The 101,318-nt window shown below is 44.5% G+C and overlaps 1 protein-coding gene across 8 annotated transcripts; it reads left to right on the top strand.

Annotated features, from left to right (window-relative positions):
* The first annotated feature begins 6,213 nt into the window (after nt 1–6,213).
* On the top strand, nt 6,214–92,063 carry LOC137300237 (ATP-citrate synthase). Of its 8 annotated transcripts, none has more exons than XM_067969340.1 (31): nt 6,214–6,307; nt 28,352–28,527; nt 34,273–34,395; nt 39,604–39,666; nt 41,191–41,381; nt 43,693–43,772; nt 45,036–45,166; nt 50,325–50,443; nt 50,976–51,112; nt 52,286–52,347; nt 53,343–53,460; nt 54,137–54,291; nt 56,412–56,505; nt 63,650–63,676; nt 65,559–65,753; nt 66,567–66,620; nt 67,737–67,878; nt 68,518–68,686; nt 69,656–69,760; nt 71,523–71,719; nt 72,547–72,628; nt 73,702–73,812; nt 74,503–74,630; nt 75,023–75,116; nt 76,971–77,125; nt 79,853–80,003; nt 81,885–82,028; nt 84,309–84,422; nt 85,237–85,319; nt 88,329–88,405; nt 90,533–92,063. In XM_067969340.1, exons 2-31 carry the CDS (start codon nt 28,369–28,371, stop codon nt 90,625–90,627), a joined length of 3,555 nt encoding a protein of 1,184 aa, XP_067825441.1. In that variant the 5' UTR covers nt 6,214–6,307; nt 28,352–28,368; the 3' UTR covers nt 90,628–92,063. The 8 variants fall into 8 exon arrangements, with proteins under 8 accessions (XP_067825441.1, XP_067825440.1, XP_067825444.1 ...); XM_067969339.1 differs by having other exon boundaries at nt 63,647–63,676; XM_067969343.1 differs by lacking the exon at nt 65,559–65,753.
* Nucleotides 92,064–101,318: the final 9,255 nt, after the last annotated feature.

Below are 101,318 nucleotides of genomic sequence, written 5' to 3'. Positions count from 1 at the left end.
GAACCTTCCAGGTCTGTACAGCTCAGTACCACACTAGGCAGCACATTCCCCCACTGAACTATTGGGAAAACTTAATTGTTTTTGTTTCCAAATAGGAACCCCCACATCTTTGTTGTAGAATATGAAACACTGCGGGAAGCTATTGTGCAATAACTAAATTTACTGAACGAGCAATCATTCCGTAAGCTCTAATATCCCTCTGTAACACAATATTTAGAACATTTGTTCATTTTTGTGGTTAAGCATTTTAAATCTTGCACCACACACTGTACTGGCCCGAGAGCGAAGGGAGGAACATGGTCCCTGGTCTTTTGCCAATAGAGCTGTGTGACTGAGGAGATGCACAGAACAGTGCGGAGTTCACTCATCCTCTGGTATTGTTTCCCACTCAGACCCCTGCCCCTTTAGAAAATTCCCAGCCTTCATTCAACACCATGTTAAGGTGAAACTCCCCACGTGAAAGATCATGGGCGCAAAGCCCCTATCAAGCAATTGACCTGATGTGGAGCTCCATATGGGAGTTGTTTACTGACTTATTTTTGTTCTGTTTACTAGTCTCGAAATGCTGAATTTTCTGGCAGGACAATGAGTAATTGTCTAGAAACTGCATTTCACAATGTATCAATATTGCTATGTGGAGCACTCAGGCAGATTGCACCACTTAACAGAGGTGCACCTGTCAGCTGAGCAGTAACACATCATGGTCTGATAGTGGCTGCATTGTGTGCTGGCGCTTCACTACGAACGCCTTTCTGTCATTGACCTTGAGGATGTGTGCCAGGTTCTAATGATCTGATGGCACCATCATTCTTTTCCCTCTTCTCCTCTTCTAAAGACATTGACTTTTGCTGGTTCTCACCTGATGTCTACACATGCAGTTTCCAACAGGGGTAATTGGATAGTGATCAGGAGCAGCAACTCTTGCTGTGCCATTTTTTCCAGAGGCACTGAATTCCCACTGCTGTGATTAGCTAACTCAATACAGGCCAGGAATTGAACCTGGGAAGTTCTGGGCTATTAGAGTTAGGAACCAGACTGGGCAACGTATTTACTCACTGAGAGACCAAGGGATCTCACATTAAAGATCCAAATACAAAACCTCTTTCAAAAGCAGCTCCGAGCTAATTCCATAAGTTGGATTGTTTTCGTAAAAATTAAGGTATACAACCATGCCTTTTCTCAACCACAAAGATTTCCGCAAGGTTCCAAAAGTTGTTAGGAATATTTTTAGGAAGGACAGAAAGTTAAAAGACGTTTAAAATATCTTTTGAAGCAGTTCTGAAAAAAGCAGAGATGTTAAGTGTAAAATTTGGCAGATTATGACATTTTAAGTTTAACTGAGCAGAAGTAAAATTTTTGAAATGTATCACGGCTATTAGTTAAAACTTAAGTCTCTGAATTTAGACAGTAAAGTAACCAGTAATAATACATGCAATGCTAGTTAAACTAGGATCAGAAGACAATCACCACAGACAGCGACTTGCAAAAGACATCTCTAGAGGTGGAACTGGGCATCCCAGAAGAACCTACAAGACAGGCTGGGTGGCAAGAAACTGGAAAGTACTGCAGTACAAAGGGATCTGGGGGTCCTAGTGCAAGAAAATCAAAAAGTTAGTATGCAGGTGCAGCAGGTGATCAAGAAGGCCAACGGAATGTTGGCGTTTATTGCTAGGGGGATAGAATATAAAAATAGGGAGGTATTGCTGCAGTTATATAAGGTATTGGTGAGACCGCACCTGGAATACTGCATACAGTTTTGGTGTCCATACTTAAGAAAAGACATACTTGCTCTCGAGGCAGTACAAAGAAGGTTCACTCGGTTAATCCCGGGGATGAGGGGGCGGACATATGAGGAGAGGTTGAGTAGATTGGGACTCTACTCATTGGAGTTCAGAAGAATGAGAGGCGATCTTATTGAAACATATAAGATTGTGAAGGGGCTTGATCGGGTGGATGCGGTGAGGATGTTCCCAAGGATGGGTGAAACTAGAATTAGGGGGCATAATCTTAGAATAAGGGGCTGCTCTTTCAAAACTGAGATGAGGAGAAACTTCTTCACTCAGAGGGGAGTAGGTCTGTGGAATTTGCTGCCCCAGGAAGCTGTGGAAGCTACATCATTGAATAAATTTAAAACAGAAATAGACAGTTTCCTAGAAGTAAAGGGAATTAGGGGTTACGGGGAGCGGGCAGGAAATTGGACATGAATTTAAATTTGAGGTTAGGATCAGGTCAACCATGATCTTATTGAATGGCGGAGCAGGCTCGAAGGGCTGATTGGCCTACTCCTGCTCCTATTTCTTATGTTCTTATGTTCTTAATGCAATGCTGCAGCATTTAGGCTACTAAAAGGAAGAGTCAATATGTTTTAAGTTCATATTTCAGAGAGGTAGCTGAAAAAGAAAGAACTTGCATTTATACAGCGCCTTTCATGACCTGAGGACATCCCAAAGCGCTTCATAGCCAATTAAGTATTTTCGTAGGGTAGTCACTGTTATAATGGCGGCCAACTTGTGCACAGCAAGGTCCCATAAACAGCATTGAGATAAATAATTAGATTATCTATTTTAAATGCTGTCCTGGCCGGCCTCCCATCTTCCACCCTCCATAAACTTCAGCTTATCCAAAACTCTGCTGCCTGTATTCTAACTCGCATTAAGTCCCGTTCTCCCATCACCCCTGTGCTCACTGACCTACACTGGTTCCCGGTCCTAGAACGCCTCAAGTTTAAAATTCTCATCCTTGTTTTCAAATTTCTCATTGGCCTCGCCCTCACCCTATCTCTGTAGCCTCCTCCAGCTCTACAATCCTCCTAGATCTCTGCGCTCCTCCAATCCTTGCCTTTTGCGCATCCCCGATTTTAATCGCTCCACCATTGGTGGCTGTGCCTTCAACTGCCTAGCCCCTAAGTTCTGGAATTCCCTCCCTAAACTTCTCTGCCTCTCTGCCTCTCTCCTCCTTTAAGATGCTCCTTAAAACCTACCTCTTTGACCAAACTTTTAGTCACTTGTCCTAATGCTTCCTTATGTGGCTCATTGTAAAATTTTGTTTGTCAACACTCCTGTGAAGCGCCTTGGGACGTTTTACTACTTTAAAAGTGCTATCTAAATGCAAGTTGTTATTGTTAGTTGAGGGATAAATATTGGCCAAGACATTGGGAGAACTCCCCTGCTCTTCTTCAAAATAGTGCCATGGGATCTTTTACGTCCACCTGAGATGACAGGTGGGGCCTCAGTTTAACGTCTCAACCAAAAGACAGCACCTCCGACAGTGCCAGCCTGGATCATGTGCTCAAGTCCTGGAGTGGGGGGTGAATGCTGAAACTTGTCAGTGACATTTTCAATTCAAACTGTAAACTTAGCCTTGCTCAAGGTGTACTGCAATCTTGGACACAATATAGCTGTGCAATACTGTCATTAAGCAAAACCCAGCTAAGGCTGAGATATTGTGATACAATTAAGGTACAACTTGTGCCTGTGATGAGCTAATCCATGTCAAGTACTTGCTGTAATTCTCAGTACATAACCTTGTGATAGTATTAATTGTGTTATCCTAGAGGTTGTTGAATAAATTGTAAACAATTTTACAACACCAAGTTATAGTCCAACGATTTTATTTGAAATTTACAAGCTTTCGGAGGCTTCCTCCTTCCTCAGGTAAATGTCAGGAACTCCTCGAAGCCTACGCATTTATAAATCACAGAACAATACATGGTGATTACAGATAGTCTTTGCAACTGCCCGTTGCCAAGGCAATCACAGTGTTCAGACAGAGAGGTGTTACCTACAGAGCCCCCGAATATACAGTCAACAAAAAAAAAACAAACAGAAAAAAAAATAGAGAGAGAGGCAGAAACATCCGGAAGGCAGAGAAAGCCAGCAACCTCAAACAAACTATCGTTCGCAGCAAATTATCCAGCTTTCAGGAGAACAGCGTCCACGACACCACACAACCCTGCCACGGTAACCTCTGCAAGACATGCCAGATCATCGACACAGATACCACCATCACACGAGAAGACACCACCCACCAGGTGCATGGTTCATACTCCTGTGACTCGGCCAACGTTGTCTACCTCATACGTTGCAGGAAAGGATGCCCCAGAGCGTGGTACATTGGCGAGACCATGCAGATGCTGCGACAACGGATGAACGGACACCGCGCAACAATCGCCAGACAGGAGGGTTCCCTCCCAGTCGGGGAACACTTCAGCAGTCAGGGACATTCAGCCACCGACCTTCGGATAAGCGTACTCCAAGGCGGCCTTTGAGACACACGACAACGCAAAATTGTCGAGCAGTAATTGATAGCCAAGTTCCGTACCCATGAGGACGGCCTCAACCGGGATCTTGGGTTCATGTCACGCTACGCGTAACCCCACCAGCGAACAAAAGCTATCTGTTTTTAATATAATGGGTCATTTGCTGGCTTTCTCTGCCTTCCGGATGTTTCTCTCTGTTTTTTTTTTCTGTTTGTTTTTTTTTGTTGACTGTATATTCGGTGGCTCTGTAGGTAACACCTCTCTGTCTGAACACTGTGATTGCCTTGGCAACGGGCAGTTGCAAAGACTATCTGTAATCACCATGTATTGTTCTGTGATTTATAAATGTGTAGGCTTCGAGGAGTTCCTGACATTTACCTGAGGAAGGAGGAAGCCTCCGAAAGCTTGTAAATTTCAAATAAAATCATTGGACTATAACTTGGTGTTGTAAAATTGTTTACAATTGTCAACCCCAGTCCATCACCGGCATCTCCACATCATTGTTGAATAAAGTAATGTTAGCTAGTGAATCTTTGTATCCGATTTCATCTGTGATGACTGACAAGTAGGAGTAATGCACTTCACGCAGTGTTGTCCTGTTTTCTGATTGTGATAGGGTTGGCTTTCATAGAATTGATACAATTTTAACTAGGTAGAGTGAGATGGTCCAAAGGCAAGTTAATTTCAACAGCTTATAAATCTCATACACGAATGGTAGATTCCAATCCATTTTTCCTATATGTATATGCTAGTGGGCAAAAAGATTGATCCAATACCCTTCAATATACACAGATTAAATGTTGGAAATTCAGATAATATTTTGCTTATATATTGGACAGTCGTACAGCCATTTAAAAACTCTCAGCCCATCTGTACAGTTCAGCTATGTGGCTTTTACATTGTTTGTCTGTGTGAACTTTCTTCCAACATGAGGAAAGGTCCATGGCCACAAACACAAAGTCACAAATGTGACTTTTCCATTATTCTACATGTATGATCATGCACATGTGTGGATTGTTACTGCCGATGCTCTGAAACCTGCCTCATAAAGTTAATGGGTGAATTGAGAGCAGAATCACTTCCTGGTACCAGTGACAGTCTCATCAGTGTCAATGCCTAGACAATGTGGCAAAACAATGTGTCACAGCTGTGGTCTCCACTCTTCGGGACTGTGACCTGCGATTCGAACCTTGCAGTTCCTGCCTCAGAGGTGGGAATGCTACCATTAAGCCAAATGGTCCCATCCAATTGTAAACAATTGCTACAAAGTTCAACAATAAGCACCATCCCCACACGGACAGCAGCAGTTCAAGAAGGCCCACCACCATCTTGTCAGGGCAACTAGTGATTGGCAATAAATGTTACCTTGCTGAGATCACATCAAAATGCTCAAAGGTGTTAAATGTTTGGAACAATCTGATATTATGGGTGGTCAAAATGCAGTTGGGTGCCAGACAGGGAGAGTTTTGGTACCAGAGGGTCTTTCTTGTCCTTAACTGAAACTATGTTCCACCATATAAACCAGCTATCTTATTTAATGACTGATTATTGCTCCAGAATGTAATCCAGGGAGGAGGAGGTGGTCCATTGTGTGAACGCAGTGGAATGTTTATTTGCGTTGATTTCCTTCCACTGACATCTTTTTAACTCAGATGATTTGATTTTCTTATCCTCTTCTGTGTCAGTTTAACTCCACACCACAATTAATTATGTTTTAGTATTTTTCCACAGTCTCCTGCAGCCTCGCGCAGCGCGCGACGGGAGTTGTAGTTCGGGGAAGGAGCCGCGAACCGGCCGAAAGGGAGGGGGAAAGAATACAACTCCCAGCGTGCACCGCGCCGGGCCGGGCCGCGCGCGTGCGCACGAGGCGGGTTGTCGCCGGGAGTGGGCGGGGCAGCCAATCGGGCGGTGGGCGTTCACGTGACACGACGTGAGCCAATCAGCGGGCCGGGATGGCAGACTGCCCACATCAGCAGATGGTGAGGCGAGAGGCCGACAGTAGGAGGCTGAGGGGCGGCCGGGCTTGCCTCACATCGGCTGGGAGACCGGGTAAGGAGCACACGCACACTGCCTGCAGGGCCCCGGGGGGGGGAGGTGGGAGAAGCAAGCACCGGGGAAGGACGGCAATAATAGCGAACGTGCGATGCGAGGTGGGTCAGTGAGTGAGTGAGGGCCAGGCCCCGGGCCTTGCCTGGGGTGGGGGGCCCCCCAGGCTGGGCTGGGCTGGGCTGCCATGGCTACAGCCCAGGGAGCGAGCAGCCTGTGCTTCACAGGGCCACTGGTGTGGCGCTGATTAGAAGCCAGCAGATCCGAGCTTCAGTGCAGCCTGACCATTAATCCTTTCCGTTTCTCTGTGAACTTGATGTAAAATTTCTCTGATCATTTTCAATGGAAAACGTGGAAACTTTCCACTGGCAGGAGGGTCGGTCAGAGGACACCGATCTAAAATAATTGGCAGAAGAACCAGAGGAGGAGATGAGATTTTTTTTTTATGCAGTGAGTTGTTCTGATCTGGAACTGAAGGGCGGTGGAAGCAGATTCAGTAGTAACTTTCAAAAGGGAATTAGATAAATACTTGAAAAGGAAAAAATTTGTAAGGTTATGGGCAAAGAGCGTGGGTGTGGGACTAATTGGATAGCTCTTACGAAGAGCTGGCTTAGGCATGATGGGCTGAATGGCCTCCTTCAGATTCTAATTGCCTTGGCCTCATCCTCGTGCTGTAATTTCTGTGCTGTGCTTTACCACTTGTATAACTTTACATCTTCAGCTGGTGGAACTAGAATCCATTCACATTGGAAGAAGTATCCTAATTATAATGTGGTTTTTAAATTTGTGATGTTTAGGAACATTTGCCAATTTTTCATTTACATAATTTAGAAATTAGCTTTGAATGAGCGTTGAACCCACTTAAAAACAGTATTCATATTGGTTGTAATTTAAATTTTTTGAAGTTATTTGGATTAACTTTTTAATTTCTAGTAAGAAATTAATCTTATTTATGAGTGCAGTGTATTGTTTGCTATGGCTGAGTGGTAGCACCCTCTCCTCTGTGTCAGAAGGTTGTGGGTTCAAGTCCCACTCCAGAGACTTGAGCACAAAATCTAGGTTGACACTTCTGTGCAGTACTGAAAGAGTCCTGTACTGTCAGAGGTGCCGTCTTTCGGATAAGACATTAAACTGAGGCCCCATCTGCCCTCGGGTGGATGTAAAAGATCCCATGACACTATTTTGAAGAGCAGGGGAGTTCTCCCTGGTGTCGTAGCCAACATTTATCCCTCAATCAACTGCACTAAAATAGTGGTCATTATCACATTGCTGCTTGTGAGACCTTGCTGTGTGCAAATTGGCTGCTGTTTCGTACATTACAACAGTGACTACACTTCAAAAGTAAGGTGTATTGGGACGTCCTGAGGTCATGAAACGCGCTATATAAATGCAAGTCTTTTTGGTTAGTGTAAGGGTTAAAATGATCTTCGAGCAATGTCTTGTAATCTGGGTTGTTTTAAGGTAAGTTAGAAAGTTGTACTATCCTATGACTTATGTACTGGACCCTATGCAGCACAATACGGAAGGGGAATGAGGAAGGGGTGCAAAATGATGACAGATTTTGTGTCATAAATCAACAGCTAGAAAGAGACTGGATCAACATTTACTCTTGCTAGCTGATCCTATTTTTAAAAATGAAATAATGTGTGTTTGGTGAAATATCTGATCATTTGTGGGCCTGAAGTATGAGAAACCGTGTGCAGACAAGGCTGAGCAAAAGGATGATTCGTGTATGCTTTTGGCATAGGATGTTGGATAAGTAAACATGTTTAACATGGATATATCTTAGCAGGTGAGTTGTTTTTTGTTTGGACTCAGGAACATGTTTAAGCTATACAGCATGCACTTAGAGGAAAAATATGTATTAGTTTACTGTTTGATTTGTATTTGGAGTGTTAGCAGCTGTTTAACATTTGCAATGGGTGTTCATCACTGTGTACTAATTGTAAGTGATGCAATGTGTGTTTTATTTGAGAAACCAACTCGTTTGGAAATAACAATTTCTTGTTATGGTTATAGTAGTTTATGGCTGCCCAGAGTACATTCTTGGTCACTGCTGCTCCATCACAGAACTGACCAGGTAGCTGCCACATGAATTATGATCAACTTAGTGGGAAAATAAATCTTGCATCGTGGCAGGCTGTGACCTTTGTTCTTAAAATTATTCCTTGCATACAATATAAATAGCTAATGCTGTGGAACCTGTAAACTGGGTGGATTCCAGTGTTTGATGCCTGGGCACTGGCCTGTAGTTCTGCAATATAAACAGGGACATCCAATAAGGATGCCTGCAGCAGATTGTTGGGCTCTATTATACAGCTGTTGTAATAAGAGAGGCTGTAAAGCCAGTGGGGTGTCAGCGCTCTCTGTTTGTTTTGAATTGTTTTCTGCCCGAAGGTGGGTTCTTTGTTTTGTTGCTTCTGCGAGTATCCAGTATTACTTGAATTTTTATTGCAGAAAGCTTTGTGTAGCTGCTTCACAATCCTGTTGGAATGAAATGTGCCATAGTCTGATTCTGTTTTTAGATATTTGTAAGCCATCAAACCAGCACCACTTTATTCAGTATTGGAGCTGTACATGAACAATAAGATATTGTTGACTTGGCTTTGTAAGAGTTTCCTTTTTTTATTGTCAAGGTTGGTTCATGTGTATGTTACAATATAAAGGGGTTATGAATAATGACAAGGCTGAGAATATCTTGCAAGTACACTACAATAGAACTCTCAGCTCTTTCTTCCCATTGATGCTTATCCCACTGAGCAGTTTTGACAGCAGAAAGAAGCAGTTGTTCCTAATGGTTCAGATGACTTTATGAAATCACCAAGTTCTTATTGTATCGCCCCATTTCTTGTCCCATATATAAACTGGAAAAGCCGCATAAATGTCATGGCTGCGAGAGCAGGTCAGAGGCTCGGTATTCTGCGGTGAGTGGTTCACCTCCTGACTCCTCAAAGCCTCTCCACCACCTACAAGTCAGGAGTGTGATGGAATACTCTCCACTTGCCTGGATGGGTGCAGCTACAACAACACTTGGAGCTCGACACCATCCAGGACAAAGCAGCCTACTTGATCGGCAGTCCATCTACAAGCTTAAACATCCACTCCCTCCACATTCATTGCACCGTGGCTGCAGTGTGTACCATCTACAAGGTGCACTGCAGCAACTCGCCAAGGCTTCTTCAACAGCACCTCCCAAACCTGCGACCTCCACCACCTAGAAGGACAAGGGCAGCAGGTGCATGGGAACACCATCACCTCCAAGTCTCGCACGCATGACTTGGACATATATTGCTGTTCCTTCATTGTAGCTGGGTCCAAATTCTGTAACTCCCTACCAAACAGCACTGTGGGAGCACCTTCACTACATGGACTGCAGCAGCAGTTCAAGAAGAAGGCTGCCCACCACCACCCAGGATGGGCACTAAATGCTGGCCTTGTCAGTGACGCCCACATCCTGAAGAATGATTTAAAAAGAAAATGGACCAGTGCAATGTCCCTTTTTAACCTTGGTTCTTGAGATTGGAGATTGTTTGTTCTTTTCTTCCTCTTCAGAGATGTACTGTAAACCTTCACTTATGTGCTGTGCTTTCTGCGACAGCTGATTCAGGAACTCTCTGAGGAGGTAGACTTCTCTGTTTTCAGGAGCCCAGGAGCCCTGGGACCCTGCCTTGTTGCCTGTGTCCTTGCGTGCCTGTTCTGTAGCAGTTTCATTTTTCCTGTGGGTGGTACTGGTATCCCTGACCTAATCCCTTTCTTACAAGGTGATTCTGTCTGAGGATTTGGCAGCAGCCATTGACTGCTGGCCCACACTTTCGATTGTTCCTGCTGTCCAAATGAATTACCAACTACTCCCTTCTTGGAACTCCTCCAACTGGTTTCGTCACCCTTGTGGCTCATCAGGGAGAGACAAGCAGGCCAAATCCAAAGTGTGTCACTATGAAAGTTAGGTTTAGTGTTGTGGGCAGAGGGGGGAACAGGCCCACCCTGTGTTGTCTGCCGCTTGGGACTGCTGGCCCAGACTTTAGATTGTTCCTGCTGCCAAATGAATGTACCTTAAGTTGTAGGCATCATCCATTATAAGATTTTAATCTTAAAATTAGAGCTAGGCCATCTAGGAGTGAAATCAGGAAATACCTTTTCACACAAAGGGTAGTAGAAATCTGGAATACTGTCCCTCAGGATACTGGACAATTGAAATCATGGAGTGGGGCTTGAACCCAGAGCTGGAGAATGATAGATTTCTGTTAGGTGAGGGCACTGGAGATTATGGAGAAAAGCCGGGTAAATGGAGTTGAGGTACATTTTTAAAATTTTTTTTTATTCGTTCACGGGATGTGGGCGTTGCTGGCAAGGCCGGCATTTATTGCCCATCCCTAATTGCCCTCGAGAAGGTGGTGGTGAGCCGCCTTCTTGAACCGCTGCAGTCCGTGTGGTGACGGTTCTCCCACAGTGCTGTTAGGAAGGGAGTTCCAGGATTTTGACCCAGCGACAATGAAGGAACGGCGATATATTTCCAAGTCGGGATGGTGTGTGACTTGGAGGGGAACGTGCAGGTGGTGTTGTTCCCATGCGCCTGCTGCCCTTGTCCTTCTAGGTGGTAGAGGTCGCGGGTTTGGGAGGTGCTGTCGAAGAAGCCTTGGCGAGTTGCTGCAGTGCATCCTGTGGATGGTGCACACTGCAGCCACAGTGCGCCGGTGGTGAAGGGAGTGAATGTTTAGGGTGGTGGATGGGGTGCCAATCAAGCGGGCTGCTTTATCTTGGATGGTGTCGAGCTTCTTGAGTGTTGTTGGAGCTGCACTCATCCAGGCAAGTGGAGAGTATTCCATCACACTCCTGACTTGTGCCTTGTAGATGGTGGAAAGGCTTTGGGGAGTCAGGAGGTGAGTCACTCGCCGCAGAATACCCAGCCTCTGACCTGCTCTTGTAGCCACAGTATTTATATGGCTGGTCCAGTTAAGTTTCTGGTCAATGGTGACCCCCAGGATGTTGATGGTGGGGGATTCGGCGATGGTAATGCCGTTGAATGTCAAGGGGAGGTGGTTAGACTCTCTCTTGTTGGAGATGGTCATTGCCTGGCACTTATCTGGCGCGAATGTTACTTGCCACTTATCAGCCCAAGCCTGGATGTTGTCCAGGTCTTGCTGCATGCAGGCTCGGACTGCTTCATTATCTGAGGGGTTGCGAATGGAACTGAACACTGTGCAGTCATCAGCGAAGATCCCCATTTCTGACCTTATGATGGAGGGAAGGTCATTGATGAAGCAGCTGAAGATGGTTGGGCCTAGGACACTGCCCTGAGGAACTCATGCAGCAATGCCTTGGGGCTGAGATGATTGGCCTCCAACAACCACTACCATCTTCCTTTGTGCTAGGTATGACTCCAGCCACTGGAGAGTTTTCCCCCTGATTCCCATTGACTTCATTTTTACTAGGGCTCCTTGGTGCCACACTCGGTCAAATGCTGCCTTGATGTCAAGGGCAGTCACTCTCACCTCACCTCTGGAATTCAGCTCTTTTGTCCATGTTTGGACCAAGGCTGTAATGAGGTCTGGAGCCGAGTGGTCCTGGCGGAACCCAAACTGAGCATCGGTGAGCAGGTTATTGGTGAGTAAGTGCCGCTTGATAGCACTGTCGACGACACCTTCCATCACTTTGCTGATGATTGAGAGTAGACTGATGGGGCGGTAATTGGCCGGATTGGATTTGTCCTGCTTTTTGTGGACAGGACATACCTGGGCAATTTTCCACATTGTCGGGTGGATGCTAGTGTTGTAGCTGTACTGGAACAGCTTGGCTAGAGGCGCAGCTAGTTCTGGAGCACAAGTCTTCAGCACTACAGCTGGGATGCTGTCAGGGCCCATAGCCTTTGCTGTATCCAGTGCACTCAGCCGTTTCTTGATATCACGTGGAGTGAATCGAATTGGCCGAAGACTGGCTTCCGTGATGGTGGGGATATCGGGAGGAGGCTGAGATGGATTATCCACTCGGCACTTCTGGCTGAAGATGGTTGCATATCAATCTTGATCCTAGAATGACGCAACAGGTTTGAGTGGGTTAATGGCCTCCTCCTGTTCCTATGAACCTAAGCGAGTGTGACTTGTTGCCTGCAGTGCTGCCTCTTTCCCAAATTCCTCCTTTTCTGGGGAGGTTTCTATTTGTGGCCACCTATTTCTGTCTCTTATTTTTTTTGTCATTCTATTTCCATTTTCTCCTTCCATGTTCTGTTTTCCTGTGCCCTATTGTCTGGTGAAGCGGGTAGTTTACAGCAGATGTCTCCTTGGATTTGGCCTGTGTCACTCTGCTGCTGGGATTCTGCAAGGGCGGGAGTGTGGCCTTGTGGCTACAATCATTCATCCAAAACCAAAAGCTTGGGATCTTCTGCCCTCCTAATAATTTCTTGCTTGCAAACAAATTGTCATTTTAGTTTTTAAAAAAAAAACTGATTCATTAAAATTAAATCTCCCTTTTGCTGAAATTTGGAGGCTGGATTTTTGAAAGCCTTATTTATATTCTCTTGCACCCTCTTCATTGGCTGTGATAGAAGAGCTTGTCTGCAAGGATGGATCACAGGTTTTGGAGCCCACAGAAGAGACTGTTTAATTTCTGTACTCTGCTTATTCTTCAGAATAGATGTATGCACACTTCATTAAAACAGTGAACTTAAAGGGGAAGGAAATGAACATGTTTCCTGCATAAATGTGCCTGTTTGTTTGACTTGGTACCTTTTTTTAAATAGAATATTTGGAAAATACTTACCCCTTTGGTTTATTTTTTAGGAGCAGGTCCCTGGATGCTGCCATTAATTTGGTAATGTCACAGTTATGTGGATTAGTGAAGTGAGATGAAGTTAGACAGCCCCTTAGCGGAAAATCAGCTGTTAAATCTCTGGATCCGCTTTTCTTTTGTCCGTCTGATTACAGGAAATCTTCACCGTTGCTTTCCTTCAAAATTAACATTCCCAGTGGCTTCCTAGGATCAACTCCTGACATTAAAAAGAGCTAACTTTATAAAGGTAAATATCTATAAAGTTTTTGTTGAAGCAGCAACCTGATGCTTATCTGGGGAAAGTACTTTTGAGAGTGTTAGTACCCGAAGGAGGAAAGCTGAATTAATCTTTCAGGTGGAATCCTAACGAACAGCTCATCACCTGAAACATTAATCTGTCATCTGTTTCAGATGTTGATTGCTCTGCTCTGCATATCCAGCATTTGCTGTGTTTTGTTTCAGGTTTGCAGCCTTTGTATGTTTCATTTCCATCTCGCTGTGCAACAGCATGCTTGTTTTTATTGGCTTGATCTGAGATGACGGGCACTGATACACGGTTCCAGCTGAGATGTGGCAACAGGGCAGCAAGTGCGCCTGGGTCCGGACTTGACACAGCACAACAGACCCTCTCTGTTTTTATGTAGTTTGGTTAAACAGTCATCTTGTCTGCTTTGTCTATTGACAAATCTCCGAAGTGTGGCTTTGTTTAGTTGTACAGTATGTTCTTGTTCCCCTTTCCGATGGAAGTGAATGGCTTGTTTACAAAATGAATAACCTCCTTCTAATTACATTATCCTCTTACTGCAGGTATACTGTTTCAGTTATACTGCAGAGACTTGGGAGGAGCTCTGTGATGGCTCAGTTAATAAAGATGTGGAGATGCCGGTGATGGACTGGGGTTGACAATTGTAAACAATTTTGCAACACCAAGTTATAGTCCAGCAATTTTATTTTAAATTTTAAATCACCTGACGAAGGAGGTAGCCTCCGAAAGCTTGTGAATTTAAAATAAAATTGCTGGACTATAACTTGGTGTTGTAAAATTGTTTACAATCAGTTAATAAAGGCATTGCTTAGTGTAGAGCTGAGCCATGACCACTAGGTCCCAGGTTCTATTCCTGGCCAGTGCTGAGTTAACTGATCTCACTTGGAGAGTAGCATGTGGGATACGACAAATTACCTTCGAACCTGTGGGCAAGGGATGAGTAATTGGCCAGGGTTCTCGTTCCCAATTGCTATTACCAGCTGTTTAACATGAAGGATTTGTTTCCTGTCTAAAATTCCTCTTAGTTGCCAGTAATTATTTTTGAACTGCAATAAGCAAATATTCAATCCTTTTTCTGAATTTCTGGGATTGTCTTGGTAATTCCCTCTCTCTGATCTAAGACTGGTACAAGTTTTTTGGGTCCAGAAAAACATTGATTCTACGTTTGTGTGGCTTGGTTTCAAAGAATAGTCGAGGAAGGGTTTGCTAAGTCTGCTGTCTGGATGTGTTTTTTTTGTCCGTGGACATAGTTCTGAATGTTTTGAGCTGCCACGATGTTGAAGGGCACCGAACGATTTTAGGTCAAGCACCAATTACAGTGACCCATTAACTTTTAACATGCCATGTCAACGCCACCTACTCCGCATCAAGTGGCAACAGCACCTTAGTGTCATCATCCGTCAATGACCAATACTCCGTTACCTGAAATGCTGGCCATCCAATCATTGTTACTTTGGACATGTTGCTTGACAGCTCACCCATCACTGCAAGGCGCTGGATAACTGCAACTCACAGCCACCAGAATGGAATTATCCTGAAAGGTGACCACAGGCAGCTCGAGATTCTGATACACCCACAGCACTTATTTTGCAAATGTAAAGAATCTTACAACACCAGGTTATAGTCCAACAATTTTATTTGAAAATCACAAGCTTTCGGAGATTATCTCCTTCGTCAGGTGAGCGTGGGATTCCTTGAACATTTCGCATTTATAGTCAGAACAATACCTGGTGATTACAGATAATCTTTGCCTTGACAACGGGCAGTTGGAATCAAAGTGTTCAGACAGAGAGGTGTTACCTACAGGACCACCGAATATACAAACGGCCAGAACACAAGACAGACAGACAGACAGAGAGGGAGAAACATCTGAAAGGAAGAGAAAGACAGAGAATGACCCGTTGTATTAAAAACAGATAACTTTTATTCGCTGGTGGGGTTACGTGTAGCGTGACATGAACCCAAGATCCCGGTTGAGGCCGTCCTTATGGGTGCGGAACTTGGCTATCAATTTCTGCTCGACGATTTTGCGTTGTCGTGTGTCTCAAAGGCCGCCTTGGAGAACGCTTACCCGAAGATCAGTGGCTGAATGTCCTTGACTGCTGAAGTGTTCCCCGACTGGGAGGGAACCCTCCTGTCTGGCGATTGTTGCGCGGTGTCCGTTCATCCGTTGTCGCAGTGTCTGCATGGTCTCGCCAATGTACCATGCTCCGGGGCATCCTTTCCTGCAACGTATGAGGTAGACAACGTTGGCCGAGTCACAAGAGTATGAACCATGAATCGGCCAACGTTGTCTACCTCATACATTGCAGGAAAGGATGCCCCGGAGCATGGTACATTGGTGAGACCATGCAGACACTGCGACAACGGATGAACGGACACCGTGCAACAATCGCCAGACAGGAGGGTTCCCTCCCAGTCGGGGAACACTTCAGCAGTCAAGGACATTCAGCCACCGATCTTCGGGTAAGCGTTCTCCAAGGCGGCCTTTGAGACACACGACAATGCAAAATCGTCGAGCAGAAATTGATAGCCAAGTTCCGCACCCATGAGGACGGCCTCAACCGGGATCTTGGGTTCATGTCACGCTACACGTAACCCCACCAGCGAATAAAAGTTATCTGTTTTAAATACAACGGGTCATTCTCTGTCTTTCTCTTCCTTTCGGATGTTTCTCCCTCTCTGTCTGTCTTGTGTTCTGGCCGTTTGTATATTCGGTGGTTCTGTAGGTAACACCTCTCTGTCTGAACACTTTGATTGCCTTGACAACGGACAGTTGGAAAGATTATCTGTAATCACCAGGTATTGTTCTCTGACTATAAATGCGAAACGTTCAAGGAATCCCACGCTCACCTGACGAAGGAGATAATCTCCGAAAGCTTGTGATTTTCAAATAAAATTGTTGGACTATAACCTGATGTTGTAAGATTCTTTACATTTGTCAACCCCAGTCCATCACCGGCATCTCCACATCATGGCTTATTTTGCAAGTTTCCTGATCAATGTTGCACAGAGCAGAACTGCTTGGTACCTAATTTGTGAGTCCTAATTTGTCAGCATTATGGCAGCACTTGATTGTATGTGTATTGTTGAGGCCTTAAGTGCTGTGAGATTGGCAGGGCCTAGTGACGAGCCCTGACCCTAGTTAAAAATATATTTTAATTCGTACCCGTGGATGGCGCTAAGGATGCTGAGGCTGTTTCCCCTTTCTGGAGAGTCTAGAACTTGGGGGTATAGTCTCAGGATAAGGGGTCAGCCGATTAGGACTGAGATGAGAAGGAATTTCTTCACCGAGGTCCCGCCTGCCCTCTCGGGTGGACTTAAAAGATCCTAAAGCATTATTTGAAGATGAGCGAGGAGCTCTCCCGGAGTCATGGCTAACATTAATCCCTCAAACAACACTGCTAAAAGAATTGCTGTTTTGTGGGACATTGCTGTGCAGACTGGCTGCTATATTTTCCTACAGGTCAGTGACTACACTTCAAAAGTACTTCATTGGGTATGAAGTGTTTCGGGACATCCTGAGGTCTTGAAAGGCACTATATACACTATACACAATAAATGGGAGGATACTGAGAGGTGTAGAGGGACAGAGGGACCTTGGAGTGCATGTCCACAGATCCCTGAAGGTAGCAGGACAGGTAGATAAGGTGGTTAAGAAGGCATAAGGGATACTTTCCATTATTAGTCGAGGCATAGAATATAAGAGCAGGGAGGTTATGCTTGAACTGTATAAAACATTGGTTAGGCCACAGCTTGAGTATTGTGTACAGTTCTGGTCACCACATTACAGGAAAGATGTGATTGCACGAGAGAGGGTACACAGTAGATTTACGAGGATGTTGCCAGGGCTGGAGAATTTTAGCCAAGAGAAAAGATTGGATAGGCTGGGGTTGTTTTCTTTGGAACAGAGGAGGCTGAGAAGAGATTTGATTGAGGTATATAAAGTTATGAGGGGCCTAGATAGGGTGGATAGGGAGGACCTATTTCCCTTAGCAGAGCGGTCGGTGACCGGGGGCATAGATTTAAAGTAATTGGTGGCAGGATTAGAGGGGAGTTGAGAAATTTTTCACCCAGAGGGTGGTGGGGGTCTGGAACTCACTGCCTGAGCGGGTGGTAGAGGCAGAAAACCTCACCTCATTTAAAAAGTACTTGGATGTGCACTTGAAGTGCCGTAATCTACAAGGCTATGGACCAAGTGTTGGAAAATGGGATTAAGCTGGCTAGCTCTTCTTCAGCCGGCACGGATACGATGGGCTGAATGGCCTCCTGTGCCATAACGTTCTATGATTCGATGATATAAATGCAAGTTCTGTTTTGATTTGTATCGAGCGATTCTCCGCCATCTCATTGTTCTGTGTGTTTTATCCAATGTGGAATAAAGCAGCTTAAATTTGAACTAAACTTTGCCTCACCCTGTGTTAACACGGTCCACCTTGGAAAGATTAAAGGAGTACATTTGCACAGGACACAGATCCGATCCTGTATACGAGTGAGTTTCACAGTTATTCCGAGGTCCTGCTACATATCTAAATTGATATAGGGAATGAAAGTCAACTTTCGCAGTCAGAGCATAACCTTTTATGTAAGGGAGCGACTGTTGCCACTGTACCCAGAGTTATTGCCGGTAGTCCTAAATCTCTCACTGTAATGGGTCATGATGGCCTCACAATCATTCTAGATCCTTCCATTCACAGCTCACTCATGCAATTGCTTTTACAGAAGTGATTGGTGTCCTGTTTGTGTTTTTCAGATGTGGGAAAAGCATGTATCAAAATGGTCTACTTGCCCTATAAAATAAAACACAATTGTATTTACTGTGTTACGAAGAGTGGTAATCAATTCAAAAACCTTTTCTGCTCGAGGCTTTTGTAAGCTTGTTTCTGCTGTAAAGCAATAGAATCATAAAATTGCACAGTACAGAGGAAGGCCATTCAGTCCATCTCATTCTGTGCCAGCTCTGAGTTATACATTCCCTTGCCCTTTCCCATATACCCTTTTTTAAAAAAAAACTCAGTATTTATCCACTGCCAGCACTGTTGCTTCATGTCCTAACGACTCTGTTTAATACCTCCCTTTGTCCTTTGGTGACCTGCAATTCCTCTTGTGGAAATAGTTTTTCCTTATTTACCTTATTAAAATGTTATTGTTTCAAAGCAATCGTGCATCCCCGAGCTCTGATATTAATAAAGCTTCTGAATTGCTTTGTGCTGCTAACTTGTCACTGACTCCTAATTGTGCACTGTCCTATACAATGTATGTTTCATGTGAGAATGCAGGGTTTTAGGGGTAATTTATAGCTCTACAAAGCAGTGCTCACCAAACTGTTATTCAGTTGCAGGGGTAAGACCAGTTAGTTCTAGCTGAGTCAGGATATTAACTATGGATCAGACAATATGTTTGCAGTTTGTTAGAACTCTTTGTTCTACTATATAAAGCCTGATGGCCTTGACGATGACTATTGGCCAGCTATTCAACTGCAAGCGGGTAAAATATTGCCCAGTCTTGTCCATGCCTGACTACTGTGCATTATTCACTTTCCAGCAGGCATCACAGGATAGTGATGAGCAGGCACCCTTAGCTTTTTTTTTTCCCCTCTCCCTATTTTAGGCACACTGTTGTTGGTCCTATCTAAGATGTGCTAGCTCGGGACAGAATGGGGATCAAATCTGGATCTTAGTGGTGTCTACTTCATTGGGGTGGTGGATTTAATTGAACCAGTAGGTGGGAAGCTTTCTGAAAGCTTTTCTTTTTAGCTTTTTGCCCATTGCACAGTGGTACATCAAAATTCTGTTGCAAAATAATCAATGGGGAAAGCAAGAATAGGGTACAGCAGTGTACCCTATTCTTGCTTTGTGAAAGGGAAATCCTGTTTGATGAATTTATTAGAGTTCTTTGAGGAAGTAACAAGCAATGTGGATAAAGGGGGTCCTGTGGATGTGGTGTACTTGATTTCCGGAAGGCTTTTGACAAGGTGCCACATCAAGGGCTACTACACAAAATAAGAGCTCATGGTGGCATATTGGCATGGATAAAGGATTGGTTAGCTAACAGGAAACAGAGTAGGCATAAATGGATCATTTTCAGGTTGGCAAGATGTAACGAGTGGAGTGCCACAGGAATCAGTGCTTGGTCCTCAACTATTTACAATCTATATCAATGACTTGGATGAAGGGACCGAATGTATGGTTGCTAAATTTGCTGATGACCTAAAGGTAGGTAGGAAAGTAAGTTGTGAAGAGGACATAAGGAGTCTGCAAAGGGATGTAGATAGGTTAAGTGAGTGGGCAAAAATTTGGCAGATGGAGAATAATGTGGGAAAATGTGAACTTGTCCACTTTGGCATGAGGAACAGAAAAGCAGTATATTATTTAAATGTAAGGAGTCGTACAACAGGTTATAGTCCAACAGCTTTATAAAGCTGTTGGACTATAACCTGGTGTTGTACGACTCCTTACATTTGTCCACCCCAGTCCATCACCGGCATCTCCACATCATGGCTATTATTTAAATGGAGAGAGATTGCTGAACTCTGAGGTGCAGAAGGATCTGGGTGTCATAGTACATGAATCTCAAAAAATTAGTATGCAGGTACAGCAAGTGATTAGGAAGGCAAATGGAATGTTGTCATTTATTGCAAGGGGAATGGAATATAAAAGTAAAGATGTTTTGCTAATGTTGTACAGGGCATTGGTGAGACCACATCTAGAATACTGTGTGCAATTTTGGTCTCCTTATTTAAGAAAGGACATAATTGCTTTAGAGGTGGTTCAGAGAAGGTTCACTCGACTGATTCCTGGGATGAGGGGGTTATCTTATGAGGAAAGGTTGCACAAGTTGGGCCTGTATACATTGGAGTTTAGAAGAATGAGAGGCTGAGTTAGATAGATTCCTGATTAACAAGGGAGTCAAAGGTTATAGTAGGTGACGGAAAAGTAGGGTGAGGTCACAATCCGATCAGCCATGATCTTATCAAATGGCAGAGCAGGTCGAGGGGCCAAATGGCTTACTCCTGCTCTTAATTCGTATTCATAGTGGCTATGTTACTGGACTAATAATCCAGAGAATGTGAGTTCATATCCTACCATGGCAGTTTGAGAATCTGAATTCAGCTTAAAAAAAATTTGGAAATAAAAAGTGACCATGCAACTGTCTGTTGTAAAACCTAACTGGTTCAGTAATGTCTTTTTAGGGAAGGAAACCTGCTGTTTTTACCCGGTCTAGCTCATATGTGACTCCAGTCCCACACCAACGTGGTTGACTCTTAACTGCCCCCTGAAGTGGCCTCGCAAGCCACTCAGTTGTATCAAATCTGCAGCGGTTCAAGAAGGTGGCCCACCACCTTCTCAGGACCATTTCCTTGCGTCCACCCTGAGCCATTGCAGTGTGTTAAACTCAATCACTCTGGACTGCACTCTATACAGTGCAACCAGTGTGAGACAAGTGATTCTGTCTGTCTCTTTTTAATATATCTAGTTCTCCCCCCCCCCCCCCCCCCCCCCCCCCACCCACCCAATCCCCCAAACATCTTAATAGACTTACTTGCTCCTCTGAAGTGGATTTTTTTTTTTGTTGCAGGCAAAACTGGAAGAAAAATAGGGCGAGGGATTAAAGTTGGATCCAACAGGCCATGAGAAAGGAAAGGTTAAAACCAGTGCAGGTTGCATGCTGTTTACTTGGTAAACAAGGTGGTCTGTTGGAGTCTGGGTTGTGCATACTGAAAATGGTTGGAATGTCGCTGTGGAGGACAGACTATCCTTGACGCAGTGACTGTAGATCTTCGTTTTCAATTGATAACATATTTTGCTGTGTGGCCCTTCACACTGATGGTTTGGGTTTCTGTAAATAGGTGCAAAGTAGGGACACGACAACACGGGAGTCAATGAGACTCTGGTTACAGAGGTTTATTTCCTGAATATCTGCTTTCAGTACAAGTTAATTAAAACTGCAGTGTTTGCATGTGCCCCCTTTTACAGAAGGTAACTTAATCCGCATTTGAATCTAAGTGAAATGTTTGGTTTGATCTTAAAAGTAGTGCTGTGCATGTTCTGTTTTATTTTTGATGAGATACTTCCTCCTTTTTTACCTGTTGATCTACACAAGCCATGTGTCATCTGCAACTGAAAGACTGTGACCTTCTGTTTGCTATTGTCTCCATGTCTTATCATTCCATGATATTAACTCATTAAAAGCACAATTTGATGTCCTTATTTCTACAAGTCTTCACGTGCCATATATGTTAAATTCACTTGAGCTTCCTGGTGTTGGCCATGGACTTGCACACTGTACTTGGTGCACTGAGGGTGAACTGGTTTTCTCAACTCCTTTTACCCGACCCTCAGCCCAATTGAGTGTTGTTTCATGTAGTGGTGTATCAAGGTAGTCCTTGCTGAGAAGTGTAGAAATTCCTCTAACTGAGACCTGATGGAGAGAAATAGAGATAGCCCAAATCTTATGGATTTCCACATCTAAGTCAGCCCCCTCACTATGGTTAAGAGCAATTGCCTTCTTAGAAATCCACTTCATGTGGTCTTCAGTCCAGCTTTGTGCTTGAATAATTAAAGGAATAGTATCTGAGGTTTGTTACTTCACCATTGCAGAAACCAAGAGACTAATGTTGCTTTTTTAATTTAATTTAGGAATTCAGTTCTTACTAGGACTCTTAATGTAAGCAAGTTCTACAGCGCTTTTGTTGGGTGACTGATGCCACTTGAGGTTGAGCACTGCAAGGGAATGGTAAACCATTGGGGTCAGTATTTGGCAAAGAGGCTGTTTAATTGGGGCCACTTATTCAATGATATCATATGGAGCTCTGAAAAACTTTATTATACTTCACTTTTCCTTCCCAGCAAAAATTGCAGAGGAACAGTAAAAGCCAATGCAAATAACTCTTGGTCAAGTCAGTGATGATAATTAGATATCTGATTTTTGTAACCTTGAAAGATGTGATTTTTGGTAAAAGGGGCATGGATCAGGCATGAGTTATATGGTTCCAATTTGGTCTCCACATTTGTCATTTTTTTTGTACTGTAATTTCTTTGATTATCTTGGACCCCTAGAGGAGGAGACCTACAAGATGTTGTGGCTCTTGCTCGAGTATTTTTGTGAGTTTGGTTCTTGAGATTGAAGGGTGTCTGTACCAAGGAAGAAAGCCACTCTGCTGAATTCCCATCAAATACTATCCGGTCAGGTGCAATGGAAAGTAAAGTTTCCTCTGTACTTTTTTCTTTTTTCCTTCTCCCCTGTCCCCCAACTCAGCATCAGTATGACCTTTCCATTTCCTAAACCTTGTGGTTTGCGTGAAACCAGACTTTGATGCTGTCTCATACTGAATTATAAGTAGTTTGTACCCACTTCCTGGGTTGAGTATTCCAAAGTAATTTCACATAAGAGCAGCCAAATGAGAGATGAGGTTTTCATCCCATCAGCCTGAGTATAATTCAGACCAGATTTCAGAGATGAAAGGATTGCTACCCATGTTTGGATCCACTCTGACTACTTTCAATTTATTTACTGCAGCAGTTAATCTTTCAGCTATTCTGGAAGTTTGTATTTGTGTGAGCTTCTAATTCAGACTCTATAAATAAAGTGATAAAACTCACTCTTTTTTATATAGTAAAGATATGGTAACTAGCTACGTATGGTGAGTGGGAGGAACACAGGTGACTTCGGACCTATGATTCCCAAAGCTCTCCACCAGTGGGGTTTTCCTCGCCTCATGTCTGGGTCTGTTGGAGTCTAATTGATTGAGATTGATTGCTATGATTAGCGAACAACTTCATTATGGTTGTATCGTGTGACTACCAGGATGGTAGAAAGCGAACTAGATGGACCTTGGTATTTTTTCATCTAGCAACTTGTATATTCCTATAATACCTTGCATGTACTGTGGGTGTTGCGGTAGTGTTGGGTCTGATGGCCAGCAAAAGACTCTTTTTGCTGAATAGTGGAAAATATTTCAATGGAGCTACTCCTATGAATCCTAGAAACTCCATCCCAGCTCAGTGTGGCATTGAATCTTGTGGTGAAGGTGCATCATGTGGTATTCTCCCAGTCTTTAGGGAATCTATGTGAACATTGGAATTTGACTAAATGTGGGTTTTTTTTTCCTGACTAATTGAAAAGCTCAGTTTTGCTTCACCAAATATCTCTTGCATCTCTGCACTCCTCCAATTCTGGGGACTTGTGCATCCCTGATTTTCATCGCTGCACCATTGGCGGCCGTGCCATCAGCTGCCTAGGCCCTAACCTCTGGAATTCCCTCCCTAACCCTCTCCGCTGCTCTACCCCTCTCCTCCTTTAAGATGTTCCTTTAAAACCTATCTCTTTGACCAAGCTTTTGGTCACCTGTCCTAATACCTGCTTGTCTTGTCAAATTTTTTCTGATAATGCTTCTGTGAAGCTCCTTGGGACGTTTTACTATGCTAAAGGTGCTATATAAATGCAAGTTGTTGCCTGGCCTTGTGAGCTAACAGCTACCCTGTCTTTAACATGACAGCACTGCTACTGCTACAATATTGATCTCCTGGCCTTTGAGAAACTCCCATCTTGTATATCCAAAAAAGAAAGAATTCTATCTTTCCTTCTTTCCTGCGTTGTGAAATACCACAAGCTTAACTTGATTTTTGTTTTTGAAACCAGGACTTGTCGTAAATCAAATTTCCCTTTCTGACTATATTTTCTGTCCACAGTCTCGAGGGCTGACTGGCCTACTCCTGTTCCTAGGTCCCATTGTTTTCTTCTGTCTTGAAAGCACTGACTCGTGCTGGATACAGTTGCACGAATGTTGGTCACCCTCCATACCTTTCCCAAGCGCTCCTTCATGTGTGAGTGTTGCAAGGCTAATTGAATGTGGGGGCATCGTAGCCCAGCCTGATGTCCACACTTGCACTGATCGGAATGGGTTTTGCTGAGACTATTTGTTATGACCCTAATGCTTTCCTAGTTGTGACTGATTAACTCAGAACAAACTGGGCATCCTGGCACTTTCCCGGTCTATGTTTGTGCCCTCACTTAGCCATCATGTGAACTTTGTTGCCCTAGGCAAGCTCCTGCAGCGGAGACTGTGTTTTGTGCTACCTAGTCTTTCACCGAAGGACTGAGTCAGTTGTCTGACCATCCACTTAGTTGGCAAGCGTTGGGTGAGGGCCCAGAGAGTAACTCTTGCGGGTGGTGTACTGCAAACGGCACAATGATTTAAAGTTGCAAAATAAAAAGATCATTTGCATAAAAAGGGATAAAATGCTTCCTGTTCAGTTCATTCCCTTTGACTGTGGAGCATTATTTACATCTGTTGATATATACGAATGAGTCATAACAAAACTGAATAATGAAGTACATCTGCATTGTAGACGAGGTTGTCTGCTCAAGAATTTACATGAAAGAAGATGGGACAGAATGCGATGTGACTGACAGGATCTAAAGATCAATACATTTGCTTTTTTATAAGGCTGTCCTGTGGCAGTCTTTTTTTTTTATTAAACTGGTAAGGGTCACGGGTGCAAGGAGATTTTTCTGGTTCAATTTTGTTCCTTTTCTTTTGGATAAAGGGGTCCAAAACTCATTATTCTCCCTCTTGGTAGGGGAACAATCGCAAGGTGTGCGCTGATTTACACTGAGCTGATTTGATAGCTTAGTGTGGTACTGAGCCACACAAAACAGGAAGATCCCAGGTTACATCCTTGGCCTATGCTGTTAGCTGATCTCAGCCAGGGTAGAGCAACGATTAGCCTCTGCTTTCCTGGGCTAAAGAGGGAATAAAAAGCAGCCAAAGACTGAGGGGAGATTGGGTAGCACAGTGGGTTAGCAAATGCCATTTCACTTCTATGACCAGGGTGTAAGTCAGAATGGAAGTCTCGCCTGATGGGTGTAAAGGCTCTATATGTGATTTGAGTTTGAGCAGTTTTGATCAAATTCCTATAGCATGAAGCACCCCCTAATTTGTCAACGATTAGCCATGTCTCTCAGGTTAAAGGATAGTCGGTGTCGGAAAAAAGCCAAACTGCAGTAGGGGTGATCTTCTGAGGTCGGGGCTGAGCATGCTGCTGGAGCTGAGGGAGCTTTACTCTGCTACCTACGCCTGACCTGGGATTGCTTAATGTTGACACCAAGAACATTAGTGTGCAATAGAAATGGTTTCATTCCCTAGCACTAACATTCCCCCCTCCCCCCACTGTAATTTGCGCCCCCCAACAGTGGTGTGCTGTAGCGCCTCATATCCTTGGCCTGCACTACAGAGAAACCTTTGCACACCAACCAACTCTATTTCTCTGCTTCACAAATTGTTGTAAGTTTTGCTATTTAGTAATAAATAGTATAAAATCAGAGTATATAAAATTAAAGATAGAGTGTATAACTTTAAAATGGGGACTGAATGGTCTGGTGCAATCATTCCTCAGTTGACCTGAAGACCACGCTTGGTCTTTATTTTCTGTATTCACAAATCGTGCTCGGATGTAAACTATATTGCAGTATTTCATATTGTGCATCCTTCATACAAATCGCTGTACCCTTTTTCTAGGTTTTAGGCTGACTCAGCGTTGCCTTATTCCTCTTATCAATATTTGGTTTCCTTTTATCTACAAGTATTTAACACAACTGTAGCTGTTGGCGGTGATACTGTGGAAGATTGCGGTTTCTGTAACTTGACTGCTAATTTGAACAGACCAGCAGAACAATTAAGTAGAAGCCACTTGGAAAGGGAGTGTATCTCCTTTTATCAGCCAAGGTTAAGAGCTGTGACTGCACGCTCCCAGCTATACAAACTGATACTACAAGGATAGACATGAAATGCAGCCCAACATTAATCTCTTTTTCTAGTGAGTGAAAATATTTATTGAATTGTACTGATACCTTTGCAGGCAACTTTTACAGCTTGATGCAAAGCTCTGTGTTGAAAGCAATCCTGTTTACCAGGTGATTTCTCCAAGATAGTATTTTTTTTAAAAGAGCGGGACTCTGGCTTTGTTCCCACAGTTGTTTGACACGGGTTGAAAATAGTGAAAATATTATTTATATAGTGTTAATCGTATCTCTCAAACACCTCAAAATGCTTCACATACAGTGAATTTATTTGAAGTGCAATGACTGTTATGTAGGGAAACCCTCATTGCAGTGCTGTGGTATACACAACTTGTTCTGAGTTCACGTTTCAAAGCCTGGTTATCTATTTCTCAACCAGCAGCAGTATGATAAATGTTAAATGGTGGGTCTTTTTATTATCTTGTGATTGTATAAACTTTTACCTAAGTTTTAAATGAACTTTATTTTGGCTGTCCATCCCTGAATTACCTTTCTGCCTTTGGTTCAAGGTTACCAAAGCACATTTGCAACTGATTAACTGGTCACACTGCGTATGTGGTATTCAATGAATGTCAGTGTCTTGTGTGACAGCAAATATAATTTTTTTTCCTCCACTCTAATAAATTAGACAGCCAGGTGGTGAAGGATAGAATACCAGAGCCAGGTCTTCAGTTGCTTCCAAACCTTTATTCACAGAGATCCACATTATCGCTTGTGCACCCCCTAGATAAGCTTGCATATAAATAGATACAAGTCCCCAATTGATATGCACTACCTGAATACAATTAACTCTAATTGATATAAATCATATGGATACAATTAACACACTTGACTCTTCCCCCTGTGCTGTGCATAACTAAGTGCTTTGATTATTAATGACTAGTCTGTTTGCCAAATCACAAACATTTCCATCACTGTGCTGACTACCAGAGAGTAGTATTAAATCGGGGATGGAAAAGTTACTTAATATATTTGCTCGATTAGTTTTTTTCGGATCTTCGCACTCTTCCCTTGGTGAGCAGTGTGAAGTAGTGGAAGGATTCGCAGACTGATTAACAGTGAACGTTCCTTGCATAGCTGTAACCATCTTTATATCAGCCGATAGGGTGGTTAGTCCTATACGGCAGGGTTTTATGGGCTCCCACAACGCAACTCGGAAATGTAGTTAACAGTGAGGAGGATAGTAGCAGACTTCGGGAAGACATAGACAGACTGGTGAAATGGGCAGAAACATGGCAGATGAAATTTAATGCAGAGAAGTGTGAAGTGATGCATTTTGAAAGGAAGAATTAAGAGAGGCGATATAAACTAAATGGAACTGAGACCAATTGCTGCACCGTGCAATTCTCAGGCGAAGCATCCAATTTATGCTGTGGGCTGTGAATCGCACTGAACTGATCAGGATAGCCCTGCGCTTGCTTACTGGCAAGCTGCATTCCTGGTTCACTCTTGAAATACTAATGAGTTTCATAACTTTTTAGCAGCTTGAGTCTTATAATGTTTTGATAAAGCGGTTGCCCTCCCCACCTTTTTGAGCACTTCCTAAACCCAATTTGACTCCAGTGCGGTGCTCCAAGAAGTCTGCAACAGCCTCCCTGAGGCATGTTGCACTGCTGTTTTCTGTAGACAGATTGGGATTGAAGTCATACGGTCACTTTTGCTCAGAGTATAATTGGCCCTAAATATGCACAGTGACTGTCTTGTATTATGTTGAAACTGTCGATCGAAAGGCACTCGGATGAAACACTTAAAATAGAATTCACGTGGTTTTGATTATCTGCATGGAGTGCCTAGTCTACAGCATTCACTATATGCCACTGCCACAGATGGAGTCTTGAGTCAAACAAAACCCTTCTGCTTTCATAACAATTTAACTTATACAATCAGCGAGATATTCTTGAGCGAGGTGGAGCAGTGTAAATTTTGTGATGTAAGAATTTGAAATGAGTACAGTAAAGTCACTAGATAATCTGCAGCTGATCAAAGTTCACAATATATTCTACTGACCTAACAACATAATAAAAATATACCTACTGTCCCACCCTGTGTTCACTCTTGCGTTGAAGGCATTTTGTGACTGGCTCATATGTGAGAGCAAAACTGTTAGTCTGAACTAGTCACACTGCATGGGATTTGAAGTCGATGTTCAATTTTCTTGTCTCTTTGTTAGTTTAAGATTGGTGGTTTTACTTAACATTTTTTTTTCATTTTTACAGTAACCAACTGAATAGAAATGTCAGCTAAAGCCATCTCTGAGCAGACCGGTAAAGAATTCCTTTACAAATTCATTTGCACAAAGGCTGCAATTCAGAACAAGTTCAAATATGCCAGAGTGCGACCTGAAACCGACTGGGACCTCTTAATCCAAGAGCACCCCTGGCTCCAGACTGAGGTGGGTGTATAGCGTGTGTTGGGACTTGGGAGTGTGAAGCACCTTGGGATGTTTTACCATGTTAAAGGCACTATATAAATGCAAGTTGTTATTGTGTTCGTAGCGATGTTCAAAGATGCAATGGTGGTTTTAGTAATGCAAACACTGCAGCACGAGAGAGGTCAGCTTCGGTGATCATATATCTTGTAAATATGCAACAATTGTACAACTCCATGTAAATTTTAAACATTTATTTACAGAATGAATTTGGATCTCCAATTGTGGATTTGAATTTTGGAGCACTCCACCTATGGCGGACTTGAACCATCTGCGATTGAGCCAAGGGTAGTTTTTAATGCAGAAAGGGTTCTTCTTGAAGGTCAACAATACTGGGCAGGAAGGGTAGACAATCCTTTCTCTCCTGTCAAGTTTTATTTCTTAATTTTGCCCCAGGCGAGATGTCAGTGCTGGGATTGGGACACTTTCACTTTCAGGCTCCCAGGTCAGGCACATAGCACATCTAGGTGCAGAGTAAAGGTCCCTCTACTGTGCCCAACAATGTACCTCTGCTCCCCTACTGCAGCAGTCCCATAATCCCACAGCAAACAGCCGTCTGAGGGATATTGCCAATTACTGCCAAATTATGGGCCGTTTTACGCTGTGGATCCATGCCCATTAGATTGCAACTTCTCAAACTCACTTCACGTGGGATCCCTATAGCCAGCAGGCAGAAGAGACTTTTATCCCGTCAGGTCTGGGGTGGATTTGAGCCCAGGTTCTTTTAAGGTGAACGGTTCATATCTACATAGTTAGATCCAGTTCCCTGCAGTATTCTTTTTAAAGCCTAATTATATTTACGTGGTGAAGCTGTTCGTGTTGCTGGTGGACCTGCCGTATATTTGAGTCTGTGCCTAAAAATGTTGCTTTTTAGAAGCCAACAGGTTACTGTCCTAACAGCAGCATGTGACACTACAAACAAGATACAAGTGAACTGGCTGCAACTTATTTTTAACTTGACATGTGACTTTTTTTTGGATTGAGTTGTTTGCAGGGGACGCTGAGTTTTTTGGAGCATTTTCGTGAAGTAGATTTTTGTTTAAAATTTGCTTTCATAGAATCTTCTGTATTAGGTGGTTGTATGTTGTAGTGGGAAGTGGGCATGTGGTACTAATTACATGCTCAGGTTCCCCACACCTTTCACCCCTTTTGCAGAAGATACTAAATCAATTGGAGTACAATTCCACTACTACATGAGTTAGCAGGCTATTCAACCATAGGAGACGTCAAAGCCAAGCTCGATCCTGTTCTAATACCTTACCATTGCAAGTTGTGAAATTGAATTCAATAAATCTGGCCATTTGTCAATTAGCATGAGGAAAATGACCATGAAAATGCAACTGTTTCACATGCCCTTCAGGGAAGGGAACCTGCCACCCCTATTGGCCTGGCCTACACTCTATTCTAGTCAACACAGCTTGACTCTTAATGTCTTCTGTAGTGGCTTAACGAGACAGAAGACCCACCACCACCTTCTTGGGACAAGTGGGACTAGGCAATAAAGGCAGCCTTGTCAGTATTGAGGAGCAACAAAAAATGCAGGGGTTCAAGAGGAGCAGGACCCTTGACTGGCTGACTTCCTTCTCAAGCGTAAGGATGCTAAGGGTAACTAAACATCCCAACTGGTGCTTGGCTTGAGGTAAGCTAATGCGGCCTGGACTAGGGAAGCAAACTTGGGATCTTCTGGCCTGTGTGGCTTGGTCCTGTAGTGAGTGGTCCCTTTTAGTGGAGCTTGCATGCTGTGTCTGTTCAATAGTGCTACCCATCTGTGGGCTGAGCAGATCCTTTGCACAAGATTTCTGTCTTTGGCAAGTTGTACCTGTCCCAGGAATATCTGTCCACATACACTTTTTGATTATACAACATGATAGTAGCAGGAAACAAAGCAGAATTGTTGACAGTTTCTGGGCATGAGGCCTTTTGATTAAAATTGAAATAAACTGTGATAAACTCTTTCTAAATTTAAAGTGTTCTTGGGTGTTACTTTGTGAGACATTTTTGAAGCTTTGAATGTAGATTTGTCTGTAATATATTTAAAAGGAAGAATTGGATCCAAATGGAGAATATTTTTGGTGCAGTAACAATCTGCTTCCAGACTTCATTAGTAAACTGGGAGAGGGTGTCATGGATGAAATGGTGACTCCCTGAAACAGCAATAGAGAAGCAATATTTGTACTGTATTGGATTCGTTTGATCTTCCATTAGTGCCCAATTGTAATATCTGTGAATGTTGGGGACTTGTAGCTGGTCCTAATGTGTGTTTAAATATCATTACTTTTAATTGTTTGAGGATATAGGTTTATATAGTTTTTTTGTATGGTGTTCTCTGCTTTTCTCTCTCAGGCTCCTGATATTGAACACCATATGCTGACCACTAGGCGATGCATCAGAGTGATCTTTGATTCTTGGTGTATTGCTGTCCCTCTTTGGCATGTTTACCACCCCTTCCTCCAGCAACAGCATGGCTGAGATCTGGAACTCGCTGTGTGTGGAGTTGTGCATATAGAGCTATTGTCATTCCGTGCATTGAACTTGGGATTGTACACCAGCAGGATGTCCAGTAGCCAGAGTGTACAGTATTGCTCTTTTGAATGCGCAGCTCAATTTATCACTGCATGCTAATTTGAGTACAGCAGGCAGCAGTGACTTATGAAAGATTCTAAAGGTTAACAGATTCGTACCGTGCGCTGGCAAGCCAGACATTCGGAAATCAGTTTCAGACTAATTAAATTTTCTTTTTTTGACTAGTCACGACAGCCAGTAACGTCATTATACATAAATCTTTGATAAAATTGGCTTTCACAATTAAATGGATTCTGAGCCTGACCAATTTGGCAGAAACGTCATGTTGCATGTCCTACTCTGAAAGCATAATTTAATTTTTATTGGCTCTTCCTCGTAAGCTGTGAGCTTCTCAAGGTTAAGTTTGTTTTCTACATTATTTTTCAATGGTTGGAATCTTAAAGGATGTGGGCTGTAATCCAAATAACCAAACAGCAATATTATCTAGATTCTGACAAAAAGGATCTATTTTTGTGGGAGGAGGAGGAGAAAGACAGTGGAAGGGAGCCCTAATGAGACTTAAGAACATAAGAACATAAGAAATAGGAGCAGGAGTAGGCCAATCGGCCCCTCGAGCCTGCTCCGCCATTCAATAAGATCATGGCTGATCTGATCCTAACCTCAAATCTAAATTCATGTCCAATTTCCTGCCCGCTCCCCGTAACCCCTAATTCCCTTTACTTCTAGGAAACTGTCTATTTCTGTTTTAAATTTATTTAATGATGCAGCTTCCTGGGGCAGCAAATTCAACAGACCTACTACCCTCTGAGTGAAGAAGTTTCTCCTCATCTCAGTTTTGAAAGAGCAGCCCCTTATTCTAAGATCATGCCCCCCAGTTCTAGTTTCAAGCATCCTTGGGAACATCCTTACCGCATCCACCCGATCAAGCCCCTTCACAATCTTATATGTTTCAATAAGATCGCCTCTCATTCTTCTGAACTCCAATGAGTAGAGTCCCAATCTACTCAACCTCTCCTCATATGTCCGCCCCCTCATCCCCGGGATTAACCGAGTGAACCTTCTTTGTACTGCCTCGAGAGCAAGTATGTCTTTTCTTAAGTATGGAGACCAAAACTGTATGCAGTATTCCAGGTGCGGTCTCACCAATACCTTATATAACTGCGGCAATAACTCCCTGTTTTTATATTCTATCCCCCTAGCAATAAAAGCCAACATTCCGTTGGCCTTCTTGATCACCTGCTGCCCCTCCATACTAACTTTTTGATTTTCTTGCACTAGGACCCCCAGATCCCTTTGTACTGCAGTACTTTCCAGTTTCTCACCATTAAGATAATAACTTGCTCTCTGATTTTTCCTGCCAAAGTGCATAACCTCACATTTTCCAATATTGTATTGCATCTGCTAAATCTCCGCCCACTCACCCAGCCTGTCTATATCCCCTTGTAGGTTTTTTATGTCCTCCTCACTCTCTACTTTCCCTCCCATCTTTGTATCATCTGCAAACTTTGATATGTTACACTCGGTCCCCTCCTCCAAATCGTTAATATGGATTGTAAAGAGACTTGCATTGGATGTTATTTTAGTTGGGGTTTGAGAGGGGATCTAAGTTGCTGCTCGCAATCTATTTAGCTGCAAAGCATTTGAATCAGAATAGGTGAATTACCGTGAAATCCCACTTTTAAGCTTGAAACCCTTCCTGTGTATATAAATTCTGCTCCAGTTGAGGCCCCTCTGGATAGGTCCAGCTAATCGCTCTCAAAAAAAAAGTCTGTTTGGTGAAAGTTAAAGAGAAACTTGCATTTATATAGCACCTTTTACGACTTCAGGATGTCCTAAAGCTCTTCACAACCAATGAAGTACTTTTGAAGTGTGGTCACTGTTGTAATGTAAGAAACCTGGCAGCCAATTTGCGCACAGCAAGATCCCACAAGTAAATGAAGTAATGACCAGTTAATCTGTGTGTGATGTTGGTTGAGGGATAAATATTGGTCAGGACACTGGGGAGAATTACCCTGCTCTTTGAAATAGTGCCATAGGATCTTTTACATCCATCTGAAAGACGAATACCTGAATGGATGCAGGGAGTAATGGAGGGATCATTTTGTTCCACAATTAAAATCAACTCCAAACTGCTATGTAGCAGTTATTTCTTAGCTGCAGTGAGTAAATTGTCATTTCAGTGTGGAGATCATTGTTAGTTAGTGACACTGAACGTGTTAACCCTCTGTGTCCACGTGCGTAGAGAATGTGACAGAAAAAGATAACTGTCAAAACCACCACCTGAAATTAATAGTGTCGTATATTTTAAAGGAAACCCCCAGACTGATTTCAAGGGAGCATTTGATTAGACTACTGCTTTGCAATTGCTCCTGTGTCAGTTCTGTTAGAGCCCGTGGACATTTCCACACACTGCACCAAATAAACTGAAGAAAAAGGAGTGAGAAACGTTGTAAGCAAGTGGTATGTGTAATATGGCCTGGGGACTAGTGGCCCATCTCTCCTTGCACTGCTCTACGAAGGATACTACTGGGATGTTGGTACAAGCAGTATAAATATAAGATTAAATTAGTTCAGGTCCTACTCTGAACTGATGTTGGCATTTTTTTTTTCAATCGTTCTTTTGGGAACTAGGACAAGAAATGTGCATTAGGCAGCTTAAATACACTCATTGGTGATTGGGTTGAGGGTTAATAAAGAGCGCTGCAGGCGAGTTATTGTAAAATTATGCCGGACTATGTCTACCCATCATCAGCATCTTCTCAATTAACTGAACACTTTGCTGCATGGCAGGTAGGGTTGCCTGTAGCTGCTGGAACTAACTGGGGGCTCATTAAGGGCTGAAACCGTGCTTCAAGCAGAAAGGAAACCTTTTCTTGAATTGGTAAATTCTGGTGTTTGTGGGACCTTGCTGTACACAAATTGGCTGCCTTGTTTTACTACATAAGTGACTACAGTTCAAAAGTAGTTCATTGGCTGTGAAGTGCTTTGAGATGTCCTGAGGACATGAAAGGTTCCAGATAAATGCAAGTTCCTTCTTTCAAGGGAGATTTGTTCGATAAAACGGTTGAAGGGTTCTTTCTGTTAAATTCTAGGGGTTGAGTTCCTCAGTTCTTTTGGCTCAATAGTCAAGTGCTTCATTAGAAATCTTGTTTTAATTGGCTTAACCTTTTTTTCCCCTTTCTTTAGCATCTGGTGGTGAAGCCAGACCAGCTGATTAAGCGCCGTGGGAAGCTGGGCCTGATCGGAGTTAACCTGGGTTTGAGCGGGGTGAAGGAATGGTTAAAGCCACGGCTGGGATGGGAGACAATGGTGAGTGCTGTAACCTGCATGTGAGGTGGGGGGGGTGTGGAGTGTGAGGACATCACGACTGCAGTGAAAAGTGTATTGCTTGACTGATCCTACTGAGATGAGATTTAACTATTACGATGATGGCGCTGATTCATTGTGATGTTTCATCTCCTGTTTGATAACTAAATTTCTGCAGCAGCCTTGCAGGAAGGAAGCCTGCCAGATGGCGTTATCTTGTCCTTGTTGAAGGTTGGGCTGACACCCATCCTTCAACCGGTGGGGAAAGCTCTATAGTAGCATTAATGCAGATTCTGCTTCAGGTAGGTGGGTTGTTTTAATCCAGTGAATCCTAATGTAATGAAAAGTTGGAAGTTACACTAAAGTTAACTGTGACTGGTAATGGGCCTATAATTTGAAGCCAAGGCAGTGACTCCTGTTTTGTTTTGGAGGGTTGGGGGTGGGTTTGAACAATGTTTGCCAGTGTCTGCATCAAGCACGCCTAGACGAGATGTACCCCTGGTTAGATTCATTGGAAATCTCCATCTCTTTCTTTAAATCTCCCCCCAACCTCCACTTCATATATCTGCATATCTGTCATAACTGACACTAGATGCAATATTGCGGACACTCTTCATTGCCCCATTCACAGAACAGGGTGCAGCAATTCAAGCAGTGCAGGCCTGACAATCCACATTCTTAACCTAAGCAAAGGAGGTTTTTAACTAATTTCTTGATGAGGTGCTGAGAATGTTAACTGAAGCTTTCAGTGAATTCCAAACGGGATTTTGGGAGCGTGATGTTTAAATTCAATTAATTAAATAAAATCTGGAATTAAAATATTAGTATCAGTAATGGTGGCCATGAAATTACTGGATTGTCATAAAAGCCCATCTAGTTCACTAATGTCCTTTAGGGAAGGAAACCTGCTGTCCTTATCCGGTCTGGCATATATGTGACTCCAGACCCACAGCAATGTGGTTGGTTCTTAATTGCCCTCTGAAATGGCCAAGCAAGCCACTCAGTTGTAAAATCTCGCAAAAAAAAGTCATAATAAGAATAAAACTGGACGGACCACCCGGCATCGGACCACTAGGCACCAGACACGACAAAGGCAAACCAAGCCCAGTCGACTCTGCAAAGTCCTCCTCACTAACATCTGGGGACGTGTGTCAAAATTGGGAGAGCTGTCCCACAGACTAGTCAAGCAACAGCCTGACATAGGTATGATTCTGTGAGTGTGGCTTTCAGCCAATGTCCCAGACTCTTCCATCACCATCCCTGGGTATGTCCTGTCCCACACGCAGGACAGACCGACCAGAGGTGGCGGTACAGTGATATACAGTCAGGAGGGAGTGGCCCTGGGAGTCCTCAACATTGACTCTGGACCCCATGAAATCTCATGGCATCAGGTCAAACATGGGCAAGGAAACCTCCTGCTGATTACCACCTACCGCCCTCCCTCAGCTGATGAATCAGTCCTCCTTCATGTTAAACACCACTTGGAGGAAGCACTGAGCGTAGCAAGGGCACAAAATGTACTCTGGGTGGGGGGCTTCAATGTCCATCACCAAGAGTGGCTCGGTAGCACCACTACTGACCGAGCTGGCTGAATCCTGAAGGACAGAGCTGCCAGACTGGGCCTGCAGCAGGTGATGAGCGAACCAACACGAGGGAAAAACTTACTTGACCTTGTCCTCACCAATCTACCTGTCGCAAATGCATCTGTCCATGACCGTATTGGTAGCAGTGACCACCGCACAGTACTCGTGATGACTAAGTCCTTTCTTCGCACTGAGGATACCATCCAACGTGTTGTGTGGCACTACCACCGTGCTAAATGAGATAAATTCAGAACAGATCCAGCAGCTCAAAACTGGGCATCCATGATGCGCTGTGGGCCATCAGCAGCAGCAGAATTGTATTCCAGCACAATCTGTAACCTCATGGCCTGGCATATTCCTCACTCGACAATTACCAACAAGCAAGGGGATCAACCCTGGTTCAATGAGGAGTGTAGAAGAGCATGCCAGGAGCAGCACCAGGCATACCTAAAAATGAGGTGCCAACCTGGTGAAACTACAACTCAGGACTAAATGCATGCTGAACAGCGGAAGCAACATGCTATAGACAGAGCTAAGCGATTCCACGACCAACGGATCAGATCCAAGCTCTGCAGTCCTGCCACATCCAGTCGTGAATGGTGATGGACAATTAAACAACTAACGGGAGGAGGAGGCTGTGCAAACATCCCCATCCTCAATGATGGCAGGGTCCAGCACGTGAGTGCAAAAGACAAGGCTGAAGCGTTTGCAACCATCTTCAGCCAAAAGTGCCGAGTGGATGATCCATCTCGACCTCCTCCCGATATCCCCACCATCACAGAAGCCAGTCTTCGGCCAATTCAATTCACTCCACGTGATATCAAACGGCTGAGTGCACTGGATACAGCAAAGGCTATGGTTCCCGACAACATCCCGGCTGTAGTGCTGAAGACTTGTGCTCCAGAACTAGCTGCGCCTCTAGCCAAGCTGTTCCAGTACAGCTACAACACTGGCATCTACCTGACAATGTGGAAAATTGCCCAGGTATGTCCTGTTCACAAAAAGCAGGACAAACCCAATCCGGCTAATTACCGCCCATCAGTCTACTCTCAATCATCAGCAAAGTGATGGAAGGTGTCGTCGACAGTGCTATCAAGCAGCACTTACTCACCAATAACCTGCTCACCGATGCTCAGTTTGGGTTCCGCCAGGACTACTCAGCTCCAGACCTCATTACAGCCTTGGTCCAAACATGGACAAAAGAGCTGAATTGCAGAAGTGAGGTGAGAGTAACTGCCCTTGACATCAAGGCAGCATTTGACCGAGTGTGGCACCAAGGAACCCTAGTAAAATTGAAGTCAGTGGGAATCGGGGAAAACTCTCCAGTGGCTGGAGTCATACCTGGCACAAAGGAAGATGGTAGTGATGGAGGCCAATCATCTCAGCTCCAGGACATTGCTGCAGGAGTTCCTCAGGGTAGTGTCCTAGGCCCTATCATCTTGCGCTGCTTCATCAATGACCTTCCCTCCATCATAAGGTCAGAAATGGGGATGTTTGCTGCTGATTGCACAGTGTTCAGTTCCATTCGCATGCCCGTGTGCAGCAAGACCTGGACAACATCCAGGCTTGGGCTCATAAGTGGCAAGTAACATTCGCACCAGACAAGTGCCAGGCAATGACCATCTTCAACAAGAGAGAGTCCAACCACCTCCCCTTGACATTCAGTGGCATTACCATTGCCGAATGCCCCACCATCACCATCCTGGGGGTCAGCATTGACCAGAAGCTTAGCTGGACTAGCCATATAAATAGTGTGGCTACAAGAGCAGGTCAGAGGCTGGGTATTCTTTGGCGAGTGACTCACCTCCTGACTCCCCAAAGCACTTTCCACCATCTACAAGGCAAAAGTCAGGAGTGTGATGGAATACTCTCCACTTGCCTGGATGAGTGTAGCTCCAACAACACTCAAGAAGCTTGACACCATCCAGGACAAAGCAGCCTGCTTGATTGGCACCCCATCCACCACCCTAAACATTCACTCCCTTCGCCGCCGCACAGTGGCTGCAGTGTGTACCATCCACAGGATGCACTGCAGCAACTCGCCAAGGCTTCTTTGACAGCACCTCCCAAACCCGTGACCTCTACCACCTAGAAGGACAAGAGCAGCAGGCACATGGGAACAACACCACCTGCACATTCCCCTCCAAGTCACACACCATCCCGACTTGGAAATATATCGCCGTTCCTTCATCGTCGCTGGGTCAAAATCCTGGAACTCCCTTCCTAACCAGCTCTGTGGGAGAACCTTCACCACACGGACTGCAGCGGTTCAAGAAGGCGGCTCACCACCACCTTCTCGAGGGCAATTAGGGATGGGCAATAAATGCTGGCCTCGCCGCGACACTCCCATCCCATGAACGAATTTTTAAAAAATGTCACTGCTCTGCTGATGTTTCTGGGCTGGAATTTGAAAGCAGTGTGAAAGTTTGGCTTCCAGCTCGTTGTTTAGTGAGCTGACCTGGAGCAACCCTTCCACAAAAATACAATCCCAGCTGCCTGTTAAATTGCAGACCGGGGGCGGGGATTGGGGTGGGGGGCAGTGGAGAGACAGTCCATTAGGGAATGTAAAGAAATTCACTGCTTCCGGCACAACAGCCGTAATGAAATTGTCTGCTTGCATTTTGTTTGATCTATTTGACATGTGAAATGTAATTCACTAAATGCCAGCTATAGCAGATTCTTCCGAAGATAGTAGATTGCTTTGCTCAGGTCTAAGCGGAGAGATGAAGACTTCAGTAGTTGCCTCCTATCATTATTTAGTCCTGCTCTGCAGGTGTTGTGGATCAACATGTTGGAGTTGAGACATAGTGCCACAGCAGTGGGAATCACTGACCCCATTTCTCTTTCCCCCCCCCCCCCCCCCCCCCCACTAGATGATGCTGAGCTGACCAGCTTAACAGAGTATTACATAGAATCTATAGCACAGAAATGGGCCATTTGGCCCAACTGTTCTATGCCGGGTAGAGAAAGTTAAACCCAGAACTAAACTGTCAGATACTCTTGAAAGATGGAGGGAGCTGTTGAAATGTCTTTGAGCACCCACCCATTTTTCATTCACAGTCCTCTGTCCACTACCTTTGAACCAGCTGCTAAGATGTACGCAGTGGTGGTCTGGAGATTCTCTCAGTCCATGGCAGGGGGGTGTGGCCTCTGCTTGCTGAGACTGAGATTCAGGATCAAACTATATTCCCAGCTGCTGTAGCCCCACACATTTATGTTCCAATATGAGGTGCTACCTAATTGCTGTTAGATTGATAGTTTCTTAATGCAGTGACTTTAAGTGATGAGTTAGCTGATAGTTGGAGATGTCGTTGAGTGGAAGTGAATTTGACCGCAGATCAAGAGTTCCCTGGTTAAATCTGGGTGCCTCCCGTATTGTCGTATGCTGTAATGAAGGTATCCTGCCAATATTATCACCACCAGCATCTCCTTGTTTGTGGGATCTTGCTGTACACACAATGCCTGCAGTGTTGGCCTACATAAGGTGATTGCACTTCAAAATAATTTGTTGTATGTAAAGCATTTCTGAGCAACATAAGATGCTATATACATACAAGTTCATTGTTTCTGGCAGAATGCAGTAGGATTTTGGTATTCTCTTGCTAATTCAACTTTTTTTTTGTGCCAGGTTGGGCGAGCAAAGGGTGTTCTGAAAAACTTCCTGATTGAACCATTTGTACCTCACAGACAGGTTGGTCAAACCATAAGTTTTTTTTTTTAAAAAAGAAAACAATTTGGCATTTGTTACTGGGATACATGGCAAGAAATATATTATGGGGTTTAGTAACGTAAAGACATTGCAGCGCTCACTTCTGTAGAGCTTGTAGAGCTTGTTTTGCACATCGGGTAGAATTAAATAAAATGCTTTTAATCCTGACTTATTGATGCACTTCACAGTTCAGTAGTTTTTGCTCATTCTTTGAATTCAGACAGTGTTGACAGGAGCAAAGCTTAGGTCCCTGAGCAGGGAGCTGTCAGGAGCTGGGAGTGTGAATGATTGTAGCATTTTGGCAAGTAGTTCAGATGCATCGAGTGGGAACTAAATATAATTTTTAAAAACCTTTTGGGAGCGACTGCGGGACAGCAGTTAACTCCCTGCCTTATCACAATGAAATGCTGCAATTTATTCAGGTTTCTAATCACTGAGCGGTACCCTGTTTGATCAGCATGTTGCACTTTATAGAAGTGATGACTTCTGAATGGAATTGTGAATAGGCATGTTCTTCGTTCACAAGATTTCTTAATCCTTTCTCTCTTGGAAAACTATGTCCTTCGCTGGCTTTACCCTGAATATAACAGGTGTAGTTAAATGCAACAATTCTGTTATATCAATTCCCAGCAGTTCTGTCTCCTGAATCACATGGTTTCCCCAGATGTTTGCAGTAAAATGCAAGTTCAAAGGATTGAGATGGAAGTTGTGAACTGCCTCATTACATTCCTGGAAATCTCTTGATTTTGGAGGGATCCTGGCAGGGTTGATGGTCCTGTGACTAGAGAACTGGTCTGTGGCCCTCTTTTAAATGTGTGTTCCTGATTTGCTGTCCCGTTAAAAGAATTAAAGGGAGGTTAAGAAAAATGTTACACAGAAGCTGGCTAGAATGTGTAATCCTTAGCTGCATTGTGAAGCAGGGTTTTAAAAAAAATAATTTGTTGTTTGAAAAAAGGTAAAATATTAAAGGGTGTGGGGAGCAACAGGAGAGTAGGATTGAACCAGGTGCCTCATGGAGAAAAACATGGCAGACACTTGACAGGGTACGTGGCCTCGGAACAGGAGTTGGTGATTCAGCCCCTCGTGCCTGCTCTGCTATTCAGTTAGATCATGGCTGATCTTCACCTCGACTCCATTTTCCTGCCTTTACTCCATATCCCTTTATAACCATACCTAACAAAAATCAATCTATCTATCTGTCTTGAAAGCTCCAATTGACCCCCAGCCTTTTGGGGGAGAGTGTTCCAAATTTCTATCACCTTTTGTGTGTAGAAGTGCTTTCTGATTTCACTCCTGAATGGCCTGGCTCTAATTTCAAGATTGTGCTCCCTCATTTGTGACTTTCCCCCATCAGAGGAACTAGCTTCTCCAGATCAACCCTATTGAATCCTTTTAACATTTTAAACACCTCTATCAGATCACACCTCAACCTTCTATACTCAAGGGAATACAAGCCAAGTTTATGCAGCCTGTATGTGCTGTAACTTTTCTGTGGTTCTTGCTCAGGAGGAAGAGTTCTATGTGTGCATCTATGCTGCTCGGGAAGGTGACTACGTGTTGTTCCACCATGAAGGTGGTGTGGATGTTGGTGATGTTGACTCGAAAGCCTACAAATTTCTAGTCGAAGTTGACGGAAAGCTGAGTGAGCAGGATGTCAGTAACCACCTGCTGCAGCATGTGCCTGAAAACAGGAAAAGGTAACTTTTAAAAAAAAAAACAACTTCCTCTTTTGTTTTCACATGATGTGGTATTCATCCATTACGTTGGAGAATCAACTGTTGCTCTTGGGCCTCCCCCAGTGTTGTTAGATTTCCCCAATGGCTCCATGGGTAACCTCACTGTTCAGTGTGTAATGGAGCCATACAGAATGGATAGGTCCCAGCTTCAGTCTGTGCTGAGGTAACTGAACCCAGCTGGGGTGATGGCGGTAGGAGCATAACAGCTGGGTTTAATGCTGGGGAAGATTTAAATCACCCAGGCTACAAGAAAGAAAGACTCGCATTTATATCTCTCCTTTCATGATCTCTGGACATCCCAAAGCGCTTTATAGCCAATGAAGCACTTTTGAAGCCTTGGATAATTTTACTATGTTAAAGCCGCTATATAAATGCAAGTTGTTGTTGAAGTGGAGCCACTGTTGTAATGTGGGAAACACGGCAGCTAATTTGTGCACAGCAAGATCCCAGAAACAACAATGTGATGATGACCAGATAATCTGTTTCAGTAATGTTGGTTGAGGGATAAATATTGGCCAGGACACCAGGGAGAACTCCCCTGCTTTTCTTCAAAATAGTGCCATGGGATCTTTTACGTCCACCTGAGAGGACAGATGGAGCCTCGGTTTAACATCTCATCCGAAACACGGCACCTCCAACAGTGCAGCACTCCCTCAGTACTGGCACTAGGAGTGTCAGACTGGATTATATGCTCAAGTCTGGAGTGATACTCAAACCCACAACCTTCTGACTCAGGCGAGAGTGCTACCAACTGAGCTGACAGTGTTCATCCAGGGTTCCCACTCCTGATCGCTATCCAGTGACCCCACTCTGCTGAAAAGTGCGTGTGTGGATGGTCTAATTTGGGCAGCACCAGGATTGCCTGTGATAAACCTACATGACACAACAACCTCCCAACACTCGCATTCTGTTTACAGCCACTGGCTGCTTATAATACACAACCTGACGATCCTGGGAACAAATTGCTCATCTTCCCCTCCCCACTGAGGGATGGTATGTGTCGTGGAGAACTCGAGGAAGTTAGAGAATGTTTTAATTTGAACTCCAGGCTGAGAGTGCAATGAAGTATTTATCTTTTACTATTTGGCTAACCTTAAGAGAGCAGGTTGCATTGGTAAACTGGTCTCAACAGAAGGTACAACCTGAATAAAAATAATTTAAGGGGAGATGGCAGAGATTGAGTTGAAGACTGCAGGTCTGACTCAAAGCTGTGATAAATCCTCATACTGTAGGTGTGCAGACACTCGTTTGCGGCAATGCCTAACTCTGTACAGGTGAAACCTTTTGCACTAACCCAAGTCATTTGGCTTACTCCTGTTCCTGTATTTTCATTCAGCCCCTTGAGGCTGTTCTGCCATTCAATTAGATCTTCACCTCAAATCCATTTCCCTACCTTTGCTCTATATCCCTTGATACCATTATCTAACAAAAATCTATCGATCTCAGTCTTGAAAAATTTCAGTTGACCCTCTGCATCCACAGCCTTTTTTGGGAGGGGAGGGGAAGAGTTCCAGATTTCTATTACCGTTTGTGTGGAAAAAGTTCCTGATTTCACTCCTAAATGATCTAGCTCTAATTTTAAGATTATGGGAACTGAAACAGTGTAAGGAAAATCTCAACAAAGGGGATTTGAGATATTTATAAAATGATCCTGAAAACTGAAACCCTTAGTCTCCAGAGGTGTCTTACTTTTTGACTGCGCCCTTTGTATTTGACCTAAATAGAAAGAAGCCATTGTTTGGGTTAGTGTAAATTATTTAATCTGTTGCCAGAAACCAGCATTTTTGTGTAAACTTCTCCCTCTTTTTTTTAAAAAAAATGTACATCTCCACTACATGTTATTTTTATCGAGCCAGAATGCAATTGGTCTATCTTAAAGGGAAAATAGAGAGATTACTACTTGTCTTTTTTCATGCTCTTAATTCTCTTATAATTCTGATTTTTTTCTTGTGTGGCATTGCTCACAGATTAAAAGTAAAGGGTGCAGTTTTTTTTAAAGCAAAAAGTCTGACCTCACCTCAACTTGGGCAAAACTGCAGTTTTCTCCTTACGTTTCTCTTTTTTACCTCCACTGCTGTTCATTGACACCTGTGAACAAATACAGAATGAGTTTGGATGTGAGGGCTCTGTACTTTTTAACAAAAAAAAATGTAAGGCAATTTTCTCTCTCTCATGCTCGCACACCTTCTTTCTCTTTCTACCATCATGTATTTGTTTCTGTTATTTTAATCTATTTTGTCAATTTAACACTTTGATCTTCTGATCTTTCCAGCATTCTGGCCTCTTTTATTGTTGGACTCTTCGCACTATACGAGGATCTCTACTTCACCTACCTGGAGATTAATCCATTAGGTAAAAAAACATTTGATGTCCAGTGTCTTCATGCGGCAGGGTGGCTTAAGCCAAGGTGACTGAAGTGATAAGTGCAAATCTGTGAAAGACTGGTCAGGACATGGCTGATGGTTTAATTAAAAGAATTGCAGGGAGCTGGTCCCATGCATTCAGACTCTGGGTTTTCATTTAACAGCAGAATCCAAAAAAATACAGGGATCAGCTCCTAAATGCAGTGAGACATGGAACTTGCTTTCCTGAATGGGACCAGAAGTCCTGTAAAAGATGGTGTTTCAGATCATTGGCGTTCTGATGAAGGACCTCAAATAAACTGTTGACCTTCCTTTCCCTTTCAGGTACTGACTGACTGTCCTGCTGTGAATTTTCTTTTCATGGTGCATTGGATCTTTTGTGAGACTTAATTTTTCCAAATTGGCAGAGCTCATAATAGAGGATGTAAAATTCTGATGTCCTCTGCTCATGGATGTACAGTATTGAAAAGAAACGTGATTTGGCCTGTGCCCAGATGCATTGTAAACCTGCATGAACTTGAGAGAACTTGCAATGAGTTCAGTGCAGCAGATGGCTGCAAGTCACATCCAAGCCACTGATCTGGGGTTCACATGGGGAAAATGGACAAAATTGTGCAATGCAATTTCTCCAAAAGTATGGATAAAATCTTATAAATCAAATTCTATTTTTACTCTTTTTATTCACTGTGAACTAGTAGCCCAGGTCTCGTCTTGTACCCTGCTTTCCCTTGTTAATTGGTCCTGTGCACTCCATGACTGATGCCTTTACGCTGTTGTGATTATTAATTCTAATTAAGAAATAGGAGCAGGAATAAGCCATACAGCCCCTCGAGCCTGCTCTGCCATTCAATAAGATCATGGCTGATCTTCTATCTCAACTCCACTTTCCTGCCCAATCCTGATATCCCTTGATTCCCTTAGTGTCCAAAAATCTATTGATGTCAGTCGTGAATATACTCAACAACTGAGCATCCACAGCCCTCGAGTAGAGAATTACAAAGATTCTCAACCCTCTCAGTGAATTCTTTTTATATTCACATTTTCGATTCTCTGAAATCTAGGTTTCTTTTGATGGAGGGTGGGAGGGAAGGAGGAGCAGAGCAGCAAAAAAAAATCTTCCAACCAGACCTGCATGGAACAGAGATTTGCTATGGTAACACTAATGCTGAAACCTGGGAGAAATGTGATGATATCTGGAGTTTTCTTCCGATTACTCATCGGAGTACTTTTTTACTCTGTTAACCCGCTGCAGTTGTGACCGATGCTGGTGTATTTGTCCTGGATATGGCAGCGAAGATAGACGCCACAGCGGACTACATCTGCAAGGGTAAATGGGGAGATGTGGATTTCCCACCACCATTTGGGAGAGAAGCTTATCCTGAGGCAAGTTCTGATGTATAGTGATGTATTTCATGGCTTTTCAAGTTAAGTAGTTTTTGGCAAAGTGGGATGGGGGGGTGGACTATGGGAACCCACCTGTTGAATGTCTTTCTAGTTTTTTCTTATTTGGCAATTTTCTCCTCCCCTCCCACACAACACTTCTGAATGCATAGACTTGCTGAATCCATGGATTCACAAGACAAGTAGAGTTGAGGAAGGCCATTCAACCCAACCTCGTTCATCCATCCTGAAAGATCCTTCCATCAGTGCACCTTATCTGTTCGTCAAATGATTGCAGGGCTTTTGCCTCCACTGTTATACCCAGAGGTCCATTCCATGTATTGATGGTTCTGTGTGATGAACGTCTTGACATCCGGCCTAAATTAGGATTTCCCTTTTAACCTGTATTCTCTCCCCCCCCCCCCCCCCCCCCCCCCCCACAATTGTCCTGCTGTTGCAGTTCAGTTTTGTTTGCTCTAATGATGGTAGTCTTAAGATTTTGGACCTCAGATAATCAAGCTCACAGCAACAAATTGTCTTTAATTATAACAGCACTAAAATACAGAGTAGCACAATAAAACACAAAGTCGAACATAAAGTACCAATCTGGGAACCAAGGAATGGGCTTCACTGCAGTCGTCTCTTGAGTCTGTTCTAATAAACTGTTGGCGATGTACATCTTGTATTGTTGACAACTTGTTTACAACTGTCCTTGCACGATAGTGATCATCGAACGATTTAGTCATCAACCTCTTTTAACTTTTAAGTCAAATATAAATACCAATTTCCCCTTTGTTAGCAAGCCTATCAGGGTCTCATAACCACATCATAAGAACATAAGAAATTGGAGCAGGAGTAGGCCAATTGGCCCCTCGAGCCTGCTCCGCCATTCAATAAGATCATGGTTGATCTGATCCCAACCACAAATCTAAAGAACACAAGAAGTAGGAGCAGGACCCGGCCACACAGCCCCTGGGCCCTCTCCGCCACCCACAGGGCATTGACCGATCCGAACTCAGCTTCATGTCCAATTTCCTGCCCGCTCCCCATAACCCCTAATTCCCTTTACTTCTAGAAAACTGTCTATTTCTGTTTTAAATTTATCTAATGATGTAGCTTCCACAGCTTCCTGGGGCAGCAAATTCCACAGACCTACCACCCTCTGAGTGAAGAAGTTTCTCCTCATCTCAGTTTTGAAAAAGCAGCCCCTTATTCTAAGATTATGCCCCCTAGTTCTAGTTTCACCCATCTTTGGGAACATCCTTACCGCATCCACCCGATCAAGCCCCTTCACAATCTTATATGTTTCAATAAGATCGCCTCTCATTCTTCTGAGCTCCAATGAGTAGAGTCCCAATCTACTCAACCTCTCCTCATATGTCCGCCCCCTCATCCCCGGGATTAACCGAGTGAACCTTCTTTGTACTGCCTCGAGAGCAAGTATGTCTTTTCTTAAGTATGGACACCAAAACTGTATGCAGTATTCCAGGTGCGGTCTCACCAATACCTTATATAACTGCAGCAATACCTCCCTGTTTTTATATTCTATCCCCCTAGCAATAAAAGCCAACATTCCGTTGGCTTTCTTGATCACCTGCTGCACCTGCATACCAACTTTTTGATTTTCTTGCACTAGGACCCCCAGATCCCTTTGTATACGATCCTCTTCTATACGATAAGGATTAAGTGGTGCGAGGACATTTGCTATCGAACTGCACAACTAGAAGTTGGTCAAGAGATATGCTATTTAAAAGTATACATTGCGATAGTGCCTTTGTTATTTTTAAGGCATGCATTCATACATTATCTCATTTGGCCGGGCCGACCAGCTGGCATTTATTAACCCAGCACGAACATCTGTTAATTCTCCTTTGCATGCAAAAAGCATAATTGGCATGAAACCTCCCAAAAACAAGGCAAGAAACATCCAATTCATGCAGTGGAATCTTGTCGGCCTGAGGCCTACAGTTTGAAGTAATTTACTTTTGTCTACCAATTACCATAGCTTTGAGGCCCCCTCTCGTTTGTCATCTTTCAGAGTAAAGTATCCCAAGTTTCCCCAATCTCCTGGATCTAGGAGTCAATTCAGTGACTCTTCTCTGCCCTGTTTTCAGAGTTTAATGTTTCCCCTGTGTCTCAGTGATGAGGACAATATTGAAAGATGAATGTACAGTTTGGCTGTGACTTCCTCTGACTAGTACTCTACTGCTTTGTCTGTGCTTGTTGACTCCTTGTGGAACTGTACCCCAGTCACCCTGTATATATCAAGTGGAATAAATAAACGCTTTATCTTGGTCAATGAGGACAAGAGAACAACATTCGCAAGGTTAAAAGTTAGGAAAACATTGTGGAACAGACACCCAGATTAGGGGTTAATTCCTACCTTTTAAAAAGGAGTTGTATCAATCTCGAAGCAGCTGAGTATTTAATGGCACTGCTTGATTTTTTTGGGGGGGAGGTAGTGGAAGGTGTGTAGTGTACAAAGTGAGGGATCCACAGGTGGTGTGGAGGGAAATCCACGATAAGAGTAATTGTGCATGGACTCCACGTGGCATGGGACTGATCAGCTGAATGGGCTTTCCTTGCTCTTGTGTATATGCACAAAGTTTTTCTGGGGTTGCCAAATCTGCCCAGGAGTATAAATGGGGTGAATTCAGCACCACTGGAACTGATGCATATAATGGCTGCAATACAAACTGGCTGTGAATTTGAACATTTACTACAGCTAAAAGCAGGCATTATAGGAAGATACATCATTTCAGTGTTCTGGATACTGATGCTCGGAAGTTGCAGCCACTTCACTGTTACGTTCTTTGGGCCCAAGGTGTCAATAACCCTCCTGTTCTGCTGTTGCTTTTCGTCTCCAAGCTTCCTGAGACTGATGCCCATTTTGCTGATGGGAGTGACTTGGTGCTGTAAGTATCCTTGCAGTATCTGAAATGAGTCAGAGCCTCTCTTGTTTCAATCCTCCCCCTCCCATTACAGTATTAATGTTCCTGAGTGCCAGCCTGTGGTTGGCAGTGTGTCAGACAGGATATTCAGCTGACGATGGATTTAGGACAGAAGTGTACTAACTCCTGGACCGTGTTTGTGTGTATTAAATTTGTATGACTATTTATCTGAATAAATATGCAGCTATAGGTCAAGGCGACCAGGAATTTTATCTCTCTATCCCCAGAATGAGGAGGGGCAATATAAACTAAATTTGATAAAATCTTTGAAGGTGGCAGGACAAGTTGAGAAGGCTGGTTTTAAAAAAAAAAGCATAAGGGATCCTGAGCTTTATTAATAGAGGTAAAGAATTCAAAAACAAGGAAGTTATGCTAAACCTTTATAAAACACTGGTTAGGCCTCTGCTGGAGTATTGTGTTCAATTCTGGGTGCCACTCTTTAGGAAGGATGTCAAAGCCTTAGAGCGGGTGCAGAAGAGATTTACTAGAATAGTGCCAGGGATGAGGGTCTTCAGTTATGTGGAGAAACTGGGATTGTTCTCCTTAGAACAGAGAAAGTTATGGGGAGATTTGATAGAGGTGTTCAAAATCATGAACGGTTTTGACAGAGTAAGTAAGGAGAAACTGTTTCCAGTGGCAGAAGGGTCGGTAACCAGAGGACACAGATTTAAAGTGTTCAGCAAAAGAGCCAGAGGCGACATGAGGAAACTTTTTTTTTAACGCAGTGAGTTGTAATGATCTGGAATGCACTGCCTGAAAGGGCGGTGGAAGCAGATTCACTAATAACTTTCAAAAGGGAATTGGATAAATACTTGAAGGGAAAAAATTTACTGGGCCATGGGAAAAGAGCAGGGAAATGGGACTAATTGGATAGCTCTTTCAAAGAGCCAACACAGGCACGATGGGCGGAATGGTCTCCTGTGCTATACCCTACTATGATACTCTGGAGAGTTGGTTGCATTGAGGGCCTGTACATTTTCACCATTGTTGCAGCAAGGCTGATTTGTCCACAGATGTGAGCTGCCTCTTTCTCTCATTTCTCTTCCCCCCCCCCCCCCCCCCCCCCCACCACGATTGTTACCTGCAGCCAAACTAGTCTAACTGAGGAATCTGTTCTGTGGACTGGTTGTGTTCAGACCTAGGGGCAAGGGGAGTTTCCTGGGCTAGGCTTGCTTCTGTTAGGCTTCAAACTTGCTCCTTGAATTATTGGCCTTGTTATTGGCGAGGATTATTTGCCATAATATTATTTCTGTAAGTTTTCTATGCCATGTACTTTCCATTGCAAAGACCGCCTACTTCCAGCTCTGTAATTTCACCTGCTTCTGCTCATGTGCGGTTGAAACCCTTGTCCAAATTTTTGTCACCTCTAGATTTAACTATTCCAATACTCTCCTGACCAATGTCCTGTCCTCCACGCTCTAAACTCCAGCTCACGCAAACCTCTGGTGCCCGTATCCTATTCTGCACTGTCCCACTTAACCATCACTCCTGTCTTTGCTGACCTACAGTGGCTGCTGCTCCCCAAATGCCTCAGATTTGAAATTCTTATCCTGGTGCATCCCCCTCTATTCACCCCACCTTTGGCGGCCGTACCTTCCACAGCATGCTCTGGAAGTCCCTCCCATAGCCCCTCCACCTCCCTCTCCTAAAAGCCCACCTCTGTGACCAAGCTTTTGGTCACCTATCCTAATATCTCCTCCTTTGGTTCGGCGTGGCGCCCATTTTTGTCTAATTATGCCTCTAAGAAGTGCCTTAGGATGTTTTTCTACGTTAAAGACAATTATAAATGCAAGTAGTTGATTCGATAAATAGATGTAGGGTGCAGGGAAATGGATTGGAGTAGAGTCCGCTGGTGTGGAGCTGGCACTGGTAAACTGGGTCACATGGATGCTGACATCTCTACGATTCCATCATCTCTTTGCTCTGGATGTCGCTTCAGCTCCCTGTGTAGAACTGCCTCCTGCTTCTGGTTGCATTTTGTCTGTTGCTGTGGGTCGTGTTGGTGAATGACTAGGGAATGAAAACGATAATGATTATGTTGGTGATGTTGCACTTGCCTCCAGGCTGTGTATCTGTTGAGTGAAGGTTGCACTGGATTGGGACACAGCGTCATGGGAATCCAGCTCCTCGTTTGAACTGAGGGTTGGCAGTTTAATGAGTTTTTTTGAAAAAAATGACCATTTTGTATTTTGATGCTGTTACTGTTGCAGGAGGCCTATATCGCCAATCTTGATGCAAAGAGTGGAGCCAGTCTGAAACTGACCATCCTCAACCCCAAGGGCAGGATCTGGACAATGGTGGCTGGAGGAGGTGCTTCTGTTGTGTACAGGTACGACGTACTCTCCATTACAATAAATCCAGGTGCAGAATTTTTGAGCCTTAGCGAGTCCTTTTTAAAGCAGTGTCGAAAATCCTGAGTGAGCCTTGCACTTCATCACCCCTCCCTCTTCGCAAGCACTGGCACACTTGGAACCTGTCATGAGTAGATTCAGGAAGTGAAGCTGAGCATTAACCTATCGGTGGATCAGTCATGGGAAACAACAAAAACTTTAGGGAATCTTCTTACTGTTTTCCACTTTTATTTGAATGTTGAGGCCCTGAAGTGAGTGGTGAATATGTTCTGAACAAATCTAAATGTTGATCCAAGGTTTATTGATCCAAATGGTCCTATTTTCAAGACATGGAAAGAATCTTCTACAAAATTATAGTGTGAGATAGTTGATTAGGGAGGACAGAGAGGAGGAAGATATGGGCCAAGTTCCTCTTTGAGACCCTTCAATTAAATGCAAGGGTAAAACAATTTCTATTGTAGAGTCAGTTTTGCTTTGGCTGATATGTTTTTCCTTACGGTTTATTCACAGTGACACAATTTGTGACCTCGGCGGAGTGGATGAGTTGGCAAATTATGGCGAGTACTCTGGCGCCCCCAGCGAGCAGCAGACGTACGACTACGCAAAGACCATTCTGTCTCTAATGACCAGAGAGCAGCATTCAGAAGGTGAGGCCAAGGGGAATGGAATCATCTTGAAATTGTGAGCAAGCTCATAGTACAGCTTGTAAGAGCAGCACAGTTCCTCAACAGAGTATAACACCGGCACTGCCCTCTCCTGTTTCCGCTGCATTGTACACGTTAAATCTCCATTGATTCCTCCATTGCTGCCGCATGGTACCCCTGCTCCTCCCCTCATTATTATTTATATGCTATTCTTCAGAAACATGATCTTGGGGAACGGAATCTATTTCCATGTGTGTGCTCATGGTAGCCAGCTCTTCTCCACCTTCTGCATTGATCCCCAGGCCATTGCTGCGCTCTCCCCAGCGCTTTCAACATCATGAGCCAAATGTGGGCGAAACCAAAACTGTCCTCTGGCTTCTACCAGCATTGGTGTAACTCCGGCCTCCGTTCTGTCAATTTCCCAGCAGTCACCTTGGGCAATGTTCAGAGGCATACTGCTTGAAACCTCAAACATTAATCTGCATCATTATCGCCTTGATGTGTGTGTTCTCTCCCACGTGCTCCTTGCTGGCCTTCTGCCTTCACAAAGTACAGTTCATTCGGAATTCCATCTTCAAATCCTGCACACCCAGTCCTTGCCAAGTTCCAATGGCGCTCCATGGCACAGCGTAATGATTATTAAGATCTGCTGCGTATTCATCTTCAGATCCCACCACGGTTCTGCTCCAACCTACCTCCCACTTCCCCAACTCATATGTTCCCACGCACCCTCAGTGCCTCCCAACACTGGCTTACATTGCATACATAGAATTACATAGAAATTACAGCACAGATACAGGCCATTCGGCCCAACAAGTCTACACTGGTGCTTATACTCCACACAAGCCTCTTCCCACCCAAGTTCATCTCACCTGATCAGCGTATCCTTCTATTCCTTACTCCTCTCTCTGCTTCCTTCGCCTCACCATTGGTGGCTGCACTTTGTCACTGCACCCTTACCCTCTGGAACCTGGAACTACTTCTGTTAAAAAAAAAACCTCTGCCGTACTACCTTTCTTCCTTCCTCACCACTGCTTTCAAAAGTCTCTCTGATCATATTTTCACACTGCTCCTTCCTCTCGTCCGCTGTCCATCTTTAGTTGTAAGGTGGTTATTTTAATTTTCCTTAACTGACTCCTTTATGTCACCTAAGTAAACGTGTTCTTTTTCATTCAGGAAAAATCCTCATTATTGGAGGCAGCATCGCTAATTTCACGAATGTAGCAGCAACATTTAAGGTAACGAAACACTCCTCAATCCCCAGATTATTTGAATTGGTAAGTTTTGTTGTAAAGGTAGATCTGCCTAGTGATCTGTTTGGTCATGAATTAGGTCACAAGATAGATAGACCAGGAAGGCTATTTGACCCACCTTTGATCATTCATCGAGCAAGAACCTTCAGAGCTCCTCCCATCATTGCATCCAACTGTTTTAGATGATTCCAAGGTACTTGCTCCCACCACTCTGTGCTAACCTTTCACGCTTCACGCAGGGACCAATGTGACTGGACTCTCTCTCTTTGTAAAATATCAAATCTAGTAGATTTGATGCTGACTTCCACAGCTGTTCATTCATTGAGCTGTCAGCAGTGTAACTATTAATTATTGGGCTGATGTCACATTGGTACTCCATCAGCCTTTTTCTAGTTACAACCCTTTTAAGCTAACTCCAAACAGCCAGAATCAACACAGGTAAACTTCTTCAACGGCAGTGATCAAACTGATGAGGGGATTGTAAAAGATACTTGGTGGTGTGGAATGTTATGAGAAGTGAGAAGAGGGTACTATCAGTGTAAAGGGCACCCTCCGAAACATTACTAAGGAATTTTGTATCTGTGTTAGACAATCTTATCTTTTTATGCAGATCAAAAATGCGCCTCAGGCGAGCCACCAGACTGGTTTCCTAATGGTAAGAGGCTGGCTTGTTGATGTATCCAAGTGATCCATATCTGGCTGGCCAACATTCTTCTGAATGAAGATCAACTTCCTTCCTGTTCTTGGGTACTGATCCCAGCACTTCAGCATAAGCCACTGACAGGCCCGGTCTGAAAGGAGGCAAAATAAAATGATAGGAGCCCCTGTATTCTTGAGAAAACAGCTAAACATTCTTGACCTACAGGAACCAAAGAAGCCCAACAAATCTTTCCAATGAAACTTCTTAATTTTAATGTATTTTGTTCTGAAGATGTAAACATCTGAGTTCTGTCTGTTTATCTTCTCATTTTCTTTCCTAGGGAATAGTACGTGCAATCAAGGACTACCAGAACCCTCTGCAGAACCATAATGTCTCCATTTTCGTTAGAAGAGGTGGACCCAATTACCAAGAGGGTCTCCGGGTTATGGGGGAAGTTGGTGAGCAGCTTTGTGTGCAAAGTTTATCTGCCCATGAAATAGTGTAGATAATCCCAACAATATATCCAGCGTAAAATGAGGAATTAGCAAGCCAGGTCTTAAGCAAATGGATGTCACACATTACGATTGCAGCATGTGGGTCTTTGCCCATGACTCCCTAAGCAGATCTTCTGTATGAATCTGGCTGAGTCTGATGCACATAGGAGGCATCTTTACAAAGCAGCCTAGTTGTTGTAGGATCCCAGAGGTTTGGGAGTAGATTGTCCACTCTGGGGATGGTAAGAAGACCAAAGGGAGGAGGTGGAAAAGAAATTGTGAACATGGCTTAGTCTCAACGGACCTTAACATATGAGCTTCACCTGCAGGGAGTGCAGAACATCCAGAGAGCCCATTCCAGCCATTGTTTAAATCTCTCCACATTCAGCCTGTGACCAGGCCGGTTTGGGAGATGAAGGAGAGCAGATTGACTTTCTCCTTCGACATGTTGCTTCTCTCCGTGGCTCTCTGAAGATGGAATGTTTTCCCTTCAACCCTTTTTCATTTCTCCCCCCACCCCCGTCGTCATATTGATCCTTGCCACCCTGGGACAATAGGTTGGTGCATTCTCTCATATTGTGCCATCACGTTATCCGGTTCCATGTGGTCTGATCCTAATTTTTTTAACCTCTATCCACAGGGAAGACGACGGGAATACCGATCTACGTGTTTGGAACAGAAACGCACATGACTGCAATTGTGGGAATGGCACTTGGACACCGATCCATTCCCGACCAACCGCCCATGGCTGCTCACACAGCCAACTTCTTACTAAATGCCAGCGGCAGTCCCTCAGTAAGTGGAAGATCTTAAACCCTGGCGGTGGTTACCCCAGAGGGATGTGTTTAAAGGGCTGGCGAGCTTTTTATCTGCCAGTCTGTTTTGGCTTTGAAATGATTTAAAATGAATGAGTGACGGTGCTATAACCCAGACCCTGTGATTGTCCCATTTGAGATTTGTTGCCACTTGTATTATCGGGAACAGTGGTTAAGGGAGGGATCATCATCGCCTGTCTGCCGCATATGTACTGCTCCTAGTGTCTGGGTCGAGTGATAGCAGCCTGGAAGCAAGCCCGACTTCTCGGCCACAGGGCGGTGGTCTGTGCGGGAATGTGGTGAGGAGCAGGGGAAGGAAAATATTACAACTATCTGTTTTTTGCAATTTGATTCTGATTTTGAGGTGAGATCGACTTGCTGTAAGGAAGGCTGGTGTGGGAAGTGCAGTTGTCACACTGTTGCTGCAGGGGATGCTCTCCTCTCATAGAGTCATAGAGTTATACAGCACGGATAGAGGCCCTTCGGCCCATCGTGTCCGCGCCGGCCATCAAGCCCAGTCTAATCTACTCCCATATTCCAGCATTTGGTCCGTAGCCTTGTATGCTATGGCATTTCAAGTGCTCATCCAAATGCTTCTTGAATGTTGTGAGGGTTCCTGCCTCCACAACCCTCTCAGGCAGTGAGTTCCAGACTCCAACCACCCTCTGGGTGAAAAAGTTCTTTCTCAAATCCCCTCTAAACCTCCCGCCTTTTACCTTGAATCTATGACCCCTTGTTATAGAACCCTCAACGAAGGGAAAAAGCTCCTTAGTATCCATCCTATCTATGCCCCTCATAATTTTGTACACCTCAATCATGTCCCCCCTCAGCCTCCTCTGCTTCAAGGAAAACAAACCCAATCTTCCCAGTCTCTCTTCATAGCTGAAGCGCTCCAGCCCTGGTAACATCCTGGTGAATCTCCTCTGCACCCTCTCCAAAGCGATCACATCCTTCCTGTAGTGTGGCGACCAGAACTGCACACAGTACTCCAGCTGTGGCCTAACCAGTGTTTTATACAGCTCCATCATAACCTCCTTGCTCTTATATTCTATGCCTCGGCTAATAAAGGCAAGTATCCCATATGCCTTCTTTACCACCTTATCTACCTGTTCCGCCGCCTTCAGGGATCTGTGAACTTGCACACCAAGATCCCTCTGTCTTGCCTAGGGTCCTCCCATTCATTGTGTATTCCCTTGCCTTGTTAGTCCCTCCAAAGTGCATCACCTCGCACTTTTCCGGGTTAAATTCCATTTGCCACTGTTCCGCCCATCTGACCAACCCATCTATATCGTCCTGCACTGAGGCTATCCTCCTCGCTATTTACCACCCTACCAATTTTTGTATCATCAGCGAACTTACTGATCATACCTTTTACATTCATATCCAAGTCGTTAATGTAGACCACAAATAGCAAGGGCCCCAGCACAGATCCCTGTGGTACCCCACTGGCCACAGGCTTCCAGTCACAAAAACAACCTTCGACCATCACCCTCTGCCTTCTGCCACTAAGCCAGTTTTGTATCCAAAGTGCCAAGGCACCCTGGACTCCATGGGCTCGTACCTTCTTGACCAGTCTCCTGTGTGGGACTTTATCGAAGGCCTTACTGAAATCCATGTATACCACCTCCACTGCGTCACCCCCTCAAAAAATTCAATCAAATTAGTCAGACATGATCTTCCCTTGACAAAGCCATGTTGACTATCCCTGATTAATCCTTGCTTCTCCAAGCGGAGACTAATTTTGTCCTTCGGGTGAGGTTAAGACACATTGTTGGGCACAGCTGAGTGAGCTTATGGTTCCGCTGATGTGAGAGTGTTTGATGGTGAACACTGTGCCAAAGCACTCATCTTGAATGTGAAAACTCGTTTGGTTTGTAGGGGATATTCGGAGAGGAAGAGAAGCTGAAACATATGTAGCATTGTGTTCTGCATCTGGGGAAGAATGCAGCATGTGTCAAATATTCGGGGGCGGTCTGTATGTTGCCAGTTCACTTCTGTTGTCGTGGGTGGTGGACAGGCTGCTGCTTGTGGACGATGACTGCAGCATCCATAAATAGAGCTGTACTGTTGACTAACTTTGTGTTTTTTGTTTCCTTCCAGACCCCAGCCCCCAGCAGAACCGCTTCCTTCTCTGAATCAAAATCCGAGGATACCAACAGACCATCGATGAACCTGAAGCACAGCATCCCGCAGGGTAATTGTTAAAGGGGAAATGCCAGGCTCCAAACCATTGTATTTAACAGATGAAATACTGCAATGGCTAGTTCCATTTCATTTTATTAAAGAATGCTGTTAACTCGCTGAAGGCAGCATTTGATTGCCATGTACAGACTTACTGCAGCCGTTTGTCAGTAGATCACTAATGTTGCATGTGTACTTCCTCCTACCTAGTATACTGTCTCGCGGACTTACAGCGCAGTCTCGGTTACATCGAGGAGCATAGGTCACTTTGCCGAACGCCTCTGCGATCTTCCTTTCACTTGCCCCATCAATTCCCTGTCCCACTCCCACTCTGCCATGTCTATCTTTCACCTTCTACACTGTTCCAACGAAAGTGAGCATAAAATCGAGGAATTGCAGCGCATCTTTCTCCAAGACACTTTGGCCTTAATATTGACTTTATTGCTCAAACATTAACTATATTTTCTCTCTGGCAGGAGATGCTGGCAGTGTAGGGTGAGTGTGGTGGAGTTCCCGGGGGCTGGAGCGGGGAAGGGAAGGAGCAGGTTGGTGCCCACAGTCAGAACACCGTGCTGGCAAAGTGGTCTCCACCTGCGGTATCCACCTGCTTTTTCTTTCTTCTACCAGGCTCCTGAGCCACCAGTGCCTGCTCTGCTTTGCCAGTTCTTCATGCTTCCCTTTTCTACTTACCTCATTCCCCCACTTCTTTGCTATTCACATGTATTGTGTCTTTTATTTCTCTGATTTATGACTCCTATTGTCTCATGCTGATATCACTTCTGCCGTTTAACCATCTCGTCTTGTTTTCCACTTAAACACTTTACAGATCATTCTATTTCTTTTCCTGTGCTTTTTTTCTCTCTCTCTCTCTCTCTCTCTCTCCTTCCCTTTGTTGTTTTTAAATACTGTTCATAGAATGATTACAGCACGGAAGGAGGCCATTTGACCCGTTGAGTCCATGCTGGCTATCTGCAAGAGCAATCCAGCTAGCCCCGCTCCCCCCACCCTTTCCCTGTAGCCCTGCAAATTTCTTCCCTTCAAGTACTTATCCAATTCCCTTTTTAAAGCCATGATTGAATCTGCCTCCACCACCCCCTCAGGCAGTGCATTCCAGATATTAACCACTCACTGTGTTTAAAAAAAAATGTTTTCCTCATGTCGTCTTTGGTTCTTTTGCCAACCATCTTAAATTTTTGTCCTCTGGTCCTTGACCCTTCCGCCAATGGGGACAGTTTCTCTCTTATTTACTCTGTCTAGACCCTTCATGATTTTAAATACCTCTATCAAATCTCCTCTCAACCTCTCTGTTCTAAGAAGAACAACCCCAGCTTCTCCAGTCTATCCACATAACTGAAGCCTTTCATCCCTGGAACCATTCTAGTAAATCTCTTCTGCACCCTCTGTAAGGCCTTCACGTCCTTCCGAAAGTGCGGCGCCCAGAACTGGACGCAATACTCCAGTTGTGGCCGAGCCAGTGTTTTATAAAGGTTCATCATAACTTCCATACTTTTGTACTCTATGCCTCTATTTACAGAGCCCAGGATTCCGTATGCTTTTTTTAACCGCTTTCTCAACCTGCCCTGCCACCTTCAAAGATTTTTGCACATATACCCCAGATCTCTCTGTTCCTGCACCCCCTTTTAGAATTGTACCCTTTATATTGCCTCTCCTCGTTTTTCCTACCAAAATATGGTCTTCACACTTTTCTGCATTAAATTTCATCTGCCACGTGTCCGCCCATGCCACCAGCCTGTCTATATCCTCTTGAAGTCCATCACTATCCTCCTCACTGTTCACTACACTTCCAAATTTTGTGTCATCTGCAAATTTTGAAATTGTGGCCTGTACACCCAAGTCCAAGTCATTATTTTATATCAAGAAAAGTAGCGGTCCTAGTACCGACCCCTGGGGAAACACCATTGTACACCTCCCTCCAGTCCGAAAAACAACAGTTCACCACTATTCTCTGTTTCCTGTCACTTAGCCAATTTCGTTTCCATGCTGCCGCTGCCCCTTTAATTCCATGGTCTTCAACTTTGATGACCAGCCTATTATGTGGCACTTTATCGAACACCTTTTGGAAGACCATATACACCACATCAACCCTCTGTTACCTCATCAAAAAACTCAATCAAGTTAGTTAAATATGATTTGCCTGTACCAAATCCATGCTGGTTTTCCTTAATTAATCCACACTTGTCCAAGTGACTAACTTAGTTCCGGATTATTGTTTCTGAAAGTTTCCCCACCACTGAGGTTAAACTGACTTGCCTGTAGTTGCCGAGTTTATCCTTGCACCCTTTTTTGAACAAGGGTGTAATATTTGCAATTCTCCAGTCCTCTGGCACCACCCCCATATCTAAGGATGATTGGAAGATTATGGCCAGCACCTCCGCAATTTCCACCCTTACTTCCCTCAGCAACCTAGGATGCATCCCATCTGGACCGGGTGACTTATCTACTTAAAGTGCAGCTAGCCTTTCTAATATCTCCTCTTTTTATCAATTTTTAGCCCATCCAATATCTCAACTACCTCTTCTTTTACTGTGACTTTGTCGGCGTCTTCCTTGGTAAAGACAGATGCAAAGTACTCACTTAGTACCTCAGCCATGTCCTCTGCCTCCATGCGTAGATCTCCTTTTTGGTCCCTATTAGTCCCACCCTTCCTCTTACTACCCGTATACTGTTTATGTGCCTATAGAAGATTTTTGGATTCACTTTTACATTGGCCGCCAGTCTGTTTTCATATTCTCTCTTTGCCCCTCTTATTTCCTTTTTCACTTGCCCTATGAACTTTTAGCAAGATTTCAGCAAGGCTTTTGACAAGGTCCCACATGGGAGACTGGTCAAAATAGTACAGGTACATGGGATCCAAGGGAAAGTGGCAAGTTGGATCCAAAATTGGCTCAGTGGCAGGAAGCAAAGGGTAATGGTCGACGGGTGTTTTTGTGACTGGAAGGCTGTTTCCAGTGGGGTTTTGCAGGGCTCAATACTAGGTCTCTTGCTTTTTGTGATGTATGTCAATGATTTAGACTTAAATGTAGGGGGCATGATTAAGAAGTTTGCAGATGATACAAAAATTGGCCGTGTGTTTGATAGTGAAGACGAAAGCTGTAGACTGCAGGAAGATATCAGTGGACTGGTCAGGTGGGCAGAAAAGTGGCAAATGGAATTCAATCCAGAGAAGTGTGAGATAATGCATTTGGGGAGGGCAAACAAGGCAAGGGAATACACAATAAATGGGAGGGTACTGTGTATTGCAGAGTTATAGAGGGACCTGCAATACAGAGGGAATACTTACCTTTATTAGCCGAGGCATAGAATATAAGAGCAGGGAGGTTATGCTAGAACTGTATAAAACTTTGGTTAGGCCACAGCTTGAGTACTGTGTACAGTTCTGGTCACCACATTACAGGAAAGATGTGATCGCACTAGAGAGGGCACAGAGTAGATTTGAGGATGTTGCCAGGGCTGGAAAATTTTAGCTATGAGGAAAGATTGGATAGGCTGGGGTTCTTTTCTCTGGAACAGAGGTGGCTGAGTGTTTCCAGCGTTTTCTGATTTTTAGTTCAGATTTCCAGCATCTGTGTGTTTAAAAAAAAAAAAAAAAATTTTGTTCACCAATGATGCTTGTGGTTCACAATTATCCAGAAATCTGAGCGTTTCAAAGCAAGATGATACTGTGTGGGAAGTATTTACAATCCAAAGATCCCTCCCTTGCACACTTCAGATTTTTGAAAAGTATTAAATTTATTAAACACTGGAAATAGCATCTATGTTAAACAGAAGAAGTTTGGAGCCTGGTGCTTTTTAAAGAGGAGTTACACTGAATTGTTATACATACGAAGATTGTTTGTTTTAATTTACTTAAAATTCTGTTCTTGTGCAAAACCAGCATAGCACCGCTATGAATTGAAATATTGAAGTAAAAGCAAATTATTTTTTTTGGGGTGATCCTGGTTCTGTGCAAGTAAGGCAAACTTATCTGAATTGCTCCAGTCCTCCTGGGATGGAGCAGGATTTGAAGGAAACCACTTTAAGCCAATGGGGAAAGTCTAGTTCACTCATTTACTGCAGCCAGAATTGCTTGAGCTTGTGTAAGTTAGAGGTGCTGTTTCAGTCGACTCCTGACACACGAGACTCCTCAAGCTGACGTCTCTAACTAATATCAACTTTACTCATCGCGATATAGCTGAAGGCGGCAGAGGTTTCCTTGTGTGTCTGCCGATCTGGCACATGCACTTCACCCTCCTTCACTGGGCTTGTAGAGGCACACAAATGGTTCAGTGGATCGTTGCGATACAAGCCCGAGGGACTCGCTGCGGCAGCTCGGTGTCTGCAGCTTGCGTTTTATTTAAATGTAAGTATTTTTTAAATTGCGGAATCATTTGTGCTGTGTTGGGCCTCTGGTTACCTGTAGACTCCCGGAGGCCAACATGGAAAATGGAAAGCTAGTCTTCTGCACAAATCAATGCAGGAAAATGGCACGGTTTGATAATCATCTCCAAAAGACAGATAAGTGTAATCTTGAATGACTTTTGGCTGCTGCATTCGGATTAATGCTTAATCACTTTGATTTTTATCTCTTCATGCATCCCCTTTTTCTGGGTTTGACAAACGTAGGAACAGGAGGAGGCCATTTAGTCCATTGAGCCTATTCTGCCATTCAGCTAGATCAAGGCTGAACCGCACCGTAACTCCATCCACCTGCCTTGGTTTCACATCCCTTAATACCCTTAATTAATAAAAATCCATCACTCAGTTTTGAAATTTTCAATTTTTAAAATTCTTTCATGGGATGTGGATGTCGCCAGCATTTATTGCCCATCCCTAATTGCCTTTGAGAAGGTGGTGGTGAGCTGCCACCTTGAACCGCTGCAGTCCATGTGGTGACGGTTCTCCCACAGTGCTGTTGGGAAGGGAGTTCCTGGATTTTGACCCAGCGACAATGAAGGAACGGCGATATATTTCCAAGTCGGGATGGTGTGTGACTTGGAGGGGAACGTGCACGTGGTGTTGTTCCCATGTGCCTGCTGCTCTTGTCCTTCTAGGTGGTAGAGGTCGCGGGTTTGGGAGGTGCTGTCGAAGAAGCCTTGGCGAGTTGCTGCAGTGCATCCTGTGGATGGTACACACTGCAGCCACTGTGCACCGGTGGTGAAGGGAGTGAATGTTTAGGGTGGTGGATGGGGTGCCAATCAAGCGGGCTGCTTTATCTTGGATGGTGTTGAGCTTCTTGAGTGTTGTTGGAGCTGCACTCATCCAAGCAAGTGGAGAGTATTCCATCACACTCCTGACTTGTGCCTTGTAGATGGTGGAAAGGCTTTGGGGAGTCAGGAGGTGAGTCACTCGCCGCAGAACACCCAGCCTCTGACCTGCTCTCGTAGCCACAGTATTTATATGGCTGGTGCAGTTAAGTTTGTGGTCAATGGTGACCCCCCCAGGATGTTGTTGGTGGGGGATTTGGCGATGGTAATGCCGTTGAATGTCAAGGGGAGGTGGTTAGACTCTCTTGTTGGAGATGGTCATTGCCTGGCACTTATCTGGCGCAAATGTTCCTTGCCACTTATCAGCCCAAGCCTGGATGTTGTCCAGGTCTTGCTGCACGCGGCCTCGGACTGCTTCATTATTTGAGGGGTTGCGAATGGAACCCGACACGGCGCAATCATCAGCGAACATCCCCATTTCTGACTTTATGATGGAGGGAAGGTCATTGATGAAGCAGCTGAAGATGGTTGGGCCTAGGATACTGCCCTGAGGAACTCCTGCAGCAATGTCCTGGGGCTGAGATGATTGGCCTCCAACAACCACTACCATCTTCCTTTGTGCTAGGTACGACTCCAGCCACTGGACAGTTTTCCCTCTGATTCCCTTGGGTTCAATTTTACTAGGGCTCCTTGGTGCCACACTCGGTCAAATGCTGCCTTGATGTCAAGGGCAGTCACTCTCACCTCACCTCTGGAATTCAGCTCTTTTGTCCATGTTTGGACCAAGGCTGTAATGAGGTCTGGAGCCGAGTGGTCCTGGCGGAACCCAAACTGAGCATCGGTGAGCAGGTTATTGGTGAGTAAGTGCTGCTTGATAGCACTGTCGACGACACCTTCCATCACTTTGCTGATGATTGAGAGTAGACTGATGGGGCGGTAATTGGCCGGATTGGATTTGTCCTGCTTTTTGTGGACAGGACATACCTGGGCAATTTTCCACATTGTCGGGTAGATGCCAGTGTTGTAGCTGTACTGGAACAGCTTGGCTAGAGGCGCAGCTAGTTCTGGAGCACAATTCTTCAGCACTACAGCTGGGATGTTGTCGGGGCCCATAGCCTTTGCTGTATCCAGTGCACTCAGCCGTTTCTTGATATCGTGTGGAGTGAATCGAATTGGCTGAAGACTGGCTTCTGTGATGGTGGGGATGGCCGAGATGGATCATCCACTCGGAACTTCTGGCTGAAGATTGTTGACCCCCAGCCTCAATGGCTTTTTGGGGAATTTTCCAGATTTCCACTACCCTTTGTGTGAAGTGCTTCCTGACATCACCCCTGAATGAACTAGCTCTAATTTAAAGGTTATGCCCCCTTGTTCTGGACTCCAGATAAACTTCAGAGACTTTTGAACTCTACCCCAAGCAGAAAAAGCCTATCACCTATCTTTGTGGACCATGCTCCATTTAATCTCGAGAGAAAGTCTACACACATACTCCCTGATCCTTAAAAATAATTGAGTGGTGTTCTCGGATATCTGCTAATTGGTTAGCCCTTTCAAAGAGCCAGCATGGGCATGATGGATCGAATGGCGATCTCCTGTGCTGTAAGATTCTATGATCCGTGCCTCTTATATCTCATTATAGCTGTCCTTCAGACAACAACCCTCGCCCTAAATACTCCAACAAATGCCAAGTTGAATTGCTTAACTTGGGTCGATTGGAAGCTGGGGAAAGCTGGCGAGAGGTTAAACTGTTCTTGTATTGCCGCGGTGGAATTAAACTCTTTTCTTGGGCGTATTGATGGTAGCTGTGGGAAAGTGGGCATAACTCACTGCATCTCTTGTCAGACGAGAGAGTGCGCGCTGTTGGGAAGGGTATATCAAGACGTGGGGGGTATTGATATATTACAAGTCTTACTGTATGTGATGCATTTCTTTTGGTGATCTCTCTGACAGAAGGAAGGGCAAGGCAAGAGAAGAAAAGAGGTAGGACAGATAAATGTATGTTCATGAAAGGTGTTTGGTTGCTATTTACTGTGCTGCTTTCCAGCAGAGCTGCAGTGCTTCTGCTTCATTTGATCCCAGAGATAAAATGAACATGTGGTTAAATCCCAGGGAAACCCATCAGGATGTTATTTACCTGAGGAGGGAGCTGGGAATCGAAGGAATCAAACTCTGGTCGACATGTTCCTGTTTGTGTATTAAAACAGTTACTATGAAGCAGATCTTTTATTTCTGGGTTTATAATATAATATAATGAAGCATTGACTCCTTGCAGTCAGCTGTTTGCAGGGTGGTGGTCACTGTAGTTATGTATAACAAGGGGGCTCCAGCGTGACTCAATATTTTGGGTCCAAGCTCTGCTGTATTCCCATTCAACCAAGGAAAGCTGGGATCCAAAGTAGAATCAAAAAGCTTCTGTTTGAGCTTGGCCTTTGCAGCAATGGCTGACTAATTCTTGACTGCCTTTTGCAACAACACCTCCACAATCACCGCCTCTGCTTTCGCAGCTGCAAGTCCTGCAAGCTTTACACAAAACAGCCCTGCCGAAAAGGCTTGGTTTTCTGAATATAAATTCTGAAGAGCATTGTCGTCACTGTGTGCACAGTATAAACACTGGCCTGCCGAACTGTCTCTTGTGCCTATTGCTGCCATTGAAAGCTGCAGTTTCAACACTCCGTTTAAAACAAAAAAGTTGCCTCCATTTTACGAGACCTGATTTAACTCAGTAGGTTTTCTCTCCCTTCAGACCTTCCCCAGGGGGAGAGGGAGCAAGTAATATGACCAGGATGGGATCTCTGAACTATTTTGTAGAGCTCAGATGATGACTAAATGCATCCTGTTTTTAGATTTCCTTCCTTTTGGTCCTTGTGCTCTCCTGAAGGTGGGCTAGACCATCAGCCCTGCATCTCTGCAGACACTGGCACCACTCTTCTTGTCAGTGTATTTGGGTGCCAGTTTAAGCACTATTGCAGCAGGCCCTTTCCTCTATGGTTCCTTGTTACCCCTTCCCCCCCCCCCCCCCCCACCCTGCCTTTTTCAGGAAAGTTTGTGAATGGCAGTCGAGAGAGAGAGATTTAAGAAACTGGAAATCTGAAAATAAAACAACGTTAGAAATACACTTGGGGTCAGTCAGCATCTGTAGAGAGAAAGGACAGGTTAATGTTTTGGGAGTAAGCCTGCTATCTGACTGGAAGATAAGTGAGCTCTGTTATAAGAATAGCGGTCATCCTCCCCACCCCCGGTCTGTTCCTGCACTCTACTTTCCACTTCATTCGCCTCCATTTTGGAGGGTTTTTTGCATGTATCTTTCTTTGCTTTACTTGGCTAGCTTCATGCCCTCTTTGTCCTCTTCATTGCTGCACTGATACAATCTTTGTGTACCATCTACCAGCTTTCACCTCTGCCCAGCTTTTCCGAGAAGCTGTTTGCTGTCTCGTCACCTTACTGACTGCCTCCCTGTGACTGGAGTTAGCATTCTTGACTCTTTCTATACGTCCTCTTCCCTGTCACCCTCAGCCCTACAGAGCAGGGGTGTCCAAACTATGGCCCTCGAAGCTGTGGCAAGTCAGTCCTGTTGGTGTTTATCTACCTTACTTGCTGGATGTCCTGTTTGAATTTTGTCAGCCTGGGAGTTTTGGAAAGGGCTGTTAATGCTGTTGCCTCATTGCTGGATAAATCAGAAGACCAAGATCCGATAGTATCAGCATTTGAGATGTAATCAAATTAATGGGAACAGGGATTTAAACTTTATTTGATTAAAGGGGCTCACTTACCTTCCAGTTTTCCATTCTGATGAAGGGTGTCCACCTGAAACGTTAACCTGTCTTTTCTCTTTTGAACTTGATGCTGGGTTGCCTCTTATCAGCAACACTCCCCATGTCCAGGCATCCAAGGGTGGTTCCCCCCGCGACACTGGAGGCAAAGTGCCAATGGCAGCAAAAACGAGCCCATCCCATCGGCATTGCTGTCGGCCCACCTATGCAGGCCAGCAGTGCAGTTTTAACACCGCTGAGGTCAGGGGGAAAGTCTGATCAGACCAGCAAAGGCCCACAACCAGAAGGTTAGTCGAGAGCGCCATGATTGTGTGCGACTGTCCTCCAAAGTGGTAATTTAGACTTCTGAATAATTGTGCAGGTGTGATCTTGCGCATGTACAGTTATTTCAGTGTTGTCCCCAGTGCACTGAATTGCAGCCTTTTGTGTGAACCGGGTAAATTGTGTGCACAAGTATTCTGGGCAGCTTTCAGTGACAGTAGGTCAGTAGCACAAACACTGAATGAGCTTTCTTCTGGATAGCCTGGCACACTGGTATTGCTGGGCAAGGCACACTTTGAATATGCTTTTTTCTGATAACCCCTCTCATATGTCCCCCTAATTTTAATATCGTTCAGAAACCTTACAGTCAACAAATGTACCTTTCAAAGGTTTTGTGGAATTCTGTTTTCTGACGACCTCTCGCACCAGCTCTTCTCTGTAACCAGTCTGGTTTTTCCAAAGGTGCTTTTAAGTTTTAAAAACTGCAGCCGCTAGCCAACATTTCTCTTGACATTGGCTGCCGTTAGCAATATGAACCGCCCGACTCGCCTTGTTCCCTGGCGGCACAGATGCACTTTTCCCTGGGGCTTGAAGCTGCCACTGGGTTTGTCGGTTGATGCCCAGTGGAAGTGTAAACAGGCAGGGGTGGCACCAGGAGGCCGGTACACAAATACTCTCCTGAAACTGATGGTGTGAATGTAAAATCACCTTTAATACCCATGTTTTTTTTGAGTTGTTTGAGAACAGAGCACTATGGATGATGCAGGCACTTAATACCCAGAAAATCCACAGCAAAATAATTTCTGTCCCTTCTCCACAAATTGTTTCTATAATGGCAGAAAATAAATGTTACATCAGAGAGCCTTGTACTCTTTCTGAAGACAACAAAATGAGTAAGTTTTCTGTACAATGCTGATGTACTTTCACTCAGCTATTCCGTGTATACTTGAGTAGCAGGAAGGGGTAGTGTGTGATAATGGGAACCTACGTGTACTTCATAGCCTTTTCTATTTATCTATCTATCTTGCAAGGGTGTCCAAACTACAGCCCGTGGGTCACCTGCATCTTGTGAGCCCAGCAACACATCAGCAGAAGCCCCTGCAACTCAGTGTTTGTGTTTATATATCTCTCACTCACTGCTTTGTCCTGTTGGAATTTCATTGGAATGGACTGTTCATAGTACTGTTGCTTCATTGGTGTATATATCCTAAATCAGAACACTAATATTGATCAGTATCAATAACTTGATTTATACATAAATTAATGGAACATGGATTTAAACTTTATTCGGGGACCCTGAGGCTCCATGGCACAAGCCTAAGTGACCCACATGATAAAAAGCTTGGACACCCCTGGTTTGTTGGTTACTGGTGATGTCACGATACTATGATATATAGAAAAAAAAATGTTTGTCCCTTTCTTACCTTCCTCCCCCCGCCCCCGACCCCCCAATCCAAACCAACCATTAACACTACCTAATTAGAAAGTACATCTATAAAATATGTAGGCAAAAAGATATTTGAAAAACAAACCTATCAAAAGCTTACTAAGAGTTATGTAAGTGATAGCTTGACACTATGCCTGCTTGATTCTACCCTCCAGTATATCTGTGATTGATGAAGTGTTCATGTGTGCAGTTTAAAACTGGGAATAAAATGCACATTCTTCATTTTCAAAGAATATTGCCCATGTCCCTTAATCATGTGACATTTCGCCCTGTGTTTCGCTGAAGACTCACTGTAAATGTGACAAAATTATAATTAAAATTTAAGTACTTTATGGTGGTGTGGGGGGTAAAATATGAGATGGTGGTTGAATGTACTTTAGGAGGGGCGGATTTGGTAACAACTGATTAACCACAAAAGGGCTTTTGGCCCAAGAGGCTATTCCTTGGTTTTGTTGATGTTTGAACCATTCCCTGTGACGGCCAATTTGCCGCATTTATACTCTTGTGATCTTGAGCGTGTGTGTGTAGTTGCATCGTAACGGACCGTCCTATTGGCTTACAGGTAAAGCCACTGTCCTCTTCAGCCGTCACACTAAATCCATTATTTGGGGGATGCAGACCCGAGCTGTACAAGGAATGCTGGACTTTGACTACGTCTGTTCACGGGACGAACCATCTGTTTCAGCCATGGTTTACCCATTCACGTAAGTGTGTTTTTCCACCCCCTGCATGTGCCTTGCTGTCCACCCCCCCCCCCCCCCCCCCCCCCCCAAATTACAAGTTTTGTGCATTACATGCATTGACCTGTTGGATTATGATGTGACTTTAAGAATAAATAGCATCCAATGAAAGTCCTAGTTATTTAACATCTCTGGGAGTCACAAGTCTTCGTTCTCCCGTTAAGTGCAATGATTGTGTCTCTTTCTCTCTTTTTTTCTTTTTCTCTTTCTCTTTTCCCCCCTCCCCCCTCCAAAACCACCTCTGACCTGACCTCTCCCTGTGGGTCCCCGGCAGTGGTTCCCTGCCGCTCAAATTTTTGCTCCCGCCTGCGAGCCAAGCAGTGATTTCTGCTGGGTTCAAGTGGGCATCAGGCTCTGGATAGGGAAATGAGGCACCATGCGTTCAAATCACTCCAGGCCTCACCATGCCAGCTTGTTGCTCGCCCTGGTCACTCGCACAGTAGGATCCTGCCCCGCTTTGTAATAAGTTTGAAAAATTTTCCTCTGCCTCCAGTTTTGAATCGTGCCTTTACTATATATAAAAGCTTGAAGTTGATGCAGTGTGCCTGCCTCTCATGTTCACAGTTCCTAAGTCTGTTGAGTTTTCCGTCTCTCTTTCCATAGTGGTGACCACAAGCAGAAATTCTACTGGGGTCACAAGGAGATCCTCATTCCTGTCTACAAGAACATGGCTGATGCCCTGAAGAAACACCCAGAGGTGGACGTTCTCATTAACTTTGCCTCGTTGCGCTCAGCGTATGACAGCACCGTGGAAACCATGAGCTTCTCCCAGGTTCGTTTTATTTCACTTGCTTTCAAATGGCGAAACTAAAATATAACTTGCTCACCAGGTTGGACCGGGCAAGGCTGCTCATGACATTTTAACACTTTGCTATTGTGTTTTATGTATCCTTTTAATAGAGGTCTGTACACTTGGAGTTAAAATGACAAATGTGAGATAGGCATGTAATTAAGCTTCACAGTAAATTCGTAGAATCGTATAGTACAAGAGGAGGCCATTCAGCCCATCATGCCTGTGCCGGCTCTTTGAAAGAGCTACCTTGCATATATTTCATAATATATGAAATTATACTTCTATACAGCCCATAAGGTATTTCTACTGCATATACAATCTGGTGGTAAATGTTTTGAGACCAGCTTTATTGATTTAGTGAGCCTTCTGCTCAATGGGGTGATGGGCTCTAAGCTTTGTAAGGAGATTTAATTTTAATCTGGCCTTTCTTATTTTTGCTAAATCGTTCCTTCCCCTCCCAGATTTGCTGACCCTCTCGTATGGTTCCGCAGACACAGACAGCCGTGGTTCCGCAGACACAGACAGCCCATGGTTCCGCAGACACAGATGGCCCAAGTGGCTTCATGTGTGGGTCTAGGCAGTGTCACCCGGCTATTCAGGAGGGCATTGCGGCCAATGCTGCTCCTGTCCTCACCTGACGTCTGTAAGGGTCACTAGATAATGATAGGTGGTTTTTAATCCTCCCTTTCCCCTTCATCCACCAATAAATACCTCACAGATGCTAAGTTTAGTTGTAGAGCCTCTACTGCCACCCTTGTTTGAGATCAGATAACTGAGCACAGGCCACTGAACAAACCAGGGGGCTTACAGCTCGTATAGTTCAGTATCACAGAGGCCATTACTAACTGGGGAAGCTAATTGTCTTTCCGAATCATTTTTTTTCCTGTTGTTACTTGTGATTGCAATAATTGTGCTTTAATGCATGTGTGCTTGTTCTGTGTGCTGTAGATCCGGGCAATTGCCATCATTGCTGAAGGAATCCCAGAAGCACTGACCCGGAGATTAATCAAGATGGCGGATGAGAATGGTGTCACCATCATTGGGCCGGCTACAGTAAGAAGATTGTATTTGGCTTTGGGTGTCGGGGTTCATGTGGAACAGAGATTATCGGGGCTAGGGTTTTTTAAAAGAGCACTTTTTCTGTGGCACCGTAAAAATCTTCCTGATGTGCTGCCCTACTGAAGGTGGTGAGCTGTCCTATTTATGGGTATTTGTCCTGTGATCCTATCTCCAGTTGGTGTGTGTATGCATTATACAGGAATGAGACTCTTTCTGCTTCTAAGAGGAGTATAACATTTTGTTTAGCAACATACCCCATTGAAGATGGGGGGGTGGGGGGACGTGGAAGCTGCTGAATACATAGTAACCCAGCTCCACTCCTTCACTTGTAATGCCTCTCGTTTTTTTTTAAAGTTATGTTGACTCAGTTTTGTGTTAGAGATGGAGTCTCGTCAAAAGTGTAGACTCACTGTGCCAGAGACTCGTGAAGGATTGGCAGTGTTTAAAGAAGAACATTACGTGTGAAGTAACTCGATGTGAAATTTAATTTCTCTTCCCCCCCCCCCCCCCCCCCCCTCTCCCCCTCCCCCTCCCCCCCGATAAGTTTATTTTAAAAAGATTTATTCTGGGTTTGTGGGGAATAAACTTTATGGCCACAGCTGGGTGAGAACAGCTTCACTGACCCTTACTGTCCGGTTCATTAATGGCGTGGCTTTGCTCCAGCTCCGAGACTGGTGCTGCGTCAAAGAGGGGGTTCTCCTCTAGTTGCAACCAGATTCTAGAAAGCTGCCGGTAACTAATTGAAACTCCCCTTCATTCTCTGCTCCCTGCTGCCTGTCCCGGGGATTTAAAAAAAAAACACAGCACGCGGTCACCCACTGAGCTGTCAGCAATGCTTGGGGGATGGTCTGGATTTACAGAACGTGTCTACAGACGTCGATCCAGATGGTGACCGTCATTGCTGAAAGTATCCCATGCACACTGAGCGGGAGATTACTTGAGGTGGTGGATGAGAAAAGGCGTCTGCATCATTAGGATGGCTACGGTAAGAAAATAGTATTTGGCTTTAGACATCAGGGCCTGTAATCCAGCTGTGTCTTGACTTCCGTTTCCACAGTGTTTTCTGGCTGGATATTGAGCGCTGAATGATGTGACCATACTGCTTTAAGGCCCAACGTGATCATTCCCATTTAAGTGAAGTGTTCAGCTCCTTCACACAGTCGGGGTCAGTTTTTTAAAAAAATGTTTTTAATTTAATTTATTTCCTTGCCAATTTAGATTGCTTTCCTTGAGTTGTTGGCTCCTCACTGGAGTAGAGGGGCTCTCTCTGGAATAAAGTTCAAGCAGTCATTCGTGTGTTAGCCTTGATCATGTGTTTCAGATGACCGTTTAACTGAGGGTATCCCAGGTCTGTGCGCAGCTAACTGATCTCAGTTGAGGCAGTAATTGAGGTGCTAAAGAATTGGCCTTTGTGCCTCTAGGCTAGAGAAGGGAAAAAATCAGCCTGGGCTCCTGTTCCTGATCACTATCCAGTGACGTCTGCTGAAATCTGCATGAGATTCTGGATATTGGGTGAGGACTTAATTGTAATGCCCCTCACAGTCGAATAGCTTGCCAACGTTAACTGTCTACTGTCTAGGCTCACATGAGGAAATGCCACTTGGCAAAGTGCTGGAATGTACCCATTGAGATCCACTCCCATCATGAATCAGTCCATTTGTGACAGGATAAAAAAATTGAGGGAAAAGTACTGCTTTCATTTTTTTTAAACAGACTCCGACTTGTGTTTTATAATTTATATAATGGTGGTTTTCAGGTGGGTGGCATTAAGCCAGGCTGCTACAAGATTGGCAACACAGGAGGAATGCTGGATAACATACTGGCCTCCAAGCTGTACCGTCCCGGCAGTGTGGCATATGTGTCTCGCTCAGGTGGAATGTCCAACGAGCTCAACAACATCATCTCGCGAACCACCGATGGTGTCTATGAAGGGGTTGCTATTGGCGGAGATCGGTAAGAACTCTGGGCAGTGCGACTGTTTAAAGAGCTGAGAGACTTGCCCTTCAGTCCCTCGTTAGGGCCCCTTGCCAGAATAGAATTACAGCTTACTTCCTGCCTATTAAATGCTCTCTCTTTGAGCTATACTGCTGCTAAGAAATCTGCATTCAATTAATTAAAAGCAAGCAATTTATAATTTGTTTGGCTGGCTAGCTTCCAAAATCAACGAACCGTTTGTTGCAGGCTTTCACCACTGGGGGATGTCCTAGAGCAGCAGACTGAAGACTGACCATTGAATTCGCTGTGCCAATGTCCTAGATAATTTTTCAGCACCTTCTAATGACGATACTTTACTCCCCCCCCCCCCCCCCCCCCCCCCCCCTTCTGCCTCACGCTGATGCCCAAGGCAAGTGAGCTGGCCTGACATCCCATAACCGATCTCGTGAATTTCTCCACCTAACCACGTGGAGTGCGGTTTGCTTCCTGAATACCTCATTTGTGTCCCAAACCACATTCGAGTGACAACAAATTCCTCGCACTAATAACACAATCACCGTTTCTCCGCAGAATCAAGAATCTCTCCGTTTGCTGGGCTGAATGTCACATTCATTCACTGTGCTGAGTGCCACTGTCTTCAGTTGTTGGCTCTTTACTATGTAGGAAGTTGTTCCTCCATGTGCACTTCCCCTGGAGCTGCATCACTTTTTAAACTCTCCTGATTACGTTAAATCTCTTTCAAAAAAATATTCACAATTGAAAAATGTATTTCGCATCAAGTAAATATTAACTTGGAAAAGTGACCGAGGCATCAAGAGACGGGTGACATCTCTTTTCCCCACCAGATACCCGGGATCCACGTTCATGGACCATGTCTTGCGTTACCAGGACACACCTGGAGTTAAGATGATTGTTGTCCTTGGAGAGGTGAGTGGCTCTGGCTGTCTTTGGTTTGAGTCCTCAGGTGGCATTCTAGTTCTTCACTGGCTAACCAAATGCTGACTGCAAAACTATGGGCAATCTTTTTGTTGCTAGTAAGGGAACTAAAATCTTACTGGTTACTGCTGTCTGATTACTGTTGAGCAATGGCACATTATTGGTGGCTGAAGTGAAGTTTGGGTTATAGGATGCAATGCTCTAGGCTCTTTTTAGGGGGATATTTTACCCTGTCATTAAGCAATATTTCTATTACAGTCATAAACCGTTGCAGTTTTTCTTTAACTTTACACACAAAGCAAAATATAATTGTTAGTCTTTTGAAAAATCAATCCTTAATGCATATTTGTGTTCCTTCACTTTTAATTTGGTTTTTTGGAGGGGAAGGGAAAGAGACTGGAGAAGGAGGGAAAGGATTTCAAAGAAGCATTAAAACAAATCACCCAGCATTGTGGAAATATCGATCTATAAAAGGGTAACCTATCAAGGCCAGGCCCCTTTTTAATTGGTGGCTTTGTGAAATTGATTCTCTCTGTTTAAAAGGAAGATGGTAAATAAAGCACCTTTCACATTTTCACATAGTGCTTCACAGCCAATTAATTACTTTTGAAGTGTAGTTGCTATTGGTTTGTAGGCCAACGTGGCAGTCGTATTGTGTGCAGCAAGATTCCACATGCAGCAATGAGATAAGACCACTTAATTTTTCATTGGTGTTTAAGGGATGAATATTCGGGCGAACTCCCTGCTGCCCTTTGAATAGTGCCGTGTCCACCTGAAGAGGCGGATTGGCCTCCAAAAGACAGCCTCCTGACAATGCACCATTCATTCAGTGCAGTGTTGCACTGCAGTGTCAGCCGATATTTACAAGCTCTGGTCCTGGATTGGGATCTTCTGGCTCGGGCGAGTGCTACTCCACTGAGTCAGGTTGACACTCTGCTGTGCCAGTAGCACTGGGGGATGGGCTCCCAAGGATTGAAAGATTTTAAAAACAAAAAGTTGCACATTACGATGGGAGGATTAACTGAGCCAAGTGAAAGAACCATCTAACCTAAATCTCTCTGTAGATTGGTGGAACCGAGGAATACAAGATCTGCACGGGGATTAAGGAAGGAAGAATTACAAAGCCTGTTGTTATTTGGTGCATTGGGACTTGTGCCACCATGTTTACCTCTGAGGTAAGTGTGTGCTCGTCGTCCCAGATAATTTGATAACCTAATGTAAATCTGCTTTTTAAAAAAAAATGTTGGGGGCCGGAGCTGGGATATGTGGTCATGCGATGAGAGGAAAATCTCCTAATGTCCAATGTGGTGGGACCGTCTCGACCTAGTTCCAAGCAGGTATCGGCCCACAGCCCAAAATTAGCACTAAGTTGTGAGTCTCGCTCGCGGGCCATGGATAGCGGAAGAATGTTGCCCTGATATAGTACGGGATACTGTTGAGTTTAGCGTGTGGTAGAGTGAGCTTTACTGACTATCCATGCTGGACCTGACCTCTTTATGGAACATTGTAGAAGAAGCTTTACTACTTGAATCTGTGCTGTACTTGACCTGGGAATGCTTGATGCTGACACTGAGTGCCTGAAATTGGAAAGTGCTCCATTTTTTAGCACTGGCATTCCTCACCTTGATTAGCATAAAAATTCACTCAAAAATAGCTAGATGCATACATGTAGTTAGTAAAACTAATGCTTTCTAAAGCATGTAGAAATTCCAGCAGTGTAGAAGTAGGTCCATAGAATGATGGCAGTGGTCAGAAGCGAGTCTATGATTTGAAGGGGTTTTACATTGCACGCGGTGAGAATTCCCTGTCTCTTGTTCCTTGTTCTAATCCAGGTAACAGCCTCTCGTACTGTTTTATTTTCACAGGTGCAGTTTGGCCATGCTGGTGCCTGTGCTAACGAAACCTCCGAAACAGCACTGGCCAAGAACCAGGCTCTGAGAGAGATCGGGGCCATTGTGCCAAGGAACTTCGATGAGCTGGGAGAGGTCATCAAGTAAGAGCTTCACTTCCAGACGCAACGGGGCAACAGAACAAGGAGCAGAGGCACAGAGTTGTGAAGGGCAAATTTAGAACAGACGTCAGGAAGTATTTCTTTACACAGAGGGTGATCTAACTGCTGGAATGGGACTACTGGAGAAGGGAGGGTGAGGCCAGGAGACAGAACTCTATTAGGAAACGACTAGGTGCTGTAATAGGAAGAGGGGGTCGGGTTGATATTCTGGAAAGAAGAGGTTGAGTGGGCTGAAAATCCTTATAAACACTTGTAGGATTAGAGATTGTGGAGTAATTGGCTGATTACTTGTGAGCTCAGCTGTTAAACCTATTCTGTGCAATGTTGTCAAGCATGCTGCAGTTTGAGGAATCTCTCTCTCTTTAATTTGGTAGGGCTGTTTATGATGACCTTGTCGCTAAGGGTGTGATAGTGCCTGCACAAGAAGTTCCTCCTCCTACCGTGCCAATGGACTACTCCTGGGCAAGGGTAAGTAGTCAGCACAGCTAATAACTGGGGTTCACAATCCTCTCTCCTGCTTCTCTGTTTTATTATTGATGTGATATTAAAGTATTTGTAATGATTGCATGCAGTTTGTATGTGTCAAGCCAGTGGTTTTCAACCTTTTTTTGGTGCGGGGAGACCCCTCTGCAAATATTGGCACGCTCCCGGAGTGTTCCCCCCCCCCCCCCCCCCCCCCCCCTGCAAATATTGGCATGCTGCCAGAGTGCCCCCCCGCAAATATTGGCATGCTGCCAGAGTGCCCCCCCCCGCAAATATTGGCATGCTGCCAGAGTGCCCCCCCCGCAAATATTGGCATGCTGCCAGAGTGCCCCCCCGCAAATATTGGCATGCTGCCAGAGTGCCCCCCCCGCAAATATTGGCATGCTGCCAGAGTGCCCCCCCGCAAATATTGGCATGCTGCCAGAGTGCCCCCCCGCAAATATTGGCATGCTGCCAGAGTGCCCCCCCGCAAATATTGGCATGCTGCCAGAGTGCCCCCCCCGCAAATATTGGCATGCTGCCAGAGTGCCCCCCCCGCAAATATTGGCATGCTGCCAGAGTGCCCCCCCCGCAAATATTGGCATGCTGCCAGAGTGCCCCCCCCCCCGCAAATATTGGCATGCTGCCAGAGTGCCCCCCCCGCAAATATTGGCATGCTGCCAGAGTGCCCCCCCCCCCCGCAAATATTGGCATGCTGCCAGAGTGCCCTCCTTTCCTAACTTCTGAGTGTGTCAGTGAACCAAAAACCATGTTGTTTGCAGAAAGCCTCTATTAGAATACAGCAACAGCTAGTAAGTCAACAAATACAGAAAGTTACAGCAGAAACTGTAGAAGACACAATTCTTGAGACTGCGTTTAGTGTCGTAAGAATTTTGTAGTCTATTTTTCTGTGTGTTGACTTTCTGGCAGGTGGTTTGTGCGGCTGCTGCTGATAAATGTGGCATGACCCGCAAATGGTCAGAAATCGGATGAACTGGTCGACCTCCGGGCTCCTCAGGTCAATTTGGAAAGTTTGCTTTAAGAATTATTTGTATGAAACCTAGCTTTAAAAACTATAATAGCTTTTTGTTTTTGCAAATATTAAGATAATTGTGAAAGACCAGAGGGGAGATGAGGAGAATTTCTTTACGCAGCGAGTTATGACCTGGAATGCACTGCCTGAAAGGGTGGTGGAAGCAGGCTGTGGGGAAAGAGCAGGGGAGTGGGACTAATGGGATAGCTCTTTCAAAGAGCTGGCACTGGCATGATGGGCTGAATGACAACGTCCTCTGCTGTAAGATTCTGTGATTCTGTAAATATCCTTGAGAACCCATCTCCTAGTAGTAACTGGCATCTGGCATCAGATATTCCTGACCAATGAGGTACAACATTCTAAAAAATAGAACTCTGGTGGTGGGATGAGAGCCCCATTGTTTCTATAAAATAATATGTTTCCACTTGTGGGAAAATCTAAGACTAGTGGTCATAACTATAAGATAGTCACTAATAAATCCAATAAGGAATTCAGGAGATCATCTTTAGCCAGAGAGTGGTTAGAATGTGGAACTTGCTACCACACTGAGTGGTTGAGGTGAATAGTACAGATGCATTTAAGGGGAAGCTTGATAAGTACATGAGGGAGAAAGGAACAGAAGGATTTGCTGATAGGGTTAAATGAAATAGGGAGGGAGGAGGCTCGTGTGGAGCATAAACACCGGCACAGACCAGTTGGGCTGAATGGCCTGTTTCTGTGCTGTAGGTTCTATGTAATAATGTTAAATACCCTGCACTGAATAATGGCATTACACATCGTGTGTCCCTGTTCTGATTTTCTGTGCACCTTTTTCTCCTGTATCTCAGGAGTTGGGTCTGATCCGGAAGCCAGCTTCCTTCATGACCAGCATCTGTGACGAGAGGGGCCAGGAGCTGATCTACGCAGGAATGCCCATCACTGAAATCTTCAAGGAGGACATGGGCCTGGGAGGTGTCCTGGGTTTGCTCTGGTTCCAGAGAAGGTGAGACATTCACCTAGTCCTACCCTTCAGTCAAATTTGTTTATAAATCTTTTGGGGACAGCTATGTTCTTTCTTTGTTCTCGAGATGTGGGCGATGCTGGCATGGCCACATTTATTGCCCATCCCTTGTTGTCCCAAGAAGGTTGGATAGAAGAAGAAAAATGGGAGTGTTGGGATAACCTCTGAATGTAATGATTCAAGAGAGATTTTGTGCATCTATTAACAGGAAAATACTGGGGCCACCTGGCAAAATTCAACTGATGCTGGCTTCTCGTCCTTGTGAACACTCCCTGTTTGTGACACTAGTTTCGAAATGGGTGCAAACCATTTTTACTCTACAAGTTCCACCAACAAAGGGATTACAATGCTGTTCAAAATTCTTGCCTTCCTGTCAGCTGCTGTCCACGAATACAATTTCGATCTGCCCTTTCTCATCTCAGTTGGAGCATCCTATCCATTGTTGATCTGGCAATTCTTCAGAGCTGACCCCCATTGCTGATTTCATAATCTTCTCTCCCAGTGTCACTCTGCTGCCCGTACCCTAACTCGCACCAAGTTCCATTCACAGATCGTCCCTGTGCTCGCTGACCTACATTGATTCCTAGTTCGGCAACACCTCAATTTTAAAATTCTCATTTTCATGTTCAAATCCCTCCGTAGTCTCGTCCCTCCCTATCTCTCCAGCCGTACAACCTTCCATAAACTCTGCATTCCTCCAACTCTGGCTGCTTGTGTATCTCCTTTGCCCCACTATTGGTGGCCATGCCTTCAGCTGCCTCAGCCCTGAGCTCCGGAATTCCCTTCCACCTCTCTACCTCTCTCCCTTTTAAGATGTTCCTTAAAACCTCTTTGATCAAGCTTTTGGTCACCTGTCCTAATATCTCCTTATGTGGCTCGTTGTCAAATTTTGTTTGATAATCGCTCCTGTGAAACGCCTTGGGATGTCTTACTACGTTAAAGGTGCTATATAAATGCAAGTTGTTGTAGCCAATTTTAAATTGGCACTGGGAGCTTGGACTGACATCAGGAAGGAAAGTCATTTAAATATGACTGGTGGAGGATTGGAGCCAAGCAACAACTGATAGCAATGCACTGGAGTGGTGATACTGGTACTGGGTCCGTGTCTTTGCAAAATTGCTTCACTCGGAGAGAAACAAGAAGATATGAAGCCTTCCTCCCTCCTCTCTAAACAGAGCTGTAAATGTCTACTGCTGTATATGAGTATATACAATAAATATCTTAGTGGCAGTCATACAACAGTGAAATGGATGAGAAATAGTGGTAGTGTATCCAATTCTGGGCACCACACTTTAGGAAGTATGTCAAGGCCTTAGAGAGGGTGCAGAGGAGATTTACCAGAATGGTATCAAGGTTGAGGGACTTCAGCTATGTGGAGAGACTGGAGAAGCTGGGATTGTTCTCCCTAGAGCAGAATAGGTTAAAGAGAGATTTAATAGAGGTGTTCAAAATTATTGAGGGGGTTTTGATAGAGTAGATGGGGTGAAACTGTTTCCACTGGCAAGAGGGTCGGTAACCAGAGGACACAGATTTAAGGTAATTGGCAGAAGAGCCAGAGGGGAGATGAGAATTATTTTTATGCAACGAGTTATGATCTAAAATGCACTGCCTGAAAGGGTGGTGGAAGCAGATTCAATAGTAACTTTCACAAAAGGGAATTGGATAAATACTTGAAAAGGAAAAATGTTCAGGGCTGAGGAAAGAGCAGGGGAATGGGACTAATTGGACAGCTCTTTCAAAGATGATCACATGCAAGATGGGCCGAATGGCCCCCTCCTGTGCTGTATGATTCTATGCTAGACTTAGAAATGGAATTGTCGAAATGTAACATGACATGAAAGAAAATGTACATGGGCTTTGCTGGGACCCCAGCATTCTGCACCATGAAGTGTTCGTGTAATTGGGGAGAATTCTTCAGCGCAGATAGGGTGGATAGAGAGAAACTATTTCCGCTGGTTGGGGATTTTAGGAGTAGGGGGCACAGTCTAAAAATTAGAGCCAGACCTTTCAGGAGTAAGATTAGAAAACATTTCTACACACAAAGGGTGGTAGAAGTTTGGAACTCTCTTCCGCAAATGGCAATTGATACTAGCTCAATTGCTAAATTTAAATGTGAGATAAGATAGCTTTTTGGCAACCAAAGGTATTAAGGGATATGGGCCAAAGGCAGGTATATGGAGTTAGATCATAGATCAGCCATGATCTTATCAAATGGCGGAGCAGGCACGAGGGGCTGAATGGCTTACTCCTGTTTCTATGTTCCCATGACCCACTATCCTGGCTGAGGGGGGGAGGTCGACAATTGGATGAGTGATAGCCCATGGTAATTTAGAGGTCCATCACGTGCTGAACAAGAATGTAAACCCCCCCCCCCCCCCCCCCCCAGATTTGAATGCTAAATAGTTTCTTCTGTAGCGCTGTAATAGTTGTCGTCAGAGCTGCAGGAGCTAAGGAGAAAGATGGAACTGACTGCCTGGGAGATCACAAGAGAATGACAATGGGAAAAAATTAAATAAAACATAAAAGTAAAGCGACAAATGTTAATTCACAAACTCACACTTAGAAAATGTTACGTTCTGAAACTAATAAACCTTTTCAGTTAGGGGTGAGTGTCCGGATTCTTAATAACCCAATAGTTGAAGGTGGATTAGATAAACGTTTCTCTTCTCGTGCCCATGTGAAGTTATTCTCTCCTTCCTTTTCTCCAAGGTTGCCAAAACATGCCTGCCACTTTATCGAGATGTGTCTGATGGTGACAGCAGACCACGGTCCAGCAGTCTCTGGAGCTCACAACACCATCGTCTGTGCTCGAGCGGGGAAAGACCTGATCTCCAGTCTCACATCTGGCCTCCTTACTATTGTGAGTCACTGCACACATGGATTACCTGAAGTGTTAAGTAGCAGACAGTGGGCCGAACATACATTTTAATCTGCGTGTGTTCCGTTCTGCTTTGCTTTTCTGTTTTTAAACCAGGTGGTACGGAGGTTTTTTTTTATTGGGGCTGGTCAGTGCTGTTTCATGAGGTTGGTGTCTACACACACCTTACAGCTGCAGTGAGAGGTGAACGTACATGTGCTCTGTCAGCTCCTCCATTGAATTAAATTCCCCCCCCACCAAAAATAAAGCTGTAGATGGCTCACTACCAGCTTGTAAGAACATGCCAGAGTGGCAGATTGATATAGAATTGTGAACAATCAGCCTCTAACATTTAGACTGGCGACAGGTCCAGGGAGATTTCTGTCTCCCTGGCCGACTTGATTTTTGTTTTTCAATGCAATCTGGAACGCACTACCTGAAAGGGCGGTGGAAGCAGATTCAATAGCAACTTTCAAAAGGGAATTGGATAAATACTTGAAAAGGAAAAATTTGCAGGGCCATGGGGAAAGAGCAGGGGAGTGGGACTAATTGGATATCTTTTTCAAAGAGAAGGCACAATGGGCCGAATGGCCTTTTTCTGTGCTGTAAGATTCTATGAAATTATATAATGAAACAGGAAATACTAATTACATTAAATTACTCTCAGGACCAGCATCATTACTGTAATATTGTTCCTATATTTTCTTTCCTAACTTTTTTCCCCTCCTACCTAGAATATTTTTTCTTAAAAGCCATGTGTACCCACTTGTACTCCATTCCTCAGATACTGGTTTGCTCCTCCTTTTCTGCACTCCCTCTGCTCTACCATCAATGGGTGCTGTTTCAGCTGCTCTAATGAGCTGGGAGTGTTGGGAAATGTACTGGGTACCAATAGGCAAGTTAGGTTCCCCGCAGCCTGTGTACACTCCCAATGGGCAGCTGCATGTAAGTGACAGGGCAGTAGGCTGTACAAAGTGCTGTAGTGCTTCAAACTACCAAGATTGTGCTGCAGAGAATCCAGCCCTGTGTTTTTTTATTTGTTCAGGGGATGTGGGCGTCGCTGGCGAGGCCGGCATTTATTGCCCATCCCTAATTGCCTTTGAGAAGGTGGTGGTGAGCTGCCTTCTTGAACCGCTGCAGTTGAAGGTTCTCCCACAGTGCTGTTCAGCAGGGAGTTCCAAGATTTTGACCAAATCAGTGACCAAAAAATTTCTTGTATGCTTTTGGGAGTTTAACAGGTTCTGTTCACACTGTTTAGGCACAAGCAGTTTTTAATTGTTTTCCTCTTCCATTTATTCTGCATTCCACCCCCCCCCCCCCAACCGAGTCTTCACCAAGAGGATGACCCAGTGACCTACTCCCAGACCTCTGCTAAGGAACATCTGGGGTTGTCTCTATGGTGCCACCTGCCCGGAGGCATGAGCAAGACTGGGAAACTCTTTGGGGGATAGCAATCGTGAATCCAGACTCTGGGGCAGTGTGCTGGAGTGTCGCCATGTTTTGCCATCTCGTTACCCTTTGAAACAGCTTCTCTGTTCTGAGGGAGATGAAGATATGCGCAGTAGTGGAATGTGGGCTTGCCACCGCAATTAATCGAGGCATTACCAAGTAGAGAGGCTGAGGAATGGTGTGTCTCACCAGGGGGAGCTGATAAATCTATACATATATAGGCCCGTCGAGCACCGCGATATATCTGTACATATATGGGGCTAAAGTTCAAACCTGTTCGTGACTATGTGCTTTTGAGTGTTTGCTGTGTAAATATTCCAGCACATTTTTCCCACTGGTTTGGTGATGGTGGCACTGCAGAGTTCATATACAGTAATAGACATTCCCTGAATTACTGATGTATCTCTTGTATTCTGTGCATGTATGTTCCCACAGGGTGATCGATTCGGAGGTGCTTTAGATGCTGCTGCCAAACAGTTCAGCAAAGCCTTCGACAGCAGCCTCATCGCGATGGATTTCGTCAACAAGATGAAGAAAGAAGGGCAGCTGATTATGGGAATTGGACATCGGGTGAAGTCGGTAAGCATTCCAGTACAATTTAACTTCTGCACATCACTGCGCTCGTGCTGCTTCTAGCACCAAAGACCATACAACAGGACCACCTCGTGGCTTCATTGGTACTGAGCCTTGTAAAGAAAGACTTGCATTTATAGAGCTCCTTTCATGACCTCGGGATGTCCCAAAGCGCTTTACAACCAATGAAGTACTTTTGAAATGTAGTCACCGTTGTAATGTAGGAAACGCGTCAGCCAATTTGCGCACAGCAAGATCCCACAAACAAGTGTGATAATGAGCAGATAACCTGTTTTAGCGATGTTGGTTGAGGAACAAATATTGGCCGGGACACTGGGGAGAATTCCCCTGCTCCTTGTCGAGATAGGGCCTTGGGATCTTTTATGCCCGCCTGAGAGGGCAGATGGGGGCCTCAGTTTCATAGAAAGTTACAGCACAGAAGGAGGCCAATGGATCTATCCTGTCCGTGCCGGCCGAAAAAGAGCTATCCAGCTTAATCCCATTTTCCAGCACTTGGTCCGTAGCCCTGTAGGTTACGGCACTTCGGGTGCACATCCAAGTACTTTTTAAATGAGGTGAGGGTTTCTGCCTCTACCACCCTTTCAGGCAGTGAGTTCCAGATCCCCACCACCCTCTCGGTGAAAAATTTTTCTCCTCAGCTCCCCTCTAATCTTTCTACCAATTACTTTAAATCTATGCCCCCTGGTTATTGATTGCTCTGCTAAGGGAAATAGGCTCTCCCAATCCACTCTAACTAGACCCCTCATAATTTTATGCACCTCAATTAATCTTCCCTCAGCCTCCTCTGTTCCAAAGAAAACAACCCCAGCCTATCTAATCTTTCCTCATAGCTAAAATTCTCCAATCCTGGCAACATCCTCATAAATCTCCTCTGTACCCTCTAGTGCAATCACACCTTTCCTGTAATGTGTTGACCAGAACTGTACACAGTACTCAAGCTGTGGCCTAACCAATGTTTTATACAGTTCTAGCATAACCTCCCTGCTCTTATATTCTGTGCCTCGGCTAATAAAGGAAAGTATCCCGTATGCCTTCTTAACCACCTTATCTACCTGTCCTGCTACCTTCAGGGATCTGTGGACATGCACTCCAAGGTCCCTCTGTCCCTCTACACCTCAGTATCCTCCCATTTATTGTGTGTATATATAGCTCCTTTCAAGACTCAGCACATCCCAAAGCGCTTCACGCCCAGTGAAGTACTTTTGAAGTGTAGTCACTGACCTGTAGGGAAATATGGCAGCCAATCTGCACAGCAGTGTCCCACAAAACAGCATTTCTTTTAGCAGTGTTGGTTGAGAGATAAATGTTAGCCATGACACCGGGAGAACTCCCCGCTCATCTTCGAATAATATATAGGATCTTTTAAGTCCACCTGAGTGGGCAGGCGGGGCCTCGGTGACAAAATTCCTTCTCATCTTAATTAACTTACTTCACATGCAGGCACAGAGCTGTATTGTTTAACTAACTCACGAGTGCCCAAGTTTTTTATCTTGAGTCCATATTATGGAACTTCAGGGGCCATGTATATAAAATTTACATGTCGCATTGCTGATTGATCTCGGTGTTTGGATTTATCTGCCTTGGAACATTCCACTACAAGAGCGTTATCAGACAAAAATTGACACCGAGCCAAAGAAGGATACATGAGGACAGGTGAAAAAGAGGCATGTTTTAAGCAGCGTCTTAAGTATGTGGAGAGACAAAGGTTTGGGGAGGGAATTCCAGAGCTTAGGATTTAGACAGCTGAAGGAACGGCCACCAATGGTGGGGAGGAGGGAGTGGGAGATGTGCAGGAGGCCAGAGTTGGAGAAACGCAGAGATCTTAGAGGGTTGTAGGGCTGGAGGAGGTTAAAGATAGGGAGGGGCGAAGCCATGGAAGGATTTGAACACTAGGATGAGAATTTTAAAATCGAGGCGTTGATGGACCAGGAGTCAGTGTAGGTCAGTGAGCACAGGGGTGATGGGTGAACGGGACTTAGTGCGAGTTAGGATACTGGCAGCATGGTTTTGGGTGAGCTCAAGTTTATGGAGGGTGGAAGATGGGCGGCTGGCCAGGAGAGCATTGGAATAGTCTACAAATAACTATAAAAGCATAGATGAGAGTTTTAGCAGCAGTGGAAATGTATGCTGAGAATGATGGCTTGTCACTTTGGAAACATGGTTTGCTAATACAGGGACACCTTGTGTGTGATGCATGTTTACACCAGTATTGTGTTGTGGGCTGTGGAGTTTGATGTTTGATAAGTCAAACTTTCCTGATCATAGATTAATAATCCAGACATGAGGGTGCAAATCCTGAAGGACTTTGTGAAGCAGAATTTCCCTGCTACTCCTCTCCTCGACTACGCACTGGAAGTGGAGAAGATTACTACCTCCAAGGTATGGAACTATACTAGTGCAGTCTGACCTGGCCAGCAAGTAACCTGTCTGCCACAGAGTTTTGCTCTATCGGAAATTCAGTGTCAAGCATCGAGTCAGATGTAGAGATTAAAAAACAATACTGGAAATACACAAGTCCATCAGTGCCTAGAAAGAGAAAAGATGGGCTATGGATTTAGGTGCTGACTTTTCATCAGAACCCTGAAACTTTTAATCTGTCTCTTCCCTTTTGGGTGTTGTGTATTTCCAGTACTTTGTTTATTGGTTAAACTTTATTTTCTGTTGCAAAATTTTATTCCAGACTTTGAATATAATTTAAAATTCTAAACTGTTCCCTGTAGCTTTTGCTGTGTACGTTGGTGCATTGTGGAAACTGCTTGAATCCCAGACTGTTATTGTGAGATCTGGGCAGTAAACCTAGTTAAATGTGCAATCTGGGCACCCAGTCACTGAAATAGAATTTATACCCAAAACATTCAGGTAACACAGCGGGTGTAGCTAGAAAGTAGTTTTTGATTCTCCTTTTTGTTTTAAAATTTTCACTTAAGTGGAGTCTGCAGCATAAGGTGGTTGGATGAGCCCTTGAGAAATTTGTGTTGGATCCCAAGTACCCTGGGGCAGAATTGACCACTTCCGAAGAATTATTGGGGTTATTAGAACCTAGACCGTCTGTGTTTATTACTGGTGTATGGATGCACGTTACATAGAATGTATAGCACAGAAACAGGCCATTCGGCCCAACTGGTCCATGCCAGTGTTTGTGCTTCACTCGAGCCTTGATGGAAGATTGAATGTTTACGTGTTTTTGTTTCAGAAACCAAATCTTATCCTGAATGTTGATGGTTTTATTGGTGTTGCCATGGTTGACTTACTAAGAAACTGCGGTGCATTTACAAGGTGGGTATTTTCTATTAAAATTTTTTTTTAAGATATGGAGCTGCCTGAGGCGGGTACTGAGCTCTAAGAAAGAAAGACGTGTATTTATAGAGCGCCTTTCACAACTACAGGATGTCCCAAAGCGCTTTACGACCAATGAAGTACTTTTGAAGTGTAGTCACTGTTGTAATGTGGGAAATGCGGCAGCCAATTTGCACACAGCAAGATCCCACAAACAGCAATGTGATAAATGAACAGATAATCTGGGTTAGTGATGTTTGTTGAGGAATAAATATTGGCCAGGACACCGGGGAGAACTCTCCTGCTCTTTATCGAAATAGTGCCGTGGGATCTTTTACATCCTCCTGAGGGGGCAGACGGGGCCTCAGTTTAACGTCTCATCCGAACGACAGTGCAGCATTCTGTCAGTACTGCACTGGAGTGTCAGTCTAGATTATGTGCTCAAGTCTCTTACTTGTGCCTTGATCATCCGGGACTGGAAAGTCAAGGAAACCACTTGCTGATATCGGCTGGGCAGCTCTTTGCTATCAGGCTCGTGCTGCAGGTTTCTGTGGGCTATGGAATGGAGATTACAAGACAGTTTACTTATACCAGATAGGAACTTAGAATTTACTTGGGTATAAAGAAAGAACTTGCATGTTATATGGAGCTTTATCATGCTTTAGGGTGTGTAAGAATATGGTTTAAAACAAGCATAGAAAATAGGATAGCAAAGGTCTGCATCTCTGAGGAAAATAACTTACAGAAACCCAAGAAGCCATTGAAAGAGTGCTGAGGCACAAATTCTTTCCTATTCTGTCAAGGGCATGCATGACCCGAACCTTGACTTCTCCATGTACGTGTGGACTGTTGAGCATAAATCATCTGGTGCACTTGCCATGGTTTATTGTCCCACGGGCCTGAGTGTGGCTACTTCACTCGGTCACAACCACATCCGCCCCCGCACCCCCAACCCCCCATCTGATTGGAATACAGTCAATTCTCTTAACACTAGCTACCTCAAACTTTAAAAACCCCAGGCCACCCACCAGGGATGCTATTTGTTAGCAGGTTTCTCCCGTTACTATCGCAACTATTGCTGAATAGTGAAAAACAGTAATATTCACGAGACATAGAAAAAAAACAGGAGCAAGTGTAGGCCATTCGGCCCGTCGGGCCTGCTCCACCATTCAAAATGATCATGGCTGATCGTCTAACTCGGTACCCTGTTCCCGCTTTTTCCCCATATCCCTTGATCCCTTTAGCATTAATATATCTATCTCCTTCTTGAATACATCTAATGACTTGGCCTCCACTGCCTTCTGTGGTAGAGAATTCCACAGGTTCACCACCCTCTGAGTGAAGAAATTTCTCCTAAATGGCATACCCCGTATCCTGAGACTGTGACCCCTGGTTCTGGACTCCCCAGCCATCGGGAACATCCTCCCTGCATCTAGTCTGTCTAGTCCTGTTAGAATTTTATATGTTTTGATGAGATCACCACTCATTCTTCTAAATTTAAGTGAATATCGGCCTAGTCGACCCAATCTCTCCTCATACGTCAGTCCTGCTATCCCAGGAATCAGTCTGGTAAACCTTTGTTGTACTCCCTCCATGGCAAGGACATCCTTCCTCAGATAAGGAGACCAAAACTGCACACAATACTCCAGATGTGGTCTCACCAAGGCCGTGTATAACTGCAGTAAGACATCCTTGCTCCTGTACTCAAATCCTCTTGCAATGAAGGCCAACATACCATTCGCCTTCCTAACTGCTTCCTGCACCTGAGTGCTCGCTTTCAGCGACTGGTGTGCAAGGGCACCCAGGTCTTGTTGCACCTCCCCTTTTCCCAATCTATTACCATTCAGATAATAATCTGCCTTTCTGTTTTTACAACCAAAGTGGATAACCTCACATTTATCCACGTTATACTGCATCTGCCATGTTCTTGCCCACTCACCCAACTTGTCTAAATCACATTGGAGCCTCTTTGCATCCTCCTCACAGCTCACATTCCACCCCAGCTTTGTGTCATCTGCGAACTTGGAAATGTTACATTTAGTTCCCTCATCCAAATCATTGATGTATATTGTGAATAGCTGGGGCCCAAGCACTGATCCCTGCGGTACCCCACTAATCACTGCTGCCACCCAGAAAAAGACCAGTTTGTTCCTTCTCTGTTTCCTGTCTGTCAACCAATTCTCAATCCATGCCAGTATATTCCTGCCCAATCCCATGTGCTTTAATTTTGCACACTAACCTCTTGTGTGGGACCTTATCAAAAGCCTTCTGAAAATCCAAATACACCACATCCACTGGTTCTCCCCTATCTATTCTACTAGTTACATCCTCAAAAAACTCCAGTAGATTTGTTAAGCATGATTTCCCTTTCATAAACCCATGCTGACTGTCCAATCCCATTAATGCCCTCCAAGTGTCCTAACCCTAACCCTAATGCAGCTTTTATAATAGACTCTAGCATTTTCCCCACGACTGATGTTAGGCTAACTGGTCTGTAATTCCCTGTTTTTTTCTCTCCCTTTTTTAATTAGTGGGGTTACATTTGCCACCCTCCAATCTGTAGGAACTGTTCCAGTGTCAATAGAATTTTGGACTGTGTCCTAAGCTAGTTAAACATACTAAGACCTGATCACAGTAAAAGGCTACGTAAACACTAAGACATGAAACATTCCTTGGTGGATTTTGGAGAGTCAGCACAATAGGATGGTTTACGAACAGGAGATAAGACAGTGGTGCTTACGATATTTCAGTATTCACTGAGATAAACAGAAGATTCTGCAAGGAAAGCTAACTGCTCGTCAGGGTAATTCTTTTCTAGCCGTGCGGTGTGTTGCTGTTCAACTCTGTAAAAACAAAGTGCTGGAAATATACAGTAGGTCTGTCAGCGTCTGAAAAGCGACGCGTTAACATTAACCTGTCTTTGTGCTTTTTCACTGCTGATTGCATTGTCTGTGTTTGTGATTTTCAGCATTTGCAGTTTTTTTTAAAATCTGTTTTTGTTCTGTGCAGGGAGGAAGCTGATGAGTATGTTGAGATTGGCGCTCTGAATGGAATCTTTGTTCTCGGGCGGAGTATGGGATTTATTGGTAAGTTAACTATAGCAGTGTTTTCTTTTTAAAAAGTCGGGGTAAAGGACAGCTGGAGTTACACTTGCTGTGTCCCCTCCCACACTCCATTTGTTCCTATTATGGATAATTTACTAGTGAGTACAGTGCCAGTGCTTTGCAAACAGATAGTGATGAGAGACTGAGCAAACTTGGGTTATGTTCCCTGGAGGTTAGGGGATGATCTGATTAGGTGTTTAAAATTAGGAAGGGAATTGACAGGGTAGATAGGGGATGACACTTCTCTCTAGCAGGGGAGCAGGAAACGGTGTCAAATTCGAGCTAAGCCAGGTAACAATGAATGCAGGAAACATTTCTTTACACAAAGGATTGTGATGATGTGGAACACACTGTTCTAGATGGCCAAAGATATGCAATCAGTGAGGTGTTTAAAAAGGAGAGAAACTTACTTGGGAAGTAAGGGTAATTGAGCGATGTGGAGAGAGGGCAGTGGAGCTAACACAGGCTAAGCTGATTCCTGCTGTTCTGATACCATTTCTTGCTCTTTCCCCATAGTAATGGAGATTTGCACAAAACGCTCGAACTGTTGTACCTGACTTTCAGCTCCGCCACCGTCTAGTTCTCAACTAACTTTCTCTAGGAGCGTTCTCTACAAAGAAGTAGTTTGTGAATTATGTCTACACTCGATGACCCCTGACTTCCTCCCCCCCCCCCCCCCCCCCCCCCAAAAACAAACCTAGGGCCATTTTCTTAAAGCCCAGTAATTTTGCAGTGCTTCCTCTTGTTTGGCTGCAGTACATACAGAAACAGCAAGTTGAGAATGAGAGGGTCTTTTATTCAAATTTTATAAAATAAAAATCCCAGTTTTGCTGCTGACTAACCAGGAGGTTTCTGTAAGTCGTTGATTGGCCAGAAACCAATATGTCGATGCTGGCGACTGGTGTACTCCTTTTGCACCTCACCTCCCGCCACATTTTGCCTCATGCGTCACCATCCAGCTGCAGCATGGGTTGGTAAGACAGCCTGATAGAGGTCTTTAAGATTATGAAGGGTTAGATAAGGTAGACGTAGAGAAGATGTTTCCACTTGCGAGGGAGACCATAAACTAGGGGCCATAAATATAAGATAATCACAAATAAATCCAATAAGGAATTCAGGAGAAATTTCTTTACCCTGACAGTGGTGAGAATGTGGAACACACGACCAAAAGGAGTGGTTGAAGCGAACAGCTTAGATGCATTTAAGGGGAAGCTGGATAAACATATGAGGGAGAAAGGAATAGAAGGATATGTTGATGGGGTTAGATGAAGTAGGGAGGGAGGAGGTTCGTGTGGAGCATAAACACTGACATTCTGTGTATCAGCTTTCCCTCTGCCCCAAATCCACTAACTCGGCTTTTGTTTCCCCACATCATCCTGTGACCTCCGGGTGAGATTTCCACTTTAGTGCCCGGGTCCATTGTGGCAGCTTTTGTGCTGTGGACTCAAACCCACGCTCTTGTTGTTTATTCTCCCATTTATATTGTGGCACATAGGAACAGGAGAAGGCCATTCAGCCCCTTGAGCCTGTTCCTCCATTCAGTCAGATCATGGCTAATCTGTACCTCAACTCACCGTTGCTCCATATCCCTTGCCGAACAAAAATCTGTCTATGTATCGGTCTTGAAAATTTCAATTGTCCCAGCATCCACAGCCTTTTATGGGGAGAGAGTTCCAGATTTCCATTACCCTTTATGTAAAAAAAAAAAGTGCTTCCTCATTTCACTCCTGAATGGCCTGGCTCTAATTTAAGGAGAAGCTAGATAAGTACATGAGGGAGAAAGAAATAGAAGGTTATGCTGATGGGATGAAATGAAGAGGGGAGGGAGGAGGCTCGTGTGGAGCATAAACACTGGCACAGACCAGTCGGGCTGAATGGCCTGTTTCTGTGCTGCAATTTCTATGTAATTCTATGTGGTGGGTTTACATTATAGCGCTTGTTTGGTATTGCAGCTCTTCCTCTGAAGGGGGATCAGAAGTGAGGTGCAGACCATCCATCTTCTAACTGATCAATGCTGATTTATTCCCAGAAAATCTACTTTTAAGTTCAGGCTTTAAAGCTTCCGTTTGCATTACTTTCTGTGGTTACTGAAGTACTTTAATTTTCCAGGACACTATCTGGATCAGAAGCGTTTGAAGCAAGGATTATACCGTCATCCGTGGGACGACATCTCGTATGTCTTACCGGAACACATGACCATGTGAACGTTAGATTAGCTAGGAAGGGGGCCTCAGTGCAGAAACACCCCCCCAATCCCAATATTGCCCACCCCAAAAGGTGTTTGCATTGCTTTTCTTCTGTGGACTGAAATTCTTGGGGAGAGGAGGAGGGGGGAGGGACTCTCTTGCGTCTCTTTACAAATTGTACAAACAGTGTGCTTCATGAAAGGTTGATATAGCTCTTTTTTTTAAAAAAAATCAAATCCGTGCTGCTGTTGAGTCCATTAGGAAGTAGGTGGAACCTGGTGTCAGACTGGGTGCGGGTGTGTGCAAGATGCGCAGTATTTGGGAATCTATTGTGTGATGCAAAGTGAACAAGGAATCGGTGTCAGGAGTCCTTTGTCTGCATTGCCATTGCAGAATACAGCAGAACCCAAAGTAGAATTGTTCCGCCATTTAAAATAATTTCAGGAGAAGTATCCCAAAGGGTGCCTCGTTGCATTGATTGAAACATTTCCCTTTAACGGGCTGAAGCTTACTCTTCTCAGATCAAATGGGATTTTTTTTTTTACAAAATCAGTAAACTGGGTATCCAGGGTAGAGTCCCTCAGGGAATTTTTTTCCCACTGAGTATACGAAGTAACCAGAGAGAAGGGTGTACAAACTGTGACTAGAGCCGTATGCAGCTCGCACACCCTAGTTATCTAGCTGGAGAAGCCCAGACAACTCGGTTTGCATTTGCATCACCAGTGGATAAATCCTAAATCTGCATACTGAGATCTGTTGGTATCAGCAGATTGATGTTTACAGCTTAATGGGATTTAAACCTTATAGCCGAGAAATTTTATTGAAGTCAGTCAATGAATACTTAACATGTATGTATGATGTTTCTTTCGTCACTATTTTGGTGCCCCATTTTATTTTGAGGCTTAACACCGCCACTGAAGTACTGGACAATGGAATGTCCTACAAGTGTTTGTCTAGTAGTAATGCCGGTAATAGTTCTTAAGCTTGAATGTGGCCCAAGTGGCCAACAAAGACAACAGGGCAATGCAATCAGTTCGACCAGTGTGATTACTTTCTTTCGCTGGGATCTGCTGTACAGCTTCAATGGCATTTCATCTGACCACATTTCTGTATGCAAAACCCATTTAGTAACTGTGCTGGTGTAAGCTTATTTAAGGGACCATTTGTACGAAACCTCTTTGTCTTTTCTGTGTGGTTTGTGAATTGCCAGACTTGTAATTTTAAAATTAGGAGATTGGGAAGCAGATGTAATTCCTGTTGTGGGAAGGGAGAGAAGAAAGGGTCCTTAATCATTAGAAATTCAGTCTGTCTTCAAAAGTAAGTGTTTACTGTAATCACATGCACTGTCTGACTGTGTTTTCTGCAACCTCAAGGATACCCATGCCTCAACCTATAACCCCAAAGTCTATCTTGTGTCTTAGTATAAATTAAAGTATGTAACTTATTGGGTTTTACATTGTCTGCGTGTTTTATTTGTTTGAAGTTGCCTGTGCTAGACTATTGGATTCAGTATTTGTGGGGCACTGCCCCTTGCACCATGTACATTGTTCAGGAAGATTGGACATGTGGCTCCTGGCTCTTTAAGACAGACACACTTCACATTATAAACCTGTGCACTTGATACTTTTAACACAGGAAATATCAGAATCAAGGGTGATCAGGCCCTGAGGAGAGTTGAGGGGGTTAATACTTCAGTGTCTTCCTCGAATGCAGCTTGTGGTCTCTTGAAAATCACTTGTAAACCTGGACTTTGATTCGGTTTATCTCTACACAGCAGCAGGTAACTGTCTGGGCTTTGACTGTTTGAAAGGTACTAACCTGTCTAAACTGTTGGTAGCCCATAGGTTGCTAGTTCCTCCTCTGGGTCTCCCCATGAAGTACCTCCACACAATATGTCCTTACAACTTCACTTTTTGTGTAATTGTCCGTATGTTTGTGATTTACCTGAGGCTGAGTTCGAAGGACCGATCTGGTTTCTGAGAGGATGGGGAAATTATACCCCAGTGGTGAATATGATTCCAGGCAAATCCAGGCCCTGAAACAAATAAGTGGACTTTCTCCCATGCCTCTGTTGATGCCCAAAGTAAGTAGTAATCATGGCAATGACTGATTTCCCTCCCTTTCTCCCCTCTGGTTTCTGAATGGGATGTGTGAAGCTCCAACATGCTGTGTCAGTGCATTGCCTATAAATCGTTTAAGATCTACCCCCATGATTGTGCATTCAGTCTGTCACGCCAATCAGTCACAGCAGCACCAGACAGTGCATTCACATGCTCAAAACAGACTAGAGTCCAATAGAATGAAAACAATAAGTACATGGGAGAGGGTTCATGATGCTACATGCTCACACTAGCTGTTTTTGTGATGTCCCAAGTAATTGATTTACAGACTGAAAACAGAGCATCACTTCACTGAACGTCAGTGCAGACCCCAGACCTGAGCAGTAACCAAAAAGTATTCAACCCTGGCCAGCCAGCCTCAAAACCCAGGCAACTCAGTCTTTTTAGTTGTATTGCTTACTGACTGCTTTGACGTGTTTTTTGAATATTGTGGGCCTGGAGGTTTGAAAAGAGGCTATTCTTAATGCTGTTGCCTCATTGGTGGTAGAAGTTTGGAACTCTCTTCCGCAAAAGGCAATTGATACAAGCTCAATTGCTAAATTTAAATCTGAGATAGATAGCTTTTTGGCAACCAAAGGTATTAAGGGATATGGGCCAAAGGCAGGTATATGGAGTTAGATCACAGATCAGCCATGATCTTATCAAATGGCGGAGCAGGCACGAGGGGCTGAATGGCCTACTCCTGTTCCTATGTTCCTAAATCAGAAGAGAGATGTTATCAGCAATTTGAACTTTCTGCAAATGGGAATGTGGATTTAAAGATTATATCCTCATACTATCAGAATAGGTACAGCACAGGAGGTGGCCATTCGGCCCATTGTGCCTGTGCCAGCTCTTTGAAAGAGCTATCCAATTAGTCCCATTCCCTTGCTCTTTCTCCATAGCCCTGTAAATATTTTCTCCAAGTATTTATCCAATTCCCTTTTGAAAGTTATTATTGAATCTGCTTCCACCACCCTTTCAGGCAGCGCATTCCAGATCATTACAACTTGCTGCATTAAAAAAAAATGTTTCATCATTTTGCCTCTGGCTCATTTGCTGATTATCTTAAATCCGTGTCCTCTGATTACTGACCCTCCTGCCACGGGAAACAGTTTCTCTTCTTTATTCGTTCGTGGGATGTGGGCATTGCTGGTGAGGCCAGCATTTATTGCCCATCCCTAATTGCCCTTGACAAGGTGGTGGTGAGCCGCCTTCTTGAACCGTTGCAGTCTGTGTGGTGAAGGTTCTCCCATAGCGCTGTTAGGAAGGGAGTTCCAGGATTTTGACCCAGCGACGATGAAGGAACAGCGATATATTTCCAAGTTGGGATGGTATGTGACTTGGAGGGGAACGTGCCATGTGCCTGCTGCTCTTGTCCTTCTAGGTGGTAGAGGTCGCGGGTGTGGGAGGTGCTGTCGAAGAAGCCTTGGTGAGTTGCTGCAGTGCATCCTGTGGATGGTACCCACTGCAGCCACAGTGCACCGGTGGTGAAGGGAGTGAATGTTTCGGGTGGTGGATGGGGTGCCAATCAAGCGGGCTGCTTTGTCCTGGATGGTGTCGAGTATCTTGAGTGTTGTTGGAGCTGCACTCATCCAGGCAAGTGGAGAGTATTCCATCACACTCCTGACTTGTGCCATGTAGATGGTGGAAAGGCTTTGGGGAGTCAAAAGGTGAGCCACTTGCTGCAGAATACACAGCCTCTGACCTGCTTTTGTAGCCACAGTATTTATATGGCTGGTCCAGTTAAGTTTCTGGTCAGTGGTGACCCCCAGGATGTTGATGGTGGGGGATTCGGCAATGGTAATGCCATTTAATGTCAAAGGGAGGTGGTTAGACTCTTTTGTTGGAGATGATCATTGTCTGGCGTGAATGTTACTTGCCACTTATCATCCCAAGCCTGGATGTTGTCCAGGTCTTGCTGCATGCGGGCACGGACTGCTTCATTATCTGAGGGATTGCGAATGGAACTGAACACTGTGCAATCATCAGCGAACATACCCATTTCTGACCTTATGATGGAGGGACGGTCATTGATGAAGCAGCTGAAGATGGTTGGACCCAAGACACTGCCCTGAGGAACGAAGCACGGAGTGCAGCGGAGCACCGAGTGAGACAGCTGAGAGTTTGGTGAGTGTGGAAGTTTGGTGAAGGAGGTGCTGCTTTGCCTTGCTTTTCCTAACTTTTTCCGCAGAGCGGCGGCAGACCTGAGCAGCAGAAGACTGAGAGTGGGGATAAAAGCAGCAGCAGACCTGCAACAAGAGAAAACTACTGTGCGACGTCGCAGGTGAGGCAGGAGAGTCCGAGAGGTGAGCACAGTATAAAAGGAGAGACCGAGTGTGGGAGGAGAGTCTGAGAGGTGAACGCAGTGTAACTCTAAGGCAAGTCATGGCAGCTCTAAGGGAACAGATAGGCGTTTCTGCGGCCGTAAATGTGACTCCAGGATGGTATGTTGCCTCCCTGGTGCGTGGGTCAAGGATGTCACGGAGCGGCTGCAGGGCATTCTGGAGGGGGAGGGTGAACAGCCAGTCGTCATGGTCCATAGCGGTACCAACGACATAGGTTTTTTTAAAAAAAAGGATGAGGTCCTGCAAGGTGAATTCAAGGAATTAGCAGATAAATTAAAAAGCAGGACCTCAGAGGTAGTGATCTCAGGATTACTTACCAGTGCCATGTGCTAGTGAGTATAGGAACAGGAGAATAGACAGGATGAATGTGTGGCTGCAGGGATGGTGTCGGAGGGAGGGATTTAGATTCATGGGACATTGGGACCGGTTCTGGGGAAGGTGGGACCTGTACAAGCGGGACGGGTTACACCCGAGCAGGACCGGGACCAGTGTCCTCACGGGGGTGTTTGCTAGTGCTGTTGGGGAAGGTTTAAACTAGAGTGGCAGGGGGATGGGAACCTGAGCGGGGAGTCAGAAGGGAGTAAACTTGAGAGCAGCAAAAGAGGGGACGACCCAGGGGAAATCTACAATACAAATAGTACAAACAGTTGTTCAAGAACAAGTGAAAGGGAAAAGCATAGAGCAGCAGAAAGAAAGTGTACTTTAGGCAATACAGATAAAGTAAAAACTAGAAGGCGTAAGGCGATTAACCCAGCATCAAAGCTGAAGGTCAGGCTAGGGTGTGTGGCCCAACTAAGAGTTCTATATACAAATGCACGGAGCATAAGGAATAAATTAAATGAACTACAGGTTCAAATTCAAATTGGAGGGTATGACATGATCGCTATTACTGAGACATGGCTGCAGGATGGTCAGGATTGGGAACTAAATATACTGGGTTATAAGGTCTACAGGAGAGATAGGGAAAATGGAAGAGGGGGAGGAGTAGCCTTAATGATTAGAGATGAAATCACTTCAATGATAAAGGAGGATATAACGAGAGGTAAGCAGCCATCAGAGACCTTATGGGTTGAATTGAGAAATAGGAAAGGATCTAAGTCTATTGTGGGAGTTGTGTATAGGACCCCTGGCAGCAGCTCTGAAATGCTAGATTGTATAAATGCAGAGATTAAACAAGTGTGTAAGAAAGGCATAGTGGTCTTAATGGGGGACTTTAACCTTCACATAGATTGGGAAAAGCAGACTAGCAACTGTCAGAAAGGTAGTGAATTTGAGTGTGTCCGGGATAGTTTTCTACAGCAGTATGTCCTAGAGGCAACAAGGGGGCAAGTCATACTAGATTTATGTAAGGAATCTTACAACACCAGGTTATAGTCCAACAAATTTATTTTAAAATCACAAGCTTTCGGAGATTATCCCCTTCATTCACCTGACGAAGGGGATAATCTCCGAAAGCTTGTGATTTTAAAATAAATTTGTTGGACTATAACCTGGTGTTGTAAGATTCCTTACATTTGTCTACCCCAGTCCATCACCGGCATCTCCACATCATGGATACTAGATTTAGTAATGAGTAATGAACCAGATTTAGTTAACAGCTTAACTGTGCGTGAACATCTATCCAATAGCGATCATAACATGATCAAGTTCAAGGTCGTGTTTGAAAGGGAAAAAGGTGATTCAGCTGCTAAGATTCTAGACTTGGGTAAGGCCGACTTCAATGGGATGAGACAGAGACTGTCCACAGTAAACTGGGCAAATCTGTTAATGGGTAAAACGATTCATCAGTGGGAAATGTTTAAAGAAACATTTAATAAGATACAGAACCGGTTTATATGCCTGAGGGGCAAGAACTCTACTTGCCATAAAAAAAAAGCCATGAACAACTAAAGAGGTAAGGGACAGCATAAGGAACATAAGGAAAGGCATACAAAAAGGCAAAAAATGGCACAGATCCTGGCGAATGGGAAAGATACAAAGATCAACAAAGGGTCACAAAACAGATAGTAAGAGCTACAAAAAGAGAGTATGAAAAGAAACTTGCAAGGGGTATCAAAACCAATACGAAGAACTTTTTTAGTTATATTAGGAAAAAGAGGGTGGTCAGGAGCAGTGTTGGCCCCTTAAAAACTGAAAGTGGGGATATTGTCATTGACAATGGGGAAATGGCAGACATGTTGAACAATTACTTTGCGTCAGTATTTACAGTAGAAAAAGGATAGCATGCCGGAAATCCCAAGAAAACTAATATTGAATCGGGGATAGGGACTTGATAAAATTAACATAAGTAAAGCAACAGTAATGAAGAAAATAATAACGCGAAAGAGTGATAAATCCCCAGGACCAGATGGTTTCCATCCCAGGGTTTTAAAGGAAGTAGGTGAGCAGATTGCAGATGCCCAAACTATAATCTTTCAAAGTTCTCTGGATTGGAAAATTGCACACGTCACTCCGCTTTTTAAGAAAGGAGAGGGAGGGAAACCAGGGAATTATAGACCAGTCAGCCTAACATCTGTTGTGGGGAAAATGCAGGAGTCTATAATTAAAGATAGGGTGACTGAACAACTCGAATTTTCAGTTAATCAGAGAGAGCCAGCATGGATTTGTGAAAGGTAGGTCGTGCCTGACAAACCTGATTGAATTTTTTGAATAGGTGACTAAAGTAGTGGTCAGGGGAATGTCAATGGATGTTATTTATATGGACTTCCAGAAGGCATTTGATAAAGTCCTACATAAGAGACGGTTAGCTAAGATAGAAGCCCATGGAATCGAGGGAAAATTACCGGCTTGGTTAGGAAATTGGCTGAGGAAAAGGCGACAGAGAGTAGGGCTAATGGGTAAGTACTCATATTGGCAGGATGTGACTAGTGGAGTCCTGCAGGGATCTGTCTTGAGGCCTCAATTATTCACAATATTTAATAATGACTTAGATGAAGGCATAGAACGTCTCATATCTAAGTTTGCCAATGACACAAAGATTGGTGGCATTGTAAGCAGTGTAGATGAAAACATAAAATTACAAAGCGATATTGATAGATTAGGTGAATGGGCAAAACTGTGGCAAATGGAATTCAATGTAGACAAATGTGAGGTCATCCACTTTGGATCAAAAAAGGATAGAATAGGGTACTTTCTAAATGGTAAAAAGTTGAAAACAGTGGATGTCCAAAGGGACTTAGGGGTTCAGGTACATAGATCATTGAAGTGTCATGAACAAGTGCAGAAAATAATCAAGAAGGCAAATGGAATGCTGGCCTTTATATCTAGAGGACTAGAGTGCAAGGGGGCAGAAGTTATGCTGCAGCTATACAAAACCCTGGTTAGACCGTACCTGGAGTACTGTGAGCAGTTCTGGGCACCGCACCTTCGGAAGGACATATTGGCCTTGGAGGGAGTGCAGCGTAGGTTTACTAGAATGATACCCGGACTTCAAGGGTAAAGTTCCGAGGAGAGATTACACAAATTGGGGTTGTATTCTCTGGAGTTTCGAAGGTTAAGGGGTGATCTGATCGAAGTTTATAAGATATTAAGGGGAACAGATATGGTGGATAGGGAGAAACTATTTCCGCTGGTTGGGGATTTTAGGAGCAGGGGGCACAGTCGAAAAATTAGAGCCAGACCTTTCAGGAGTGAGATTAGAAAACTTTTCTACACACAAAGGGTGGTAGAAGTTTGGAACTCTCTTCCGCAAATGGCAATTGATACTAGCTCAATTGCTAAATTTAAATGTGAGATAGATAGCTTTTTGGCAACCAAAGGTATTAAGGGATATGGGCCAAAGGCAGGTATATGGAGTTAGATCACAGATCAGCCATGATCTTCTCAAATGGCGGAGCAGGCACGAGGGGCTGAATGGCCGACTCCTGTTCCTATGAACTCCTGCAGCAATGTCCTGGGGCTGAGATGATTGGCCTCCAACAACCACGACCATCTTCCTTTGTGCTAGGTATGACTCCAGCCGCTGGAGAGTTTTCCCCGATTCCCATTGACTTCAATTTTACTCGGGCTCATTGGTGCCACACTCGGTCAAATGCTGCCTTGATGTCAAGGGCAGTGACTCTTACCTCACCTCTGGAATTCAGCTCTTTTGACCATGTTTGGACCAAGGCTGTAATGAGGTCTGGAGCAGAGTGGTCCTGGTGGAACCCAAACTGAGCATCGGTGAGCAGGTTGTTGGTGAGTAAGTGCCGCTTGATGGCACTATCGATGACACCTTCCATCACTTTGCTGATGATTGAGAGTAGACTGATGGGGCGGTAATTGGCCGGGTTGGATTTGTCCTGCTTTTTGTGGGCAGGACATACCTGGGCAATTTTGCACATTGTCGGGTAGATGCCAGCATTTTAGCTGTACTGGACCAGCTTGGCTAGAGGCGCAGCTAGTTCTGGAGCACAAGTCTTCAGCACTACAGCTGGGATGTTGTTGGGGCCCATAGCCTTTGCTGTATCCAGTGCACTCGGCCGTTTCTTGATATCACGTGGAGTGAATCGAATTGGCTGAAGACTGGCTTCTGTGATGGTGGGGATATCGGGAGGAGGCCGAGATGGATCATCCACACGGCACTTCTGGCTGAAGATAGTTGCAAACGCTTCAGCCTTGTCTTTTGCACTCACGTGCTGGACTCTGCCATCGTTGAGGATGGGGATGTTTGCAGAGCCTCCTCCTCCCATATGTTGTTTAATTGTTCACCACCATTCACGATTGGATGTGGCAGGACTGCAGAGCTTTGATCTGATCCGTTGGTTGTGGAATCGCTTAGCTCTGCCTATAGCATGTTGCTTCCGCTGTTTAGCATGCATGTAGTCCTGAGTTGTAGCTTCACCAGGTGGCACCTCATTTTTAGGTACGCCTGGTGCTGCTCCTGGCATGTTCTTCTACACTCCTCATTGAACCAGGGTTGATCCCCTGGCTTGTTGGTAATGGTAGAGTGAGGAATATGCCGGGCCATGAGGTTACAGATTGTGCTGGAATACAATCTGCTGCTGCTGATGGCCCACAGCGCATCATGGATGCCCAGTTTTGAGCTGCGAGATCTGTTCTGAATCTATCCCATTTAGCACGGTGATAATGTCACACAACACGTTGGATGATGTCCTCAGTGCAAAGACGGGACTTTGTCTCCACGAGGACTGTGCGGTGGTCACTCCTACCAATACTGTCATGGACAGATGCATTTAGAACAGGTAGATTGGTGAGGACGAGGCCAAGTAAGTTTTTCTCTCGTGTTGGTTCGCTCACCACCTGCCGCAGGCCCAGTCTGGCAGCTGTGTCCTTCAGGACTCGGCCAGCTCGGTCATTAGTGGTGCTACCGAGCCACTCTCTGTGATGGACATTGAAGTCCCCCACCCAGAGTACATTCTGTGCCCTTGCTGCCCTCTGCTTCCTCCAAGTGGTGTTCAACATGGGGGAGGACTGATTCATCAACTGAGGGAGGGTGGTAGGTGGTAATCAGCAGGAGGTTTCCTTGCCCATGTTTGACTTGATGCCATGAGATTTCATGGGGTCCGGAGTCAATGTTGAGGACTCCCAGGGCCACTCCCTCCTGACTGTATATCACTGTACCGCCACATCTGGTGGGTCTGTCCTGTGTGTGGGATAGGACATAGCCAGGGATGGTGATGGAAGAGTCTGGGATGTTGGCTGAAAGGTATGATTCTGAGTATGGCTATGTCAGGCTGTTGCTTGACCAGTCTGTGGGATAGCTCTCCCAATTTTGGCACAAGTCCCCAGATGTTAGGGAGGAGACTTTGCAGGGTCGACTGGGCTTGGTTTGCTGTTGTCGTGTCTGGTGCCTAGTGGTCCGATGCCGGGTGGTCCGTCCGGTTTTATTTTTATTGTGACTTCTTTTAGCGAGATTTTACAACTGAGTGGCTTGCTCGGCCATTTCAAGAGGGCAATTAAGAATCAAGCACATTGCTGTGGGTCTGGAGTCACATATAGGCCAGGTTTCCTTCCCTAAAGGACATTAGTGAACGAGATGGGTTCTTACGACAATCCAGTAGTTTCATGGCCACCATTACTGATACAATATTTTAATTCCAGATTTTATTTAATTAATTGAATATAAATTCCCCAGCTGCCGTGGCGGGATTTGAACTCGACTCCGGATTATTAGCCCAGGCCTCTGGATTACTAGTCCAGTAACATATGCTACCGTACTCGTTATGTACCAGTATGGGCAATCCTCCTGGAAATATACACCATGGCACCAGGCCACTTGGCCCAACCGGTCTGTGTCGGCATTTACCCTGCCCATGAGCAG

The sequence above is a fragment of the Heptranchias perlo genome, chromosome 30 (assembly GCF_035084215.1).
Source record: "Heptranchias perlo isolate sHepPer1 chromosome 30, sHepPer1.hap1, whole genome shotgun sequence".
Taxonomy (NCBI): Eukaryota; Metazoa; Chordata; class Chondrichthyes; order Hexanchiformes; family Hexanchidae; genus Heptranchias; species Heptranchias perlo.
Note: the sequence above shows the minus strand (reverse complement) of the source record. Positions and strands in the feature narration are given on the sequence as shown.

Bases quoted from the DNA above. Each gene is read 5' to 3' on its own strand.
- LOC137300237 (XM_067969339.1), top strand. From the start codon at position 28,369: ATGTCAGCTAAAGCCATCTCTGAGCAGACCGGTAAAGAATTCCTTTAC. The intron at 45,167-50,324 runs GCAAGTTCTGAT...TTACTGTTGCAG, and splicing joins GGAGAGAAGCTTATCCTGAG to GAGGCCTATATCGCCAATCT. The intron at 72,629-73,701 runs GTGAGTGGCTCT...ATCTCTCTGTAG, and splicing joins TGATTGTTGTCCTTGGAGAG to ATTGGTGGAACCGAGGAATA.